This window comes from Mus caroli, unplaced genomic scaffold (assembly GCF_978045245.1).
Source record: "Mus caroli unplaced genomic scaffold, Mus_caroli_1 scaffold_4, whole genome shotgun sequence".
Classification (NCBI taxonomy): Eukaryota; Metazoa; Chordata; class Mammalia; order Rodentia; family Muridae; genus Mus; species Mus caroli.
In genome coordinates, this window is record NW_028227259.1 from 148572940 (window position 1) to 148693555 (window position 120616).

At 46.8% G+C, this 120616-nt stretch overlaps 1 protein-coding gene across 2 annotated transcripts; it reads left to right on the forward strand.

The window, feature by feature from the left end:
* Nucleotides 1–24747: 24747 nt before the first annotated feature.
* Lmtk2 (lemur tail kinase 2) lies at nucleotides 24748–119243 on the forward strand. Of its 2 annotated transcripts, none has more exons than XM_021162666.2 (14): nucleotides 24748–25136; nucleotides 54016–54140; nucleotides 58654–58798; nucleotides 71215–71288; nucleotides 75136–75254; nucleotides 75842–75929; nucleotides 88445–88578; nucleotides 95494–95578; nucleotides 97328–97449; nucleotides 102496–102645; nucleotides 104304–107211; nucleotides 113112–113244; nucleotides 113557–113796; nucleotides 115768–119243. In XM_021162666.2, exons 1-14 carry the CDS (start codon nucleotides 25037–25039, stop codon nucleotides 115794–115796), a joined length of 4452 nt encoding a protein of 1483 aa, XP_021018325.1. In that variant the 5' UTR covers nucleotides 24748–25036; the 3' UTR covers nucleotides 115797–119243. The 2 variants fall into 2 exon arrangements, with proteins under 2 accessions (XP_021018325.1, XP_021018326.1); XM_021162667.2 differs by having other exon boundaries at nucleotides 71218–71288.
* Nucleotides 119244–120616: the final 1373 nt, after the last annotated feature.

Here is a 120616-nt window from a genome sequence, read left to right on the forward strand (position 1 = left end):
GGGACTCAGTTTCCTACCCCAGGGCTCTCTCTCCCTCTGGGACATAGCAGAAGGAGAATTTGCCTTGGTTTTGTTTCCCACTGCTGTGCTAAGATAAATTGCACCAACAAAAGCAACTTAAGGGAGAAAGGGTTTTTAAGTTCACTATTCTGAGTTACAGCCTCAACACCAAGACCTTAGCATAACTGACTCCATCTTGGAGACCCCATTCCAACCTTAGAATCTAGCACATAGGCTCCAATGCCTGCAGAAACAGGAACAAAGCCTGAGTCCACAGTTCCAAGATTCAGAAAAGTCCCTCACGTACTTGCTTTTGTCTTCTGTTTTCACTCCTCACTAACTGTTCTTGCTAACTGAACCATGTCCACCAGGATGTGGTTTTTGTCCATAAAAGTCAAAGAAAAATGTAGCTTGGGGCTGCATGATTTACTCAAGTTCCCCATGTAGCTGCTGGCCAGCAATACAGACTTTCTATTCAATTTTAAGAGTGTCCTTCTCAGCCAGGTGATGGTGGTACACACTTTTAATCCCAGCACTAGGGAGGCAGAGACAGGCAGATCTCTGTGCATTTGAGGCCTGCCTGGTCTACAAAGAAAATTCCAAGGCAGCCAAAGCTATAGAGAAAACCTGCTTAAAAACAAACAAACAGGGCTGGTGAGATGGCTCAGTGGGTAAGAGCACCCGACTGCTCTTCCAGAGGTCCAGAGTTCAAGTCCCAGCAACCACATGGTGGCTCACAACCATCCGTAACGAGATCTGGCGTCCTCTTCTGGAGTGTCTGAGGACAGCTACAGTGTACTTACATATAATAAATAAATAAATCTTTAAACAAACAAACAAACAAACAAACAAAAACAGCCAGGCGTGGTGGTGCACGCCTTTAATCCCAGCACTTGGGAGGCAGAGGCAGGCTAATTTCTGAGTTAGAGGCCAGCCTGGTCTACAGAGTGAGTTCCAGGACAGCCAGGGCTACACAGAGAAACCCTGTCTTGAAAAACCAAAACAAAAAACAAAAAAACAAAAAACAAAAAAAGATTGTCCATGTGTTCTCTGGTGGAATTAGCTCTCAACAGAACCTGAACCAGCTGATCACATTACATTTACAGTCAGAAGCAGAGAACAGCAAATAAATGTGTTTATGTTAGCGTTCAGATCACTCTTTTCACTATCAAACAGCCTGGTATCCCCCTCCCAGGGAATGGAACCACCCACAGTGGGCAGGTCTTCCCATATCAACATAGTCAAGATAACACACACACACACACACACACACACACACACACCCCAAATACTTCAAGTCATCCTAATCTCTAGAAAATCTGTCATTTAGAATTTCTCCTCAGGTGATTATATATTATGCCAAGTTGACAAGTAAAACCAATTATCATTATAGAGAGTTATTAATATAGAATCATGGCCATAGGTCACCATGATGATGAGGCCCTAAAATGAGAGAACAAGCTTTTAGGTCCAAGGAGGGGCATCATTAGAAGGCACAACTATCATAGAGTCCTAACTGGAAAGAGTCTTCAATTTCTTTCAGAGCCAAGAGATTAGGCATTGTGTCATAGATAATGCTATGGGGTCCCCCAAAGGGGGACAGACCCATTGGTTCCCACAATATTTGGAGAGTTATAATATATTGTAGGGAAAGTGGTGGGGTCTTGGTTTTTTTTTTTTTTTTTTTTAATTTCATTTGTGTACATTGGTGTCTTGACTCCATGGATGTCTGTCTGTGTGAGGGTGTCAGATCCCCTGGATCAGGAATTACAGACAGTTGTGAGCTGCCATGTGGGTACTGGGCATTGAACCCTGGTCTTCTGGAAAAGCAGCCAGTGCTCTCCATCACTGAACCTTATCTCCAGGCTGTGGTGGGGTCTTGAAAAGAGAGAGAGTCTCTAGTCCCAGAGAACAAAGGAAGATTTGTTTGTAACTCTTATCGGTTTTTTTTTGTTTTGTTTTGTTTTGTTTTTTGTTTTTAATTGTTGTTTATTTATTTATTTAATATTTTTGGGTTTTCGAGACAGGGTTTCTCTGTATAGCTCTGGCTGTCCTGGAACTCACTTTGTAGACCAGGCTGGCCTGGAACTCAGAAATCCACCTGCCTCTGCCTCCCGAGTGCTGGGATTAAAGGTGTGCACCACCACACCGGCTTGTTGTTTATTTTTGAGAAGGGAACAGTATGTATGAATGTGTGACCTAGCCTACATACTAGAGGTCAGGTAGATGCAGACAATACAAAGTTATCTTGGATCTGGACAGTGGGGAACAGGGCAGGGCCACAAGGTTACAGCACATTTGCTTATGAGCTCTGTCTGAGAGTGGAAAGAGTAATGGGTGGGAAGGGGATGGGCCTGGTTGCTTTGAAAGAGGAACTTAGCAGCTATGACCTAAGAGGATTAGGACCTGAGTTCAACCCTCAGCACCATCTGTCCAGGAGTGGAGTGTCAGTTCACTTCTACAATCCCAGCACTGAGATGCAAAGATAGGAAGGTCAAAACTTCAAGGTTATCCTTGGCTACATAACAAATTTGAGGCTATCCTGGGACATATGAGTGGGAGTCTCAAGAAAAGAAGTATGGAGCTGGAGAGATGGCTCAGCAGTTAAGAGCACTGACTGTTCCCAGCACTTGGGAGGCAGAGGCAGGCGGATTTCTGAGTTTGAGGCCAGCCTGGTCTACAGAGTGAGTTCCAGGACAGCCAGGGCTACACAGAGAAACTCTGTCTCGAATAAAAAAAAAAAAAAAAAAAAAAAAAAAAAAAAAAGCACTGACTGCTCTTCCAGAGGTCCTGAGTTCAATTCACAGCACCCACATGGTGGCTCACAACCACCTGTAATGGGATCTGATGCCCTCTTCTGGTGTGTCTGAAGACAGCTACAGTGTACTCACATAAATATAATAAGTTTTTTTTTTTTTAAAGAAAGGAAGGAAGGAAGGAAGGAAGGAAGGAAGAAAGAAAGGAAAGAAGCGTGGAAGGAAGGAGGAGAATCTTTTAAAGGCATTCCCATCTAATGACTTACTTCTTCCAACAACGTCCCACCCTTTAACAGTTCACTTAGCTTTGAGCTCATAAGTGAGTTCATTCATACATACAGAAAACTAAGACAGCAGCCTTCAGTTAGTGATGTCTTCATTACTTCAATTCAATCCATTAGTAATGTCTTTGGTTTGACTTTTGTAAATGTCTGGGGCTCTATACTCCAACCAGGGTCTAAGATGTCAAAATCTTTGCTCTGAATTAAATGAGTCTACTTGCCAATGTATTCATTGCTGTGACAAAATACCTGAGAAGGGCAATTGAAGAAAGAAAGGATTTGGCCAGGCATGCTAGCACACACTGTTAATCCCAGCACTGGAGAGGCAGACAGGTATCTAAGTTCAAGGCTAGCCTGCTCCATAAAGCAAGTTCCCACAGATATGATGAAGGCCTAAATTTGAATCTTCAGTACCCACCTAATAGCTGAATGTTGTGCATATGACAGATGATCCACTGGCTAAAAGTACATATTGCTCTTGCAGAGGATTTAAGTTCAAAGCGCAGCACCCACATTGGGTGGCTCACAACTACCTGCACTCCAGGGATCTGATGTCTTCTGGGAGTTACAGATGGCTGTAAGCTACCACATGGGTGCTGGGGATTGATCCCAGAAGATCACATGACTGCTGAAACATCTCTCCAGCTTCATGAAATAAATCTCTAACATAAATAAGGTAGAGGGCAATTGTGGAAGATACCTAACTTTGACCTTTGGTTTTCATGTGCTCAGGCACAGGCATGTGCACACATACACACAGCAATGCATGTAGGGAAAGATAGCTGTCAGCTGCCCATAATGGCACACACTTATAAATCCCAGCACTCGGGAGATTGAGACAGAATGTTCTTCAAGGCTCTGCCAAGCATCTGTAATTCCAGCTGAAGCATGAATATTGCTACACATTTTATGGGCTACAGTGAATCCTTCACTCCAAAAAAAAAAGAAGATGATAATTTTTACCATCTCACTATGTAGAAGTTGGTCTCACACTTTCAATCTTCCTGCCTTAGCTTCCCAAGTGCTGGTATTATAAATGTGTGCTACCACAGCCTGATACATTTATAACAAGACGAATCAAGACAAGCCTTAAAGTGTGAACATGATGACTGGAGTTCATGTTGTCATCTTGGACCATGGGGACAATGCCACACCTGAGGGATGGCAAAACAGGCATCCAGAAAGGACACCTGAGGTCTTTGTGCTGCCAGCCTACCCAAAACTGCTCATCGAGAAAAGATAGGCTTTCTTATTTAAGACAGTCTTATTTGGCAGGGATGGGGGTGGAGGGTGTTCCAAATCTTCACAGCTGAACTTAAGACTAACTGACATCAAGGAGTCTGGTGAATCAGTCTAAATTCTTGGTTGTAACCACAGAACTAATTTTAACTGGTTTGAGCAAAAGAAGAATGTGTTAAAGAGTACTGGGTAATATGTCTCAAAAAGAGCTGGAGAATCTGGCTCAGAGTCTACTCAGAAAGAAGCAGATCTCAAAGCACATAAAAATTAGTTCAACAAAGCCACTGCCACTGAAGCAAATGGCAGACTGGCTAATTGTTTCTCTCTAGGCACTGGATGGAGTCCTAGCCAACCTCTTTCAATCTGGACATGCCTGGCACTCACTTTTCTTTCTCTCAGCTTCAGGTTGCCACATAGCAAAATCCAAGCTGTGAGGGAGGTAGGAAAGATCATCCCTAGCTGAAAGAGAGCCAGAGAAATGGTCTCTAGCTGCAAGGGAGGCAGAGAAATGGTCCCTAGCTGCAAGGGAGACAGAGAAATGGTCCCTAGCTCAAGGAAGGCAAGGAAAATAAGTCTTAGCTGCAAAGGTGCAGGGAAATATCATCATCAGGCTTCTGTGATGTTATTGGATAGGCAGGAAAAAAAATGATCATTGCCTACTATGTGTACCCCAGCCTTCCTAACAGTTTTCCAAGCCAGAATCCCAGATGGCTGTTTGTTGGATGGAGCTTCTGCTTTCTCTTTTATAGAGGACGTCCCTGATAGATTGTGGCTGAAATTATGACTTAATCAGCTACACTCTGTATGCTTTATATTGCTTATTACTTTGGATTTAATGTATCTATGTAGTGCCTCTTGCCATTTTCCAGTCCATTCTAACATGCGGCAACTGCTCCTGACCCAGCAAAAACCGTTCCATATAACTCTCCCCCTAAATTAGTTATTATTATTATTATTATTATTATTATTATTATTATTATTATCACCACGAGGATAAGTTAAGCAGCTGTAGCCAACTTTCAAGGCCAGGTCAAAAGAACTGGCTTTCTCATAACAGAGTGCGGATTCAATATAGTTTCCTCATCTATAAAGTTAAGGTTTTGGCAGGATGCAATGGCACACAGCTGTAATTTTAACTCTGGTGAGACTGAGACAAGAAGATGGCAAGTTCAAGGCCAGTCTGGACTACATGGTAAATTCTAAGCCAGTCTGAGTGATACAAGTGAAACACTGTCACAAAACAAAGCAAGTGGAAAACAGCCAGTGAAGACTTTGGAGTCAATGGTTTTTGAGGACTGACTCATACTGATGCACCAGGGTTTGATGTTGCTGTTTTCTTACTATTAAAATAACATTTATTTACTTATTGATTGGTGGATTAATTGATTGATTTTGTGTGTGGGGGGGGGTTAGAGAATGACTTTTGGAAATCGGTTCTCTCCTACCATGTGAGTCCTAGGGACTGAACTCAGATTGTTGGGCTTGATTCATCTTGCCCACCCCTGTTTTGGTTTTAAGTTTTCTAGAGGTGCTTCCTAGAAGCAGATTTTGTTGCCAAGAGTTAGTCGTGGGACTTTTTTGTATAGCCGAGTTTCCATTATTAAAATGTATGTTTGGAACTGGAGAGAGAGCTCAGTTGGGAAAGTGCTGGCCTTACAAGTGCTAGGCACTGAGTTTGATTCCTAGAACTCATGTAAAAAGACCTGGGTGTGGTGGTGCATGCCTGTCATGGCCTGGGAGGTACAGACATAGGGATCCCCGGGAATTCACTGGTCAGCCAGTTTAGCCAATTTTGAGAGTGCCAGGCTACTGAGAGACCTTATCTCAAAAAACAAGGTGAGGGCCAGGACTGAAAGTCAGTGACTGAGCACTTGCCAAGCCTGGGTGAAACCCTAGGTTCAGTTTCCAACATTATCCACAAAAGAAGGAGGGGGGGGGAGGAGGAAGAGAAGGAGAAGGTGGAGGAGGAGGAAGAAGAGGAGGAGGAAAAAGAGAAGGAGAAGGGGAGGAAGAGGAAGAGGAGGAGAAGGAGGAGGAGCGGGAGGAGGAGGAAAAGAGGGAAGAGCAAAAGGAAGAACAGGAAGCCATGGAGGTTGTCTCAGACATATTTTTATGCCTGGGTGTGGTGACACATGTCTGTAATCCCAGCACATGGGAGGCTGGGATAAAAAGAAAGTTGTTATGAGTTAAAGCCAGCTTGGGCTATAATATGAATTCAAGGCCAGACTAAACTAACAGTAAAACTGTCTCAAAGCAAACAAACAAACAAACAAACAAAGGGAAAAGAAAAAATAAAAATAAATGAATAAAAATAAACAAACAAGGTAAATGGTTCTCAAGGGATAACACCCAAGGCTAACCTCTGGTCACCGCACACATAAAAACACACGGACATGCACCGCACATACATGTGTAGCTACATGAGCATCCTCATCTGTAGGCAGCAGTCAGAGAGAATCACTGCCTGCTCAGTGCTTTGGAAACCTCAAACACCTGCTCAAACAAGGTCGCACCTCCTAACTCCTCCCAAACAGCTCTCAAATGGAAACTGAGCTTGCAAATGTACGACCCTATGGGGCCATTCCCATTCAAACCGAGAGGGTGCAAAGCTTTTTGAAAGCCTGAGTTTGATCTCCAGAACTTGCATCAAAACCAAATTAACAACAACAAAAATAATAATAATAAAAGAAAATTAAAACTAAATGCGCACATCTGTGTTACCCTAGCATTCCTATGGAGAGATGCTAGGTGGAGACAGAGTCACCTGGAAGCTTATGAATACCCTAGTCTGCAGTATACAGAGCTGCTGAAATGACAAGAAAGACCCTTCCTCAACAAAGTGAAGGGTGAGATGCAAACAGGGCCTACAGGGCATGCATGTATTGTGCAGGCCTACAGACACACATATACACACATCCACACACATACATGTGCACAGATACACATATACACACCTATACCCACACCCCAACACACACACAGACAGACATGCACACACTCACACAATTTTGAAAAAATGATCTTGTCTTAAACAAAAAAGGTTCAAATGATATAACAACAACAACAACAACAATGTGTTTGCTCAGAGCCCTCATGTTTTCTAAGATTCTGTTGGATCTTATTAGGAGGCTTCAAGCCAAGTGACACATTGCCCAAACATCTCATCTCTTCAACAATTTACTGATAATTATAATCGATACAGAGAAAAATAACGAACTCTATCCCTGACTCTTCTGCTATGAAAGAGCTGCTGCCTGCTCTATGGATGTGAGCAAGCTGGCTAATTAGCTCTGGAGACCTAGATTTCCCCACCCCCACCCTCCAGCTGTTGTCCCTGACTTGTTAGGTACTCCAGAATTATGTAGATTTATTCTCCCTCCTCCCCTACCTCCTCTTTTCCTTCTTTCTTCCCTTCTCTTTCCCTTCTTCCTACCTCCATCTCCCTCCTCCTCCCTCTTCCTCCCTCCTCCTCCTCGTCCCTTTGTCCTCCTGTTTTTCCTTCCTTTCCCTTCTCATCCTCCTCTCTCCTTCCTTCTCTTCCTGCCCCTTTTCTCCCTTCCTTCCCTCCTTCCCTTCTCTCTCCCTCCTTCCTCACTTCTTCCTTTCTTCCCTCCATCCGCTCCTGCCCACTTGCTTTCTTCCTCCGTCTCTTCCTCTTTCTTTCTTTCTTTCTTTTTTTTTTTTTTTTTTTTTGGTTTTTCGAGACAGGGTTTCTCTGTGTAGCCCTGGCTGTCCTGGAGCTCACTTTGTAGACCAGGCTGGCCTTGAACTCAGAAATCCGCCTGCCTCTGCCTCCCGAGTGCTGGGATTAAAGGCGTGCGCCACCACGCCCGGCTTCTTCCTCTTTCATTCATTTTCTCTTTCATGGTGTTGGTGATCAAATGAAAGGTATCGTTCATGTTAGGTGGTGCTCTGTGGTGTCTTTGTTTGCTTGTTTCCATTTCATTTTTTTTCAGATGGGAGTATAGCTCAAGCTGGCTTGCTCTTGAATGGGAAAATCCTCTCCCTTCAGCCTCCAAGCTTCTGGAATTTCAAGTGTGTGCCACTGAAATCACCTAGGCTCCTGATCTCCAAAGAAACCACCCCTGTGGTAGCTGCTGATTCCTTGAGACAGGCTTAGACATACCCACAGAGACTCGAATAAAAATAGGGCACATAGAACCTCTCTTCTGGGCATCTATCTCTCCCTTGTTCAGAAACAGGATTGAAATGATGAGACTGAGATGCTTGGAGTGATGAGCAAACGCTAACAATCCTTCAAGTGAAACTAAGTTTCAGTGGAGGGCAGCTAACCATGCCCACCAAAAATAAAACACCCCTGCCTCCCTCGGCCGATTCAATTATCTCTCTAAAAATGGCACTTTATTTTTTTTTTTAACACTTCCCAACAGGCAGCAGATCTAGCAAGTGAGTTCTTGTGAACAGCAGTGAATAATCAGGCAATTGGGGCCAAGACGTGAAAGAAAACATGGCCTGGCTTGGCCATGAATAGAGATGGCAAAAATGAATAATACTGCTTTGGTGCCATCTGGATTGGTTTTTGTGATCAAAAGCTTACTTTTAAGAATCTGAGCTTCCTAGTCCTGACAGCACGTTGGTGACAGAGCCTCTGTTTTTGCATTGGGAGGGGAGAATGAAAAACAAATCTCTGTAAAGTCAACCAGCTTCAAAACAAAATGATGGGGCTAGAGAGGTTCTTTTCTCAGGAAAGGGCATGTCTTGCTTTTGCAGAGGACCCCTGTTCAGTTCTCAGCACCCATGGCAGGCAGCTCTCAAGAGCCTAAAGCTCCAGGGGACCTGACGCCCTCTTCTGGATTTGATGGGTATCTGCGCTCTTGTGCACACACACACACTTAATTAAAAATAAAATAGGGAAAACCGAAAGAGGGAACTCAAGTGAGCTGCGGCCATGATGGGAGAAACTGAGATGAAGACAACTCAGAATCTGTCCTGCAGGAATCGAAGTTCTCTGAGTTCACCTATGAGCGGTTCCAGAAGCTAAGAAAGCACTTCGAGACAGACTCAAACCCTAAGGAGGGCACCCTGCAGGCCTTGGCTGAGAAACTCAAACTGACCAAAGGAGTCATCAAATACTGGTTCTTCAAGCAGCATCAAAATGAGACGAGGTGCAAGCAGTTTCCTAAGGGCTACAAGAGTTGGAGAATGTGCTGTTCTCGCTGTACACCAAGAGGGACCACCAGGCAGAAGAACTCCAAGGGGTCCTCTCAAAATGATCCTGGGCTTCCCAAAGCGTTGGAAGCCTTGAAGAGCCTCACACTCTCTCCTGGGTACCAAAGCAGAGATTTCTGTCGCAGGATTTCTGACTCCCTAGCATATCTAACAGATGCTCTGTTTGTTAATGTTTTTCCAAATTCCTTGTTGGGGCAGGGGACATTGGGTCTTATGTCTGTCAATGGTACATTAGTAATAAACCTAGCTATTCCCACAAAAAAAAAAAAGGTCATAAAATACACTTCCGCCGGGTGGTGGTGGCACACACCTTTAATCCCAGCACTCAGGAGGCAGAGCCAGGCGGATTTCTGAGTTCGAGGCCAGCCTGGTCTACAAAGTGAGTTCCAGGACAGCCAGGGCTATACAGAGAAATCCTGTCTCAAAAAAACAAAAACAAAAAAAACCCAAAACCAACACACTTCCACTCACGTACATACACCTGTATAGAAACCTTCCTTTTGACCTATACAATGATCCAGGTTCATTAATAAAAGAATGAAAAAAATAAAGACAAAATAGAACAGAAGCACCCATAGTCCTACTGTTTAGGAAAAGAACCAAACCAAACCAAACACTGCTTTGAGAAGTGCCTTCCAGTCCTCATGAATATGCATGATCTGGACATGAATATGCATATGCGTATGGGCTCATGCTGCATTCTAAACATGGTAAGGCATTTTCTCTTGTTGACATAGTCCTTCCTTGTCTGGTCATGTGTCATATCTACATGAGTCTTCTTTTCTGTGTTATGAGGTTTTTGTTTGAGGGCCCTCTGTAGCCTACACTAACCTTGAATTTGCTATGTAGCCAAGGCTAGCCTTGAACTTTGCAATCTTCCTGTTCCCACCTCCCAGGTGCTGGGATGATGACAGGTGTGGGCCACCGAGTTCAGTTTACATTTTCCATTTTTCAACTGTTGCAGTAGAGGAATGTCACAAGTGTGTGCCTGTGTGTTACATGTGTGTGTGAACAAGAGCCAGAATTAGTTGTTGAGAGTCTTCCTCAATTGTTGTCTAAGTTTTTTTTTTAATGTGTGTATAAGTGTTTAAATGTATTTGAATATTTTAACTGTGTGTTTAACATTTAAATGTATTGTTAGCCATTTTAAAGCCTGCATGTATATATGTGTATACCATGCATGCCAGATGCCCTTTGTCTTAGTTAGGGTTTCCATGGCTAGGAAGAGACACTGTGACCACAGCAACTCTTATAAAGGCAAACATTTAGTTAGGGCTGGCTTACAGTTCAGGGGTTCAGTCCATTATCATCACGGCGGGAAGCCTGGCAGCGTGCAGGCAGCACAGAGGAAACTGTTCTAAGATGGGCAGAGCTTGAGCTTAGGAGGCCTTAAAGCCCGCCCCCACAGTGACACACTTCCTCCAACAAAACCACACCTACTCCAAAAAGGCCACTAATCTTTTAGTAGCACCTCCTAATTGTGCCACTACCCATTGGCCAGGCATTCAAACAGGTGAATCTATGGAGACCAAACCTGTTTGTTTGGTTTTGCAGTAAGGTGCGTATTTTACATATCAAAGCAGACCTGGTCTGCAGGACCTCCCAGCATCCCTCAGTCCCTACCTGGCATACCCCGCCCCAACCCTGAACCTTCCAGCCCAGGAGCTGGGCTGCTCTTCCCCCAGAGGCTCTTCCCTATATAACCCAGACATTTGGTCTCTCCTGCTCTCTCCTCCTCTTCCTTATCCTCCTCCTTCTCCACTTCTTCTCCCTCTTCCTCTTCCTCTCCCTCCTCTCCTCCTCCCCTTCTCTCTGTGCATGTTCCTTTTTCTTTCTCTTCCCCTTCTCCACCTCTTTCCATGCGACTTCTCTGGCTTCAATCCTTGGGGCCAGTGAATTCATCTGAGAGCAGCTTCCCAGTAAACCTGCCTTTAGTATAATCTAATTTGGCTTGAAATGGCTCCTTTCACCAGTGGTGGAGAAATAACCTATCACTGTTCAAACCACCATACCCTTCATCCCCTGGAACTATAGCTACTGATGGGTGTGACCTGTTCTGTGCGTGCTGGTAACCAAACCTCAGTCCTTTACTAGAGCCGCAAGTCCTCTTAACCGCAGCCACCTCTCTCCAGCCCTTCCTTAACCTTAGGTTTTGACACAGGGTCTCTCAGTGGGACCCGGAGCTTACTAATTAGTCTTAGACTGCCTGGCCAGAAAGCCCCTGGATCTTCCTGTTTCTGTCTCCTGGTGCTGAAGTGCACTGCCACACCTGGTTTTAACCTGGGTATGGGAATCCGAACTCAGGTCGGAAAGCTTATGCATCAGACTCTTTATCCACTGGCCTATCTTCCCAGCCCAGGAAAGGTCATTCTTTTTTTTTTTTTTTTTCTCGAGACAGGGTTTCTCTGTATAGCCCTGGCTGTCCTGGAACTCACTCTGTAGACCAGGCTGGCCTCGAATTCAGAAATCCGCCTGCCTCTGTCAAGTGCTGGGATTAAAGGCGTGCACCACCAGCCCGTAGCTGTCTTCAGACACACCAGAGGAGGGCGTCAGATCTCATCACAGGTGGTTGTGAGCCACCATGTGTTTGCTGGGAATTGAACTCAGGACCTTCGGAAGAGTAGTCAGTGCTCTTACCCGCTGAGCCACCTCTCCAGCCCCTGGAAAGGTCATTCTTAAAGGGATTTGGGAACAGTGAGCAAGATCTGCGGGTTGCAACTATGCCATGTTATTTGTCACCTGACACCTTTGTGGACAGCAAATGGGAATAAATGAGATGGGAATCTGGCTAAGTTTAGCTTCTGTTGTTCAGGTCACCTTTGCCCAGTCTATCCTCAAAGTCTCAACCAGCCTGCCTGGGTGCACAGAACTCTAACCCTTCCCCAGGAGTGATGAGCAGGTTGGGCAGAGATGATCCTTGTCCCTGCCCCAGGCAGAAACAGTGTAGGGGGACAGTCAGATGGCTCAAAGCTCAAGTGATGTCACCGGTAGAAGGTCAGCCTTTCCAGGAGTCCTCCCTATATGTCAGACAATGACCTAAAAGGCGTCACTCTCTGCAATGATTCCCTAGTCCCTGCATCTAGAAAATGGGCGCAGCTCCAACCCTGGAGAGTTTCTTCTGTCGAGTGACGACATAACGCAGGAGACATGTTCGCAAGGCTCCTGGGACACTCAGGTATTGGAGCATCCTGAGAATACAGACTTGTGTGAGGAATCCAAAAGGTTCCAACCCAACTTGGTGTGGCAGTTCAAACCTTCAATCCTAGTACTTGGGAGGCAGAGACAGGTGGGCATACCAGAGCTATGTAGTGAGACTCTGTCTCAAAAACAAACAAGGCTATGTCTCAAAAACAAAGGCTATAACCAGAGAGGAGGAAATCCCACTTGTGGTCTGGGCTCTGTGATAGAGCCCTTGCCTAGAATCCCCCAGGGAGAGGCTGGGGGCGTGGCTCTGTGATAGAGCCCTTGCCTAGAATCCCCCAGGGAGAGGCTGGGGGCGTGGCTCAGTGGTAGAGCCCCTGCCTAGAATCCCCCAGTGAGGGGCTAGGGGCGTGGCTCAGTGGTAGAGCCCCTGCCTAGAATCCCCCAGTGAGGGGCTAGGGGCGTGGCTCAGTGGTAGAGCCCCTGCCTAGAATCCCCCAGGGAGGGGCTGGGGGCGTGGCTCAGTGGTAGAGCACCTGCCTAGAATCCCCCAGGGAGGGGCTGGGGGCGTGGCTCAGTGGTAGAGCCCTTGCCTAGAATCCCCCAGGGAGGGGCTGGGGGCGTGGCTCAGTGGTAGAGCCCTTGCCTAGAATCCCCCAGGGAGAGGCTGGGGGCGTGGCTGAAAGGTAAAGCTAACGTCTAGCCGGTTACAAGGCTCAGCTTTTTATCCCTGCCCTTCCCCTGCACTGATGAGAAAACCGAAGCAAAGCACCTTTTTCTTAATAAGAAGAAATAGCCACACCTCCTTGTCCTATTAAATAATAAGTCCATTGAAAGTCCATTCCAGAAAGAACCACACATTCCGGACCAGCCTGTTAGCAGAGGCAGGAACTACTATAATAAATACCTTTGGACACAAACAGGTGGGGCCATGGGAGGTACAGGAAGTCACCTTGGACTTCCTTTATCCTAAAGTCACCTTTAGCCCCAGCCACAAGGGATGGGGGCTGCGGATGAGACACAGCTTCCTGCTGGGCTCTGAGCCCAAAAAAAAAAAAAAAAAAAAAAAAGGAACCACAGGCAGGCTCTGACTGTGTCTGCGAAGCTATTGTTAGTTTATTTGAGCTTTGACTCCAGCAGGCAGGTCACAGGTGTGTCATTTCCTCACTTCTTAAGGCTGGCCACTCTGTGTTGTTAGGAATATAGAACATCTGTCCTTTCCTGAGACATCCTCCCCGCCCCCAAAGTTCATAGGCTTCCTTGAGACCATCATGGGGACTCTTGGGTGAGAGAGGGTGGCACTGTAAGGGCAATCAGAGGATCAAGTGTGTTGGCTGAGTGTGACTGTGAATGCCGGCAATCCTACCAGGAGAGAGAATGTCCTGTGTGAAGCCAGCCTTGGCTCTCCAGCAGCAAGACCCTGTTAAATGTCTCAAAAATGAAAAAAGGAGACTTAAATGGACCCTCACCAGGGGATTCCAGGCAAGCTCTTTCCCTTGGAGCCATGCACCTTATTAGAGGATTCAAGGCAAGGGTTCTACCCTACCACCGAAGTACATCTCCATTTCCTCACTGGAGGACACTATTATTGGGGTCCAGGAGTTGCCCCACAAATCCCAGGAATGCCAATCTCAGTCAGACAGGGACGGTTTATTGAACACACACCTAAAGACTGATGGACCAGGGCAATGACTCAGACTCGAGAGTTCAAAGCTGTATGCTGGGCATTTCACTTATAAAAGTGAAAACTGCAAAAGCTACAATGAGCTCATTTGCGGATGCTCGAAGTGCTGCCTGGTGGTTAGCCCTGACTCAAGCCCCTTTAGACATAACAGCTCATATTGACCTCTAATTTGATGGGTCCTATGAGAAGCTTATAGTTGTGGAATTGCTTAAGATTAGCAAAACTGGGGGCTGGAGAGATGGCTCGGTGGTTAAGAGCACTGACTACTCTTCTAAAAGTCCTGAGTTCAAATCCCAGCAACCACATGGTGGCTCACAACCATCTGTAATGAGATCTGACCCACCTCTTCTGGTGTGTCTGAAGACAGCTACAGTGTACTTAGATATAATAATTAATAAATCTTTGGGCTGAAGCAAGTGGGGCCGGAGTGAGCAGAGGTCCTGGGTCCTGTATTCAATTCCCAGCATCCACGTGATGGCTCACAACCATCTGTACAACTACAGTGTATATATATACATATACATATATATGTATATATATACATATATAATAAATCTTAAAAAATTAACAAACCTCATAATATACAGAACATAACAAGGTATGTGCTCAGCATAACCTTGCTCTGAGTCAAGTTATTTTTCTTTGTCAGTGACTGGCAGGCATATTACAGCAACAACATGGAATAGCTGGTGGGCATGGAACAAAATGGCTGCAGCTATGCTAGGTGGGGGGCCTCGACATTATGAAAGTGTTCTACATGTTCACACCCCCTTACTGGGGTGTGACTAGGCAAGTCTTCTACCACTAAACCATACCCTAGTACAAGAATGGTCCTTTTCCTGTCCCTCACATATCCCAGGATATATTTGTTTTGTTAGGAGGTCACTTGAGTACCTTGTCTCAAATTCTCTAGGAGTGAACCACATAAGACTCTAGATCCTGTCTCTCTAGGTCTTGCTTTGCTTGTAGGTTCAATTTCTACTTCCTGTAGTTCCTACTGGTCCAGGGCTGGGCAGGAGCCAGAGGGTGACACAACAGGTACCGAGTGGCAGCAGGCATGAGCCTTGCCCCATCTGCCTACATGTCAGCTTGCATCTGCCCTTCCCAGTTTTGACATAGTTGCCTACTTGCCTCTGTGGGAACCAACACATCAGGAGATGACACCCAGTGCCAGCCTGGTTTTATGGGCTTGGGGCAAAGGCCCTGTGACTGACTGGTGGGTTGGGTTTCCCAGGTGACCTGTGCTCTGCCTGTCTTAGGAGTGATGTCATCATAAGTAGGGACCTTATCTTTTTCACCTCCCTATCTGGAACATGCCTAACACATGGCAGCCATACAAGGGGTTTGTTGAATGATTGTGGAATGAATGGGAAAAAGCCAACACAACTTTGCAAGAAAAGCCCATGACCCAAAGAAACTAACAATTAAAATAGGGATCAGAGCGTTGGGATTCTTGTGGCTTCAAGGGATCTTAGAAAAGGCAGGGCTCCCAGAGTATACTTGAGCCCTGGGTCTGAAAGTGGAAATAAGTACCCTTAAGCCCTGTGGGGACAAGTAGGAAGAGCCAGGGCCTGACTCTACATCACCCCAAGTCATTCCAAGCCTCATTTCTGGACCAGACTCAGTGCCTGACTCTGCCTACCCTCCCTGGCCCACTACATATCCAAGTCCCAGCATCTTACACCACATCTTCCTTTTCCCCATCAAAACGTATCTGCTGTAGGTCTGCCTAGCAGAGAATCACAGTCTCTACTTTGACATACCACAGACAAAAAATTAAGACCTGCACATAGCCAGGCCTTGGTGGTACACACCTTTAATCCCAGTACATTGGAGGCACAGGCCGAGACAGAGGCAGACAGATCTCTTAAGTTCAAGACCATCCTGGTCTACAGAGTAAGTTCCAGGACGGCCAGGGCTGCACACAGAAACCCTGTCTCAAGGAGGGGCATGGGGTGGGGTGGGGGGTGGGGTGGGGGAGGGGAGGCCTTTCACACATCTGGAGCTCTCCATGTCTCCTTCCTTTGTTTCATCCATCTCTTGTCTATCTTTGGGTTTGCTGCTTAAATGTCACTTTCTCAGAGAAGCCTTCCTTGAGCACCAGGGAAGATTGCCTTGCACACATGTTCTTCCACACCTAGCACAAGGTCCTTCATAAACAGCTATGGGATTTTGGTCCTCAGCCAGAGCATAAACTCCAAGAGAACAAGGGCTGAGCTTGTCTTGTCTATCACGGTTGTGCTGGTGTCCAGTATCTTGTGAGGGTACACGTGTAGCTGACAATTCAGAAATGTCTGAATGAGAAGGATGTCAAGTGGGGTTGCCGTAGCGTTCCTCTGGAGAGCCGAGACTAGCACAGGTTGTATCCGTGCAAAGGCGAGGCCCAGAGTCTTTGCAGGAATTCAAAGTAGCTGAGAGATGTTTATGAGGTTCTTGAAGACTGTTGAGGTTGGACACAGGAGAGACAGGAATGGGGCTCTGGACATAATTAACATGCAAGGGAGCATGGGCAGTTGGAACATGCGTCTAAGTATGACACCTTGGACCATGGGAGTTACCTGAGCCCAGGCTGGGGGTACAAAGGGTATGTGTGTCCCTTAGCCCTTGTAAGACCAAAATTATATTGTGGGGACTAAGGAGATGGTATAATGGGTAAACTGCTTGCTGTTCGAGGAGAAGAGCCTGAGTTTGGATCTGCAACATCCAGGCAAAAGCAGATGTCTTAGCACAAGTCTGTGCAGAGCGAGAGGAGGCAGAGACAGGAGAATCCATCCCTAGGCCAGTTTACCTAGAGTACCCAGAAGAAAAAAATACTAGGATTCTGTCTCTAAGTGGAAAACAAGGACTGACATCCAAAGTTGCCCTCTGTCCTTCACATGCAGGCTATGACACATGTGCATGAGTGCACGTGTGCACATGTGAATTCGCACTTGTCACTTCCATCCAAGAACACTCACATGCACACATGGATTAAGAAAAAAACAGGTTAATCCCAGCACTCGGGAGGCAGAGGCAGGCGGATTTCTGAGTTCGAGGCCAGCCTGGTCTACAGAGTGAGTTCCAGGACAGCCAAGGCTACACAGAGAAACCCTGTCTCGAAAAACCAAAAAAAAAAAAAAAAAAAAAAAAAGAAAAAAACAGGGCATGGTGGCACATGCCTTTAATCCCAGCATTCGGGAGGCAGAGGCAGGCGGATTTCTGAGTTTGATGCCAGCCTGGTCTACAAAGTGAGTTCCAGGACAGCCAGGGCTATACAGAGAAACCCTGTCTTGAAAAACCAATAAACAAACAAACAAACAACAGGGTTTCATTGTATAGCTGTAGCTGACTTGGATGCTGCTATGTAGATTAGGCTAGTTTCAAACTCACAGAGATTGACCTGCTTCTGCCTCTAGGGTGCTGAGATTAAAAGCACACATGACCTTAGTACACACTTACCTAATCTCTTACCGGAGAGGCATAGATAGAACAACTTGGCCTGTGCTTTATTTTTATAAAAGATCTGCAATATGTAGGGTTTTTTTTTTTCCTTCTCTTGGTTTTGAGAAAGAAAGAGAAAGAGAGAGTGCCCAAGCTGGCCTCGAACTCAGTTCTGAAATTACAAGCACCAACCTAGTTGTCTATACAATTATAATGAATAATTTTTCATTTATTTTTATTTTATAGTGTTTATGTGCATGCATGTTTGGATAACCCATGTGTGCCTGGTGCTCTCAGAGGCCAGAAGGCCATCAGATCCCTTGTAACTGGAGTTACAAGATGGTTGACAGCTGCCATGTGGGTTCTAGGAACCAAACCTGTACAAGAAGAGCCTCTTAACCTCTGAGCCATCTCTTCAACCCCATGTTTGCCTACTTTTGACTATTCATTTAAAAATGTTTATTTATTACTTATTTTCTGCAGGCAGGGGCATGCCATGGTGCATATGTGGAGTTCAGAGGACCGTTTAGGGGAGTTGGGTTTTTTCTTCCCATCATGGGGATCCTGGGGATTGAACTCAGGTCCCTGGGCTTGGTGACAAGCACTTTTGCCTGCGGAGCCATCTCACCCACCCCAGCAGTCATGTGTTATTGTAAAATGCAGCAGAGTCCTAGGAACCTACATCTTATGCTGGCTGCTTTCTTTGGCCAAAGCACTTAGGTTCTCGGTTTCTGTATCATTTGCAAAATGGAACTAGCAATGAAGTCATTTACAAAAAAAAAAAGAAAGAAAAAGTGCTGGGCAGGGGTGTCGTATACCTCTAGTCCCAGCACTCAGGAGGTAGAGGCAGAGGGGCAGAGGGGCAGAGGGGCAGAGGGGCAGAGGGGCAGAGGGGCAGAGGGGCAGAGGGGCAGAGGGGCAGAGGGGCAGAGGGGCAGAGCGGCAGAGCGGCAGAGCGGCAGAGAGGCAGGGGCAGAGAGGCAGGGGCAGGGGCAGAGGAAGGGGCAGGGGCAGGGGCAGGGGCAGGGGCAGGGGCAGGGGCAGGGGCAGGGGCAGGGGCAGGGGCAGGGGCAGGGGCAGGGGCAGAGGCAGAGGCAGGCAGATCTCTGAGTTCAAGGCCAGCTTGTTCTACAGAGGGAGTTCTAGGACAGCCGGGGTTACACAGAGAGACCCTATCTTGAAAACAAACAAACAAACAAACAAAACAAAAAGGAAAACCACATAATATATGGTTTTATTTATATTTAATATCCAGAATGGGTAAATCCCCAGAGAAAGAGGAAGTAATTAAGGCGTTGTCTAGGGCTGGGGGAATGTGGAAGGGCTGGGAATGGGTACAAGATTGTTCTTTTTCCTTTTTTCTTTCTTTCTTTTTTTTTTGGTTTTTCAAGACAGGGTTTCTCTGTATAGCCCTGGCTGTCCTGGAACTCACTTTGTAGACCAGTCTGGCCTCGCAAACTCAGAAATCTGCCTGCCTCTGACTCCCAAGTGCTGGGATTAAAGGCATGCACCACCACGCCCGGCTCAAGATTTTTCTTATTACTTTATTTATTTGTGTATGAGTGCACTTGTGCACCCAGTGTCGTGGTGCTCTGTTGGTGTCCGTAGGACTACCCGTGGGAAGTGGTTCTCTCCTTCTATCACGGGGGGGGGGGGAGGGAAGGGGGGGTCCTGGGGCTTGAACTCAGGTTGTCAGTCTCTGCAGCAAGTGCCTCTCACCTGCAGAGCCATCTCACCAGCTCCAGGATTTCTTATGTGGGTGATGAAAATATTCTAAAATTAGAGAAAGATTAAAGAGTGGTTACGTATAAAGTGCTTAGAGCAGTCTGACACATCAAAAATGATCCTAAAGTCATCGTTAAATAAAGCTTACCTCCAAAGGAAGGCATACATGCTGATGAACTTGGAGGTAGGAGTGGGGGTAGAGGTGGGGGTGGGAATCTGTTCGTTAGTATGATTTTAAAGTGATTTTTTCCATTCTTGAGTGTTACTGGCTGTTGTGTACTTTTTATAAATCCTGTGATTGTCTTGTGGAGAACATCATTATACTGGTGTAGAGATTACATATATTAAAAGTGTTGATTTGTTAAACATAAACTATGTTATACTGAGCTTCTCCCCCACCTTGCAAGTGGGAAGTGGCTCAGAGCTCTGAAAGTCACATGATGATCTGCCCTTGAGTCACAAGCCCTAGACGGGATGCAGAAGGCAAGGTTTTCACAGAGACGCATTTGCGCGGATAGCCAGCAAAGCAGCTGAAAGCAGAGCCAGCTAAATACCAAGCAGGACAAGGCTGGCAGAGGACTAGCAATTGTGATGGACTTTAACCTACTTGGTCTCCCAATAGGCCCCAAGCTGGATTAAAGTACTCCAATAGCAAGCAGGATTCAAGTTAGAGAAGCCAGGGACAGTCTATAAGAACCTTATGGAGGTGTCGCCAGAGAGGCAGTTTAGTGGCCAAGAGTGATGGCTGCTCTTCAGATGACTGGGTTCAATTCCCAGCACTGGTATATTGGCTGATAGTCATCTGTAAGTCCAGTTCTGGGGATCCAGGGCTTTCTTTTGGCCTCCTTGGGTCTTGCACACATGCGGTGCAGAGAGGTACGTGTGGTCTGGCTCTGCCTGTGAGTGCCCTGCCATTGTGTATCTTGTATTTGTTCAGTTATTTTGTTGGTGTTTTTTGGAGATGGGGTTTTTGCTATGTAGTCCAGAAGATGGGGTTTTTGCTATGTAGTCCAGGCTGGCCCCACTTCCTGAGTTCTGAGATGACAGGTGCGTACATCAATACCAGCCCTATGTACCACTGAGGTAGGACCCCAGGGCTTTGTGCATGCTGGGTAAACTCCCTGCCAACTAAGCTACTACACCCCCAGCAGCAGCAGCTTCTTAAGCTAACCCAGATGGATCGTCATAAACAACTGGACAATTTCTAGAGTTTTGAAGAAGCTCATTTTGACTACTAAAAGTTTTATTGTTTTATTATATATGTTGGGGGTCCAGGAATTGCCCCACAAACTACATGGACACCATTCTCAGACAGGGATGGTTTATTGAACACACACCTAAAGACTGATAGACCAGAGCATCAGCTCAGGATCAATAATAGTTCAAAGCTGTGCACTGGACATTTCTCAGGGCTATCTTTTATAAAGGCTAAAACCACAAAAGCCACAATGAGCTCATTCGCAGATGCTGGAAGTGCAGCCCAGTGGTTAGCCCTGACGCAAGTCATTTTAGACATAACAGCTCATATTGACCTCTAATTTGATGGGTCCCACATGACGCTTACAGTTGTGAGATTTCTTAAGATAAACCTCAGAACATACAGAACATAACAGGGTATGTGCTCAGCATGACCCTGCTCTGAGTCAAGTTATTTTTCCGTGTCAGTGACTGGCAGGCATATTACAGCAACCGTATGAAATAGCTGGTGGGCATGAAACAACATGGCTACAGCTATGCTGTGGGCGGGGCAGGCGTCAACAGTGTACACGGGGACCTTTCCATAGCATAATCGGCAGCACGAGCTTTCCCTGCTGAGCCACGGTTTTCATAGTGCTGTGTTGCTTTCCATTTTAGAAAGACTTCCCCTTACTGTCTTTGTGTTTTCTTTCTTTTTTTTTTTTTTTTTTTGGTTTTTCGAGACAGGGTTTCTCTGTGTAGTCCTGGCTGTCCTGGCACTCACTTTGTAGACCAGGCTGGCCTCGAACTCAGAAATCCGCCTGCCTCTGCCTCCCGAGTGCTGGGATTAAAGGCGTGCGCCACCACGCCCGGCTTTGTGTTTTCTTTGTTTGTTGGTTTGAAGACAGGGCTCCTCTGTGTCGCTCTGGCTGTCCTGGAACTTGCTCTGTTTATCAGACCTGCCTTGAGCTCAGAGATCTGCCTGCCTCTGCCTCGCAGGTGCTGAGATTAAAGACATGCACCACCACCATCCAGCTCTTTGTTTGTAAAGGTTTACTATATTGTATATTTATATGTCGTTTGGGGGACGGGTTAGTTGTTTAAGGCGAGGTTTTCATGGAACTCAGGCTATCTTTGAACTCCTGATCCTTCACTGCTACTTCCTAAGTGCTGGGGTGACAGAGGTGTTCCACCACATCTCTGATTCTGTTTTCCTGTGCTTAGAGTGCTGGAGACAGAGCTCAGTTGGTAAAGTGCAGACCTAGCATTCAGGAAGCACTGGGTTTGCTTGCACCCCAGTACCACAGATCCCAGGCTTAGTGACATGTCTGTAATCCAACCACTTAGGAGGAAGAAATAGGGGTATCAGAAGTTCAAAGTCATCCTTTGCTCTGTACTGAGTTCACAGCCAGCCTACGACATATGGGACTCTGTCTCAAAAAGAAAAAGAAGAAGGAGGGAGAGGAAGAGCAAGAGAAGGAAGGGAGGGCTGGAGAGAGTGGCTCAGCAATTAAGAGCACTTGTCACTCCTACAGAGGATTGGGGTTCAGTTCCCAGAACCCATTTGGAGCCCTCACAACTGCCTGTAGCTCTGGCTCCTGAGGATTAAATACCCTCTTCCAGTCTCCAATGGCACAGCACAAACATATATACAGCCATACAAGCAGGCAAAAGAAAAAAAAAAAACAAAATTCACAAAACAATCTTCTTTTCTCTTTCTTTTTTTCCTTCATTAGAAAGAATGGCTATGTTTAACTACTGGCCCACAAAATTCCTAAAGATTTTACCAATGGCTTTCCTCAGGACCCTCCTGGATGCCCCATATGATCAGAGTTGAGCTCACAGGGCACCACCTCTTCATAGCTGCAACTCATCCTGTGCAAAACATATCCTTCAGCATGCAAGCCGCTAGCAGGGCTGGCTGGCAGAACACACAATGCCAGGAGGTAGGGTGTTCTGAACGGTGGCTTGGCACAGAGGAGAACCTGGAGAAGGCTGCAGACAAGTGCAAACCGTGACAGAACCACTGAATTATTACTGATTCCGATCCCAGGGAAATCTCAGTTTAACTTATGCTAAAAGCTGACTTTTTTTTTTCCCCTTACTCTGAGGTGAGACTTCACCAACCCAGCAAGTCTTTGTTTGTCTTGTAGATTCTCTAACTAGGAGCCTCTGAGCCAAGTGCGGGGCAAAGGTAGAAGCAGTGCGGTGAGGGCTGGGGTAAAGGTTTCCATTAGACAGCCTCTGAGGAATGTGTACCTTACCCCATACTCCACGGGAGGGGGAAAACAGTTGTGTGTTTGTGTGTGTTTCAACTCTGGGGCTTACTCAAATAATAACAAGACCTGCTTTGTGATCGCAGAATGACTCGTTGTTGGGGTGCATCTTAATTATGATTAATTACCAGGAGGATTGTGAGGAAGGGCTTTCAGTGAGCCAGCGCTGCTCCTCACAGAGCCTCTTGTCAGGTTGGAGCATGAATTCCCGGCTTCCTTGAATGCAGGGGGTTGAGCTTCCGGATGGAAGTCAACGCACAACAGGGCAATTGTACCTCCTCTCTAGACCTTTGCCTTCCTTCCCCTCTGCACAGAAAGATCAGCAGAAAGAGGCCGAGTTGAGCTCAAGTGTCACAGGCCAGCTACTGCTTCCCTCAGGTTTTTAGTGTGGCTTGCCTCGATCAACACCAGACATAGTCCCTAGACATCCTGTGCCCTGTGCTGAGTCACTTAGCACCACGGACAGCTAAGTGTTCACAATGGGCATTTGGAGGGAGTTTGGAAACCAGGTGGAGAAGCTCTGGGCTTGCGAGTTGCTAAAGTTCCACCTGATAAGATGCAAAAACAGCTCCTCAGTTGTTTTTATTCACAAATTGGACTCCCAGAGTCAGCAAAGGTGGTCTCCCCAACCCCAAGGAAGTGGCTTCAGAGCTGTGTTACAGTCAAGCACTTTCTCTGTTTTCTTTTATGTGCGCATGGATGTATGTGTTGCTTGTGTTTGCATGTGATTTGTTTATGTGTGTGCATTTTCTCCACCTGTCCCTGTGTGTGTGTGTGTGTGTGTGTGTGTGTGTGAAGGCCAGAAGAGTGTCTTTTCTCCGGGTCAGGGTCCACTTTTTGTTTTTGAGGCAGGGTCTCTTATTGGCCCGAAACTTACCTAGCAAGTTTGTCTGGCTTGTCAGCGAGTCCTACGAGCCATCTTTTTTCCTGCCTCTTCAGCAAGCATTGCCCACTAAGGTTAGATTTTCTTTATGTGGGTTTCTGGGGATCAAATTCAGGCCCTCAAGCTCGCAAGGCAAGCAATCTCTTCATTGCATTTGAGACATCTTCTACCTCACCTGGAAGTTGCTCCCTCCTCACACCCATCACCAACACCTAGCACAGTTCCAGTAGAGAACACCCAGGAGGAGCTCCAAGGTGACTCAGACAGGGCTGCTGTCCTCAAGGGGTTTACAGTCACAGGAACAATAAAACATGACAGTGGGCCCAGGGCTGGGCTAGGTCGGGGCTGTGGATGCTCAGTTATTTGTGGGATTGGGGTGAAGCCATCGATGAAGTCATACATATTCCAGGTGTGTCTTGACGAATGAAACGATGCGCATCTGCCAGGTGAACAAGAGGGGGCAGGAAGGGCTGGCTGTCTTGGCAGAGGAGCCAGCGTGAGTTCACTGCTACGTCAGTGAGTGAAGTCAGAAACATTCTGTGCTTGATCAATTAAATTTTTTTTAAAAAAATTCAACGTTTCCTCAGGAGCTTATCTGATATGAGGGTCAGCCTAAGAAGAAGAGGCTAAGAAAGTTCTGATAAGTGAAAATGAAGAAAGTAAAACCGGGGATAAAATACCGAGAACCATGTTGGTAAAAATTAGAAAAGAAAAATAAAAAGTAGGAGAAAGAGAGACAAAAGTCCCAGATTGAATTATGTGGGTTATTATGGACTTCTTTACATCTTCCTAAAATAATTGTCGATGTTACCTGCTGCCCACGCCTCATTCCTCTGTCTGCAGGGGGCGCACCGATCGACACCTTGCCGCCTATGGCTGAGGGGGCGGGGCTCCCGGAGTCAGTATGGATTGACGATTGGCTGGTCCAGGTGTCGGTCCCGGCATCCCGCCTCCGCTCTACGTCACATGACGCAGCCCATCATGGCGGCGGGAGCGCGGCTGCCTGGGCCCGCGGCTCCGCAGGCTGGGCGCCGTTGCTGCTGTTGAGGGGCGGCGGCGGCGGCGCAGACGGGCGGGAAGGATGATGCTGGCTCCGAGGCCAGAGCGGCGGATGCAGACCAGGAACAAGGTTGACGTTTGGCTAAAGAGACGTGTGTCCCGAAGCAGCCGGCGCCGGTGTCGCTGAGGCGGCGCGGAGGGCTGACCGACTGACTGAAGGCGGCGACCCGAGAGCCGGCCCCGTGGGGGACCGCGCGGTGGACGAGATGCCGGGGCCGCCGGCGTCGCCGCCGCCGATGCTCCTGCTGCTCCTGCTCCTGACGGTCGGCTGTGCCCGGGCCGCGCCACTTCCGCAAACAGGTGCAGGTGAGCGGAGCCCGGGGGCTGCGGGGCCGCTGCGTCTTGCGGGGCGGCGGGGAGGGCAGCGGGCTTGCGGGCTTGGGCCACCTCTGCGGCGGATCGGAGGCCTGCCGAGGGCAGGAGGCCGCGGGATGCCAGCGATCCCAGGGAGATTTCTTGCCGCAGGGGCGTGGGATGGGGGGCGGGGGCGCGGCGACGCGGTGGGGGTTGGGGAAGACGGCGGGGCGAGGTGGCAGCGACGGGTTCCCCTACCTCCCTGGGGACTCTTTTTCCCCGGACTCTTAAACTTGTTGCCCTAAAGGTACCTCCAGCTTCTGTCCTCGACACTTCCCTTTTTTTTTTTTTTTTCTTCTTCCAGATGTCACCTGCCTCTGGTGGCTTTTCTCCCGTCTTATTATAAGAACCGTTTCTTATTTCTCGTCATTCCTTAAATGAAACCAATGACTCGCGGAAGCTGTGCAGTTTCCATGGCTCTCCGAAACTTGTTCTAAAGTTGTAAATTGATTTTAGATGCTGTGGTTGTTGGGTTATTGGTTTATTTATCTGTTTATTTATTTATTTTTCCGGAATGAGTCTCTGGGGATGAGAAAGGAACAAACGATACATAATTTTGTTTTAGGAAGCTAGTGACTGGAGTAGCAGCTTTTGCGTATCCACCGACAAATTGGCCTGAGGGTAATTGAACTATTTCAGCGAGTGATTCTCTTTTCAAGCTCTCAGCCCTTCTGTATTTTCTGCATATAGTTTTGATTTGGAGTTTATAAATAAAACTTCAGCCAAAGAAACCATCTCAGAAATTTTAAGGAAAAAAACAAATCTAGGCTAACTTTCCATCATTACGGCTTTCTTTCTTTCTTTTTTCTTTTCTTTTTTTTTTCAACGAAGGGGGAGGTATTGACATTTCAAAGAACTTTAGAGGTTGGAAGAAAGCTTAAAGATAATTTACTCCAATTTCTTCATCTTTTGCTTTGAGGATCCTGGAACCCTGGTGATCAAAAGATATACTCAAGGTGACACAGCCAAGTTGTAGTTAGATTCAAACCCAGGTCTTCGATTCACCTTGTCTTGTGATTCTACACCCACCTCCCAGTTTACTTAAAGTCTTAACTGTCTCGGGAACGCACCTGAGGTCAAGGTTTAAGGGCAGAACTCCTCCGGTCAATGTGGGTGTTTCAAACAAATCTACAATGAAAGAGGTGTAATGGCTACCAGAACTACCCTAGGTTATATACTGTTGAGTGCCCTTCAGTTGAGTATTAAGTGGTGTGCTTACACTATATAATGTAGCACTGTGTTTGTGCTATCGCCTTGGAATCAAGTCTTTTTGGTGACTTCAGTGTTCTGAGTCAGTGGATAAGATAACTGAATGTTGGCAGAAGTCGATAGTCAACCAGGATGAGAGTGGACATTGCAGAAAATATCAGGGAAGCTGGAAAAGATTATATAGAAAGGTGGTGATGTTGCTATGTAAGGATTTTGACATTTAAATAGAAAATTAACACTAGGTAGCACAGTGGATACAGTGTGTGTGTGTGTGTGTGTGTGTGTGTGTGAGAGAGAGAGAGAGAGAGAGAGAGAGAGAAAGGTGATTCCAGAAACTTCCAGTAGTTCTTGTGCCTCTCAGTTTTTATGCATTTTGGCATATATGTGTGTGTGTATATATATATATATATATATATATATATATATATGTATATACATATATAGATATACACACACATATATATACATATATATACACACATATATATGTGTATATATGTGTATATAATTTGTGAAAGTGTATCTGCTTATCTATCTTTCTCCCCTGCATTTTATTCTATTGCCACACCATTTTACTTTATATAGGCTGGAATTTCAGAGAGCTGAGGTTCATTGAGGTCTTGTAAAACAAAGCAACCTGAAAAACATAAACCCATGAGTTTTTGACATAAGTGAAGCCCAGGTGGTTTGTGTCAACTTTTGCACGTTTTCCTTTCCTATTTTGATCCTTGGAGGGAGCCGTATAAACTGTGTGTAAATGATGCATTATTAACTAACAAACATGGATGTATGGAATTGTTTCTCTGTCCAAAAAGCTTATGGATATTACAGCTGGGATAGATTTCTCACCCCCTCCCTCTCCCTCCCTCCCCCTCTTCCTCTCCTGTACAAGTGACTGAACACAAGGTCTCACACATGCACGACACTTAACTAAGGAGATACATTTTTTTTTTTTTTGATCAAGGGTAAAGAAACTTTCGTGTTAGTCACATTTATTGAGCTTAGTGGTTAAAAACGAAGGCTCTATCATGTATATATATGATACATATATATACATGTATATGTATATATATAATATATATAATATATATATGGTAGATAAAAGTGCAGCTATAACTGGGGTGTCTGACTAGAGACCTGTATAGAACAAGGCTGGCCTTCCCAAGTAAGGGTGGGCCCATTGCATAGACCCTTTTCCCCCAGTATGTGCTGGTTTTGTGCCAACTCAACACAACCTAGAGCCATCAAAGAGGAAGGAGCCTCAGTTGAGGAAATGTTTCCATGAGGTCCAGCTCCAAGGCATTTTCTCCATTCGTGACCAGTGCGGGCGGGCCCAGCCCATTGTGGGTGGTGCCGTCCTTGGGCTGGTGGTCCTGAGTTCTATAAGAAAGCAGACTGAGCAAGCCAGGGGAAGCAAGCTACTCAGCAGCATCCTCCATGGCCTCTGCATCAGCTCCTGTCTCGGGGATCCTGCCCTGTGTGATTTCCTGTCCTGACTTTCTTCAGTGATGAACAGCAGCTCCGTTGAAGTGTAAGCTGAATAAACCCTTTCCTCCCCAGCTTGCTTTTTGGCCATGGTGTTTTGTTGCAGTAATAGTACCTAAGACAGCCTCCCTGTTCTTATTCTTTGTAAAGGTCAGACTGTTTAATGGTGCCTTTGAGAAAGCAGACTTTTCAGAAATGGGTTAGGTGTGTGTGTCCTGGGGGATATACTTTAAGCCAGGTATGGTGGTGCATGCCTGTTATCTGAATACTCAGGAGGTGGAGGCACAACACTCAATGGAGGAATCAGGGCCAACCTATGTAGTGATGTTACACACAGTGAGCTCCAGGCCAGCCACAGCCTCTGTCTCAAAATACAAAATAACAACAATAGACACATGAGGCTTTATCTTGTGCTTGCCTGTTTACCTGAGAAACGTGAGAGCTGTGACTAAAGTTCTTTTTAAATTTTTATTTATTTATGTATATGGGTGTTTGCCTGCATGTGCATCTGTGCACCACATGGGTGTTTGGTACCTGGGAAGGCCAGAAGAGGGTGTCAGATCCTCTGGAACTGGAGTTATAGATGATTGTGAATAGCTATGTGGATGCTCGGAATTGAACCCAGGTCCTCTGTAAGAACATCCTGTGCTCATACTGCTGAGTTATCTCTGTATCTCCAGCCCTTTATTTCTTTTTCTTTCTTTTAATTTTTAAAAGATTTATTTATTTATTTATTTTACGTATGTGACTACGCTGTAGCTATGCAGATGGTTGTGAGCCTTCATGTGGTTGCTGGGAATTGAACTTAGGACTTCTGCCCACTCCAGTCAGTTCCGCTTGCTCCGGCCCTTCAGACACTCCAGAAGAGGGTGTCAGATCTCATTACGGATGGTTGTGAGCCATCATGTGGTTACTGGGATTTGAACTCAGAACCTCTGGAAGAGCAGTCAGTGCTCTTAACCACTGAGCCATGTCACCAACCCCCTTTATTTCTTGAGTGAACTTTTTAGGTTATATAAAAAGTGATAAGACTTCATTAGGGCATTGTTATTCATATATAACTTTAAAATTAAAATTAAGTTATGTAAGATGCCCTTGTTGTTCAGAGTCATTTTCAAGATTGGAAGTTGAAAGGAGTTTACTCACTGACTTATAGTAAAACTGTAAATATGTGGGTTGCCATGCCCATGGAAGGTCGTTGTTACGCTCCTCCCCCTATTATTTTTTGAGGCAGAATCTTGCAGGGTAGCAAAGGCTGTCCACCAAATTGGGGTCCTCCTGCCTCAGCCTCTGGAGTGCTGAGATTACAGGGGTACACCATGCCTGGTGTATGGCTCAGAAAAGATTTTGTTATTGAATTGTATTGTGGGCCACTTTCTGTCTGAAGGATGCCCTTTTAGCTGCCTCATGTCTGCGAGACCCTTTTCCTGAAGATCCCTGTTCCCACGATGTGGGCCCTTGCTGTGGATACTGAGAACTTGCTGGGTTTCACTTGGAAGCGGGGAAAGGGAGAAGATCCCGTTTTCACAAGCACTGCTAAGTAGCCAGACTAAGGTTGTAGTTAGGGGTCTCTCTGTTTGGTCGTCAGGTCTTTCTTAGGGAACAGGTATGAACCTCTTGTCCAAGCATGTGGATTCAGAGCACAGATCTAAGGGGAGAAAAGAAAGCTCCTATAGCAGTTGGTGTATACGAATGTATTCCTCTGAGCCACGATGTCTTGTTTCTATTAGGACGCTGGTTAGACAGGGAAACCCACTTCTATTGTTCTGCGGCATATTGGGTCACAGAGGACAGAGGAAGCTTTTAGCAGTTCCAGATAAAGGCCCTCCCGGAAGCCAGCTGGTGGGACTCCGCTGCTGATTAGACGCAGTTTATGAATCTGGTGCTCTTGGGTTAGATGCGGCAAGCACACTCATCTCCAACAAATTTCCTACAGTCAAGCCATTGCTTTCCAAAGTTTGAGTTTTTGTGTTAATTTTCACAGCTTCTGAGAAATATTTTTCAATAGTCTTCTCATGTAAGATTCTTAGGACTTGCAAATGGATTTAGGTTGGGATTGCTCTAATTGCTTTCACTTGGTTGAAATATGCTGCTCTGTACCATAATCAAATCTCTGTCCAGTTTTGTAGCTGATCAGCAGTGAGGTTACCAGATCCTTAGAGCTTGCTGTTATCAGTGTGCTGACTGTTCGTGCACTTGAAATTTGGAGAGTCCTTGGGCCTTCTCTGTCCCCTGTGGGCTGTGTCACTTTGATAACGGCTGTATATATATATATATATAAAAAGGACATTGTCATGTAAAAACAAAAGAAAAAAGAAAAAAAGAGGACTATCCAGGTTCTAAAACAGTTAAAATAAAGGAAACATCTTTGTGGCCAGGTGGTGGCAGCGCCTCATGCCTTTAATCCCAGCGCTGAGAGACAGAGACAGACTCACCTCTGATTTTTAGGCCATCGTGGTCTACAGAGTCCCAGGACAGCCTGTCTTGAACCCCTGAACACACATACACACTTGTTGAAGCAGTTGTGGAGGGAACATGATATCCTAGGGAGAGCCTGGGCCTTCAGTTGGACCTGGGCATGAGGTCTTTTCTTTTGTGTTCCATTAGCTCTCCTGTAGGCCAGGAGAGGAGCTGAGGCAGGGAGGGCCTAAGTTCAAGGCCAACCTGAGCAATTTAAGAACCAGTCTCAAAAAAGAAAAATAAGGGCTGGGAGCCTGGTATGATGTACACACATTTAATCTCAGCACTCAGAGGCAGGCCTGATCTCTGTGAGTTCAAGGCCACCATGGTCTGTGTACACAGTGAATTCCAGACCAGCCAGGGTTACATAGTGAGGCCCTGTTTCAAAAAAAGAAAGGGCTAGGTAGGGATAGGGACGTGGCTTTGTGGTATTTGCATAAGTATGGGAGACCCTAGGTTCAAATTTCAGTACTGTAAAGACAAAGAAAGAAATCTTGGAGTCTGGCAGTGGAGGCAGAGGCAGGTGGATTTCTGAGTTTGAGGCCAGCCTGGTCTACAGAGTGAGTTCCAGGACAGCCAGAGCTACACAGAGAAACCCCGTCTCGAAAAACAACAACAAACAAACAAACAAAACAAAACAAAAGAAAGAAAGAACTCTTGGGCCAGTTATCTGCCCTTTCTTGGCTCCTCAGAACTCAGCAAACAGAAACAGAAAAGTGGGGTCTAGAGAGATGGCTCAGCTATTTAGAGTACTCATTAGCTCTTGTAGAGGACCTGGATTCGGTTCCTAGCACCCAAGTGGCGGCTCACAACCATCTGGAACTCCAGTTCCATGCGGGATTTAGCTTCTGCATACATATAAAACTTTAAAATATCTTTAAAATAACCCAGCAGTAATCAAACCTATGTAAACGGTTGTTGGAGGGGCACCGCCATGGTGCTGTACCTATGTCCGCTTTATGTTGTACTTGGTAATGTAGAGTTCTTCGCTGCCTCAGATCTCCTTGTAAATTGGGTGGGTTGGCTAATCACAAAACTTTGTTAGTTTTGTTTTTTGAGACAGAATTTCATGTATCACCTCCAACTTGCTCTGTGGTGAGGATGGCCTTGAACTTTCGATCCTCCTGCCTTAACCTGGGATTAATCGCAGGTGTGTTCCACCATGGTCAGTTTTACCTGGTGCTTGATGAGTGCTGCACAAGTGCTCTGCCGACTGAGCTACATCCCCAGCCACCAAGGGAGGATCTCTTAAGTGGTGGTTGCGTAACATGGGATATCTATTTTTACTGGATTTGAAAAATCTCTTGCTCAAAATACCTTGCTATATGGTGGCTGGAGACCTTGAAGGTGGAAAAAAAATCAATCTGATAGGCTTATGCAGGCGATATGAACTGGCATGGATTCGTTCTGTTGGGGAACCATGCTAGAAATTGTTAGGATGATCTAAATTAGTCTGCTTTTATGTAATAAACCTGTTTTTAAGCTCCATGATGACTAAAGCTCTTGCAAGTGAACAATTGCTGGTTTTAATTTACTTAAAGGAAGCATGCACAATCTAAATTTCCTTAATCCCAAACACAGTTGCATATTTCGTGAAGCATCCCCAAAGGATGCATGCCTAAACCAAGCCGGGGGATGACCAGCCCAGGGCTGATGCTTCCTGTTTTAAATTCCTTCTGGGAGATGGCTCCCTCTCCCTCTCCCTCTCCCTCTCCCTCTCCCTCTCCCTCTCCCTCTCCCTCTCCCTCTCCCTCTCCCTCTCCCTCTCCCTCTCCCTCTCCCTCTCCCTCTCCCTCTCCCTCTCCCTCTCCCTCTCCCTCTCCCTCTCCCTCTCCCTCTCCCTCTCCCTCTCCCTCTCCCTCTCCCTCTCCTCCCTCTCCCTCTCCCTCTCCCCCCTCTCCCTCTCCCTCTCCCTCTCCCTCTCCCTCTCCCTCTCCCTCTCCCTCTCCCTCTCCCTCTCCCTCTCCCTCTCCCTCTCCCCTCTCTCTCTTCTCTTTCTTTCTCAAATCATCCGTCTCCACAGTTTACCAGCAATGCTTTTTCTCTGCAGGCCAGCAAGATGGCTCAGTGTGTAAAGGTGCCTACCACTAAGCCTAACAACACAAGATCACTCTCCAGGACCCACGTGATGGGCGTAGACAACAAAACTCCCACAAGTTGACTTTCAAAACTTGCATCCCTTCCTTCCTGTAAAATTAAAAAAATAAATAAGTATAATAAAAATTGCTGACCTAGTTGTAAAGAAGGACATGGTCTGGAAAGTTGGGCTGATGCTCGGTCTGGAATACACTGCCAAGTTAGGCTGTAACTTGCAACTTTTTTTTGCATCTTCAAGGGAAGATACCATTTTAAGAGCAAACTAGAGTACAAGTAAGTGATTGCTATACTTCTAGACCCGAGTTCAGTGCCCAACATTCATATCAGGTGACTCACAACTTACCTGTTAACTCCAGCTCCAAGTGGATTGGTATCTCTGCATCTTCTGTCACCTGCACTTAGATGCATATACCCACATGCAGACACACACTCCTGTACATAATTAAAAATAAATCTTAGGAAAGTAAAGAGAATAAACTAGAGAGCCACACTAGTGGTACACACCTATAAGTTTACCATCCAGGAGGTTGAAGCATAGGATCAGGAATTAGAGTCTAGCCTGGGCTACATAGACAAGTCCAGCCAGCCTGTGCTACAGAGTAAGACTCTTGTCTCAAAACTAAGGGCTGGAATTGTATAGCTCATTGGTAGAGTTTGACGTCCTGAGTTCAGTCCCCAGAACTACAAAGGAGAAAGAGAAACAGAACACGGAGAAGCTAGAGAAGTGTGGTAAAATCAGTGTATTGGCAGGACAGAAATAATTGCAATGATGTATTCTAAAATTGTGGCAAGTGATTCACTTGGAACCGTGTCTTGGCATTACAGTTATTTGCCACCAAAAACAAATCATATCAGAAAAATAAATAACCTCAGTATTTTTAAAAGGCAGAGAGAGGTTAGCACAGTGCAGCAGTCTCAAATGAGCTCAGTGTCGATGGGGCCTGAGATCTATCGGGATGGTGGGCGTCTCTCATTTCCGTCGCACCTGAATGTGTCCGTTCATCCTCCTCTGGCCACTCACGGATCCTCCTGAGCCCTGGCTGGACTGGGGAAGGCATGACATCTCAGTTTTGACAGTCTGGCAGATTCTGCATTTTGATACATAATGTTCGTTTATGTTTTAATATTTTAAAAAGCCTAAGTTACCATCAGTTCAAATAAACTGGCCAGGACTGTGCATTGTGACTACAGTAGCTCCTGGCTTCTTGTACCTGGCCTCAGTTTGGTAGATACCCATCTGATGTGCTATGTGCTTTTCCTGTCTCCATTCAACACCTTCTATAGCTGGTGATCGCCCCCATCTCTATCTCCCCCAGTGTGTGCATGCATGCATGTGTACATGCCTCTGTGTGTGTGTGTGTGTGTGTGTGTGTGTGTGTGAGTAAGCAGGGGTCAAACCCCAGTGTTCTCGGAATCTGTCCACCTTGTTTGAGACATGATCTTTACTGGCCTGGGGCTTGCCAGGTAGGCTAGGCTGGCCGGCCAGTGAGCCCCAGGGGCCTTCCTGGTGCTGGTATTGCAAGTACTGAGGATCAAGCTCAGGTCCTCAGACTTGTGCAATTCGCACTTTACCAACCGAGCCGCCTCCCCAGCACTTTCTTAAGAGCTCAGTTGACCTGCTTTTAGCTTACGAAATGCTCTGTGCAAATTTTCGCCTTCCTTTTTAAAGCTCTTCATAGACTCCACTTCCTCCTAAATTCTTTGCTCTGGTCCACGTTTCAGAGATTCCAGCCCCAGTAACAGGTTGCTGGTTGAAGACATTGCAACTTAGGTTTTGATTATTTTTCTTAGCACTCAGCCAGATTTTATTGAGAGCAGAAACACACATGTACACCAGCACACAAAGGGACAGACTCATGCAGCAAGGAGGGTTCACCAAGGATGCTGATCCAGGTTTTGATTTTTTTTTTTCCTTTAAACTTAAGTGACACTTGAAGGTATAGATCACATTTGAACATCAAAACATTTTAAAGTAAATAAATTGTACACAGAAATACTGTAAATGAAATGGAAGGCAGTAAGGAAAATTTACTAGTAGGCTGGATCAAAAAGTGTACCAGAGACCTTTGCACATTGAGTGCTTTCAGTTGGCTGGCCCTCTGTGTTGAGTGTTGTATTTCTAGTGCTTTGCACGGTATGTCACAGGTTGTAGATGCTGAGTCCAGTGTGTAGTAAGGATGATGGAGATACTCCTAAATTCAGCAAACCACGATGCAGGGTTTGCACATAATAGGAAGTGGTGGAAGTCAGGATCTTACTACCCTTTGCACACTTGATTTCTCATGCAGCCATTGACCTTCAACTGGAGTGAGGGCATTTATAACATGGTGTTTTGTTTTTGCTTTGTGTATATGTACACATGTGTTGATGCATATGAGAATAAATACATTTGTGTGCAAGTATGCACGTATGTATGAGTGTTTGCATGTGTAGGCCAGAGGACAGCCTTAGATATTTCTCAGGCACCGTGCATCTTTTTCACTTGAGGCAGGGTCTCTCATTGGCTTGGAACTAGCATGTGGGCTCAGCTGACTGGGCAGCAAGCCTTATCTCTCTGCTTGTTCCCCTGCCTCAGTGCTAGGTTACAGTTGTATACTACGTTACCTGGCTTCTGTTTTTTGTTTTTTTTTTTTTAAGCATATGGATTATGGGGCGGGTTTTGTGTGGTTGGTTGGTTGGTGTTCAAGTGTTGAGGATGGACCCTGGGCCCTTGTATGTGCTGCTGAGGCAAGTACCATACTCTACACTTCTTCTTTTTTTCTTAATTTCTTTTCTTTTTTTTTTTTTTTTAAAGGTGAGTGCAGTGAACTTTATTGATGATATTCAAGAGAGATAACTCATTTTGGTAAAAATCCTGTTAATGGCGGAAGGCTCCTGAGGCCCTTCCGATTATTGTGGGGGTCTGGGATGGAAACTGTGAGGGAGATGCTCACTGTCAGGAGCTGAGTTGGGACAGGGACTCCTCAGCAGCTGGGGGTCTCTTTCTTGCTCTCATGTCCTTGCTGGGGTAGGTGGTCCAGGGCTTCTTACTCCTATGAGGGCATGTTGGCCATAAGGTCCACCACCCTATTGCTGTATTCATTGCCATACCAGGAAATGAGCTTTACAGACTTGTCATTGAGAGCAATGCCAGCCCCAGCATCAAAGGTGGAAGAGTGGGATTCACTGTTGACATCAGGCAGGAGACAACCTGGTCCTCAGTGTAGCTCAGGATGCCTTTCAGTTGTTCCTTGGATGCCTGATGTCCCACCACATGGATGTCATCATCGCTGGCAGCTTTTTTCAGGCGGACGTCAGGTCCACAGTGGACACATTCGGGTAGGAATGTACAAGGCCGTGACAGTGAACTTCCTGTTCAGCTCTGGGATGACCTTGCCCCCAGCCTTGGCAGCAGCAGTGGATGCAGGGATGATATTCTGGGCAGCCCCATGGCCATCACACCATAACTCTCTAGAGGGACCATCCAGTTTTCTGAGTGGCAGTGATGGCATGGACTGTGGTCCTGAGTCCTTTCACAATGCCAGACTTGTCATGGTTGACCTTGGCTGGGGTATAAGCAGTTGATGGTACAGGAAGCATTGGTGACAATCTTGAGCAGTCGTTATACTTCTTGTGGTTCATGCCCATCACAAACATGGGGGCATTGGCAGGAAAGGAGATGATAATGACCCTTCAAGTGAGCTCTGGCCTTCACCATCGTGGGGAAGATGCCAGTAGACTCCGCAACATACTCAGCACCAGCATCACCCATTTGATGTCAGTGGGCTCTTACTCCTGGAAGATGGTGATGGCCTTCCTGTTGATGACTGTGCTGTTGAACTTGCCATGGGTAGAGTCACACTGGACCAAGTAGACCATGTAGTTGAGATTAATGAAGGGATTACAGATGGCAACAATCTCTACTTTGCCAGATGAGCTGGCAACCCTGGTAACCTGGTACCCAAAACAGCCAAATCCATTCACTCCGACCTTCACCATCAATGGTGTTTAAGGGACAAGGCTGGCACTTCATGAGAAAATGCAGCTGTCTCTGGAAGAGGGAGGATCAAAGAGCCCTCTCCACTTTTTCTTATCATTAACACCTTAGTACATTTGTACTACTAACATTAATTACTACATTTGTACCGACCAGGAACCAGCATTAATGTGTTAGTATAACTATGGTTTTTTACTTAAGTCAAGCTTCTTAGTATTCCCTGAGATCCTTTTTCAAGTCTTCCAGGACAGCTCCCCTTGCCCCCCACTCCCCCAACCCCGATTGAACACAGGACCTTCCTTGCATACACTTGGCAAGTTCTGTGCCACTGAACTCCCTGTGACTATCCTGTTTCTGACAGCCTTGACAGTTGACCTGTGCCTTAGGACTCTGCAGCTTGTCTGATTCTTCTGTTTTTATGAGAAAGGGTCTCAAGGTCACAAACGCTAGGGTGGCTTTGAGCTTCTGGATCTCTGTACTTCTGGTCCTTCTGCCTTCACGTTCCGCATGCTAAGGTTTCAGGCTCACTGTGCCATCTTGGCTTGCTTATGGACAGGAGGAAGATCACAGAGATTAAAGTGGCATACTCATGAGGCCAAAGGAGCCACGGGCTTCCCGTGTGACCTTCACTGATTACTTTCTCCTAAGAGCACGCAGTTTGTACTCACTGTGTGTACAGTTGTTTATGTTCCACCTCCTAGTGAGACAAGTATCTCTCAAAGGTTTTTGTTTTTTAAAATTTTATTTTTATTTTTAGGTGCGTGTGTGTGCATGTGTGTTATATACACACATGAGGATGGAGGCCAGAAGAGGGCATCAGATTCTCTGGAGTTACAGGTAGCCATAAACTGTTTAGTGTAGCTACTGGGGCCTTGAACTTCTGACCCTCGTGTTTGCATCTTTGCGGTTCTAGGATTGCAGCCGTGCATCAGGCACTACACTCAGCTTGTGAGGCTAGAATGGAGCCCAGAGCTGCTTCCTGTGCACTAGGCAGGCACTCTGCCAACACAGGCAGGTCCCAAGCCTTCAGTCTGTTCCTAGAGGTTTTCATTGTATCCTGGAAAATGCAAACATGCAAAGGAGAGTAAGGGGTATCTGAACCCACAGCAGCAGGGAAATTTATGGGTGGTCTTATTTCACCTGCTCCCCTTTTCACAGTAGAATCCTTTTATTTTTATGTAAATTTCAGTTCCAGCTTGGTTTCTTTGGAGCTGATTGAGAGCTCAAGTGTTTTTATAAAACAGGATCCTCCTTGCACCAGAGTCACCTACTTATTTGTAGAATTGCAGCTGTTGGAGACCCAGACCAACCAACAGCATGAGATCAGAATTCTGTAGGTAGGAAATGCTCTGTGTAGCAAGTGTACTTAAAGTAATTTTCTGCTGCCTCTCCTCACCCTTATCCTAGCACAAGTATCTAGATACAAAAACACAGGACTTATTTAATAGATTTGCTGGCTTGTTTGAACTGATAAGATTGAATTTATTTTCGGTGCTTTCTTGTGTGTGTGTGTGTGTGTGTGTGTGTGTGTGTGTGTGAGAGAGAGAGAGAGAGAGAGAGAGAGAGAGAGAGAGCGAGCGCGAGAGCTCGAGCAAATGAGCCCTGCTGAGCCCAGGCTGGCCTTAAGCTCCGAGGTTCTTCTGTCTCTACCTCAGATGTTGGGATTACAGGCATGCACCACCACAGCTGGCTTCTTTATGGTTTTTCTAAGATAACTTATTTTGGGACAGTCTAAAGGCTTTATGTTTATTTTGTTTCTTTTCTTTCCTTCCTCATCTTCCCCTTCTCCCCTTCCCTCCCAATCCCTGTCACCCCTTTTTAGACAGGGTCTTATTGTCTTGAAACTCCGTAGGCACTTCCTCTCCCACGGAGGCCAGACAAGGCAGCCCAGCTAGAAGAACATATCCCACATATAGGCAACAGCTTTTGGGATAGCTCCCCTTCCCCCAGTTGTTCAGGACCCACATGAAGACCAAGCTGCACATCTGCTACATCCATGCAGAGAAGCCTAGGTCCAGCCTGTGTTCTTTGCTTGATGGTTCTGTCTCTGAGAGCTCCAAAGGTCCAGGTTAGTTGATTCTGTTGGTCTTCCTGTGGAGCTTCTGTCCCTTTCAGGGCCCACAATACTTCCTCCTATTCTTCCATAAGAGTCCCCAAGCTCCATCCACTGTTTGGCTGTTGGTTCTGCATCTGTCTGAGTCAGCTGCATCTGTCTGAGTCCCTCTCAAAGGACAGCCATGCTAGACTCCTGTCTGCAAGCATAACATTATCAATAATAGTGTCAGGGATTGGTGCTTGCCCATGGGATAGGTCTCAAATTGTTTTTTGTTTTTAAATTATCAGTATGTGTGTATTTGTGTAGGGTATATGTATATGAATGCAGGTATCCAAGAAGGAAGGGACTTTGGATCCCTTGAAGTTGGAATTATAGATGGTTATGAGCCATTTGATGTGGAACTAGAAACCAAACTCAGGTCCCTTTACAAGACCAGTATGAGCTCTTTTATTTTTTTTTAATATTATTTATTTATTTTTATTTATATTATACTGTAGCTATATTCAGACACATACCAGAAGAGTGCATTGGATCCCATTACAGATGGTTGTGAGCCACCACATGATTGCTGGGAATTGAACTCAGGACCTCTGGAAGAGCAGTCAGTGCTCTTAACCGCAGAGCCATCTCTCCAGCCCCAGTATGAACTCTTAACCCCTGAACCATCTTCCCAACCCTGTGCAGACTGTTCTCATGAGCTGGAAGCAGATGATTGCATAATTAGTTACATGTCATTAAAAGAATGCCATAGACTTACACGTTTTTAAAGCAAAATATGTACCTTGAATAAGAGTATTTACCTATAAACATCTATAGTAAGTTTTGACAGAGCAAGATATTTCATTTTATTCGAAACACAGTATGAATGTATTCTAGGCTAGCCTGGAGCTCACTGTGTAGAACAGGCTGGCCTCAACATTGGTCCTACTGTTCTGTCTTGTAAGTGCTAGGATTATAGGCATGTGTTACCATAGTGGGCAGCCTTCAGCTTAGTACAAAACTGAGGTGTTGCAAACTGTTGGTCGTCTCACAGATGAGCCACAAAAGCCACAGTTCTCAGAAGGCTGATGTGGTAGAGTTGCTTAAGCCCAGCAGTTCCAGGCCAGTCTAAGACCATGTCTGAAAGAAAAGTTGCTAAACAAAGTATTGTACAGATTGCAGATTTTTCTTCAGGAAGCTCAATAAGTCCAACCCGGGCTGCTTTAGAAAGGAAATTCTCTTCCTCTCTGTATTCTGCCCAGAATTCCCCTCTGTAGTTTGGCTCTCTTAGGCAGCAACTGTTCCCTCCGGAGATGCAGCCTGTGGGTTACTGGCAGAGCCCCACTTGACTTTTATCTCAGACTGTTATTAAAGTTAACACCCAGATGCTGATTGCTAGTGAGGCACTGAAAAAAATAACAAACCTACCAAAATAGCCCCCTGGAAATACTACCCAAGGACCATTGCAGCAGGCCTAGCCAGAAATCTGTAATCAACTTAGTTTTCTTAGCAGAAAATAGGAGATGGGAGATGGCTCTAAAAAAAACTTCATGGGGACCTGAGCTTGATCTTCAGATGCCACCTGAAAAGTCAGCATCAAAGGATAGGCACTAGTGACTGAAATAGGCGGAGTCGTGGAGGTCGCTGGCCAGTCAGGGCTGAGATAGGAGGAGTCCTGAAGGTCACTGGCCAGTCAGGGCTGAGATAGGAGGAGTCCTGAAGATGGCTGGCCAGTCAGGGCTGAGATAGGAGGAGTCCTGGAGGTCGCTGACCAGTCAGGGCTGAGATAGGAGGAGTCCTGGAGGTCGCTGGCCAGTCAGGGCTGAGATAGGAGTCCTGAAGATGGCTGGCCAGTCAGGGCTGAGATAGGAGGAGTCCTGGAGGCCGCTGACCAGTCAGGGCTGAGATAGGAGGAGTCCCGAAGGTCACTGGCCAGTCAGGGCTGAGATAGGAGGAGTCCCGAAGGTCACTGGCCAGTCAGGGCTGAGATAGGAGGAATCCTGGAGGTCGCTAACTTGCCTGCCCAGCTTAAAGGTTCAGGCTTAGTTAGAGAGTATCTCTAAAAATAAGGTGGGAAAGTGATTGAAGAGGACACCTCACATCAGCCTCTGAACTCCATGTGCACACACATGAACATATACTCAAAAACAAAAGGAAATGTATTCAAAGATCCCATAGTTAATATAACCTTAAGTACTCAATGGACTGAGAAAGGTTTGGAGTTTTAAGTCATTCTCTTATAGAACTTTAGAACTGAGATTTCAGCTTATAGATACTAAAACAAGGACTGAAGTTGCAAATTCAGCGCTTGTGTGACTCTTGACACTCAGACCACCCCGTTCGCTAGGGAGAGCTGCCGTGTGCTTTGAGCAGTAACTCCAGTCACTATCCCCAGCAATGACGTTAGCTGCTACCCAGAAGCAACTAAATGGATTAAATGGATTGTTTAAACTATTGTCCTTACCTACTCCCCCCCACCCCCCCATATATATGGTTGTATTTCTCTGGCCTGGAGCTCACTGTATGCAGCATGCTGTCCTCAGGGTTAAAAAGATCTGTCTCCTGAGTGCTGGGAGTGCTGGGATTTAAAGGCACACACCACCACTTACTAACCTATCAAATTTTCATAGATAGTTAAAGAAAAGCAATATTAAAAAATCAGGAAATCAGAATACTAAAAGAATAACTTTTCTTTATTTTTAGTTTTTATTTTTATAGGTGTTTATGAGTATATGCTGTGTGTGTGTATGTGTGCACACACGCGCCTTCAGAGGCCAGAAGAGAGTGCTAGATCCCCTGAAACTGCAGCTATAGTTGGTTGTGAGCTGCCCCAAAGTGTCAGGGGTGGGTGGGGGAGGGAGAGAGAACACGAATGTGTAAGCGTGCACCCGTGCTTGTGCAATTGTGAAGCCAGGGCTAGTGTATGACCTGGAACTGGAGCTTCGGCCGTCTGAATTGCTGGGAACCAAGGGGTCCTCTGCCAAAGCAGCACTCTCTTATCTTAGCCATCTCTATAGCACCTCCCTTCAAGAGAATAGTACCCATGCTGGCCTTGAATTCTGTAGGTAGTTGAGGATAATGCAGTCCTGGGGATAGAACCCAGGGCCACATGCATGCTGGGCAAATACTACCAATTGAGCCACTTTCCCACCTCTCTAAGTGACTCTAGTTTCCACCTTTGAAGTGAAGTTGCACTAGTTAAGTAAAAGGGGGAGTGTTTCTGCCTTTTAAGAAACATAATCATAAACTTGTAAATGTTCATTTGTAAACACGAAAATCCTTTAAACACCATAGACCTTCAGGCTTTTGTGGGCGCCCTTTAAGAATCTGCTGACTATGGTGAGTCTCAGGAGTTATGCTTATTGGCAAGTATTTGGATTATCTTCCCCGGGTGCAAGGCAGACATTAAAAATGTACATGGAGCTGGGAGTCAGAGTCGGGGAGTGGGCAAAGACCTGTCGCTAATCAGTGAGAGATCCAACCTCTCAGAAAATACGGCATCGCCATCTCCACCTCCGGCCTCCTGCACAGCTGCATGAGTGAGCCCATCTGTGCGTGCACACGTTCTTCAGGTAGTTGGCTTGGTAAGGGACCTACTCTATCACTGACTCATTCCTGGCCCCTCGTCATTTACATGCACAGCTGATGGCAGCGGCGGCGGGAAGAACCTGTGATAGGTTTTTCTTTCCCTTGGCTGCCATGTTTTAGTTTTTATGTCGTCGTCATTTATCCATTCTTCACTCAGCCCACTGTCTTGGATCCCCAGGACCCCCTGGTCTGTTCTTGGAGTAGTGGCACTCTGGCTCCCTGCATGCTCTGAGGTGGTGTGACCCAGTTCTTTCCTGTGTAGCCTTTTCCCTCTCACTCTATTAGTTATTTGTTTCATCACAATAACAAAATACCAGATTGGAACAGCCTAGTGGCAGGACTTACTCTGGTTCAGCTTCCCTCTGTCGTGTTAGGGAAATTATGGTGGAATTCATGCAGGCAGTGTGTATACCAGGAGCCTCCCATCTCGGCAGATCAGGAAAGTAGATTGGAATTTCAAACAGGGCCAGCCTGCAGGCCTCAGGATCTGCCTCCAAGGGCTCCTCCTGTGTGCCTGCTAGGCTTCTTGTCTCAGAACCACAGCTTCAACCAGGTGTGGGAACACATGAGCCTAAGGGCACCCACCCTACCCATTCCCTTCCTTAACATGAATATTCATCTAGCCTCTTGCACCTGAAGAGTGCTTTGCTTTGGTTCTGGGAAAGTCTGGTATTTGTTTACCACATACACTTTTCTGTTGACCTTTTTGTCCCTTTGTTGTGTATGAGCCTTTTTATTTATTTTTATCTTTTCTATTACATTTCATTTCTAGCAACTTCTCCTCATTCATTCAGGAATGGAGCTTAGGCTATTCTTGAATTGAAGGCTCAGGAAATCCTCCTGTCTTAGCCTCCTAAATAGCTGGGACTACTGGCATACATACTGTACCATATTGACCTGCACATATGTACCCGGCTGTGGTGCTTTCAATATGCTTGGGCCATGGGAAGTGGCACTATTAGGAGGTGTGGCCTTGTTAGAGGAAGTGTGTCACTGTGGAGGCAGGGCTTTGAAGCCTCCTATATATATGCTCCAGTATGGACACATCCTTGTGTGACACAGTCTCTTCCTGGCTGCCTTGAGATCAAGGTGTGTAGCTGCTCAGTACCATGCTTCTCACCATGATAATAGACTGAACTTCTGTTTGTCTGTTTGTCTGTTTGTTTGTTTGTTTCTTTGTTTTTCGAGACAGGGTTTCTCTGTGTAGCCCTGGCTGTCCTGGAACTCACTTTGTAGACCAGGCTGGCCTTGAATTCAGAAATCCGTCTGCCTCTGCCTCCCAAATGCTGGGATTAAAGGCGTGCGCCACCACCGCCCGACTAGACTGGACTTCTGAACCTGTAAGCCAGCCCCAACTAAATGTTGTCCTTTATAATACTTACCTTGGCCATGGTGTCTGTTCACAGCAATGAAACCCTAACCAAGACACTAGCTCTTCTCCTTTTTTTTTTTAATATATATTTTAAGGTTTATTTATTTTATGTATATGGGTACACTGTGGCTATACTAATGGTTATGAGCCATTATGTGGTTGCTGGGAATGAAAGTTTCTTGCTCTGGTCAGCCCCGCTTGCTCCGGACTAAAAGATTATTATTATTATATCTAAGTACACTATAGCAGTCTTCAGACACACCAGAAGAGGGTGTCAGATCTCATTATGTATGGTTGTGAGCCACCATGTGGTTGCTGGGATTTGAACTCAGGACCTTCAGAAGAGCAGTCAGTGTTCTTAATCGCTGAGTCTACTCTCCAGCCTGGCTCGTCTCCTTTCTAAAGATGAATTAATTAATGAGACTTGGTCTCCCTATATGGCTCAGGCTAGCTATTCTTAGAAGTCTCCTGCCTCAGCTTTTCCCGTGCTGGGATTACAGGTGTGCACTGGCATCCCTTCCTTTTCGATAGGGACTTACTTCCTATGAGAATTGTGTCTCCTCTTAGTTCTGGGGATAGTGATTGTGGCTGTTTGCTTTTCCCAGCCACACCTTACGTCTGTCTCTATCTGCTGTGTAGGTTGCTGTCTTTGCCTGAAGGGTTTTCTCAAATGTCAGGTGATATTTATTCCTGAGCAAGAGATTAAAACACTAAACCAAGATCTCCATGGCCTTTCCCCTTTATTCTCTGCCTCATGTCCCCCAACAGACTGCCACTGCTGGCTTCGCCTTGTCTCATTCAGTCAGTGCTGAAGCAGGGCACTGAGCTACGACTCTTGACTATCTATACGTTACTCTTTCCTGTTGCTTAGGTTCTCATTTGGAAATGGCTGCCTATCTTCAGGGTTGGTGTAGGGTTGCATGGGTGTAGTGTTTGCTTTGTAGTAAATGCTGTTTAAGTATTGATATTTCTTAACCCTCTAGGGCCAGGTCACCATCATTTCCTGTGTATATTATCCTAATGTCAAAGCCCCATACTTCCCTGGGCTGGGGAGTTGAGTCAGTGCTGGCTTGCTGCACAGTTATGAGGGCCTGAATTTTGATCTCCAGAACCCATGTGAAAAGCTGGGCATGGCAGGGCGTACCTGTAACCCCACCATTGGCAAGGCAGAGACAGGCAGATGTCTGCAAATAGCCTGTATAATTAGCAAGCCTGAGAGACTCTATCACAAGGGACTAGACTGGGGCTGATGAGATGACTTAGTGGTCAAATGTGTGTGCTGACAGCCTGAGGGTCTGAGTTCAATTCCTGGACCCATGTGATAGAAGGAGAGAGTCTATTTATGTAAGTTGTTCTCTCACAGCATGATGCATGTACACACACACACACACACACACACACACACACACACGGCCTGTTCCTTAGTCATTCCCTATAAAATAAGAGTGTCTTGGACCTTGCTTTACTGTTCCATGGTGTGTCTCACTCTCTGTGCACTGTAATTTACTTACCTGTCTGTTTATTCCTAGTGGTAAGCTGTAGGCTTAGCATGGTGGTACACACCTGTAATCCCAGTACTAAGACTCTAGCCTGGGCTACATAGTGACATCCTATTCCAAAGAGAAAAAGGAAATTCTTGTTATTGGAATATCCATCTTGTCACTTCTGAGTTGGGAGGGGTCAGGGCATAGCAGTGTCACAGAACTCACCTGGTCTGGTACCCTTTTGACCAGACCAGGCCACTATATACAGTTCTTCTGTGTAGTCCACAACCCTTAGTGTTCTATAAGTACAGATAACTTGATATTTTAGCAACAGGTTTTAATGGGATTGTCTGAGAGAAACCAGCAGTTTTATATAAAATGATGTCATTCGCAGGTATTCAGTCAGCCCTCAAAGTATGTCATCCTTCTGTCAGGGCAGGAACACTCGCTGACCTTGATGATCACTGAACAGTGGTGAGCAAATGTGGGCCACCCATTCTGCTGTTGTGATTAGCACGGTTAGAGCATGGGTGATGTGTGTTCCGAGGCCGCTAGTCTTCTGCCTAGGGTTCTTGTGGAATCTTTGATTCATCCATCGGCCCTCAGCGTGTGGTTGAGTGTATTTAGTGCTATTTTTTTTGTTTCCTCTTTCTAATATTAGAACCCATTGGGGAGAGTCTAGATCGTTTAGTGCTATTATAAAGGGTGTACTGTTGTTACTTTAGGCACACAGAAAACATTAGTGACTTAAGGTTCTATGTGTAGAAAGCTTTTATGATAGATGGGTTTGCAATTTTGATGTGTAAATCACTGTGGGACACACAGTGATTGTCCACAGTTTCCCTTAAACAGAGTGAGGGGGGCTCACGTTACATATCTCTGGGATGCAGAGCTGTACGTTGGGGTGTTGGAAGAGAAAGATGGTTTTCTTAGTTCTAATCTGCTTAGAAAGAAAAGCAGGGCTGAAGCAACAGCTCAGCAGTTAATAGTGTTTTCCTGCTCTTCCAGAGGACCCACATTAGTGGCTCACATCTGCCTGTAACTCCAGCTCAGGGGAACCCAGTTCCCTCTTTTGTCCTTCACAGGTACTTGTACTCATGTGCATATACCCTCCCCCCATACGTAAGTAGAAAAAAAATTCTTTAAAACCTCACAAGAAAAAGAAAAGCCAAAGCTCTGCATTTCAGAGGTGGGCTTTCTGGCAGGGCCAGTTTGGAAGATTGCTGGTGCTTGGCTTCAGGTCTCCTTTATCAGGCCAGCCCTGTGTCCCCAGTTCTCACCCAGGCACATGTTTGTCTTGTGTCAACTTCCCAAGGTGAGAGGGTCTGGGAAGTGGGAAGTGGATGTATTGTAGACAGCATGCCTCCCTGGAGCTTGGCTTGCCTTTGCTGGTCAGGGAGTGTGAACTAAGCAAGCCCCTCAGGGGTCCTGGGGAGACAGAGTGGAAAGTGGCCTGGATTTACTCCTGGGATCTCCAGCCTCTCCACCAGTAGCATGGCCATCTTAAGTTAGTTGGTTTTTATTTTGTGGTTCTTTTCTTTTTTTTCTCTTTCTTCTTTTAAATTTTAAAATTTTTAAATTTTTAATTTTTTGATTTTTTTGAGACAGGGTTTCACTGTGTTAGTCTTGGCTGTCCTGGAACTCCCTGTGTAGGCCAGGCTGCCCAAGTTCTAAGATGAAAGATATGCACCAGTACCACCTGGCTTAAGTTAGTTTTTAAATTGGACATGTGATGACCTACACACCTGTAGTCCCAGCAGTTGAGATAGGAGAGTTTCTATGACTTTAAAGCTAGCCAAAGCTACATGGCAAGATTCTGCTTCAATACAAAAACACAACTAAAACAGCAACAACATTGGGGCTGGGGTGATAACTCAGTCTGAGGTCAGTCCTTGGATCCCATGTAAAAGAAGCTGGGCATGGGAGGACAGGGCAGGCCTGCAGCCCCAGCATTAGAGAGGCAGAAATGCAGAGAGCTTTTGGAACTCCTTGGCAAGTCCCAGGCCGGTGAGGACCTTGTCTCAGAAAACAAGGTGAATGGCAACTGAGGTATGACAGCTGCATTTGTCCTCTGGCCTGTTCACATGCACACGTGTGCAGGTGCAGTTGCATGCACAAATGTGCCTATATACACATGAATGTGCACATACATGCACTCAGCCACAATTTCTGTATTGTGGGTATGAATTGTTCATACCACACCAGCACCTAAGACTGATTGTTCTTGGAGCTTGAGCCTTTGAAGAGGTGACTAAGTTAAAATACGGTCATCATGGTAGGCTCTTAATGCAGCCTGACTACTGTCCACAAGAAGAGGAAGTGAGGTCAAGGAGACAGCAGTGATATGCACACAGAAGACCATGGGAGGATGTAGTGAGAGGACAACATCAGCAAGGAGAAGGCTAGAGGCTACAGGAGAAGCCAGCCTGTTCCTTGAACTTCAGCATGCAGAACAATAAGGTGAACATATTGCTGGGGACCCCCAGTCTGTGGGATTTTATTTCAGCATATCAGTAAAAGTTATCCCCTTATAGAAGTATCCTCTGAGACCTCCTCCCCTTGCATTTGTGTATGTTTGTCTGTGTGTGTGTGCGTGCGTGTGTGTGTGTGTGTGTGTGTGTGCGCGCGTGTGTGTGTGCGTGCGTGTGTGTGTGTGTGTGTACGTGCATGCTCACAAGCATGAGTGTGCATATCTTTGCAGGTACACATGTATGCTTGTATTTGGAGACCAGAGGTCCATCTCAAGAGCCATGCACCTCATTTCTTTTTAGACAGTCTTTTACTAGGACCCGGGGAATCAGTGGTAGATTATAGGTAAGACCAGTCCCTGCCCCCATTTAGCTAGGGGCATTAAAGATCGTGTGATCAGTTCTGCGATGAGGAAATGCAGTCGGTGTCCAAAGGCAGAGCCTCACTTGAGACCCTAGGGATGGTTCCTACTGAGTGGTGGGCAAGGGCTGTGGGCTGGGCTGGTTGTCAGTTTTAGGTTCCTGGTAGGTAAGTGTGAGGCAGTAAAAGAAGGTTGCTCTGGTTACAGGGAGGGCCCCATGGCTCCCAAATGAAGAACAAGGGGAGCTCAGTAAGAAGCTGGACTGCAAAGGTGATAGGAGTCCGAGGATGCAGGACGAGGCCGCTGACGTCCTGCCAGCAGCTCGGTCTTGAGCTTGGGACTTGGGAAGTAACGCTTTCTGACTGCTTCAGCCGCCAGCTGGTGACTCTTTGTTGCTCTGGTCCTAGCAGACTGAACTCCAGTTTATTATCAACCTGACATCCTGAGTGTGGGGCCCAGGACCCACATTGTGGAAGGACGGCTCTGAGACCAACAGTGGCAAAAGCAGCAGCAAAGTAGTTGTGATGTCAGCAATGAGTGAGTAATAGGCAGGCCAGCTGCCCAGGGCTGGGCATCATTGTTACCGCTACCACCTCCACCACAAATCCAGGGCCTCATACATGCTAAGCCAGCACAGGCTAGCATGACATTATTGAGTTACATGTCTAGCTCTTAGGCTGCAGTCTTTTTTTTTTTTTTTTTTTTTTTCGTTTTTCGAGACAGGGTTTCTCTGTGTAGCCCTGGCTGTCCTGGCACTCACTTTGTAGACCAGGCTGGCCTCGAACTCAGAAATCCGCCTGCCTCTGCCTCCCGAGTGCTGGGATTAAAGGCGTGCGCCACCACGCCCGGCCTAGGCTGCAGTCTTAAATAAACAGGCAATTGGCTCTTGTAGAGCTGATTTGCCAGAGGTCTGAAGCAGCAACTATTTAAAAGGTGAGCCTGAAACATAGCAGAAAACAGCAATCCGAGGCTGCTGGAGTCTCGGCAGAAGGCTGGGGAGCTGACTTCTGCAGAGCGCCTGCTGGCATGTGGGAACAGTGTAGCCTCATTACGGATAATTACAAGTCAGGCTTGGTGGCTCACATGCAAATCCCAGCACATGCAAATCTCTCTTAAGTTCAAAGCCATCCTGGTCTACATAGCTAGTTCTAAGATAGTCAGGGCTATATAGTGACTCTGTCTCAAAAAAGAAAGGGAAGAAGGAGAAAAACTCTGTTACTATTCTGTTGGAGAACTCGAAGGAAGGCCTGTAGATCCTCACCTCAGATACCAGTCCTCCTCTTACCCTAGCTGCATATGGTCTCTCTTGAGAGGTACTAGCCCACACATGTGCTCAATTTAGTGACAGTACAAGACATTGTCACCTACAAAGCTTACACTTAAGAACTGTTACCCCCGCCCACCAAAAAAGAAAATCAAACAAAATAAACTTATAAAAAAAAATCTTTTAATATAGGCTGGTGAGTAGGTAATATAGGATGGTCAGTAGGTAAGGGCATTTGCCATACAACTCTTACAGCCTGAGTTTGATCTGTAGAACCCACAGTGGAAGAAGAGAACCAATTCCCAGAAGAGCTCCACCCAGAGAGATACATAATAAAAAATTAGGTCTCAGGCTGGGGAGATGGCTCAGAAGGTAAGAGCACTGACTACTCTTCCGAAGATCCTGAGTTCAAATCCCAGCAACAGCATGGTGGCTCACAACGATCTGTAATGGGATCTGATGCCCTCTACTGGTGTGTCTGAAGACAGCTACAGTGTACTTATTTATAATAAATAAATCCTTTAAAAAATTAGGTCTCATAATATTTTAATTAAGCTTGTGATTTTTGTGTTGGACTGGGTGTATGTGGCCTACAAGGTGTGGTCTTGAATGTGCCTGTTAGGGTTTTAAGGTGATGAAGAGCTCCTGTGAGGAGTCACCCATGCCAGGGTGGGCTTTTTCCACAACAAACTCAATGAGGGCCTTCAAGACGGCCCAGCAGCTAAGTTGCTTGCTGCAAAAGCCCAGTGACCTCAGTTCCATCACAGGACCCATGTAAGGGTGGGGAGAACTTACTCCAGGAAGTTATTCTGTGCCCTCCATAGGTGTACCCCCCCCCCCCCCACACACACACAGTTTGTGCACAGACAACTGTGGTTTGTTTGTTTTAAAGGCATTCATTGGTTCCTCAAGCTAGACTTTTGTTTGACTGTTGTTGATGCCCTTCCTGGGTGGTAAACAGACATTCTCACAGCATCTAGCCTGCCCTTCTTTAACTCTAGCTACCACTTAACCACCTGGCAAATGGGAGGACATTGTCCTTACACGAATATGTCAGCTGGGAACCAAAGAGGAATGACACACAGAGAGAATCAGTGGTGTGTGAGCCCCAAGGGATGTGAACATTGGTCATCAATTTCTTTTTACCAGGCGAGTCTCTAGTTAATTACACACGCACACAGGTTTCATTGGAGGTTCTGGGGACCATGCTCAGATAATTGGCTGGATTTATAATGGCTAAATTAATAGGCAGCTAGCAGCTCCTGACCCACTATGAGTCATTACTGGGAAATTACCACCCTTTCCAAATTACCTGTCTCTAAAGCAAATAGCATCTACCTACCTACCTCGTAGAGTTTCCCAAGTTTTCTGCTTAGTAAGTCAAGTACTAGATAGATAGCTATTAGAGGGCTCTGAAAACTGGAATCAGAATGCAGTGGAATGTGCTCTTGGGATGCCAGGTGTTTTTAAACAGTGTCTCGGGAGAAGCATATTAAGTGCCCCAAGCCCCTCATTATCCTCCTCCTCCTCCACTGTGGAGCCCAAGGAGCTGTCTGAGGGCACGGTGACAGGCTGTCACTGTGGATGTTTTTCTGTAGCAGACGATTGCTTTGTCTTGTGCATTTCTGAATGCTGGAGGCAGAGCCTGTTAAAGAGAAACTGGCTTCATAGTGTCCCGACAGTTGCAGCCAGGAGTCTTTCTGAGGCTGGCTTTCTGGTTTAACCACAGAGCTGGGGATTTCAGTTGTGGTTCCTGCTTCTAGAATTTACTTCCTTTCTGTGGTTTGAGCAAACCCAGGTCACCTTCCAGTCTGTGGCTTCATTTCCTCATTTTATAGGAGTTTTTCCTTCACTAGTGTAAGGAGGAAGGCCTGAAATCCCGAGACTCTACATAACAAGTGATGTACAGCGGTGTACCGCTGTAGTCCCAGCAACGGCAAGTCTGGGCTGGAGACTATTCCTGGAGCCCTCAGCAAGCTAGCCTGGCCTACATGGTGAAGTTCTAGAACAGTGAGAGATCTGAGGGCCACCACCACCTGACACCGTCCCCCCATATGCACTCATGTATGTACACTGGCATACATGTGTGCACCTGCCGTTGTGTACATGTACACACACACACACACACCCAAAAGGGATGGAGGAGGAAAACAAAACAAAGTACATAAGAAGGTAGGGCTGAGCTTGGCAGGACTCATTGTTAGCATGAGTTGTGAATCAGATCATTGGGCCAGCCTTCAGGCAGCCCTGTGATCCATTCTTATAAGAAATAGGTTAGTGCTTGAAAATTAAACAAACAACTACAGTAAGAGACAGGAAAGGTAACAATATTACCTTTGTAGAGTTTGGAGAAGGGGCTTAGAAGCCCACGCTGCGCATGAGTGTAAATGGTAAACTATGGGGCCAGGTGTGGTGACACATACCTAATTCTCACACAGAGGCAGGTGCAGCTCTGTGGGTTCCAGGCCAGCCGGGGCTATATACTGAGACAAAAGAATGAAAAAGTTAACCGCAGGAAGGCTTTAAAGCCGAGCTGTCTAGGGAGGGTGGGGACTTGTTCCTAGGGTGGGGACATGTTCCTAACACTTGGCCTCCAGAGCTGCTTTCCCACTACAGGCTCTGGGAATATCAGTTTTCCTTATCTGTGATGTGGAGCTGGTCCAGTTTCATCAGGTGTTGTGCCGATCAGATGAAATAATGCTGCATTTTATCAAATCTCAGATACAATCAATTATAAGCTATACTTTTCCTTTTGTACCATTATAAGCAAAGAATGCTGCCAGTTAAATCAACTTGGTTTAAGTGTTATGTCCTTGACATTCAGAGAAGTTAAAATGTAGTGGCAAGCTGGATATAATGGTACACATCTATAATTCTAACACTGAGGACAGAGAATTGAAAGCTTGAGGTCAGCCTAGATTATATAGCAAGTTCCTGTCTAGACAAAAAGGGGAGGGGGGCCTGGGAAGATGGTTCAGCAGCTAAAGCACTTGTCACTCAAGAAAGAAGCCTGGAGTCTAGGTCTCCTGAATCCATGTGAACACCAGGTGTGGGGCTGGCAATACTCGAGATGGCGTAGGGGTGACTGGTCCTATCAATGAGCTCTGGGTTTGATTGAGAGTTCTGCTATGAAAGGATAAAATGCAAAAATGATTGAGCAAGATATTGACATTGGTCTCTGGCTTCCAGGAGCATATGTGCACATGCATACACATGGGGAAAAAAGTGATGGACAAACTATGGTTTTAAAGTCAGTAAAATCTGACATTGGATATGAAAGCACTTGGTTATACAGTTCTCTAGGGTCACATTTGATCTTTATGCATCCAAGTGGAGTTATTAAAATTAAAATATGGTGGGCATGGAGAGATGGCTCAGTCAGTGAAGTGCTTCCTGAGTGAGCATGAGGACCTGATTTGACCCGTAGCATCTGTGTACAGATGCCAGCTGCAGTGGTACCCAGACGCAGTCTTAGTGCTGGCATGGCAGAAACAGGTACATCACTGGGCTTGCTGAACAGCCATTCCAGAACTCAGTGGGATCCAGGTTCAGAGAGACGTGTCAAAAAAAAGGAAGGTGGAAAGCTGAGCAGGGCAGCACGTTCTTTTAGTCTTGGCACTCAGTAGCTGGCGTATATTTTGCGGAGCTTGAAGTTAGTCTGGTTGGTTTATAGTGAGTTCCAGGCCAGAAATGAAATCCTGTTTGGAAAAAATACATATATTTCTATTTTATTTGTATGGGTGTAGACTGTGTGAATGCAGTGCCCTCAGGATTCTCCTGGAACTGGAGTTACAGGTGAATGTGAGCCTCCACTAGGACCTAGGAATCAAACCCAGATCCTATGGAAGAGAAACTGGTGTCTTTAACCACTGAGCTGTCCCCCAAGCTTTTTAGTAGATTCTAGACAAACCTTGGCTGATACAAAGGTTCCCTGAAGTCTTCAGCCCACTCCTCAGCATCTCTGGTAAGAATGGGGCATCAGGGTTGCTTTATAGTGGGGCTTTGGGGATAGCATTTGAAATGTAAATGAAGAAAATAGCTAATAAAAATGCCTTATTAAAAAAATAATGACTTTGAAGGGTTTTTTTTGTTTTGTTTTGTTTTTTTGTTTTTTGAGACAGGGTTTCTCTGTGTAGCCCTGGCTGTCCTGGAACTCACTCTGTAGACCAGACTGGCCTCGAACTCAGAAATCCACCTACCTGCCTCTGCCTCTGCCTCCCAAGTGCTGGGATCAAAGGTGTGCGCCGCCACCACCACCCTGCGACTTTGAAGGTTTTTTGTCTGAAAAAAAAAAAAAAATTGACCTCGGTTATTAAAAAGGAACTTAGTCCCTATTGGCAGTTCATTTCAGGCCTCTCAGAATTTCATCAGTGGATATGCACTGGGCTTTGGATCTGCTCATAAGGCATAGAGGGAACACATGATGACTTGATGGTGACAAGACCTTCTGGATCACATGGTCAGACAGAGTTCACTCCACCAGGAACAAGTCATGTGCCTCTGATGTGCTACAAATGCAGGACCCATGGCCTTTCCTCCTGTGCTGTTTGAGATTCTCCCTAAATATCTCTCTTCTAGATTCTTCCCAAATATCTGTAATCACTCCATAGTCTTGGGAACATCAGGCCACCCAAGTTAAAGGACGTACCACACATAACTGATCAGCAATCTCCAAAAGTGTCCGGAAGACTGAGAAACTGCCAGAAATTGGAGGGGAGGCAATTCAAGGGCAGCCTGAGGCTCAGCTCAGCCTGTGGACCAGTCTTGCCCTAAGATTGGGAAAGCACAATGCAAATGTAAGCTCTGAGCATTGGTGGAGCTCAGTGGAATGTCTGGGAACTTTCTCTGCAGTGCCTCTCTAAGTCTACTCTAGTTATAAGGTAGACAAAATTGGCTTGGCTTCTTCTAGAGTGCTTGAACAATATTTTTTTGTGAGTCCTCAGATCCATTCATATCCAGAATGTTGGTTCAGTTAATTAAAGTTGACTTGAGAATTCCATGTTTTTAACATAATTTCTGTTTTTTTTGCAGGAGAAGTACCTGTTGTAGAAGTTCCCTCCTTGTTTGTGATCCTGTCAGTGTGCAGTTTATTGATACTGATAGTGTTAATTGCAAACTGTGTTTCCTGCTGTAAGGACCCAGAAATAGACTTTAAGGTGAGCACAGATGGCATGGACATTTAAAATTATCTGCTGGTTTTTAAAGTGAATGTGGATATATGTGTGTGCACACACCCATATAGGGGTATATATTGAAGCCAGACTACAAGCTCAAATTCAGTCTTCAGTAACACTTGAGAACAGGGGTTTTCACTGACCTGGAGTTTGCTGAGTAGGGTAGACTCGCTGGCTGTCCAACCTCAGGGATCCTTTTTCTACCTCCCTAATGCTGGGCCTTGCAACCACATCCAACATTTTTACATGTGTCCTGGAGTTTGAACTCAGGTCCTCCTCATTGTACAAGGCAAGTAATTACTGACTGAGCCATGTCCCTAGCCCTAAAATATCTTCTGACACATTTATCAATAGCATTTTTGTCGATCACATTCTCTTGGGAACAAGGGTCAACAGACTTTTCCTTTTCTTGTATATAGAAGAACATTGTGGGCCACACAGTCTCTGTCATAACCTTCTCACCCTCCACCCTGCCATTGTCATGCTGTATCAATAACAGATGCTCTGTTTGTGCCAGTTTGATTGACAAAAGTAGGCAGTTCGGAATTGATCCATCAGGTGTAGCTTGCTGGCCTTACCTTAGGGAGTCGTGTGTGTGTGTGTGTGTGTGTGTGTGTGTGTGTGTTTGTGGTGTGTGTGTACATATTGCATGTGTATGTACGAGTACTCTCCTGTGTATGTTCATGCACACATAGAGGCCAGAGGTCAACCTTACAGGTTGTTCTTTGGGAGGCATCCCAAGTTGTTTTCTTGAGACAGGGTCTTTCACTGGGACTGGAGCTCATGGGCAAGGCTAGGCTGGCCAGCCAGTGACGCCAGGGATCCACCTGTTTAAACCTCCCCAGCAATTTGATTACAAGTGTGCATCACCATGTCCGGCTTTTTATATGGGTGCTAGGTACTGAACCCAGGTCCTCATGCTTGCACAACAAAGAGTTTACCAACGGAGCTATCTCTCCAGCCTCCTTGGAGCCTCTCTAACAATAAGCACTTACTGGTAGTGTGTCCTACATTTTGTTTTGATTTGTTTTTTTAGGTTTATTTATTTAGTAAATGTTAAGTATACTTCAGACACTCCAGAAGAGGGCATTAGATCCCATTACAGATGGTTGTGAGCCACCATGTGGTTGTTGGGATTTGAACTCAGGACCTCTGGAAGGGCAGTCCATGCTCTTACCCGCTGAGCCATCTCCCCAGCCCATGTCTTACATGTTTGTTTAAATGAGGAACGATGTGTGGTGATTGAGTTCATTGTTTATGGTCTGCACAGAAGGCCAGGCAGGGTTTGGCTTCTCTCAGGCTTTTGTATAGGCTGGCACATTTGTGATCACTACTTCACCAAAGCAAAGGGGTTTCCTCACAGTTTTCATATGAGGAAGGACACCAGAAACCTCAAGTTTGACTCTAAACTTTAATTCCCTAAAGAGAGCAGCACCTAGAAATTACTGCCCATCTGTTGACACATTAAGACCCCACAGCATTTGTTTAAAAGAGTGTATTAGCTGGGTATGGCTGCATGATTAACCGCAGCACATGGGAGGCTGAGGGAGGAGGGTTGCTAGTTGAAGGACAGCCTGTCTCAAAACTCTTTCATGCCAGTACCTTCTCTGTCCCCCAGACCCTCTCGTGCTATTTTTACTGTGTGTTCTCTTTACGTGGAGTCTGTGGCTCTGAGGAGATGGGGGAGTGCATTGCCCTCCTAGCCCAGCACTCTGCCCTGCACAGAAAACTAAGTGCAGGGGAGACCTGGAGGGACTCCTCAGCCCAGGCAACAGTCCGGCACTGGTGGCCTGTGGCCACCTGTGGGCTTTATGTATCAACACTCACCCCAGGCTCACATGGATGCACACATTTCTGTGGGAACGTCCTGACTTCTCCGTTGGGAGCACAACAATAGATAGAGAATCTAAAACCCCTGACCATCAGTCTTGCCAAAGGACTTTGCACAGAAACCTGGCCACTTGGGGACGGAGATAAAAGTCTGATGGGGTTGCTGATACCAAAGGCCGGCCTCTTCTCATGTTTCTAGATACCCCATCCTTGCCTTAGATTGATCTGGGTTGTTGAATGTGAGTATCCACAAGGGAGCCAATTGTGAGGTAGCTCAGAGTCTGGGATTGTGCATCACTTTGCAGTTAGTTGCCCCTGACCGATGCAGGAGCTGCACTGCTTTGAGCTCTCTGGCTTTAGTCTGTGACTGAATGAGTAGTTATGGACAATGATGTGTGGGTTGGTTTCCTTTGGACTTAGAATTTGGGAGTTTCAGGGGTTGAGTGTCTCTAACTGAGACAGTGTACAGATCAGGAAGCCAGGTGCCTTATCTCAGGATTTCCTCCTCCCCCTCCTCCTCCTCCTCCTCCTCATCTTCATCATCATGTGTGTGTGTATTACTACAGGGTGTCATCTCCTTGGATCTTTATAGAGTTATCTGGCATATCTACTGGTATGTCATAATTGCTGCCACATTTGAAATGACATTTTTAAGGGATGGTGGATGAGGTCCTCCTAACAAGAGAGGCTTGGTGACTGTACAAAAGAATGTACAGCTGAGAGCTGGGAAGGTGGTTCAGTGGATAAAGGAGTTGCTGTGTAAGCATGAGGCCTTGAGTTCAAACCCTGGAACCTCGAGTAAGGCCAGCTACAGTCGTACTGTTACCTGTTATCCCAGTGCCCTGTGGGGAGACAGAGGCAGAGACAGGAAACTTGCCAAAGCCAAAGGGACAGCTAGCCTAGCTTATACAGTGGAGGAAACAGAGAGACCCTGTCTGATAGAATGGAAGGCAAGGTCCAGCTACTAAAGTTGTGCTCTGACCCACTGGCATAGACACAAAAATGGAACTTTTTTCCCCCTCTATTTTCCCTCCCTCCCTCCCTCCTTCCCTTCCTCCCTACTCCCCCCTTCCTTCCCTTCTTTCCTTCCACAAAATCTCACAAAGCCCCTCATAGTCTTGAGCTTCTTGTCCTCTTTCCTCCATTTCCCAAGTGCTGTAAGCCACCATATTAAGTGTTGTTTCCCTTTTGATCCAGTGTCAACCTGCACAGAGGCTGGCTCTACCCAGCCAGTTCTGTACCATCACACCCAGAATCGACTTTCACAGAGCCACCTTTCAGAACCTCCTTTCCTTGCATGCAAATAGCACTAATGCCTGAGAATGTCTGCTCACATCTGTGCAGAAGCCTGAATGTTGGAAATTTCCCTTTGCTGTATAGGGTTTTTTCCTGTTAGTGGGCAGGGCTCTAAGGCAGCAAGGGAAAATGAAAAGAAGGACGCTGGCAGAAGCATGGAGGACTTTGTTCATGAGTCCGTTCTCTTGTCTATTCTGGGGTTCTAAGGGGTGAAGGAAGGAATGGTTGGTTAATCTTTTGTATCTTCATTAAGTCCACCTGGGCCCCCAGAGGACACTCAGCTCACAGGACTGAGACTAGGGGGAGTCAGGACAGCATCTGCCCATCATGTCATCGAAGATTCCCGTAGCGTGATGGGTGCATCTCAGGTAGCTTTGTCCTGTGGTGCTGGGATGGAGCCCTGATTCTGCCACATGCTTGCTTAGTGCATGAGTTACTTCCCAGCCCTCATTTTACTCTATTGTATTTATTTATTTTTGAGACATATTCTCTCTGAGTTGACCAGGCTGACCTTGAACTTGTACCGAGGCCTCCCGAGTAGCTGGGATCGGAAGGCATGTGCTACCATCCTCAGCTCCTGGCATAGTTTCTTTTTTAAAGCAGAATACCTTTATTATTTGTAACTCTGTGTATCTGGGTGTGTGCACAAGCACATGAGAATAGTCAGTTGTCAGTGCTATGGCAGGTGACAGCCAAACCCAGGTCCTCTGCCCTTAGCCACCGAGCCAGCTCCAGACCCATGTTAAATATTGGCTTGTTAGTTAAACTCTTGATTCACTAGAAATTACACTGTAGTTATAAGTGCACTTAGAAAATTTCAAAATAAAACTAACTTTGACCCAGTTTGCAAAAAGATTTGTGAAAGCAAGCAATGATTTTTGAAAGAATTATTTAATCTTTCAACAATTTTTGAGCCTTTTCTGTCCTTGAAACTTCTGAACTTGGGCAAGTATTCATTCCCATGATAAGTTCTGTGGGCATTTTAGAATTTATTTTTTTTTTAACATTAATCTGTCAGCTTCCAGAATTAAAGACATTCATTGCTTACTTTAAAATCTTACTTAGCCTCATTCCAGACATGGTGGTGCATGCGTGACGTCCTAGCCCACGGGGAGTGGGAATAGTAGGATAAGGAGCTCTGGGCTAGCCTGGGGTATGGGAGACCAGACTCACAAACAAAGCAACACAAAGGAAGAAAGCATCTTACTTGTTCTCTTGTTTGGAGGTAGCACAGTTCCTTGAGCTTTTTCCTAGAAGTAACTATGAATGGGGAACAGTTAGGGCAGGGTGTTCCAAATGAGCGGCGAGTGGACACTCCTTGTTTCAGCACTAACAGCCGCCTTTCCATATGCGCTTCTTTTGATTGCAGGAATTTGAAGACAATTTTGATGATGAGATAGACTTCACCCCACCAGCAGAAGACACCCCCTCCATCCAGTCCCCAGCAGAGGTCTTCACGCTCTCAGTGCCAAACATTTCACTTCCAGCTCCATCCCAGTTCCAGTCTTCTGTGGGTAAGACCTCCTGCCCTTGTGTCAGCCGTCCACGAACTGTTTCCGAGCACTGAGTATGGGAGCCGAGCTGCAGTGCTAGGCATGCTAGGCGCCCATTTTCTTCCTCTGCTTGTCTGTTTTCCTACTCCTGCAGACACTGCATCATGATAGTCAGGCTCGGGCTCATCTGCACAGTCTGTCTATCTCTCTGTGGTCCCGAAGTCTAGTGTAAGAATAAAACAGTTCTGGCTGGAGAGATGGCTCAGCACTGGCTGCTCTTCCAGAGGTCCTGAGTTCAATTCCCAGCAAATACATGGAGGTTCACAAACATCTGTAATGGGATCTGATGCCCTCTTCTGTCATGAAGGCAGACATGCAGATAGAGCACTCATATATAAAATACATAAATAAGTAAATATCTTTTAAAAAACCAACAAAAACCAGAACAGAACAGTTCTTCCTGAAACATTGAAATGGGAGTCTCAGAGGGACTTCCTGGGGCAGGGGCATAGCTCAGTTGTGAAAGTGCTTGCCTAGCATGCTGCGTTCTCTCAGTACTGTGTCAGCTGGGTGCACACACCATAGTCCTGACACTTGCGAGGTGCGAGCAGGAAGAGAGAGTTTGGGGTCAACCTGGGCTACACAAAACTCTTTCTTAAAAAAAAATGTGAAAAACAAAAGACTCATGTAGACCCTGGTAGGCTGCTTTCTCTAGCTCAAGACACTGCGGGTAGGGTTTGCTACCTGGCTGACGTCTATTGAGGTATATTAATTAGACTGGTTTTTCATAAGGCTTTTTAGAATTAGTGGTTTGATGAGATTCTATTTCCCAGTATAACTATAACTTCCTTAAAAGGAAGGCTGTTTAAGTCTTTGCAGGCACTGACCTGGCCTTACAGTTGCCACTGTACTGTGGGGTATGTTTAGGGCAGTATAAACCCAGGCTTAGCCTCCTGTAGGTCTATGACTAAGTTTCTGTTCTGTTGTTGTGAAAAGACATCGTGACCAAGGCATTTTAAAGAGAAAGCATTTAATTGAGGCTTGCTTCCAGTTTTTGAAGGTGAGGAGCGGGGCAGCACACAGGAGTGGTAGCTACGGTATATCTTGATCGGAAAGAAAGTTGGAAGCAGAGAGCCTGGGCCTCGTAAGCCCACCTCAAGTTACAGAGCCACTTTAACAGGGCTACACCTCCTAACTGTTCCCAAACAGTTCACTAGCTGTGGCTCAGGCATAGAAACATGTGAGCCTACGGGGGCCATTCTCACTTCAGTCACTACAGCATGCCATGACTCAAGGGAAAAGTAAGCTAGACCGAGCTGCTGACATCCGTGTTTAATACCAGCCCTCTAGAGGCAGAGGCAGGAGAATCTCTGTGAGTTCAAGGGCAGCTTGATCTACACAGTGAGTAGCCAACTACAGAGCTACTTAGTGAGACTCTGTCTCAAAAAAAAAAAGAAAAGAAAAGAGAGTAAGCTACAGAAAAGGTAGGCATGATAGTCAGAGGAGATGGCTCAGTGAGGGAAGTGCTTACCGTGCAGAAATGCACACTCCACAGCGCGCATAGAAAAGCCAGGCATGGCAGTTTTCTTCAGTTGCCCTAGGGCTGGCTGGGGGAGGATAGTGATAGGTGGATGCTTGGAGCTAGCCAAATAAGTGGGCTTCAGGTCCAGTGGCATAGCCTATTTCAAACAGTAAGAGTGGAGGGCTGCAGAGGATCCAGTGTCCTCTTTGGATATCTGGAGCCACCAGGAGTCCTGGTGGTACATGTACATACATGCAAGCAAAGCACTCAGACACATAAATAAATCCAAAACAACTTTTAAATGACATATAGTATATTTTAGCTTTAATTTCTCTAAATAATAATACTAAAGGGTAGACTTCAATCTAAATGGTGTTTAAAAGGAGTCCAGTGAATCACCAATATGTGTAAAACATGTAAGCATATAGGTGGTTCCCCTTTTTAAAAAAATGGTCAAGCAGGTAGAAAAAGTAAACAATGACATCAACAGACTGAAGCACTTCCATTCATGCTTGAGCTATTACAAGGAGTCACATTTTTATTTATAAGTACACTGTAGCTGTCTTCAGACACACACCAGAAGAGTGCATCGGATCCAGTTACAGGTGGTTGTGAGCCATCATGTGGTTGCTGGGAATTGAACTTCGGACCTCTGGAAGAGCAGTCAGTGCTCTTAAGCGCTGAGCCATCTCTCCAGCCCAGCTTGGGCCATCTTAACTTCAGCAGTAGAATCCCAGCCCAGATGAGTACTGGTGGGAGAGAGATCAGATTATGGAAGGGGAAAATGGTGGAGGTGACCTTGGAAATAGCTTGATCCAGGGCCCCCAAGTTCAGCCATCTTTTTACAGGCTTTGCATGTCAGCCTCATCCCTCAGGCAGTTCTCTCCTTGGAAGAGAGTGACTGCTGAGAATTCCATATCCTGGTCTTTGTAGCTTCATCCTTCTGGGACCAGGAAGCCACCTTGGAGAAGCATTCTGGGTGGCTTTACTTCAGCCACATGCAGAAGCATCACTTAGGAAGGTGGGGGCAGCTAAGAGACCAGCAGCTTCCCTTCTGGGTCTCTTGGGATGTTGAGGAGCACAAACAGAGGTGGGCATGAAAGCAGCTACCGGGAGCCAGGCAGCTATCCTTTTTCTGTCTTGGAGCCTCCTTGAGGTCACTCTTGGAGCTGGGGAGATGGCCCAGTAGGAAGATGGCTCACTGCTGCAGCAGCATGAGGACCTGAGGTTGCATTTCCCACGCACATGGAAGAGGGGGCCAGGCGAGGTGACAAAACTGATAGTCCGGAGTCACTGAGGTATGCCGTTTCAAAAGCTGAGGCGGGGACCAACAGAGGAAGGCTCCTGCAGCTGCTTGGCTTCTGGGACACACAGGTACAGACACACAGTGCATACAGTCCCCATCACGTGTCAGGAAATAGGAAGAGAGCATTTTTAGCTTCTCTACTTAGAATATTCAACTATTTTTATCATCCTGGGATATAAAAGAACTTGCCATCCTTGGCACTAAATCTAGACGACATGAAAAAAAAAATTGCCAAATGTGATTCATAAAATAAAATACTCTGTAATAAAACATATACTATATACCAGCTAGACATGGTAGCAAAAAATATTTGTAAAGTACATTAAACAGTTCACACAAATATTTAAGAAATCGAAGAGTAGCCATGTGGTGGTGGCACATGTCTTTAATCCCAGCACTCGGAAGGCAGGACGGGTGGATCTCGTATGAGTTTAAGGACAGCCTGGTCTATGGAGCTAGTTCCAGGACAGCCAGGGCTACACAAAGAAACTGTATATGGAAAAACAAAACAAAACAAAAATTTAAAGAGTGACATGGGGCTGGGGAGATGACTTAGCTGGTAAAGTGTTTGAGGACCTGAGTTTGAACCCCAGAACTCAAGTACAAAGACTGTAATCCCAAGACTGGAGAGACTCAAGACAGGCAGACCCCTGGGGCTCACTGGCCAGTCAGCCTGGTCTACTTGGCGGGCTGGCGGGCTGGCGGGCTTCAGGTTAGTGGCTCAGAAAACAAGACACCTAAAGAGTAATACTGAAGGTTGCTTGTGTGCTCGCCTAGATGCTCACGCACACCTAACAAGGAAGCAGTGCTGGGTCCCTGGAATACGTAAGCCTAGGATACACAGGAAAGTGGTGCTGGGATGAAGCTGAAGTGTTCATACGTGTGCACAGAGAGAACATCACCGAGCTAACAGCATGCCCGCTTGTGCAAGGTGATAACATGAGGAGGAGGAAAGAGGTTCCCTGAGTAGTTTGTGGAGAGTGGGAAGGGAGCTTCCAGAGATCACATCTGAGCGGGAGGGCCTTTCCTTCATCCCACAGGCCTACTTCCAGTAGCTTATCGTTAAGAACCAATTGAGTAGGTCGGTTCAAGAGGTGCAAAGTAGAAAATCCCAGCACGGTGGGCAGTAAAGGCAGAGGTGCTGGAGGCGCTGGTGGTTTCCTGAGGGAGAGGAACTATTGACAGTGGCCCGTGTGTATTCTGGGAGTGAGCTATGTCTGATTGTGAGAGATCCTTTCACACTTGATCTGTTCACAAGCAACTTTAGAAGCTCTGCCCACCTTTTTCCCTTTGGGGTGGGGATGGGGATGTGTGTGTGTACACTTGTTAAAATTTTTTTTTGGTGGGGACAGGCATCTAATGATTTAGCTGTGGCTGGTCTGGACGTCACTGTGTAGGCCAGACCGGCCTGGAACTTGAAGAGATCAGCCTGCCGCTGCCTCCTGAGTGCTGGAATTAAAGGTGCACACTACCACACGTGGTCGTATAAACACAAACTATACACTCTTGGTCCTGAAATCAAGCCCAGAAAAGTATTTGTAATGAAATGTCCTTCTTTGTTTCTATCCAGACGTTTTTCTTTTCTTTTTTTTTTTTTTTTTTTTGGTTTTTCGAGACAGGGTTTCTCTGTATAGCTCTGGCTGTCCTGGAACTCACTTTGTAGACCAGGCTGGCCTCGAACTCAGAAATCCGCCTGCCTCTGCCTCCCGAGTGCTGGGATTAAAGGCGTGCGCTACCACGCCCGGCTTTTTTTTTTTTTTTTTTTTTTGGTTCCAGACGGTTTTCTATCTATCTATCCAGACGTTTTTTGTTTGTTTGTTTGTTTGTTTTTCTGGGGGTTGGGGGACAGGTAAGAAGACCTCACTATGTAGCCCAGGCTGGTCTTAGCTTGTGGTCCTTCTGCCTCAGCCTCTTAAGTCCTGGAATTATAGGCATGTGCCACCATAACTAGCTTCGCTAGAATTTCTTAATGCAAAACCTCCCATCCCACTCTACAATTTAAGTATTTTGTTTCTTTTTTAGAAGGCTGTTTTTGTAGAGCAGTTTTAGATTCATAGCAAATTGAGGAGTTGCAGTGGTCTCTGGTATAGCTCTTTCTGCATAGTCCTCCCTTCTTTATTCTGTTATCATGGTAAATACACTGTTTGGTATTGTGCTATGCGTGAGTGTGTGGCGACACAGGCACGCATGCTCACGCACAGATCCATGCATGTACAGGGCAGGGGAGAATGTCAAGTGTCATGCTGTGTCAGTCTTTAACTTACTCGCTTGAGGCAGGGTCTCTCAGTGAGCCTGGAGCTAAGCTGATAACCAGCAAACCCTGCTGCTCCTGTTCTTGCCTCTCGAGGACTGGGCACAGTGGGGACGCATCTGGGCACAGGTCCCCGTGCTTGTGCAGCAAGTGCTTCTCTCTGTCTGTCTGTCTGTCTGTCTGTCTGTCTCTCTCTCTCCCAGCATCCCCTCCAGCCCCGCTGTGGACAGCTTGAAGGTCCGTCCACTGCATTACATTCTTTACTGGTTACTATGACAGAGTAGCTGACAAAGGCAGTGTAAGATAAAAGGGCTATTTAGGTTCACAGTTCGAGGGAAATGCAGTAGGAGACGTATCTAGATGTGTGTCTCCTGGGTGATTCCAAAGCCACTCAGCTTGACAGTAAAGATCAGCTGCCATTCCGGTATGCACTGAAGATCTTTGCTTGTCAATAGGAACACGTAGTTGATTCTTGCTCATAAGGTCTCCACACTTGCATTTGTATGCTCAGCATAGTTGATCTGACTAGTCAGTCTCAGCTGGGAGATGTTTTATTGTTTTTATTCTACAACTATTAAAGTAAAGCTCTGTGTGGCCAGAGAGATGGCTCAGTGGTTAAGAACGCCTGCTGCTCTTGGAGAGGACCTGAGTTTGGTTCCTGGCACCTCGATGTCAGGTGGATATCATGTTATCTGTGGCCCCTGAGGCCAGCCCCCATACACTCACGATTCAACAGTAAATAAAGCAGGTGGCAGGCAGGTTCAGTGTAGAGAGGTACTTGTGCCACTTGATGGACAGGCAGCTTGCGCTCAGCCCTCGGAACCAACGTGTTAGAAGGCAAGAATGGACTCCCATTCATTGTCCTCTGGCCTGTGTGTTTGCTGTGGTATGCACAAACCTTCCATTCACCCCCTACAGTAAGCAGGTAATCAAATGAAAATTGAAACTAGGAATTTGTAGAAATGAACCAGTATCTGTTGTTAAACTTTTGATGGGTGTTGCTGGCTGACTCTTCCTCAAGAGTGCTACAGTTTATATGCCTGCTGGTCAGGCAGGGATCTGTATGCTGTTGGTTAGGAAGCTAAGGTGTTATAAATTGATACTATGTTGATATAAACTTAGAATGTTAACTATAATCTCCATGGTAGCTGCTAAAATAAAATACAATAAAGATGTCAAAGTGTTTTACTAAATAAACTACACATAGAGGAAAAGGATTTTGATGAACATGGTCTGATCTTACTTTCATTCATTAATTAATGTAAACATTTAGTGTTGTTGTTTAGGTTTGGGGGGGTGGTAAGTGTGTGTGTGTGTGTCCCCTTATTCCTGTCTCTGCCTCACAGCTTGGTATTACAGGCAAATATTGCTACACCTGACTTCTGTAATGTTGGGGATCTGAACTCAGTTCTTCATGCTTGAGCAGCAGGCACTTTGACCACCCTAACTGTCTTTCTACATTTAGTTTTTGAGACAGGGTCTCATGAAGGCTGGGCTGGCCTGTGTATGTAGGTGAGGATGGCCTTGTACTCTTTGTCCTTCTATCTCCTAGTGCCTTCATGTCCAGCATCCTGATTCAACTTTCATTCATTCTTTGCTTCTGCTAAGCTCTGTGGTGTAGACTTTCTGCTCTCTTTTGTTAGCTAACATGTCTGCTCTGTCCTGGTGCCTCGTTTTCACTATGAGAGCCTAACTGGTAACTGGAGCATGGGGCTTGCACACTGCTATTACATTCTGTAGGCTTTTTTTTTTCCCACTCTCTAAAATTTCCTTTGACACTGTCTTAGTCAGGGTTTCTATTCCTGCACAAACATCATGACCAAGAAGCAAGTTGGGGAGGAAAGGGTTTATTCAGCTTACACTTCCATGCTGCTGTTCATCACCAAAGGAAGTCAGGACTGGAACTCAGACAGGTCAGGGAGCAGGAGCTGATACAGAGGCCATGGAGGGATGTTCTTTACTGGCTTGCCTCCCCTGGCTTGCTCAGCCTACTCTTATAGAACCCAAGACTACCAGCCCAGGGATGGCACCACCCACAAGGGGCCCTTCCCCCTTGATCACTAATTGAGAAAATGCCTTACAGTTGGATCTCATGGAGGCATTTCCTCAACTGAAGCTCCTTTCTCTGTGATAACTCCAGCTGTGTCAAGTTGACACAAAAATAGCCAGTACAGACACTTTAATTTTTTTAATTTCCATAAATCCAGTGTATTTTCCCCTTTCATTGTGTGTGCATTTGTTTCTCTCTCTCCTTCCTTCCTTCCTTTCTTTCTTTCTTTCTTTCTTTCTTTCTTTCTTTCTTTCTTTCTTTCTTTCTTTTGTTAGTAAAGACTTATTTATTCATTTTATGTATATGAATACACCGTTGCTCTCTTCAGTCACACACTAGAAGAGGGCATCAAATCCCATTACAGATGGCTGTGAGCCACCATGTGGTTGCTGGGAATTGAACTCAGGACCTTAGGAAGAGCAGTCAGTGCTGTTAACTACTGAGCCATCTCTCCAGCCCCAAAAGTATTGCTTGCTTGCTTGTTTGTTTCGAGACAGGGTTTCTCTGTGTTGCCCTGGCTGTCTTGGAACTCACTCTGTAGACCAGGCTGGCCTTGAACTCACAGAAATCCACCTGCCTCTGCGAGTGTTAGGATTAAACATGTGAGCCACCATTACCCAGCTTGTTTCTTCTTTCTTTCTTTTTTTTTTTTTCCGAGACAGGGTTTCTCTGTGTAGCCCTGGCTGTCCTGGAACTCACTCTGTAGACAAGGCTGGCCTCGAACTCAGAAATCCGTCTGCCTCTGCCTCCCAAGTGCTGGAATTAAAGGCATGCACCACCACCGCCTGACACCCAGCTTGTTTCTTAAAAACCACTGCCAGGTCTGGCGTACTTAATCTCTCTGCCTCTTCTATGGGTTTTATAGTTTCAGCTTTTAAATGTAGCTCTCTGATTTGATCTCTGTTTTAAAAGAATTTTTTAAAGTGTGTGTGTGTGTGTGTGTGTGTGTGTCATAGGTGTGCCTGATGATCTCTGCAGTCAGAAGAGGATGTCAGTCCCCAGGAACTGGAGTTGTAAATGATTGTGGCTGCCATGCTGGTGGTGGGAACTGAATCTGAGCCTTGTTGATTGATTGATTGATTTCTGTCCCTGTTCTTCCCAGTTCTTTCCTCTCATTTTATTTGAGAGTGTTTGTGTGAGTGTCCATGCATGCATGCGTGCGTGCAGGAAGAGAGAGAAGCATGTATGTGTATCAGTACACATGTCAGGATAACTTGTGGGAGTTGGTTCACTCCGGTAAGCTCTGGGCATTGTTAGCGGGCACCTTTACCCACCGAGTCGTTATTCTTGCCTTTCTAATCTGTTGTGCACACTATAGGTTAAGACATTTTTTTATTGTTTGTTTGTTGCTGTTACTGTTTTGTAACCTATGGTCTTGTGTAGCCCTTCAACAATGCGTGAACAATGGTGTTCTGTCTCCACCTTTCTCCCAAGTGCTAGGTTCACAAGTGTGTGCCACTATACCTGGTTTTATGGGGTTGGAACCTGTACTGGCTAGTTTTGTGTCAACTTGACACAGGCTGGAGTTATCACAGAGAAAGGAGCTTCAGTTGAGGAAATGCCTCCATGAGATCCAACTGTAAGGCATTTTCTCAATTAGTGATCAAGGGGGGAAAGGCCCCTTGTGGGTGGTGCCATCTCTGGGCTGGTAGTCTTGGTTCTATAAGAGAGCAGGCTGAGCAAGCCAGGGGAAGCCAGCCAGTAAGGAACATCCCTCCATGGCTTCTGCATCAGCTCCTGCTTCCTGACCTGTTTGAGTTCCAGTCCTGACTTCCTTGGTGATGAACAGCAATGTGGAAGTGTAAGCTGAATAAACCCTTTCCTCGCCAACTTGCTTCTTGCTTCAGGAATAGAAACCCTGACTAAGACAGAACCTGAGACCTTGAGCATGCCAAGCCAAGCATTGTACTGACTTAGCTATCTCCCCAGTGCAAGGATAAGATTTTAGTTTCATTCTTTCACACGTGGTTATCCAGCTGTCCTGTGAGCAATGTCTGAAGACCCCATTTTTTCCCACTGAGTTGTAGTGGCATCTTAAAAATTTTCTCTTCAAGACTTTGTTATTTTTAATTATGTATATATGTCTGAGTGTTTTACTACAAGTTTGTGTATGTGTACTGCATGGGTGCCTGGTTCCCATGGAATCCAAAAGAAGGTGCTGGATTCCCTGGAACTAACATTAAGGACTGTTGTGAGCCACTATGCTGGGAGCCAAACCGGAGTCTACTGTAAACCAGTGAGTGCTCTTAACTGGGAGTAGTCTTGCTGACCACTTTAAAATATGTATTTGTTTGTTTGTTTATTTGGATGTGTGTGTACATACTTGTTTGTGTGTATGTGTTTCATGTGGGTGCAGATGCCCATAAAGGCCACCAGAAGCCTCTGGGATTGGAGTTATGGGCTGTTGGAAGGGAAACCTTCCAGTGTGGGTGCTGGGAACCAAACCTCTGGGAGTCCTTGGGAAGAATAGTAAGTGAGCACTGAGATTCCGTGTATGTACTTGTCTACTTAGTGTGTGCATGTGGGTGGCATGGTCCTTATGTGGAGGCCCTGGAACAGCTTGTGGAGGTTTGTTCACAGCTTCCACCACATGGGTTCTGGGGATTGATCTGTCATTAGGTTTGGCAAGTGGGAACCTTTACCCAGTGATCCATCCATTTTGTCAACCTCAATATCTGTTTTTTAAAAATCACTTATCACATTTGTTTGGATTGCTTTTTAAATCTTTTTTGTTTGTTTGTTTGTTTTTCCTGAGACAGGGTTTCTCTGTGTAGCCCTGGCTGTCCTGGAACTCACTCTGTAGACCAAGCTCAAACTCAGAAATCCACCTGCTTCTGCCTCCAAAGTTCTGGGATTAAAGGCGTGCGCCACCACTGTCCGGCTACTTTTGTTTTTGTTTTTTGTTTTTTGAGACAGTATTTCTCTGTATAGCCCTGGCTGTCCTGGAACTCACTTTGTAGACCAGGCTGGCCTCGAACTCAGAAATCCATCTGCCTCTGCCTCCCTAGTGCTGGGATTAAAGGCGTGTGCCACCACTGCCCGGCCGGCTACTTTTTAAATCTTAACATTTAATATATTTTCCTTTTGAAAATTTCATCTTTATTATTTTTAATTATGTATACATGTGTGTTTGCATCCGGGTTTGTGCATGTTAGTGTAAGTACCAGCGGAGGACAAGGAATCAGGCCTCCTAGAGCTAGAGTTACGGACCTAAGCTATCATGGAGGTGCTGGGAGTAGAACCCAGGTCCTTTAGAAGAGCAGCAAACTCTCTAAGGCATTGGACCATCTCTCCAGCCCGTCTCTGTTTTTTATTTTGTTTGTTTGATGTGATTACAATGAAGGTTACAACTAACACCCTACATTCATAAAAACTGAGCTTGCATGGATGGCCGCTTCAGTGTACAACTTACAGATTAGACTGGAAAAGTCAGTGGATGAGAGTGCTTGCATGTGGGGGGGCCTAGGTTCAGCCCCCATCGCCTCAGAAAACCATGAAATGGAGTTGTCATGCATGCCTGCAAGCTCAGCATTGCAGAGGTAGAGAAAGAAGAATGAGAACGAACCCTTGACTACAGAATTGAAGGCCATCCGAGGACACATGAGAAAGTCTTAAAAGCAAATAAGATTGATCACAAATGACATCTTTATACATTCTATGTCTGTTACCATAAGTTTATAACTTTTACACATCTAATATTTTACATCACCTAAGAAGTAAAGAAGAGGAACTGGATCCCAGTAATCCAGTGATGTTGGTTTGCACTTAACTCTTCAGTTGTACTGTGGGGACCGCTATTCTTCACACAGTTCTGACTTGTCTATTTTTCCATCTCACACTAAAGGGAATAAATAAATGTCCTTTAGCATTTACTTTAGGGCAGGCATATTGGCAACATTGCTCATCTGAGAGGCCTTCATTTTTGGAATGTGGTTTACCACATACAGCATTCTTATGGAAGGTCTTTTTCTCCCAGCATTTATCTTGGGAGCCCACTGCCTTCTGGTCTCCATTTCTGATGACGGATTGGCTCTTCCTTGTATTTAGGATCCTCTGTACACAATGAGTCATCTCTGCCCTCCCAGGAGTCTCTGGCTCTCTGCAGTTTGATTGATTGTTGGGGTCTTGTGTGTTCTGAGTCTGATGATATTTGTTTACTGAGATTTGGGATATGGAGACCAGAATTTGGATAGCAGACCAGTGTCTACCTTTCTTTTTTACTTTCTTTTTCTCCTCTCTTCTCTTTTTTGCCTTTGCCTCCCCTTATGTCTGTATTGGTCCACTTGATAGTGGACCAACAGAATAAGCTATTAAAGTGAGGCATCAGAAACCACATCGTCAGCATTGAAACCTGAGACTCTGTCATTAGGTTGAAAGAGATGCTTGTGCATTTGTTTTTACCTTTATCAGCACAAATACTCAATTTATATCAGTAGTTTTACTTTATAGGTTATGTATTTGGCACTTATTTAAAGATTTTATATTCATTATTTGTGTGTGTGTGTATTTTTTTTTAAGATTTATTTATTTATTATATGTAAGTACACTGTAGCTGTCCTCAGACACTCCAGAAGAGGGCGCCAGATCTTGTTACAGATGGTTGTGACCCACCATGTGGTTGCTGGGATTTGAACTCTGGACCTTCAGAAGAGCAATCGGGTGCTCTTACCCACTGAGCCATCTCACCAGCCCCGTGTGTGTGTATTTTGTGTGTGTGTCAGAGAGAGAGAGAGAGAGAGAGCGAGAGCGAGAGCGAGAGCGAGAGCGAGCTAGCTACAGAGGCCAGAAGAGAGCCTCACATCCCCTGGAAATCACATCCCCTGGAAATGGGATTGCACATGGTTTTAAGCAACTTGATGTGACTGCTGGGAACCAAACTTGGGTCCTCCGGGAGAGCAGTATGCTTTCTTAGGCATGAGCCATCGCTCCAATCCTTATTTATTTTACTTTAGTTAAATACCTTTGTTGTTGTTGTTGTTATTGCCATTGTTTTAATATAGAGATTTTTGGGTTTTTGGGTTTTTTGAGATAGGGTTTCTCTGTGTAGCCCTGGCTGTCCTGGAACTTACTCTGTAGACCAGGCTGGCCTCGAACTCAGAAATTTGCCTGCCTCTACCTCCTAAGTGCTGGGATCAAAGGTGTGCATCACCACTGTCTGAAGAGACAGAGTTTATTATGAAGCCCAGGCTGGCGTCACGATCCTCCTGCCTCAGTATTCCCAAAGTCTGGAGAACCTGAACCACCATGATATTGCTGTCCTCCCTAGATGCTTATAGTTTGAATGTTCTCTCTCTCTCTTTTCTCCCAGAAGGTTTGAAGTCTCAAGTCGCCCGCCACAGTCTCAACTACATACAGGAGATGGGGAGTGGCTGGTTTGGAAAGGTAATGTGCTCCTTCCTTCCTTCCTGTTCCCTCTTCTTCATTCTAAAGGTGATGTTTTAAGGCTAATTATGATGGGGACATGTGACATTATACAGGTTAGTACAGTTCTCATTACCCCACAGTGCCACTGTGAGGTGCCGTGAGCTCAGCTGTGCTGGGCACAGAACTTTCTAGGAGACTGATTTTGCTTAGGCTGCTGTAATAAAATACCACAAACGGTAGTTGATTGGGCGACTGGTGAAGGTTTATAGATGGCACTTTAAGCCATCTTCTCACATGGCAGAATGGACGTAGATGAATGCTTTCTGGGATCTCTTCTGGGTTTTGTTTTGTTTTTGAGGCAGGGTTTCTCTGTGTAGCCCTGGCTATTATGGAATTCACAGTGTAGACTAGGCTGGCCTCAAACAAAGATTTGCCTGCCTTTGCCTCCCAAGTGCTGAGATTAAAGGAAGTACCCCATCAGTCCTTGTGTTGGGATTTTTGTTGTTCTGTTGACTTTTTTAAGAGGGAGGGATCATGTTGATTGAGGTTCCTTTATTGGCCAGGTTGCTCTGAGCTCCTAGGCGCAAGTGAACCTTCTGCTTCATCTTTTAAGTAGCTGGGGCTGTGTATGTATATTGTTGTAACTAGTTTGAAGCCCTTTTTTATACATCCTAAAGTCCCCGCCTCCCTCTGTGTCACAGTGGTGGCTTGTTGTCAGCATATGAGTGAATGATAGGAGGGGGTACAAATGTTTTCAATTGTGTTTTAGTAGAAATCTTTCTAAATGTTTTCAATTGTGTTTTAGTAGAAATCTTTCTAAAAATTTTTGGGTTTATTAGCTTAAAACTATTAAGAAAAAGAAAGGCATGGATTTTCAGAAGCTTTTTATCTTCCTTAAGTTTAATTATTTATTTTCTTCTGTCTTTCCCCTTCTCCCTTTCTCTTCCCCTTCTAGCACTTAAACTAGTTTGGGTTGTAAATACTAACATTGAGTGCATCCAAAGGCTTCGACTTTGAATTCTTCAGGAGGTTAAGCCATAACCTACACAAAGGCAGTTCTACTGCAGATGCTAAGATGCAAGCAGGGGAATTGGCTGGAGCTTGTGCAAGCATCCAAGTAGCCGTGTAGGGTAACAGTGTGCTCTTAATGCAGGAGACTGCTCCTACTGAGCACTCTGTAGCTTCCCGTCATTCTCTGTCTAGGGTTGAAGCATCGCGAGCTTTCCTCCTTTTAGACAGAGTCTTGCAATGCGTTTGACCTCCCTGTCTTTCTACCTCAGCTTCCCGAGTACTAGCATAAGAAGGGGTGAACCCCCGACATCCAGATGTGTTCTATTTTGTGGGTGCAAAGCGGCTTCAGCCTGTTTCTTTATCAGGGTGCAGGAGAGAAGGAGGCAGTTGTGAGAGCAAAGTCCTGGGCAAGCAAGAGGTCAGGGGCCAATGGCACATTTGAAAATTTGGTCTTAGATGCAGAGGCAGTGTCTTTCTTGCACTGGGGCAGAAGCAGATGGTGTAGATCTGGGCGCAGGTGCTCCCATGGGTGTTACCTCAGTGGAGAGGCCAGTTCTCTCCAGAGGAGAACAGTGGAAAGATGTGTGGAAGTTTGAATAGAAGGTGTGAGCACCACTGGGGAAAGTGGGCAAGTTTAGGAGTTGGTGCTCCGGGGTCTGAAATGTAAGGTATCTGTCTAGATGAGTGAATGTGGCTGCTGGGATTGTAGGAAAGATGTTTGCAGGTGAGATAAAAGAGTGCAAAGCTCCGAGGATGGAGTAGTGTTTCACCCAGTCAGAGTGCTTGCTGCACTAGCAAGAGGACCAGAGTCAAATCACAGCATGCCGTAACACGGCAGACAAGGTCTATACACACTTGTAACCCCAGCACCAAAGGATGAGGGAGGGTCTTGCTGGCTGCCCGCCTACCTGAGAAACACTAGCTCTAGGTTCAGGGATAGAGTGTGCCTTGAAGAAGTAAGGTGGAGAAGATAGAGGACACTCTGGCCTCTGCTTTTCCACAGGCATGTGCAACCCACACACTTCACACATATATTGCACTCTCACTCATAAACGTACAGTTTTTTTAAAAATATCTAGCGGTGGCTCAGCAGGTAAGATGGCTCGGCACTGAACCTGATGATCTGTGTTTAGTTCCTGGAACCTTCAGGGTATGAGAAAACTGACTACCACAGGTTGTTCCTCCTACCTTTAAAGTGCTGTGATATGCATGCCTGTGTATGTGCACTTGTGTATGTGTGCGCACACTCTCTCTCTGTCTCTCTCTCTTTCTCTCTCCACACACAGAACACACATACATGAAATAATAAATCTTAAAAAAGCATGGGTGGTCAAGGTTGTCTGGTCTTTGCAGACACTGAACACCAAGAGTGTAATGGTGGAGAGAAGCTGAGTCAGGTAGACCAGCAAGCAGCACTGTTTTCCCATTTGGAGAACTGATGCTTACTGTATACATACATGCTGGTTAATTAGAGCAAAGCCTATGATTTAGCTAATACTCCCAATATATTGTTCTCTTCACAGTTCTGTCCGCAGAGTCCTGGTAAACCTACTCAATTTTGCTGAGGTGTTTATTCTTATCTCCCGTGTTAAAATTAATCTACCTTACATCAATATCTAAATGATCTGTTCGAGTGTGTGTGTGTGTGTGTGTGTAGTATATATTTCCTGTGCATGCATGGAGGCCAGGGGTAACTTGATGTCTCAGTTGATATCCACTTTATTTTTTAATTTTGTTTGTTTGTTTGTTTGTTTGAGTTTGTTTCTGGTGTAGCCCTGGCTCTCTTTAAACTCACTCTGTAGATTAGGCTGGCCTCGAACTCACAGAGATTCACCTACTCTGCCTCCTAAGTGCTGGGGTTATGGTATATCTATCACCCATGCCCCCATTACTTTTCTTTATCTTAGGTAGCGTCTTTGACTGAGAGTTCTTCAGTTAGGCTAGACTGATTGCCTGTAAGCTCCAGGGCAGCTCCTGCCTCTGCTTCTTTGGTCCCATAGTTACTTGGACTCTTGCTTCACCACCTCAGTCGTCTCACTGTTTAACAAATCTTTCAAAAGGAAGTCATTTGATCCTGGTCACTTCCTAGTTAAGTAGTCCTTTACTTTGCTGTGAGTTTGAGATGAACTGTGTTTGGAAATGCTTTTGCACTGTCCTGTATTTAGCCATTTCCTTGTAGTGAATTCTTAGGATGTAGCTCATCTCACCTTTTTACGTTGGGAGTGGTATCTTCTGTGTGTTTTGGCTGAAGTTTTGGAATAAGTCAAAGGCCTGATGTCATCAGCATACCATGGATTTTTAAGTTTCTGTGTGATGGCATGTTGGCTGTTTGCCTGAAGTGCACTGGAGGAGTGCTTGAGATATTTGAATGGAACTCACAGGTCTCTCTGCTGTTGTATCATGGTTCATTTGTATGAAGAAGGCATTTCAATTAAGATGAAAAGGTATATAACATAAATGTTTTACTACCCAGTAAATATTTTAAAAGGTCATTTTATTACAGTCCTTCCTCCATTTCTTTTTTTCCTTTTCTCTCCTTAACTCCATCTCTCCTTCCTTTCCTTTCTTTATCCTCCCCCCCCCCTTTCCTGTTCTTTCAGCAGGGTATCTCTGTATAGCCTAGGCTAGCCTTTTATGACCTCTGTGCCTTCCTATCCCAGCTCCATAGTGTGGGTTCCATGCATACTCTGTCATACCCATGGAGGTGTGTGAGTTCCCTAAGCTCTGAGTCGGCCTGCAGAGTAACAGGCCGCCTAGCTGTTACTTGCTTTCCTTCCCTCTATTTCCACTAAATGTGACACACTTCTCCATCATGTTGATAGAAGTGACAAGGAAAACTGTTGTTTGCTTCTAGGTCCTCCTGGGAGAGACTTACACAGGCACCAGCGTCGCAAGAGTCATAGTGAAGGAGCTAAAAGTCAGTGCGAGCCCCAAGGAGCAGGATACTTTCCTGAAAAATGGAGAGCCTTACTAGTAAGTAAGCCTTTCTGTCTGTCTTGCAAACAGTCTCGGTTCTGCAAATTAAATGCATAAAACTACTTTTGAGACTTGTGCCAGAAAACTAGTCTCATCAGACCCAAAGCGGCCTCATGTCAGTTCAGAACAGTTAACCACTCAGCTGGAATAAGAAAAGACAGCAGCGCCGAGGTGACTGAGATGCTCAGGCTGTCTGTCAAGGATTTCCAACCAGCCATCACAGACACTTCCCTGAGCATGTGCAGCAGCACACTCGATCCGATAGGGAAAATACAGGGCTGTGTGGGAAGTCCCAAATGATCTATTTAAAAGACCTAGGAGAGATAAGTCCAACAAGGTTGCAGGATACAAGATCAATTTGCAAGAGTCCCTTTGGGCAAGGAGTGTAGATAATGGAAGAGTTCTTGCCCAGTGTGCAGGAGGCCCTGGGCAAGCATCTCACTTTGTAGTCCTTGCTGGCCCTGAACTCTGCCTCCTTGAAGAGTGCTGTGATTTAAAGGCCTGGCCACCATCCCCAGCTGTGATGTGACCCTGTCAGTTTGCCATGTTGTGATGGACAGCACTGTGTCTTTTATTTTTGCCAGCATTCTCCAGCATCCGAATGTCCTCCAGTGTGTCGGGCAGTGTGTGGAAGCCATTCCCTACCTTCTGGTGTTTGAGTTCTGCGACCTGGTAAGTTTTAGTAGCGCTTTAAGCTGAAGTGCTGGAGGGTTCTTTGCAGGGGTTTTTGGCAGACATGGTGGATTGGTGCCGGCTTTAATGGCTGCCTATTGGAGAACTTTGTGACTTGTTAACTGATCCATTTCCTTTGTTACTTTCCTAGTGTTCACTGTACCTAGACCCCAAGCTGAGCTATTTACCATTACTGTGCTTAATCCTACAGAGCCCTGATTTATGGTTGGTTGGTGGTGGTTGTTGTTGTTGTTGTTTGTTTGTTTGTTTGTTTGAGACAGAGTTTCTCTGTAGCACTTGCTGCCTGGAATCTCTCTGTAGAGCAGACTGGCCTTAAACTCACAGAGATCTGCTTGGCTCTTCTAAAGCTTGTCCATCATGTGTACATGGCTGAAAGGAGGCCCATGGTGTTTGGACACACACTAGGCAGCACACACTAGGTTGGGTTAGAGCATGGGCGCACCATGCCCTTCCCGAGACCCCAAGCTCTTTACACCAACCGGGCATTCTGAAATGTTTTTCCCCAGCACGGTAACTCATGAAAACTTTAACCAACAGAACACCACTAATCATTCAGATGACTTTCTATTCTGCCTTTGTATGTGTATGTATGTATATGCATGTTGGTGCATGTTGGGGAACGCCTGTGCAGGTGTGTGTGGACGCCTGAGCTGGATGTCAGTTGTCTTCCTTATTCCTTGAGGCAGGCTCTTTTGCTGAGCCCGGAGCTCTCACATGTAGGTAATCTAGCCGGCCATTTTGCTCCAGAGATTTGCTGTCTCCACCTTCCATACACTACAATTACAGGCAGGCTGCCACACCCACTCAGCATTTATGTGGATGGTGGGTCCTCACTCTGCTCTTCAAATCTGTCTCTCCAGCCCCTTTCCAATTTTGAAAATGGTGAATGTATACATTTATGTCGTTAAATTAGATAAGCTGGAGTTGAAGGTCACAGTGAGCCTGAGGTCAGCTGAGCTTGTATGAGACTGTCTCACAAAAGGTATTTATTTCCTTTTTCTAAGCATGTAGCCTATGAAGAGCAGTAGTTGGAAAGATTTTTCCTTCATGGAGGTATAGGAATACTTTTAATAACAATTTCTATGTGAAATTTTGAAAAAAACAAACAAAAACAAAAACTTTTCTCCGGTGCAGAATATTTCACATTTTAAGCCTACTTCTAATACATAATAATTGTTATTTTCCAAAAACAGTGGTAAAAGTGTAATTGAATTTGCTAAATTTTAATTGATTTCCCTGCATTGTCTCAGTTTTCATAACATTAAAACTTCCTTGGCTGTGTACAGAGAAGTAGGAGTGCTCCCCAAATAAACCCCCACTTCATTTGGATAACATTGTGCTGCTAAAAAAGAAAGCAGGGAAGTTGATCAGTGCAAAGTAGCCTTAGTTGGATCCCATCCTAGTTTGACCCTAAATCCCTGTGGTTTGGCTAAGCAGCAAAGACGATTCACCTTACTGTTGAGTCACTGCATAGAAGACTAGGTTGCAGTTGGCTTTAGGGTCATTTGTTTTGTCATGTCTCTGTAAATGGTGGCATATGTATGCACACACACACTCCAATACAGGCAAACAAGCACCAGCCAGTATTCTGACCTTATTTCATGCGTGTTTTATGGGCTTTTGGGTCAGTCAGTGCTTTGTTCAACTCTAGAATCCCTCTCTTGGTTAAGTGTAACCCATTCATTCATTCTTCTCTGCTTTAAGTCTCTCACAGATAGTCACGTTAAACGCTTGCTAACCTGCAGTTCTAACCCGGAATGTGCCATCCACTCCAGTTATCCTCGTTACTGTAGTACTTGGCAGTTTCTTTCTACCCTCTTAGATTCTCTTTCAACTCCCTCCCAACTTTATGTTATGCAGATGACTGTTCTGCTTCTGTAGATAAGTGTTTGTCCACAACATGTATGCCTGGTGCCCACAGAAGGCCAGAAGAGGGCATAGAGTCCTTGGAACTGGAATTACAGATGGGCATGAGTGCAGTGGGTACTGGGAAGGAGCTAGAGTCCTGGAAGGGCTGGAAGCGTCTTAACTTCTGAGCCATCTCTCCAGCCACTTCTTTTGGATTTTTTATTGATCTTGTTTCAGTTTCCCCTATCAGTTTGCATTTAGCTTCCATTTCCTAGCTGTGTGAGTTCAGAACCAGTAAAGAACACCTGACCTGCATTCGAGGGGCCAGGCCCACTCATCAGAAGCCTCCTTCTCTGGGGCTCAGGAAATGGCTTAGTAGGTAAAAGAGTTTGCTGTAGGCACAGAAAGAACCAAGGCAAAGCTCTGCAGCAGCTCCTGTCTCAGAGCGGAAGGCAGAGCTGACACCTAAGGGAAGCTGCCTCATCCCTTGCTGTGCTTAGTCTCATACCTGTTACGTTATGGTCTCTCCGCATTTGCATTAGGGTCAAAATCCCATTTGTCCCTGCAGGCCAGCTTTGGGCTCACTCTTCCGAGCCTAGAAAACCTCACAGGTTGGTTCTTCAGCAGCCAAGACTGGGCCCTCCCTGGATTCTGAAGTCTGGCTACCCTAAGCTCAGCCTAGGGACCTGAAAATGGTGCCCATCTGCACAGACTGCAGGGATGTCCCCTGGGGCCACTAGGCCTCAGGTGTGCCTGGAACCCCTTTTCAGAGCTACATGCTTACCCATGGCCTTCCTGGAAGCAGGCCATTCTTCGAGGAGGAATGTAATCCAAAGGCAGGAGCCACCCTCTCCTAAGCCACTGCAGCTACAGAGGGTTGGCTGTCTCTATCTGCTCTTAGGACAAGAGTCCCCGTGTGCACTGATACCATCTCCTGCGCAGACAAGCAAGAATATTTTTGCACTTAAGTAATCCATATACAGTTACCAGCCTGACTTTATAACACTTGGAACTCTTCTGAAAGCATGTGACAACTCTGCTTCGATCAGTTTATAATGCTTGATGGTAGCTGTACTTGAGACACAATTTGAAAGATGACTACAGGGTTTCTTGTAACTTGTCATAGTGTTTACACAATGCGCTCTCAGGATACCAAGGCAGTGAAAGTGCTTCAGTTTTGGATTACTCATCTAAGAAAAATGTACTGAATGTGTTCGACCCTGAGAGCTGTGCTCAGTACTCAGGAAATTTCGAGATGATGGGTCTGCCCTGCCCAGTGTGCCTGCAGCCGACTCACCTGTCAGTTCAGGTAGACTCACCCACGATTAGGGTTTAAGGGCGTTATTTTATAGAAAGCATTTGGTAAATGGCATGTGCTCGAGCATACATGTGGAGATTAACATCAGATGTGTTCTTAAACCACTTCTCCACGTTTTCTTAGACAAGGTCTCTCACTGGACCTGGAGCTTATCAGTGGAGCTCCGTAGGTTGACCAGTGAGCTCTGGGTACCCAACTGTCTTTGTGTTTTCCTGCCCCCACCCTCCCTTCAATGCTGAAATTCTAGGCTCCGCAGTCACACCAGGCTTTTTACTGGATATTTGGGATCCAACTTCAGATCATCATGCTTGCACAGCAAAGACTTTACCAGCTAAGCCATTTCCTCAGCCCAGGAATTATTCCCACGTCATTAAATGAATCTAAGTGCTAATTAAATAAAGGTTTGGGTGGTCATGACAGTGCTGCTGCTCAGACCCCAGTCACGCAGCCTCAGGTAAGCATGGTGATATGTTATGCTAGAAGAAAGGTTAGAACAAAGAGATTTAGCTTGATTTCTTAAATTGTAATTTAATTTTAGTGTGTGTGTGTGTGTGAGTGTGTGTGTGTGTGTGTGTGTTGTATGTGTTTGGGGGTGTGCACATGTTACAGTGCAAGTGGAAATTAGAGGACAACTTTCACTGTGTAGTTCTAAGAATGAAACTCAGATCCTCAGGTTGGTGTCAAGCACCTTTACCCAATAAGCCATCTCGTCAGTCCACCTTCTCTCCTCAGTGTTTGCTGTCCTGGGGATGCACAGGGATCTTGAGCACCAAAGGCGTGCCGCTGAGCCACACCAGAGAGTGTTGAAGTTCAGACTGGGGTCCTGAGGGAAGCCTGGCCTGGAAGTGAACTTTACAGAGTGAGAAGCCACATTAAGTGTCCCTCATAGTGACACAGGTGCCCTGTTAGATGTAAGGTCAGTAGCTTTTACCTACATGGCACAGCTTCCAGGAAGAAGAATCAGATGGAACTGGGACTATCCAGTGTGCTGTGCTAGTGTGGTCGCTTGAGTGAGGTGTCCCCAGTCATTTGAGAGTTTGTTCCACAGTTGGTAAGAAGGAAGGTTGTGGCCTTGTTGGAGTAAGTCTGCCTTTAGACGTGGACTTGGAGAATAAAAAGCCTGTGACCTTCCCAGTGTGCTTTCTCAGCTTGTGCTCGTGGTTCAAGATTCAAGCCCTTGCCTTCCGCCCTCAGCACCCAGGTCCAGCTGCCTGTGATCTCAGAAGGCTGAGGCAAGAGGCTACCTGCCTCCTCACACGGGGACATCCAGGCCAGACTGTGTTACAAAGTAAGACCCTGTGTAAAAAGAAAAAAAAAAAATACTTCCCATGGTAGCTCTCTTTAGCTAGGTTTTATATACAAAGTAATAAGGTCATAAAATAAATTTATGAGTCCAATAAAAATCTGAAATTACAGATTTTCTCCTACGTTCATCATTATTAGACCATTAATGAAATGCTGGCATGGCACAGCTTGGGAATATGACTGACCTGGCTTGAACTTGGTACCAAGCACATCATTTGGAGCTTCTCCCACAATGTTGGGCCTTCTCTTGCTCAGCAAGCATACTGTGTGTCCAGTATGTGTGAGGTTTAGGGACACAGCAGGGATAAGGTAAAAACCTAGCAGTGTTCACAGCTTGCTTATAGTAGAATAAACAAAGGAAAAGATTGTTTGCAAACAACAGTGTGTTTGGTGGGATGTGGGGTGTCACAACATGGCTTATTTTTTAAACGATGAACTTAAAAGGTTATAACTTGGGGTTAGAGAGATTGTTAAACAATAAGCTGCCTTTGAAGAAGACGGGGGCTTAATTCCCAGCATCCATATGACAGCCTACAGCCCTCTGTAACTCCATTTCCCTTTCTGACCTCTGCATGCACTGCACAGACATACACGAAGGCAAAAAATGCATTTCACATAAAATAATAATACATTTTTTTAAAAGCTACGATTAGCAATAAAGCACTTGCCAAGAATCTACCAGTGGGGGCCTGGGGATATAGTTCAGAGGTAGAACACTTGCTTAGCATGAACAAGTCCTGTGTTCAACTCCCAGCCCTAAAAACAACAGAAAATATGATCAGCTTTGGGGCTCAGACAAAGGCGAACATGGGATGCACTTCAGACAACACGACAGCAGGAGCCTTCCATAAATTCCAGCTATGGTTTTACTTTGAAAACTGGCAAGACCTGGAGATCCATAGTTTGGAGATGGGTTTAAAGACAGGATTTGCTAATGGCATCTTTGATTTTTGTCTGATCTGCTGAATAGTGGACACACCATAGTTTGCCTTGTTACGGGCTTTGCTCTGGATATGCGTTGCACTGGAGCTACCTCTTAGACATCCTAGGAGAAAAGCATAAGGTGTCAGGGGGCCACAAGCACAGCACACGTGGCCATGAAATGCATGCAAACCGGTGAAAGGACTGCTGAGCTGGTAGTGGCGTCTTTCCTCACTTGCATCTACTGCAGACTCTGGGACTTGGGGACCCATGCTTAGTGTTTTACACAGCATACATGGCTGTGGAGTGGGTACAGAGCAGTGAGAGGAGAACGGACCAGGGAAGGACCCATGCTTAGTGTTACAGCATACATGGCTGTGGAGTGGGTACAGAGCAGTGAGAGGAGAACGGACCAGGGAAGGACCCATGCTTAGTGTTACAGCATACATGGCTGTGGAGTGGATACAGAGCAGTGAGAGGAGAACGGACCAGGGAAGGACCCATGCTTAGTGTTACAGCATACATGGCTGTGGAGTGGATACAGAGCAGTGAGAGGAGAACGGACCAGGGAAGGACCCATGCTTAGTGTTACAGCATACATGGCTGTGGAGTGGGTACAGAGCAGTGAGAGGAGAACGGACCAGGGAAGGACCCATGCTTAGTGTTACAGCATACATGGCTGTGGAGTGGGTACAGAGCAGTGAGAGGAGAACGGACCAGGGAAGGACCCATGCTTAGTGTTACAGCATACATGGCTGTGGAGTGGGTACAGAGCAGTGAGAGGAGAACGGACCAGGGAAGGACCCATGCTTAGTGTTACAGCATACATGGCTGTGGAGTGGATACAGAGCAGTGAGAGGAGAACGGACCAGGGAAGGACCCATGCTTAGTGTTACAGCATACATGGCTGTGGAGTGGGTACAGAGCAGTGAGAGGAGAACGGACCAGGGAAGGACCCATGCTTAGTGTTACAGCATACATGGCTGTGGAGTGGGTACAGAGCAGTGAGAGGAGAACGGACCAGGGAAGGACCCATGTTTAGTGTTACAGCATACATGGCTGTGGAGTGGGTACAGAGCAGTGAGAGGAGAACGGACCAGGGAAGGACCCATGCTTAGTGTTACAGCATACATGGCTGTGGAGTGGGTACAGAGCAGTGAGAGGAGAACGGACCAGGGAAGGACCCATGCTTAGTGTTTTACACAGCATACATGGCTGTGGAGTGGGTACAGAGCAGTGAGAGGAGAACGGACCAGGGAAGGACCCATGCTTAGTGTTACAGCATACATGGCTGTGGAGTGGGTACAGAGCAGTGAGAGGAGAACGGACCAGGGAAGGACCCATGCTTAGTGTTACAGCATACATGGCTGTGGAGTGGGTACAGAGCAGTGAGAGGAGAACGGACCAGGGAAGGACCCATGCTTAGTGTTTTACACAGCATACATGGCTGTGGAGTGGGTACAGAGCAGTGAGAGGAGAACGGACCAGGGAAGGACCCATGCTTAGTGTTTTACACAGCATACATGGCTGTGGAGTGGGTACAGAGCAGTGAGAGGAGAACGGACCAGGGAAGGACCCATGCTTAGTGTTACAGCATACATGGCTGTGGAGTGGGTACAGAGCAGTGAGAGGAGAACGGACCAGGGAAGGACCCATGCTTAGTGTTACAGCATACATGGCTGTGGAGTGGGTACAGAGCAGTGAGAGGAGAACGGACCAGGGAAGGACCCATGCTTAGTGTTACAGCATACATGGCTGTGGAGTGGGTACAGAGCAGTGAGAGGAGAACGGACCAGGGAAGGACCCATGCTTAGTGTTACAGCATACATGGCTGTGGAGTGGATACAGAGCAGTGAGAGGAGAACGGACCAGGGAAGGACCCATGCTTAGTGTTACAGCATACATGGCTGTGGAGTGGGTACAGAGCAGTGAGAGGAGAACGGACCAGGGAAGGACCCATGCTTAGTGTTACAGCATACATGGCTGTGGAGTGGGTACAGAGCAGTGAGAGGAGAACGGACCAGGGAAGGACCCATGCTTAGTGTTACAGCATACATGGCTGTGGAGTGGGTACAGAGCAGTGAGAGGAGAACGGACCAGGGAAGGACCCATGCTTAGTGTTACAGCATACATGGCTGTGGAGTGGATACAGAGCAGTGAGAGGAGAACGGACCAGGGAAGGACCCATGCTTAGTGTTACAGCATACATGGCTGTGGAGTGGGTACAGAGCAGTGAGAGGAGAACGGACCAGGGAAGGACCCATGCTTAGTGTTACAGCATACATGGCTGTGGAGTGGGTACAGAGCAGTGAGAGGAGAACGGACCAGGGAAGGACCCATGCTTAGTGTTACAGCATACATGGCTGTGGAGTGGGTACAGAGCAGTGAGAGGAGAACGGACCAGGGAAGGACCCATGCTTAGTGTTACAGCATACATGGCTGTGGAGTGGGTACAGAGCAGTGAGAGGAGAACGGACCAGGGAAGGACCCATGCTTAGTGTTACAGCATACATGGCTGTGGAGTGGGTACAGAGCAGTGAGAGGAGAACGGACCAGGGAAGGACCCATGCTTAGTGTTTTACACAGCATACATGGCTGTGGAGTGGGTACAGAGCAGTGAGAGGAGAACGGACCAGGGAAGGACCCATGCTTAGTGTTTTACACAGCATACATGGCTGTGGAGTGGGTACAGAGCAGTGAGAGGAGAACGGACCAGGGAAGGACCCATGCTTAGTGTTACAGCATACATGGCTGTGGAGTGGGTACAGAGCAGTGAGAGGAGAACGGACCAGGGAAGGACCCATGCTTAGTGTTACAGCATACATGGCTGTGGAGTGGGTACAGAGCAGTGAGAGGAGAACGGACCAGGGAAGGACCCATGCTTAGTGTTACAGCATACATGGCTGTGGAGTGGGTACAGAGCAGTGAGAGGAGAACGGACCAGGGAAGGACCCATGCTTAGTGTTTTACACAGCATACATGGCTGTGGAGTGGGTACAGAGCAGTGAGAGGAGAACGGACCAGGGAAGGACCCATGCTTAGTGTTTTACACAGCATACATGGCTGTGGAGTGGGTACAGAGCAGTGAGAGGAGAACGGACCAGGGAAGGACCCATGCTTAGTGTTACAGCATACATGGCTGTGGAGTGGGTACAGAGCAGTGAGAGGAGAACGGACCAGGGAAGGACCCATGCTTAGTGTTACAGCATACATGGCTGTGGAGTGGGTACAGAGCAGTGAGAGGAGAACGGACCAGGGAAGGACCCATGCTTAGTGTTACAGCATACATGGCTGTGGAGTGGGTACAGAGCAGTGAGAGGAGAACGGACCAGGGAAGGACCCATGCTTAGTGTTACAGCATACATGGCTGTGGAGTGGGTACAGAGCAGTGAGAGGAGAACGGACCAGGGAAGGACCCATGCTTAGTGTTTTACACAGCATACATGGCTGTGGAGTGGGTACAGAGCAGTGAGAGGAGAACGGACCAGGGAAGGACCCATGCTTAGTGTTTTACACAGCATACATGGCTGTGGAGTGGGTACAGAGCAGTGAGAGGAGAACGGACCAGGGAAGGACCCATGCTTAGTGTTACAGCATACATGGCTGTGGAGTGGGTACAGAGCAGTGAGAGGAGAACGGACCAGGGAAGGACCCATGCTTAGTGTTACAGCATACATGGCTGTGGAGTGGGTACAGAGCAGTGAGAGGAGAACGGACCAGGGAAGGACCCATGCTTAGTGTTACAGCATACATGGCTGTGGAGTGGGTACAGAGCAGTGAGAGGAGAACGGACCAGGGAAGGACCCATGCTTAGTGTTACAGCATACATGGCTGTGGAGTGGGTACAGAGCAGTGAGAGGAGAACGGACCAGGGAAGGACCACCAGGTGTCCAGTGACATGGAAAGACATGCTGGAGACTGTGGTGCCGGGAGCCAGCTGGAGAACACTAAGGGGATTGGCTAAGGGAGCTAGCTACGGTAGTTATTTTGTTTAACAACTTTTTATATTTATATATTTTGTGTGGGGCAGGGTGGGGGAAGCACATGTGTGCCCAGGGTACACACTTGGAGTTGGTTCTTTCCACCACGTTGGGTATGAGGATGGAGCTCAGATTGTCAGGCTGGGTGTTGAGCCATCATGCTGTCCCACGAAGAGACTGAGTTTGGAGGAAGAATGAGACCTGGGGCAGTTTTTTGGCTGGTGCGTGGCAGAACTGCTAGCTGTGAGGATGAGGGTTCAGCAGGTATAGCTGAGTAGTGGGTGTACAGTGGCTCACTCAAGGGAAGAGGCCTGAGGCTGCAGCCAGGACAGACCGGGCATGAGAGGAGTCTGCTCGGGAAGGGAGACAGGCATGGTAGTAGCAAGCCCAGCCTGGGATGAGGGGGGGAGCAGGAGCTGCTGGCTTTTGCTGCTTTTCCTGAGAGCTGCTTCATAGTAGAGCTGAGAGAAGAGGACTGCTGAGGAGAGGGGGCTTAGATGGCCACAAGCTGATAACCCACAAGCAAGAGGCAATGCTTCAACTGGGACATACCCATTTCATGGAGGGACATACTGGGGCAGATTTCATTCATGAAAGTAAGAGAAATTCAGGATCATCCGTACTTGAGTTTGAGGATAGCCTGGGCTATCTAGAGCCTATCTCAAAACAAAACTTAGTTCTTTAAACATATTAGACATACAAATGACCAGCATTTCCAATATAAAGATATTTACTGTTTCCATTACATTAAATGGGTTAACATTAGATTAAGTTAAAATGTACTAAAATTAATTCACTGTGCTTAGTGATCTGCCAAAATCCTGCATACAGCGTCACTGGCCTTTTGTGTTGGAATTTAGGAGAGCTGTAAGTGGCCCACATCTAAGTAGTCCTAGCAAGGTGCTTGTCTCACTAATGCTGGGTGTAGCTCCCTGTCGCCATCTAGTGTCAGCAAATTGTCTTTCTTGGGTTTACTTGAAAAATTTAAAGCCTCGACAAAGAGAATTTCATTTTCATTTAAAACACATCGAGGTTCTTGGTGATTTCTTATTTTTTCTATAAATAACAGACAGTACTAATTGTCCATATCTACTCGCTAAGCGCCTTTAAAATATAAATAAGACAAGTTGAGCCCTGTTGACATAGTCCTGTAATCTCAGCTACTTAGTAACTGAATCAGGAGGATCACAAATTTAGATCCAGCCCGGGCCACACATGAGATATTGCCCCATAATAAAAAGGCAGGAAAGGGCTAAGATGGAGCTCAGTGGAAGACCACCTGCCAGATGTGCCAGATGTGGCCCTGGCCTCAGTTCCCGGAGTATGGTCCTACCAGTTAGTAAACTGAGAGGGATAAGCACAGTTCATTGAGACAAACTTCTTTCCTTTTTCTTTGTTTTCTCTCTCTTTGGATGGGATTCTTGTGTTCCAGGTTGGCTTCAAAGTTATTTTATCGCCAAGGATGACCTTGAATTCCTCATCCTCCTGCCTCCGCCTTTTAGGTAGCAGAAACCATTGCCACAGTTAGCTCTTGAACAAATTTCTTGACTCTTCTAAGCCTTGGTTCTGTATCTGCAAGATACCTGAAGTTGTAAGAAATATGCACCATGGGTACACAGTGTTCAGAGGCACAAAATGGGAATCCTAGGACTTGGGACGATGCGATGAGAATTTTTGACTAGTCTGCATTACATAGTCATACTCTTATCTCAAAACAACAAAATACGATTAATTCAAAAATAATCACTGTTATCAACAGAAGCTAGGATTGTTAAAAAGAGGAGTAGAAACCAATGCAAGTCTTGGTGGTGCCTAGACACTGCATTATTGTGTACGAAGAACTACACGTGGACAGCTGCCTCTGGAGGAATATTACGATTGAAGATCTGATCCTGGGAGGAGTCTGACAGATTTGCTCTCTTCAGTAAACTTACTGAAATGTCCAGGAGATCTTCCACCCCTGACTTTCTTTTTGAGTTGGATTTTAAGCTGTAAGATCTTGAGTTACTTCCTACCTTAGTAAAAGATCATAAAAATTTTCAATTTGGGGCCTGGGGAGATGGCATAATCCTAGCCATAGAGAGACAGAAGGATCGCTGAAACTAACTAGTCAGGCCTAGTAAGCAAACTCCAGGCCAGTAAGAGACACTGTCTCAAAAACTAAGGTAGAGAATGATGGAGGAAGGTGCCAGGGTTGACCTCTGGCCTCCAGGTACACACACTCTTGAGCACGTGTGTACACATTCCTCTCCCCAGAAGCTTTTGTTTGGATTAGATCAAATCAGTAAATATCTATTCTTATGTAAAGAGACTATAACATTATTTTCTCCAGAGCATCCCCCAAGCAGAGATGATAACTATGATATCTATGACTGCCTAGAGCAAACATAGGGAGTAGCCAGGGAGCTGGATGCCTGTGTGTCTGACTGGAATTTGTCCCTTTTCTGCCCAGGCTGCCATCCTCTGCCTAGGCTTTTTGAGATGAATTGGTGTTTACAGGAGGCCGGCGTGTTCTTTCTCATGTTGTCCCTGGGGAAGGATGCTGAGTGAGACCTGAGCCTGTCACTAGCACTCAGTGGCTTTCCCCACCTCTTCCACTCTTGTTTTCTTTATGTAGTCTCTTCTCCATGGCTTACTCATGCATAAATGGTGGCCACGAGCCTTGTGATGAAGTACTCACTGGCCATGTGTGTCCTGGAAATGGAAGTCAGATCTGAAGGGACCTGCTCCAGTTTGTACACTGGGGAGCAGACAGTTTGGGGCTGTGTGTGTATGTGATCAGGGCCGCCCCTGGTGGCTACGTATTGTACTTTGTAGTCTGCTCCAGGAATTAGAAAAAGCTTCTTGCTTATTCTTCTTTAGACTTCAGGCTTCAAGTTCCAATTTTTCAAAATAGTGAATAGTACCTTTTTTTTTTAACTCTCCATATCACTTCTTCATTACCTGAAGGTTTCTAGACATCTGTACTGCACTGAGTTTAGCCGTGAGTCGTTGTCAGACTGTATTTCCTTTACTGTTCTGTTCTGTATAGTTCTTCATAGTTCAGACCAGCTGCATTGCTTGTCTAGGCACTTGGTTTCTTCTGGTGCTGCACTTGACACTCGCATGCTTGTTTTTTGCAGGGTGACCTGAAGGCTTACCTGCACAATGAGCAAGAACACGTGCGGGGTGATTCACAGACCATGCTGCTACAGAGGATGGCGTGTGAGATTGCCGCAGGGCTGGCAGCCATGCACAAGCTGCACTTCCTGCACAGGTAGATCTGGCTGGGCACAGGCATGGGCACACCTCATGTCCTTGTAGTTGCTGCAATCTGGAGAGGTTGACAGGTTTGGGAAGAGGGCCGGGGAATGGCTGGCTGTAACTTAGTTGGTAGACTGCTAACATGCCTAAAACTCCGGACTTCAGAAACTGCGCATAGTGGTACATAGGAGACAGGAGGATCACAAAGAAGTTTAAAGACATCCTCAACTACAGAGTTGAGTTTAAGGCCAACCTGGGATATATGAGAGCCTAATTCAAAAACACCAACCAAAAACAAAGGCAGGAAGAGTGGAAGACGGAAGGAGGAAACCAGAGACCAGGTTGTATCGTGAGTGCTCTGCTTTAGACATGGTGGTGAAGACAGAGTTGGGCTGGAGTTAAACCAGTGCTGAGGAGTGGAATGAACGCAGCCTGAAGTCTGGGGAATCCCTGAGGAACGTGCAGCAGTGTAGGACGTGCACAAGCCTCGGGGTAGGGAGGGAATGTCCCTGGCTCCCTCCTGACCTCTGGCTCTGAGCGTCTACTCAGTAAGCTTTAGGCTGGGGTGCTCTTAGGTGCTCGAGGAAGAGGTGCTAGAAGCAGCAGAGTCGTTTTTCTTTCCGTAGGTCATGGCCTTGGTTTCCGGCCAGCTAGCAAGTTGGCTTAAGAGTGTCAGGTCTGAAGGGCCTCCTCTGCTTTGCACGCTGGAGTTCAGGCAGTTTGGGGCTGTGTGTGTATGTGATCAGGGCCGCCCCTGGGGGTTGCACATTTTACTTTGTAGTCTGCTCCATGAATTAGAAAAAGCTTCCTGCTTCAGGCTTTCAAGTTCCAAATTTTCAAAATAGAATTATTTTGGAATAGAGTCAAGAACACCAGCCAGAAGAGGGAGTCAGATATCCTCCTTTCTCATTCTCTGTCTTCAATGAGAATTACCTTTGATGCGGGCACTCTTCCTACCGCCACTTTTCTCAGTTAGGCTGGAAGTCAGCGATCCCCAGTGATGTTGTCTCTGCCTCACCTCAGGTGGGATTGCAGGCATGAGCAGGACACTGGGTGCAAGACCATAATCCATGCCCCATGCTTGTGTAGCAAGTGCTCTTTGGTTGACTTTAAACAACTCAGCTATCTCTTAATAACCCAAAGATCTGAAAAGGCGTACCTGTCTGAAAAGGCGTACCTGCCTGAAAAGGCGTACCTGTCTCGAAGAGATGTCTGTGACCGTTATAAGTTCAAAACAAGCCTTGGGCTGGAGAGGCGGCACAGGTTCACACTGCTCCTGCAGAGGACCCAAATTCAGTTCGCAGCTCACACCTCAGGCAGCTCACTCCTGTGCGTGACTCCAGCACTAGGGAATCTCACTTCCTCCCCTAGCCTCTGCAGACACACACACACACACACACAGAGAGACAGACAGACAGACAGACATAAGTAGAACAGAAAATTTTTAAGTCTCTGATCAAAATCACAACATGAAGTTGTCAGAGGCCCCTGGGAAGTGTGTGTAAGGGCTGTTCACCGCTGTGTGCTTAAAGATGACAGAGCTGCCCTGACCAGTAGTGCTCTCCCCGTGCTTCCTCAAGGCAAGGCCTTAGCGTCTGGAAAACAAACAAGGACAGATCACATGGCCTGGATGATATCCAAGCACGAAGCCCAAGGCACAGAACCTTGGAACCATTGGCAGCTGTTACATTCTGCTTTTTAAAGTAACTGCTTCAGGCTGGCTGTGTGATAGCTTAGCTGGTAAAGAACTTACAGGGCCAGAGTTTGACCCCTTGTTTTTTATTTATTTAATTTATTGTCCAAAATATATATCTATCTTGGTTTTTTATGTATATGAGTGTTTGCCTGTGTGTATGTAAGGCCAGACTCACACATTGGCCTCAGAGACCAGAGAGAGCATTGGATCCTCTGGAACTAGAGTTCCAGGCAGTTGTGAGCTGCCATGTGGATGCTGCGAAGAGCCGCCAAGTCTACTGCAGCCCCAACCCATGTTTTTATGTTTTATAGAAACCCAGTATGGCATTGTAAGCTTGTAATTGCGATGCTGGATAGACAGATGAATGAGTGCTGAATGCCCAGCTCACCCAGCTTCCTCAGGGACAGCGAGCACCAATGGCTGGGGGAGTGGCATTGTAAGACTGAGGAGCCACACCTGAGGTTATCCTCTGGCCTCCACATGCACATGTGCATACCTGCATACTCAGATGTCCATACACACTCCTCACGCATGCACACACACACATACACATGCTGTTTGATATAAAGGCTCTTGTGGGGCACTGTTCTTTAAATTCTTCCTGTGTAGGTGGCCTTCCATATGGCATTATTTTACAATTGAGGTTTAGAATATTGGTTGACTCAGAGGACTTGGTTGAAATAGACCAGTCCACCCGTCTAACCCAAAGTTGTTCTTCTGTTAGAAACTGGTCTAGTTAAAATTTCTTTTTACATAATGTTTAAAGAGAGCCTTATCGCAGGGTCTCAGGCAGCCTTCATCTCAGAGGTCATACACACAGTGTTCTTAAAGGCCATGTGAACAGCACATGTTGCTGTTACCATTCCACAGGTGACCCAAACAAAGCCTAGTGTCCCTGTCCTCTGCTTTCAAGGTCTCCTGAGCAGCAGGTACTATCAGGTCACTGAATGAGTGGTGTTTGTACTCAAACTGGCTAAGTAGCCATCTGATAGCCAGCAGGAGCACAGACCCAGGAGCTCAGGACAGGAGACTTTTCTGTACAGGAGACTTTTCTGGGTTTTGTTTTCTTTTTTTACTACTTCCTTCCTTCCTTCTCTTTTTTAAGACCGGGTCTTACTGTGTGAGCCCTTGAGTGGCCTGGAACTCACAGAGATCATCCACCTTTGCCTCCCAAGGGCTAGAATTACTAACAGTGTACACCACCGTACTCAGCTAAAGAGACTTGTGCATTGTTGTTGGTTTGGGGGTTGGGGGTTTTGGTTGGTTGGTTTGTTTATTTTGTTTTGATTTTTAAGATAGGATTTCTCTGTGTAGCCTTGGCTGTCCTGAAATTCTCTCTGTAGAGCAGATTGGCCTTAAACTCAGAGATCTCCCTTCCTCTGCCTCCTGAATGCTGGGATTAAAGGCATTTGTCACCACCACCAGGCTTACTAAAAAAAAAAAATTCTTTAAAAGAAACAAAACCCATTGTGCTCAGTGGTTAGGAGGCCAAGACAGGAGAACTGCAAGTCCAAGACTAGCTTGGACTACACAATAAGACTGCCTCAAACAGACAAACAAAATAACTACCCCAGTATTACCCGAAAGGGTAGCAAATGGGAGAAACAGACATTCACGAGAGAACTAGTGTACGCTTCAACTAGTTACTGTTGAATATTGTGTAGTTGTGGCTTAGGATGACTGACTAGGCTGTTTAGCAGGAGGGAATTCTGGGTTGTGATATCTTAAGTATTAAGGTGCAGGTTAGTAGTCATAACAGCGTGTGCCTTTCGTGTATTTGTTTTGGTGTGAACATTATGTAGAAAGACTGTACCTACCAGTTTGTTAATTTGTGCGACCTGGAAGGGTAGAGGGAAAGGGTAGAGGGAAAGACTTTAAAACAAAAAAGAAAAAGAAAAAAGCCACCACCAGCAACAACAACCTTGCACTTCAGGAGGGCACAGAAAGAACCTAGCACCCTTGCTGCTCAGTTAGTGTAGCATCTCTGTGTAGCTCAGAAGCAAGCCCCTCCAGAAGCAGGTATGGATACCTGGGATTCCGAGATTTGGGAGGTGGAGGGAGATTAGACCAGAAGTTCAGGGTCATCCTTAGCTACATAGAGTTTGAAGCTATTCTAGGCCACGTGAGACTCAATAAATCAAGGCACACACCATCTACTGGTATGTCTGTGTCTGTGGCCCTCAGTAGAAAAAATGCTGTTTTTCTAAGCTAGCCCAGGGTAGGCCACCTGAGAAAATCAGCATTCCAGGTGGAAAGTGCTAGCTCCTTCTTAACTAGCACTTGAGCCACTGATTACAAATTCAGATCCAGTGTGGCCTCTAGTCTAGACTTAGATCTGGGGGGTTGTCTCATGGGTAGTTATCCCTGGTGACACTGTGTTTTACCCTTAGCAAAGGTATCTGGTTATGGTATACGTCCTAGGTACAAGAAGCTGAGGGGATTGGCCAGAAACCTCAGGGTCCCTCTCAGAAGCAGAGTCCCAGCTCACATTCCTGGGAGGCTCTTCAGACATGTGCCGGCTCCTGGGACATGTCCATTCTTAGCCTACCCCAGATCTGCTGCCTGCTCTTTTCTTAGTCGGTAGAGAGGTAGGGTCCCCAAGTGATTCTCGGACACATTTGGTGGTACGAATCATCAGGGCTTTGTCTAGAGATAGTTACCTGACAACTCAGCTTGGCCTTGGCTTCAAGTAACATTTTTGATTTGGTTTTTGTTTGCTTTGTTTTGATTTGGCTCCTTTTGTGTTTTGTCGGTGCTGAGGATGGACTTCGGGCCTCATGTAATACTCCAGAGCTGTATCTCCAGCTCCTCACTGAGGGATCCTAGGTAGAGACTCTAACTGAACCATACCCCCAGCCCAGCCCAGCCCAGCCTTGGTTTTAGACATTATCAAAGCATCTCCTTTCCCTGTTTACTCAAGTTGAGCCTCTGTGTCTTGGGGTCTACTACTAGGAGGTTCCATTCCCTGGGCTTAGGCTCTGAACCCTGGGCAGGCGGCATCCAATCTCAGAAACTGCTTATCTGAGCATTTCATCTAGTTTTGCATCTGTGTGCAGTAGGACAGTAAGCTGGAGCCAGTAGAGACCCACAGAGGCCTGACTGTCCAGCTCAGCCTTGGTGCCTGACTAACCCAAGGAAAAACCCACCCAGGGAGCCTTATTCTATCCCATCATCCCATCAGCAGTCCCCACAAGTCCCCAGCAGTCACAGGCAGTTCATAGGCATGGTCCTCCATGTCTAGTCAGAGTTTCACAGTGGAAGAATTCTGCATTTCCAGTGCAAGATAAGCAGGGAAAGGCCCTGGGTGGGGGGGATGGTGGTGTTGTAAGGGTGTCATGTGTGGTGTCCCCCATCCTTTCCCACATACACCAGTCTCTTTGATACAATCTGCAGCTTGCACAGCTGAGGTCCACAGCATGATGAACCGGCCCTTAGGAACCTTGATGTCTGTGGCTGCTGCAGGCAGACAATGAGGGGGAGACAGAGAGGGTTAACTGGGATTAGGATGGTAAATTCTCACCTCACCAGCTTTACCATTGTGAGTCTCCTGTGATCCCTCTGAGCTGATTTCTTCTGTAGAATTGGGATCTGTTTACCCAGAAGCACTGTTACCTAGATCGAATATGATAGCATGGACCAAGCTCCCGGAAGAGTATTCAGTGGCTCTTAGGCACCTGGCTTCCTGTCCTGTCTGTCTCTGTCTCTGTCTCTCTCTCTCTCTCTGTCTCTCTCTCTCTGTCTCTCTCTCTCTCTGTCTCTCTCTCTCTCTGTCTCTCTCTCTCTCTCTCTCTCTCTCTCTCTCTCTCTCGGTTACTTGGCTTCCTGTAGCTAGAAACTTGCCATGGGTGTTTTTGGAACTGCCCTTGATTACCTTGAGCCGTTTGCATTAGAGAATCCTTCCACAGATGGGCAGGCTACCCAACTTAAAAACAAATGGCGAGGAGTTGTGACTTGGAACCTTTGGGCCTGCTGCCAAATATGGTGACCAGCCAGTGCCTTCCAGGAGCCAGCAGGGCTGGAGCTCAGGCAGCTTCGTCACCAGACCTGTTTTTCAGCTTGAAGGAGAATGCTGGCTGCATTAGTTTCCTGACCTGAGCAGCCTTGACGTCAAGTTGCACGCTAGTGCCTTGTGTTTTTTCTGTTCTGTAGTGTTGCACATTAATAGGTGCAGAGAATACTTAGTGTTAGTATTGGGGGGCCGATTACAGCAGTACTTTGAATCTAGGTAGCACTCTAATTAGTTTTCAAAACATTCTGTGCACATTTTTTATTATGCCCCTGTCATCACCATTTCTGTGCACACTAAAACAAATTTCTTTTTCTTTTCTTTCTTTTTTTTTTTTTTAAGTTTTTTTGAGACAGGGTTTCTCTGTGTAGCCCTGACTGTCCTGGAACTCACTTTGTAGACAAGGCTGGCCTCGAACTCAGAAATCCACCTGCCTCTGCCTCCTGAGTGCTAGGATTAAAGGCGTGCGCCACCATGTCCGGCTTAAAAAAATAGGAAACTTCTATATTGTTAATAACAGCAAAGTCAGAAAGTATCCAGCCTTTCCCCACGTACTACTAGAGGGCTTTGTGATGGAGCGCCATGCAAATCACCCCACATTAACAGCACAGAAAGTCATCAGTATAGCTGAGTCAGTGTTACACACACTCAGCACGCCCATTGAGACCTGAGACGTGGAGGGGGCAGTGTTGCAGCCACCCATTGCTGCTCCTTGTAGCTGTTGTTGGTGTGGGCATGGGAACACTTCACCAGCAGGCAGTCACTTTCAGGTGCTAGGGTCATTAGTGGGTGCTGTTTCTTTCTTCGGCTAATAAATAAGAAAACTGCGTCACTAGAGGAAGAGGAGGTCTTCTTAGGCAAACACCTGGGGAGCAAGGGCTTGGTAGGCAGCCACGTTGGGCAGCTCACAGCCACCTGCAAACTGCAGCTCTAGGGGATCCGACGCCCACTTCTGGCCTCTGAGCACAAACCCACACACCAGTAGACACACATGCACATAATTTAAAAATACATATTTTCAAATTTTTTTAAAAAACAAAAAGGAAAGGGGAATTTTATTCACTTCCTAAAGTGTGCCTTTTGTTTGAGACACTAACTACAAGCAGATAGCTGAAGGCATGACTGGTTTCTGAAAGACACCTCTGATGTACAGCGGTTCTGTGCGGCGAGATCCTGGCTGTGGATCCTGCTTGTTCTTACACTGGCCCTGCTCCTTCTGTTTGCAGTGATCTGGCCCTGCGGAATTGTTATCTCACCTCCGACTTAAATGTCAAAGTGGGTGACTATGGAATAGGCTTCAGCAGATACAAGGTAAGCAAAGCTCTGCCTGCTGTCTTCTTAACCTGCTTACTGTCAGTCAAGAGTCGGCTTGAAAAACACTGCTTGTGTTTAAGGGGGTGGAGGTGGGGGTGGGGGAGTCTTTTTATGACATGGCCTTTCTCCAGCAGGTATATCCCAGTCTTTTTATGGTACCATTGGCTTCTGATTTGTCAAATTCAGTAGCTTTGTGACTAAGGTTTCAGTGTAATGGATTCAGTTTGCCTGAATAATATATTTAAAAACAGTATTAAAATACTCTAATTGCATACTTATCTATTTCACATGGATGTGTATGTTTATAGGCACATACATGTCAAAGACATGCATGAGGAAGTCAAAGGCAGTTCTCCCTTTCTACTGTGTGGGTCCCCAGGCTAGAAATCAGTTACAAGGCTTGGCAGCAAGTGCTTTACCTGTTGAACCATTTCACTAGCCGTATGTAACAGAATTCAGTTAGCATGTGGGCAAAATGCTAATTAGTATTTGTAGAGCACAGCACATGTGTCTGTAGATGTCTCTCACTATAATCAGTAAAACTGAAGCACAGGTATACTAAGGTTGATATTCACGTTTTTGCTTTGGGGTTTTTGTTTTGTTTTGGGTTTTTTTTTTTTTTAAGATTTATTTTTTATTATACATAAGTACACTGTAGCTGTCTTCAGACGCGTCAGAAGAGGGCGTCAGATCTCCTTACGGGTGGCTGTAAGCCACCATGTGGTGGCTGGGATTTGAACTCAGGACCTTAGGAAGAACAGTCAGTGCTCTCTCCTACTGAGCCATCTCGCCAGCCTCCTTTTGCTTTGTTTTTAACTGTTACATATACCCCTAAAGAAAACAGCTCAGTAGCTTTCATCTGTGTATGTTTGCTGAGCTCTGCTGGGGTCTGGGCAGAGGCACTGCTGGGCCAGGCGGGATGGCTCAGTAGTTAAAGCACATACTCGTCCTGCTGTGGAAGACATGGGTTTAGTTCCCAGAACCCACATGGAGGCTCACAACAGGACTCCAGTAACTCCAGTTCCAGAGCCCCTGATACCGTCTTCTGACCTCCTCCTTAGGCTTTGGGCACATACATGGTATACATACATACATACATTCAAAGTATTCATACACTTAAAGTTAAATGAGTTGTATCTTTTTTAAAAAAATGATATTGCTACAATGATAATCATGTTCTATGCAGCACCATAAAGATAACAGTTATCTGTCATTCCGTGGGTTCTGTGAGCACCAGAAGTGTAATGCTTTCAAAAACATGCAAATTTAAGTTGGCTTCCTGTCCACGCACTAGCGGGAGTGTCGGAAGCACTTACTGTTGGCTATGAAGTTGTTGCTAGGATTACCTTTCTAGCCTCTCACAGAGGTGGCTGGCTTTGTGCAGCCCTTCCTTCCAGCGAAGGGAGAGGGCTTCTAGTGTCTGCAGCTCACCTGTCATTTTGCTGCTGGGAGGTTGACCTGTAACATCAGCTGTGGTAACCAGCACAGTCCTCAGCACAGATGGCCAACCTCGGCTAAAGGTGACTGAGCTAGTGCTATGCTTTAGAGACCCATTCTCACGGCCTTCAGGTGTCAGGGGAATACCTCCTGTCCGTCCTTCCATCCAGAAGTCTCTTTGCCCGCCTGCCTCTCATTTCCCTGTGATGTTTTTGGTTGGGCGCGTGCTCACTGATAATGTTTTGCTCTTAAGCTCCCAAGCTCCCCTCACCTGGAATTCCCCTGAACGTTGTGCTTATGACCACGCAGGAGGATTACATTGAGACAGATGACAAGAAAGTTTTCCCCCTGAGATGGACTGCTCCAGAATTAGTGACCAGCTTTCAAGACAGACTCTTGACTGCAGATCAGACTAAATACAGTAATATCTGGTAGGTATCTGGCATGCCTTTTTATTTGGTTTTCTTAGCAAGGGCCCAACTCCTCTCTCTTTGAGTACAGGAGTAATTCTGCTAGGATGTAGGAGGCAGAAAGACACACCATGCGCCATAGCCAGTAATGGTTGTGTTTGAGTTGCTGCTGCCACTTCTACCCATTTGCCTCCACTAAGGCCGGGAACTGCATCTGTTGTCCATGTTGTACCTGCTGGCCTGGAATACAGTAAGTGCTCACTATTTACTGAAGGGAATGGAAGCTGAGAGGTTTGGGCTGTTCTGTAAGGCTGATTTTTAGGGGTCATCTCAAAAAGTGCTGAAATGATGATGTGTCTAAGTCTTTGACTTGACAGTGTCATGGTTTTCTGACTGATACCTTTTATTTTAGGTACCAGGTATTTTCCTGTTTGTTTTTGGTTTTCCTTTTCTTGCCTTCCTTTGGATTGATTTTCTTTTTTAGCTTTTTTTCCCCTCTTTATTTAGAAGCTATGCATTCTATGCCTGTGCTTTTATCAATTATTCTAGAAGTTACAGCATGAGTAGACTTTTATACACTGTGATCTTACTTACTTCATCTCCTCACCCTGCTTCTTGACCAGCACAAGGCTTTGGGACACCTCACTTCCTTTTAGCTGTGTAACACACGCACGCTCGCATGCACGTACAAGCATGCTTATGCACATGTACACATGAGCACACACACAGTTATATGCTATTGTGTGGCCCTGGCTCCCGAACTCACTCTGTAGACCAGGCTGACGTCCCCCAGGCTAATGATGTTAATAATGTTTTAACGTCAGTGATCATTTAGGCTTATCCACATACAAGCTGTTTCTCCTCGTGCTTCTCTTGTTTGTTTCTGTGTTTTGATCTCAGACCTTGCTCTGGGATTATGCTCCGACTTAAAGTGTGTCCTTCCTAGTGAGACCTGCTGCTGCCAGACTCTGTTTTCTGTGGTCTGCACGCTCTTGCCTGTTTTGTTCTCACCCCTCAAATGCATTTTTACAAGATGTCATTTTACTGTCCTCTGGCTTCCATTGTTGCTTTGTGAAGTCAGCTGTAAGTCTGCCTAAGCTCTCTGACTGACTTAAAATACTTCTATGATTTTTTTTTCTCTTCTAGTTTTTCCTATGATGTGTGCCAGTGTGAATTGTATGGGCTTGAATTGTATGAGTGAACTGTATGAGTGTGAATTGTATGGGTATGGGTTGTATGGGTATAGGTTGATGCATCTACCCCTGCTTGTTATTTATTTGGCTTTCTAAATCTCTAGGTTGATAAAATGCATTGCTTCTAGAAAATTCCTAGCCCCTTTTCTTTAAATATTGCCTCTGTTTATTGTCTCTCCTTTTGGAAGGCTAATTTAACATGAGTAGTTGTGTCTCTTGCTTGTTCCTCTGCATCCCACCCTTTACACTCTAGAACATATATGCTCCCCGCACCAATTCTGTTTTTTTTTTTTTTTCCCCTCCCTGCGCCCCTCACCAATTCTGTTTTTAAGATTCTCTTTTCAGCTATGTCTATTCTGTTAAATCTTCCTGTTAAGTTTTATAGTTTTTGATTTTAAAATATGATCAGGCTCTTGCTCTCTTGCTCTTCCCTTCTTTCTCCCGCTCTGTCCCCTCGCCCTTCCTCCCTCCCTTCCCCATTCCCTTCCCCCTCTTTCCATATGCTCATGGCTGGCCTGTTCGCCTCTGCTTTCACTCTCTCTCTCTCTCTCTCTCTGCCTTTCTCTGCCTCTACTACCCTCTCCTCCCCATGCCCTGAATAAACTATTCTATACTTTTAAAAAAATCTATCTATCTCAGGGTTTGTTGTTGTTGTTTGTTTGTTTTACACAATTGAATTGTGATCTGTGTCAGACCACTGTAGTAAGTAACCCCTTCCACTGTGGCTGGTGCGTGATTTCCTCTGGTCTTTCCTATGGTGAGAATCCATGGCCGTGTAGACTGAAGACAAGCCCCTCCATCGAGGACCTGTATTTGCCTCTGTTGGGACCTGGTGTCTTGCCACACACAGGACGCCACTCTAGCAGGGCACTGCAGAAGTGCTTTTCCCTGAGCTAGTGAGGATTTTTCAAGGCCAGCTTTGTAAGTCAGCCCTGTTAGCTGTCCTCTTCTCTCCCTCACTGGCAACTGCCTTTGAGGAACTGGCTTACTGCCTGCCTTGAAGCAGACTCCTCTGTGAGACTGGCTCACTTGGGTGGACCCAAGGCTTTGGCCTGCTCAGCACTTCCATGGAGCCTAGAATCCACACAGAAAAACCTAAGTGCCTGCACATATGTCCCAGGGCTCAAAGGTGGCTTTTGTCATCTCAGTTCTCAAGATTGTAGTATTGCCTTGGAAGTTCCTGCCTTCTTACCAACCTTGATTCTTCAAGAAGATGTTTTTTATGCTTGACTGGCAATGTTATTGCACTTAGCGGGGTGATGGACATGAAAATGGAGCCTGTGTTCCCCAAGGCAGAATTGGCCCTGTTCCTGACCATCGGAACAGTTGCTGGCAGCAGTGCCAAGTCCTGCCATACTGCTCATGCCAAGGTGGATGGGGGAACCTTATGAAGACCTGAAAGTGGAGGTGGGGAGACCCCCACAGCAGCAGGACACACTTCTTCCCAAAAGAACAAGGCTTAGGGGCCTAAGGAGCTGGGGAGCCTGTGTTTCCTTTCTGGTCCTCTGAAGCATGGGAGGTGGCAGGGGCCCAGGGGCTTTGGTCTGAGAATGTTTTTCTGGAAGAGGGAAAGAATCAAGGCAAATGAGTGAGGACTGTGAGAACCTGAGGCAGGGAGACAGGCCGCATTCAGTCACCTGGCAAACCTTTTGGTTTCAGCATTTCACATGGATTCTCTTCAATAAAACTGGCGCCTCCAAAGTCACTGGACAGTGTCTTAAACATTTTTGTACTTAAGTTCGTTATCCACCTTTGATGGTCTGGGCTGGTGTGAGGCTCCTCCTCATGCCTTTAGAAGTGACTGTGGACATGGATCATGCTGGCTCTGCTCACTCTCCTGTAAAAGCAGCAGCAGGAAATTGAACACCAGGTTGCACAACAGCAAATGGAAGCCTCGGTGCTGCGGTTACTCACAGTTTCCTGGTGGGCACTGGGCAGTCTCCTAACTACACACCTGAGTCTGGAAGAAGATTTGCAAATCGCAGGGAGCTTTTGAGAAACTGCGCTTTCCCAGGCCGTTCCTGACTCTGTCACTGAATGTTAGATATGGGCACACACCCTTAATTCCAGCACGGGGAAATAGAGGCATGCAAATCTTTGTGAGTTTGTAGCTAGCCTAGTTTACATGGTAAGATCTAGGCCAGCCCGGGCTACACAGTGAGACCCTGACTTAGAAAAAAGAAAAAAGAAAAGGTGATATGGATCCTAAGTATCAACTTAACTTGTTTAAAGTTACCACAGAAGAGTAAAGAGAGGGCTGCTCTTGCAGAGGAGTTACCACAGAAGAGTAAAGAGATGGCTGCTCTTGCAGAGAAGTTACCACAGAAGAGTAAAGAGATGGCTGCTCTTGCAGAGGAGCTACCACAGAAGAGTAAAGAGATGGCTACTCTTGCAGAGGAGTTACCACAGAAGAGTAAAGAGATGGCTGCTCTTACAGAGGAGCTACCACAGAAGAGTAAAGAGATGGCTGCTCTTGCAGAGGAGCTACCACAGAAGAGTAAAGAGAGGGCTGCTCTTGCAGAGAAGCTACCACAGAAGAGTAAAGAGAGGGCTGCTCTTGCAGAGGAGCTACCACAGAAGAGTAAAGAGATGGCTGCTCGCCGGGCGTGGTGGCGCACGCCTTTAATCCCAGCACTTGGGAGGCAGAGGCAGGTGGATTTCTGAGTTCGAGGCCAGCCTGGTCTACAAAGTGAGTTCCAGGACAGCCAGGGCTATACAGAGAAACCCTGTCTCGAAGAAAAAAAAAAAAAAAAAAAGAGATGGCTGCTCTTGCAGAGGAGTTACCACAGAAGAGTAAAGAGATGGCTACTCTTGCAGAGGAGTTACCACAGAAGAGTAAAGAGAGGGCTGCTCTTGCAGAGAAGTTACCACAGAAGAGTAAAGAGAGGGCTACTCTTGCAGAGGAGCTGTGTTGGACTCACAGCACCAGGGTGACAGCTCACATCCCATCTGTAACTCCATTTTCAAGGATTTGATACCTCTTCTGGCTTGTATAGCGCCAGCATACAAGTGGTGCACAGACATGCATGTGGGCAGAATACCCATGCACATACAGTATTTACAAGTTTAAACTTGCCAGGTGATGCACATGGCTCCCTGAGAAGGCCATCCTGTCGACAGTGGCCGGTGGGAAGAGTGAGAGTCTGTGAAGGAAAGGAAAAGTTCTTTCTTGAGCTAGGCCTTTCCAGGGAGGATAGAACTCTGGGGTGCAAGGACAGGCTGCGGGGGCAGGGATGCGATGGGTACTGTGTTACACATTTGTGATCCCAGCACTTGGCTGGCTGAGGCAGGAGGACTACTGTGACTTAAAAGCCAATTTCAGCTTAGTCTACACAGTGAGACCTTGTCTCAGGTCAACAGCAGTAATGCAAGAGCTAGTTGGATATACCGTGACATAGAATGTCCACTTTTGGTGACACCAACCTCTTCTGGCACTAGATGGCTGCCACTAGCTTGGAGTGCTGAAGGGTGACCAAGGCAGCAGGTGACAGGCCTAAGTAGGAAGTGACATTTGCTCATGGAAAGGTTTCTTGGAATTATTGGAAGCAAGAGTGTTTATATTGTCAATTCATTTTGTCGTGCTTTACCACATCCTATCAGTCTTTGAACTGATTGCTTGAGGTTTTAAAGTCACAAGTGACCGTATTGTTTAGTTCCTATGATTATATTATTACACTCTGTCTTAGTGACGAAGTAAAACAAGCAGGCCTCTGAACACCCTCATTTTAAGAGAAATGACCATTTTTTTTCCCATTGGGATGTTGGTTATTTAAGAGTCATTTTATCCTCTTCTTACTAATAAATAACTTCAATATTACCTTCTCCTTACAACTGATATTACTACAAACACAAATGGCCCTCTTGCTCTCCGCAGGTCCTTAGGTGTAACACTTTGGGAACTCTTCAGCAATGCTGCTCAGCCGTATGCAAACCTTTCTGACCTGGATGTCCTCAATCAAGTCATCAGAGAGAGGGACATGAAGCTCCCGAAGCCGCAGCTGGAGCAGCCGTACTCGGATAGATGGTTGGTAGCCTCCATTCTGCTTTGTAATCTTCAAAAACACAGAGCACCGGGAAAGGAGGGCCTGAACTCACACCCCCCAGTGCATGTACAAAAAGCTGAGTGTGGTAGTGTGTACCTGTCATCCCGGTACTGGAGGGGTGGAAACAGGAGTATCTTTGAGGCCCGATAGTCCAGCTAGGTCAGCCTCACTGAATCAATAAACTCCAGGTCCACACACACATTCTCATTCTCTCTCTCTCTCTCTCTCTCTCTCTCTCATCCATATGGTCCTTACTTTTAGACAGTAGATGTTCTAAAATGTAGTCGTTTTTACATTGTTCACAATTAATTTTAGAAGTATCATTTCTACATTAGCCTGTCCTGGTGACACCTACACTTTCATCACACACATAATTAAAAATGAAATCTTTAAAATAATAGTAATTTTAAAAACGGGACCAAGGGTGGAAGTAGCCCTGTGAAGAGCTCTGGCCTAGCGCTCACAAGTTCCTAGCTTCCCCTAGTATTTGGTAGAAAGTATTCTGAGAACACATCAACACATCCCCACTAAGTAGTTCTTAGGAGGAGAGTGTGGCGCTACCAGGTAAAAATGCTCACACCTCCAAGGCCAACAGCCTGCATTTGGGGAAGGCTGCTACCACATGGGGAAGGAGAGAGCCAACTCCTCACACAAGTGCCATGGGATGTCCCACTCCTGACTAAATAAACAAATATTTAGAAAAAGAAGAAAAGGAACAAATGTGGCAGAAAGAACCCTTTCAGAGTCATTGGTCCACACGACTGGGCTGGTCAGCTCCCTGTCATGGAAGAACAGGGTGCCCATGGGCTCCCACCCCTCCTTGAATGTTTATACACACACAGGATTGGTGACGGGGGAGGGGGAGAAGCACATATACTCCCACAAATGAAAATAGAAGGGAGGCTAGTTGGAAAGAATTGGAAAGGGGTAAGGGAAGGGGCAGGTATGTGAATATGATCCTAGTGCAGTATGTGCCTGCTTACAGATGTCATTGTGAAACCCATTATCATGCATGATTAATATGGTGATGAAAGTATTACCAAAAAAAAAAACCCAAAACAAAAACAAAAGCAAAAAACAAAAACCCAGGCGTGGTGGCGCACGCCTTTAATCCTAGCGCTCTGGAGGTAGAGGCAGGCGGATTTCTGAGTTTGAGGCCAGCCTGGTCTACTAAGGGAGTTCCAGGACAGCCAGGGCTATACAGAGAAACCCTGTCTCAAAAAAAAAAAAAAAGAAAATATTAAAAAACAGGCATATCCAAATAAGAGTACAAATCGAGATTTTAGAAAAAAAATTTCTGCATGTTTTTAGAATGCTATCAAAACATTAACAATAAAAATTTAGAACAGCAACCAAAAATTACTTTTTTTGATGGGAAGACCATTAGAAGAAAACCAGAAGAAGGCATGATCTGGCAGAATACTATGAAATGTCCTGGGGGGGGGGGGGGAGATGGGTGCCTCACTCGTTCTTGCCATCCTCTTGTGCTGTATTCACACTCTGAGTTAACCCCTTAACCAGGGCTAGTGGTGGTCGAGGTGTGGAAATCTTAGGGAGAAGGGCATGTTGAGTTGGCTCTGAAGTAAGGTTCTATCTTTCCCTATGTCCCTGTTGTTAACTTCCCCTGTGTGCCTCTCAGGTATGAGGTGCTGCAGTTCTGCTGGCTGCCTCCTGACAAGAGGCCAGCCGCAGAAGACGTGCACCGTCTGCTAACTTACCTGAGGATGCAGAGCCAGCGGGACTCGGAGGTCGACTTTGAACAGCAGTGGACCGCTCTCAAGCCTAACAACAACAGCAGGGACGCAGCCAGCAGCGCCGCCTTCCCCATCCTTGACCACTTCGCCCGGGACCGGCTGGGTCGGGAGATGGAGGAGGTCCTCACGGTGACTGAGACCAGCCAGGGCCTGAGCTTTGAGTATGTGTGGGAGGCTGCCAAGCACGACCATTTCGATGAGCAGGGCCGGGGCCACCCAGACGAAGCCTTGTCTTACTCCAGTATGTTCTTCCCAGTGGAGGTGTTTGAGAATTCACTTTCAGATCCTGGCCCTGGCAAGCAAGATGACGGTGGCCAGGAGGTGCCCGTGAGGGCCCCTGGGGTGGTCCCTGTGTTTGATGCACACAAGCTCTCTGTTGGAAGTGACTATTACATCCAGCTGGAGGAGAAAAGCAGCAGCACTGTGGGCCTGGACCCCCCGGCACTCCTCACCACTGAAGTGGATGATCTAGGAAGGGCTGGCGCTGAGCCGCCCCACCTGACGGTCCCTAAGAACCCCGTGTCTGAGGAACCCAGGACAGAAGAGGATTTCTTCCAGAGCAGTGCTCACCCCAAAGACGCCAGCTCTACCGAGGACTCACGTGCTACCAGCATCCCTGGGAGCCCTTTCAACCTATTTAGTGACCTTGACAAAGCAGATGACCTGCCCAGTCACCAAAAAATATTTGATCTAATGGAACTAAATGGAGTTCAAGCTGACTTTAAGCCAGCCATCTTGAGTTCAAGCCTAGATGACCCCAAGGACACCTGCCAGTCTGACAAAGAAAAGCCCCATAAGCTTTTGGACCAGGGCCCTCTGTGCTTATCAGAAAGCCTTTTGCACCAAGATCACTTTGATCCACTGAGTGTCCAAGAATTGTCAGAAAACTTTTTATTTCTTCAGGAGAAAAATCTACTGAAAGGCTCTCTGACTACCAAGGAGCATGTGAACGACCTTCAGACAGAACTTAAGAATGCAGGTTTTACCTCAGCACTGTTGGAGTCACCCCAGAGAGGCTCTGTAAGTTCTGAACTTGAGTTCCTGGAAAATACACTAGACTTTCCTTTGTCACAGGGAGACACGAGTGGACAGAATGAAGGTACAGGTGTCATGTGTCACGGTGGTACCTCACCACAGGCCTCCCCAGCCTTGCTCACAGAAGAAGGATCTCCTAATGCCCCCCCAGACTCAATTCTGAAGCCAGAAGAAACCAAATCCTTTATAGATGTCAGAGTCCCTGAGAACTCCATCTGCCTGGATCTAAGCCCCGACCCCGTGACTGTTGGAGTTGAAATTCCTGCTACCGATGCCAAAACCCTTGATGGGGGCGACGGACCCCCAGACGTCACTTGCCAAAGCAAGGAGGCCTTGAGTCTAACCAACAGAGACCCCATCCTTGTGAATGATATTACTGCTCAGGGTAGTGTGGAGAGTTGTCTTCCAGAATCGAGACAGGATTTACAAAATCAGCCATTTTCAGAAGACCCTCTTAGTGTCAGCTCACTGGAGAAAAACTCGGAAGCTGTGGAGACTTTAAATCGGCTTAATTACAAGGCTGCCCCAAAGGATGCAGCCTTGGCATCTGCCCTGTCCTCGGATTCCACCAGCCAAGATAGCCTCTTAGACGACAGTTTGTCAACACCCATCCCCACCTCAGAGCAGTCTGTGGAGACGCCAGACTCCCTGGATTCAGTGGATGTCCATGAAGCATTGCTAGAGTCCCTGGGCTCCCACACCCCTCAGAAACTCTTGCCCCCCGATAAGCCTGCGGACAGCGGCTATGAAACGGAGAACCTGGAATCTCCTGAGTGGACCCTGCACCCTGCACCTGAGGGCACTGCTGACTCAGACGCAGCTGCAGCAGGTGACAGTGGCCACAGCAGTTTGCCTCCCAACCCGGTCATTGTCATCTCGGATGCAGGCGATGGCCACAGAGGTGCTGACGGTCCTCCTCAGAGCTTCACACTTGGCACCCAGAGTTCATATCGAGACTCTGCATACTTCTCAGACAATGACTCAGAGCCAGATAAAAAGCCCGAGGAGGTCCCAGGAACATCTGCCAATGCCCTGGCGTTGGTAAAGGGCCAGTCCCCACCTGAGTCAGTTGTCCCAGAAGAAAGCTCTGATGTCAGAGAAGGCTGCCTGGAAGCCCCACAGGACAAGCCAGATCAAAGTCAGGTGTCTACTTTGCAGAATTCTTGTCACTCAGAACTACAAGAAACATTGCAGCCCACACCAGCTGATGCTTCCAGAGAGACCTATCCTGTGAACGACGAGGCCAGCAGCCCCTTGAGTTTGTTGAATTCAGAACTTAGCAGCTGCGATGACCTGGACACACAGGAAGATCGCCCATGCACCCTGGCCTCCACAGGTACAAATACCAATGAACTCCTTGCATACATGAGTTCCACACTGGATAAATCTTTGCCCAGCCACTTCGAGAGCTCCAAGCTGAAGGAGCCAGACATTGAAGGGAAATACCTGGGCAAACTTTGTGTGTCTGGGATGCTGGACCTCTCGGAGGATGGGATGGATGCAGATGAGGAGGATGAGAACAGTGACGACTCGGACGAGGACCTGCGAGCCTTCAACTTGCACAGCCTAAGCTCTGAGTCTGAAGACGACACGGAGCACCCTGTGCCCATTATTGTCAGTAACGATGATGGTAGGCACCTGCGGAGTTTGCTGAAACCCTCAGCTGCCGAGGCCATTGAGCAGCTGCCGGAAGACTGGAAGAAGGAAAAGAAGGCAGTGACATTTTTCGATGATGTCACCGTTTATCTGTTTGACCAGGTATCTCTATTTATATTGTAGAGAATTTCAAGAAGGTGTGAAGCTAACTGTGGTCTGATTTGGTTTTGTTTATAAACATCCAGAATTTTGTTTCGGTTTGTGTGTGGTGTGCATGTATACGTATTTGCGTGTGCGTGTGCACGTGTGCTTCTCTGTGGGGAATGGAGGTTGGTGCTGGGTGTCTTCTTTGTCCACTTTCTACATTATATAAAGAGAGCCAGGTTCTCTTCCTTACACCCCAAAGTTACTGATTCAGCTCATCTTAGCCAGCTTGCTCTGGAGGTCTGTCGTCTACCTTTTGTACCCTGAGATAACTTTGAGATAACTTATGGGTGCTTCTCCACATTTACATGGGTGCTGGGGACTTGAACTCCAGACCTTATGCTTGCTTGGGAAGTGTTTTACCCACTGAGCCATCTTTTCAGCCCCCCAAATTTTATAACTTCTGACTCCAAAGACACCATCTTTTTGGTCCCATGGCTATTCATGCCAGCTTCCCCTTGGAAATGCAAACCTCCTGGCTCACCTTGAGACCTGTGCTTTGGCTCTCGTGTCACAGTACGGATTCTAAGCCTTTTCATAATGACTGCCACCTGGGATATGACTGGGCTCCACATTTCCACATTCAAGGCAGACAGTGATAGCAGAGCAGACAGTCTTGGGCTGCCCTATAGCCCTCAGGACAAGCAGTAGCTAAGCTCTCCAGGAGGTCACCATGAGAACTTGTCATGAGAACTTGTGGTCTTTTTTTTTTTTTTTTTGGTTTTTCAAGACAGGGTTTCTCTGTGTAGCCCTGGCTGTCTTGAAACTTACTCTGTAGACCAGGCTGGCCTCGAACTCAGAAATTTGCCTGCCTCTGCTTCCCAAGTGCTGGGATTAAAGGCGTGCACCACCACTGCCCAGCGATCTCACAGCTTTAAATGTCTGTCTGTCTGTCTGTCTGTCTATCTATCTATCTATCTATCTATCTATCTTTGTGTACCACTTTTATGCCTGGTTCCCTAAAAGGTCACAAGAGACTCCCCTAGAACTGGAGTTACATATGGTTCTGAGCTACCATGTGTATACTGGGTATCAAACCCAGATCTTCTGAAAGAGTGGCCAGTGTTAAGCCATGTCCCCAGCCCCAGCTTTTTATATGGTTGTTGGGGCTTGAACTTGGGTCCTCAGGCTTTCATGGCAAACATTTTACCAATGGAACCATCTCCCCAGCCCCTTCCTTCCTTCCTTCCTCCAAGTTCTGCGCTTTCTGGTCTTCAAAAACTTTGAGTTACTGTAGGTGTTAATGGAACCCAGGGCCTTGGGATAGTAGTGTACTGTCACTGCCATACATCCCTAGTCTTTGTGGTTGTGACACAGCTAAGTAGTTCAAGAGAGCTTTAAATGCTCTTGTAGCCCAGGCTGTCCTTGAACTGGTGGTCCTGTTGACCCTGAGTTTGCTTCTTGAATCAGTTAGATTCTGATTAAGCTCTCAAGTCATGGAGCCTGAGAAGGCCAAGGATCCTTGCTGTCTCTGACAGTGCCTGCCCTCTTTTTTTACTTAGTCCTCAAAGCCAAGCGCTTGGCTTCATTTTGGCCTTTGGGAAGCACCTTCTCAGGGTCCTGTGGTGGAGGCTTCCAGCACTATTCCCCTCATCCCTGCGATGCTGGGCTCGAGTCACTTTCTTACCAAGTGTCTCAGGGCTAGGGTCACAGCTCAGCTATAGAGAGTGTGTAGCCGGCAGCACGAGATAAAAGTGACAACAAACAGCAACCCTCTTCTTTATTGCTGCTTGTGGGGTTAGCTGAGCCTGCCGTGTGGGTGGGCTAGCCAGCTGCCTGCCCACCTCCAGCTGCTTTCAGGGCTCTCCCAAGGCTGACCTCCAGAACCAGCGGGGCAGCTCCTGGGAGCAGAGGCAAGCCTGCCTCTCCTGTTATTAGAGTTGGTTTGCGTTTTGGCTTTCTTTGGTTTGCGTTGCTGGTCGCTGTTGTCCTTGGCTGAGCTGTTAGGGCCATGGCTAGATTGATGAGTAGGGAAGTGGCTTCCTCCCCAGGGAGCTTCTGGAAGAGGCTAAGATTTGGGAGCCTCTCCAAAGAACGGCTTTCAGCTTCCTGGATTTTTTTTTTTCTATATTGTTTTCTCTTTTCAGTTTCATTGCTATCTCCTTCATCTTTAGTACTTCCTTATACTCACATTGGGTTGGGTTTTTCCCTAGTGCTTATCTTTTTAGTGAGTATGGGTGTTTTACCTGCATATATATATATATATATATATATATATATATATATATATATATATCCATATATCCATGCACCGCACGCATGATGTGCCCAAAGAGGTCAGTTGAGGGTGTCAGCTCCTCTGGAGCTGGAGTTAGAGATGGTTGTGAGCTGCTGCCATGTGGGTGCTAGGAATCAAATCCAGGACCCCTGGGAGAGCAGCCAGCGCTCCTGAGCCAGCTCTCCAGACCCTTTTCCTAGATTCTGAGACTTAACTTTTTTCTGTTAGCTGTTGCTGCTGTCGCTGCTACCCAGAGGTTTTACATACGTTGTATTTCTGTTTCTAGTTCATCCAGCTCAATGAGCTCCTGGACTCCCTTAAGGCTTCTTTGACCCATCAGAGATTATTTACATGCACATTTTTTAATTCCTGAGAGTTAGAGATTTCCTTTTCTTTATGGTTAATGCATTTATCTTATTTACTACATTTCTATTGGTGTGTATGCGCTCATTGCCGCCCCGCTGTTGTGTGCATGTGGAGGTCAGAGAGTAAGTGGAAGAGTCATCTCTCTGCCCTGTGAGCCCTGAGAGTCCAATTCAGGTCATTGCGCTTGGCAGCAAGCACCTTTACCCATGGAGTATATCCCCCACTTTCTTTTCCCACTTACTCGTCTGTTTTTGCAGTGTGTGTGTGTGTGTGTGTGTGTGTAGGTGGGCAAATGCCACGGGCATATGTGGAGGTCAGAGAACAGCCAAGGAGAGTGGGTTCTCTCTTTCCATTGCATGGGTCCAGAGCTAGATCGGCCTTGGCAATGGGCGCTCGGGTTGGGCATTTTATTGTCTCTCTGGTGAGGACCTGCAGTCTGACTACTGTGGGGCCAGTGAGACGAGTGCGGAGACATGGCCTGGCACACATGGGTGCCCGGGATCCACTCACCTGGTCTGGCTTGCACGGCAGGTACTTTATGAGCTGAACTGTCTGTTTTCAGTGGCGTGCTTGGCCGTAGGTGTGCTGTTTGCTTCTGCTCTTGTGCGTCAGCCTCTTTCTCTCCTTTGGAACACTGCTGTCAGCGCTGTGTTTTCTGGGCTGGGTGGCGGTTATACTTTGGAGGAGACTGTCCCAGGGGTTCAGCGTGTGTGTACTACTTGGGTCAGTATTTCCCCACTTCATACAGAGTAGAGATGTTGCTTCTGGGTGCTGCCTGCTGCCCCTCCCTCATCTACGACTTGGCCATGTGCATTATGTCTACATCCATTGAAAAACCCCACCACAGCCGGGCGTGGTGGCTCACGCCTTTAATCCCAGCACTCAGGAGGCAGAGGCAGGCGATTTCTGAGTTCGAGGCCAGCCTGGTCTACAAAGTGAGTTCCAGGACAGCCAGGGCTGCACAGAGAAACCCTGTCTCGAAAAACCAAAAAAGAAAAAAGAAAAACCCCACCAGACGGGACAGTGGCAGGTGGATTTCTGTGAGTTCAAGGCAGCCTGGTCTTCTGCTTGAGTTCCAGGACAGACAGGGGCTACACAGAGAAACCCTGTCGAGTGGGGTAGGGGTGGCCTCATCAGGGTCTGGGGATGTAGCTTAGTGGTAGAACACTTGCCTAGAATGTGTGAGGCCTTGAGTTCATCCTAATCACCATGACCCCTTCTCAAAAACAATTAGTGCAATCAAGCAGACATTTTAAGAAATTGATGAGCATGAGCTAGGAGTGAATCTTAGTTGGTGGAGAGCTTGCTTAGCATTCATAAATACCCGAGACCTCTTCACATGGGCCTGGTGTACACAGCTGTGACCCAGCGCTTAGGAAGTACAAACTGGAGGAGAGGAAGCTCAAGGTCATCCTGGCTACTCAGCTAGTTGGAGGCGAGCCTGTCTCAGCGGGCAGGCGGGCACGCATGCATGCATGCATGCATATGGGTGAGGAAGAATAGCTAGGGCTAGCAAGGGAGCACAGGGGTTAAAAAGTGCTTGCCTTCAAGCCTGCTGAGCCACGTTTAGCTCCTCAGACCTACAGAGAGAAGAAGGAAGAGAACCCATTCCCACAAGTTGTCCTCTGACTTCCATGTCTGTGCTATGGCATGTGCCACTCATATTCCCACAGAGTAAATAAGTAAATAAATAAATATATATATATATATAAGCAGTATGGCCAGCTTTTGTAGAAAGAAAGAAAAGAACATAAGGTAAATGGGTTTCTATCACCCAGTGGCCCCGTCTTCAGCATTGGTGCTCCGGGTCGCTGCAGCGGATCTTGCTCTGCTTGGAGAGGTCCATCCAGCTTTGTTTCTCAGCTTCCTTTGCCCTCTATCCACTGACAACCAGTTCTTCAGCTCACACTCACTTCTGAGGGATATTTTCTCCATCTGTAGATCCTGAGTTATCAGCCCTTTCCTGTCAGCATTTGGTCCCACTGTTTAAACTATTTCAGCTTTTCCCAGTACTTGTGACCTTTGGCACCTGTGTGGACCATTTCTTCTGTGCAGAGAGGTTGTCCTGGCCCCTTGAAGGATGGACCATGTTAGACTTCGTGTCTTCCCGCCGTGCCATGGGCAGTCTGGCTTTGAAGGTTCGAGTGTGTTGGTCCGTTTCTCTTAGGCCTTCACAGCTGACTTTCGGCCACAGCTCAGCCCCCTGTGACTTCGGTATCAGTCCTAGTTCCTCTTTCTGCTCTGGCCTGCGCATGCACCCCTGGCTGGGCTGAATCTTGGTAGCGTCCCTCATCCCATAGTGTTTCCACAGCTTTGCTGCATTGTTTGTGTGTTCAGGGTAGGCCCAGGAACTACTCAACGGCTGTCTGGAGTCTAGGACTCTTCCCTCCTGCATCCATCTTCCTGTTCATGTCCGGCTCAGAGTCTCAGGATGCTCTCACATGCCTTGTGCAGGTGCTAAAGCTACATTTGAGGCACCGTATACTGTAGGACCTTGCTGTATAGGTGGCATGGGCCTGTAGTCCCATCATTCAGGAGGCCGGCAGGATCAGGAGATTGGTGCCAGAGCTGGAGGCAGCTGGTCTTCTTGGTGATGCATATCTTTAATCCCAGCAATGTAGAGGCCGAGAGGCAAGCAGATACCTAGGGTTTGAGACCAGCCTGGTCTACACAGTGACACCCTGCCTCAAAAGGGAAGAGATGGCTCATGGGTTAAGAAGACTGGTTGGGGGCTGGAGAGATGGCTCAGCGGTAAAGAGCACTGACTGAAGGTCCTGAGTTCAAATCCCAGCAACCACATGGTGGCTCACAACCATCCGTAATGAGATCTGGTACCCTCTTCTGGTGTGTTCGAAGACAGCTACAGTGTACTTATGGGTGATATTAAATAAATCTTAAAAAAAAAAAAAAAGAAGACTGGTTGGCCGGGCGTGGTGGCGCACGCCTTTAATCCCAGCTCTTGAGAGGCAGAGGCAGGCAGATTTCTGAGTTTGAGGACAGCCAAGGTTACACAGAGAAACCCTGTCTCGAGAAACCAAAAAAAAAAAAAAAAGAAAAGACTGGTTGACTTTGCAGAGGACCTGGTTGCCAGCACTCGTGTGTGTGGCAGCTCATGATTATCTGTAACCCTGAATCCAGGGGATCTGGTGCTGCCCTCTTACCGTAAAGTTAGTAACTCCTGGCATACCTCACCCGATGGTCTTGTCAGCCCGGGGGAAGGAGCCACGTGGGCTCCAAGAAACAGGCTGACTGCCTTCTTTGTTTGGCTTTTCAGGAAACCCCCACCAAAGAGCTGGGGCACTGCGGGGGAGAAGCACACGGCCCTGGGCCCAGCAGCCCAGCAGCGTCCTCAAGTTCCCCCTACCTAGGGAGGTGCATGAATTCCGAAAGTTCCACGGATGAAGAAGGTATTTGTGCTGTGTTGGTCAATTGCAGTCATTGTGCGGGTACTTTGTTTCTTGGCTTGTCTTTGAAACAGTCTGACTATGCAGACCAGCTTGACCCGTGACTTAGGAGAGACTCCCCTGTCTCTGCCTCTCTCCCAAGTATTAGGAGGCCCATGGTCTACTGTTGGGAAGAAAGGAGCAGCGCCTGTTTAGGTGCCCGTCTGTGTGTTTCTGCCCCGCCATCTGTCGGCAGGCTGTGTCGGGAGGCCCCAGCTCCCTCTCCTTATCAAGAGCTGATAATGTAAAGATAACAGGGTGCTGTCCTCACTGCAGGCGGAGGCTTCGAATGGGACGATGACTTCTCCCCGGACCCTTTCATGTCAAAGACAACAAGCCTTCTGGGTTCCAAGCCTTCTCTTCAAACCTCCAAATACTTCTCCCCTCCCCCACCGGGCAGGAGCGCAGAGCAGAGCTGGCCGCACGCGTCCCCCTGCTCCCGGTTCTCCATCTCTCCCGCCAACATTGCCAGCTTCTCTCTGACACACCTCACGGACTCAGACATTGAACAAGGAGGTGAGAGGAGCCCTGCATGTGCTGGGGGTGGGGCCACGGCCGAGGCACGATGACTTTCATCCAGGAGTGCTCGTTTACCTTAGCCTAAAGGACGGTGATCTTATTCCATGTTAGGCTGTCGTCCTGAGTAGATTACAAATCTGTTGGAAATTTCTCAGTTTGCCAGGGGGGGAGGGGTTGGTAGTGGGGTTCCTGGGATATACTAAGCACATTATTCTGCTACTGAGGCATATTCCTCCCTGGGGTTTCTAGGTAGATGTTCTACCCCTAAACCATTCCACAGCCCCTCACTGGGGGATTCTAGGCAGGGGCTCTACCACTGAGCCACGCCCCCAGCCCCTCCCTGGGGGATTCTAGGCAGGGGCTCTACCACTGAGCCACGCCCCCGCCCCTCCCTGGGGGATTCTAGGCAGGGGCTCTACCACTGAGCCACGCCCCCAGCCCCTCCCTGGGGGATTCTAGGCAGGGGCTCTACCACTGAGCCACGCCCCCAGCCCCTCCCTGGGGGATTCTAGGCAGGGGCTCTACCACGCCCCCAGCCCCTCACTGGGGGATTCTAGGCAGGGGCTCTACCACTGAGCCACACCCCCAGCCCCTCACTGGGGGATTCTAGGCAGGGGCTCTACCACTGAGCCACGCCCCCAGCCCCTCCCTGGGGGATTCTAGGCAGGGGCTCTACCACTGAGCCACGCCCCCAGCCCCTCACTGGGGGATTCTAGGCAGGGGCTCTACCACTGAGCCACGCCCCCAGTCCCTCCCTGGGGGATTCTAGGCAGGGGCTCTACCACTGAGCCACGCCCCCAGCCCCTCACTGGGGGATTCTAGGCAGGGGCTCTACCACTGAGCCACACCCCCAGCCCCTTACTGGGGGATTCTAGGCAGGGGCTCTATCACTGAGCCACGCCCCCAGCCCTCCCTGGGGGATTCTAGGCAGGGGCTCTACCACTGAGCCACGCCCCAGCCCCTCCCTGGGGGATTCTAGGCAGGGGCTCTACCACTGAGCCACGCCCCCAGCTCCTCACTACTTTACCACTAAGCTTCCTCCCCAAGTCTTTTTTTGTTTTGTTCATGAGACAAAGTCTCCCCAGATTGCCCTCACTGTCCTTGAACTCACTCTTGGAGTCTAGTTCGGCCTTGAACTTTAACTTTCAGGTCTTCTGCCTTAGATCCCCAAGTGGCTGACATAATAGGCCTGGTGCATCCCTCTCAGCCTGACAGTGCATATGCAGCCACACTCCCACACTGGGCTCACTCCCAGTGCCCATTTCTGTCCACCCTGATGGACTGGCCCTGGAGAGCTTGGAGGTCCCAGAGCGGGCTCTGCCCTGTCTTTTCCTTTCCCCTTTGCTGCCAGCCCCGCTTCCTCAAGTTACACATCTGTCCCCAGGGAGCACCCTGCACAGGCACCTGCTCTAGCCACACTTGACCTGTGGTTTGGACGTGAGCCCAGCCTTGTGGGCTCTTCCCCGGCAGTGTTGATTTTGCCATTAAGTCTTGGTCTCTGTGCGATACTGGAGGGCCAGCTGGGAACTCACAGCAGGGGCCATTTGAAGTAGCAATACCTGAACATATGGGCCCCTTTCCCTATACCAAGATCAGGAGATAAATATTAATAGGTACATTTTTTACTTGAAGTTTACAGATCAAATAATAACTGTAGGATATAAAGCACTTTTGTTTACTTGGTTTTCACCTGTGCTGATGAGATAATGCCAGAGCCTGAGGATCTCTGGGGGCAGGTGTACAGGTCAGCGCCCGAGTGTGACCATGGAGTCTCTGTGGGAGCCAAGCACCTGTGTGTGCAGAGCCCTGCAGGTTGTGGGAAGGAGGGAAGACAGGGCAGCACAGGAAGGCACCAGCTACGCTTCCTTTTCCTGCCGTTCTGGTCTGCTCGCCTCCATGCTGGCACTGTCTGGGTAGTTGGCTCTTAAATCTGACCTGCGCTGTTATGTTGCTTCTGTCTGGACATAGGCAGCAGTGAAGACGGAGACAAGGACTAGGTGGCTGTAGACACTCTCCCAGCCAGCAGCGCTCCTGCTCGTCCACCTGAGCAACGCCATCCACTCCATGCTGACTGGCACCAGACAGTGAGTGGCTCAGGAGTGATGGAAAGCCGGGCCACCACGCCAGGAAGCCAACTTCCTCTGCAGCGCTCGTCTGCCCGCTCGCCTGGGCTGCTCCTGCGCTCTCGCTGGGCATCCTGCTGAAGTGGCCACACTGCCACACTGCTCTGGCACACAAGTGTTGGAGGACCTGAGCACCTCGGGCCATGGGTCTGTGTGTGGGTGTGGGTGTGGATGTCTGCCTCGACACAGGTGCCACAGAGGGGCGGGCGCACCAGGGGAGGGAGTGCTCACAAGTGAGCCATATTTATTGTCTTTAGGAAATCACTAATTGCTCTTTGACTGCACTGTGGGTGAGTGTTCTGAGCTCCCAATATTGTACAGCATCGTAAATTATCCAAGGAAACTATGGCAGGTCAAGCTGGTGCTGTCCACTGGTTTGATTTTCTTTTTTCTTTTTGTTTTGTTTTTGTCTCTGTCTCCCTGTGTGTCTGCTCTGCATGGTACTGTAAAGCTTTGGTATTTTGAGTGTTCTTCTTTCTTAGCCCACCCGTGGGAACTGTCCGCAGGGACCTTCCCTCGGAGCCTTCTGACTCTGGGAGTTAGGTCGCTTTATGTCCTTAGAGGACATGTTGTTGATGAGGCCAAAACTGCTCTTCTGTTTCGTTGATTGCATCGAGCATGTTTCTATATAAGGTGGGTTCTCTGGGCAGCCTGCCCTGCCTCTTGTGCTTTGAAATTCTTTTGGTAAAAATCCCTGAAGAGGTGCACCCATCACTCAGTGCCCAGGGTCCTTTTCTGGCTAGATGAGGCCACACACCACTTGCTCTGCACCGAGGCCAGCTTGCGGGAGCTCTGTGTCTCAGGCAGGTGGGACCTCTGAGACATTGGTCCCCACAGAGCTGTAAGTGAGAAGAGCAGTTTGTCCACTCTGGGTGCCGCTGAGGGAGCTGTTTGGAAATGTCAGGGATGGGTTCTTCCCATCCCAGGCCATAGCGCCCAGGATACAGTCAGCCCCTGTAGCTGCAAGTAGCAGGGCAGAGACCCCAGCAGGGCCTTCAGCAGCCCTCATGGCCCCTTTTCTGTACCAAGCACCCAGCTCTCCTCTTGTTCTGAAAGGGATTTCACATCTTCAGTGTAGCCTCAGTACATCATCGAAGGAGTCTGCTGTCCCCAACACGGAGGGAGACCTCGCTTTCCTACCCCGCAGGTCTGCTTTGACAAGCAACTATTGGTGGCCATGGCAGCGTGGCGATGCTGTGCTGGGCGGGAGCTGCACCTGCTGGCGTGGCTCTTCTCACTGAGCTTCTTGCCCCAAATACCCCGGTGCTGCCCCTGCTGTCCAGACTCCAGTGTGATAATGGGATGAGTGTCCAGGCCCTGGCCAGGACATCGTGCTGTCCATCAGAAGGACGTGGACCCCTGCAGAGTGCAAGTGTGAATGTCGGTGTGAGTTTACCTACAATTATGACCTTTATTATCAACTCGGATTCGATCCATGCATTTTTATACTAAGCAATAACTTTACGATCAACAGAAGAAGTTGGAGAAGAGAGTCTCCTTTCCCCATCCTTGGTGCGGACCGCGCTGCCTGGACTCCGTAGAAAGCACTGGACTTTGTGACATGTATATTAAAAACAGGGCATTTCAAAGTAATTTTGCCAAAATTGTCATAACTGAATTTTTGCTGTGTGGACTTTCTGATTTAATTTTTACCTCTATCTACCAGTCTTAGTTGAGAAAGGAAGGAGGTGTAATTATAATAAGGGTTTGGTTTCAGAAGTTGAGATTCACTGATTACAGTCAGGTGGATCCATATGTGTAGCCTCCTTTCGCAGCCAGCCTGGGATAGAGTTACTGACATTTGAGGGCTGGCCATCTTTCACCATGCTGAGGGGATTTTAACAATACAATTTCCCTTTATATTTATATCTATATTGTTCTCATCGTAAATTGCCAAAATAAAAGCGTTTTATATATTGAGTTGGGGTGGGGTGGGGTAGATCTTCTGTGGCGTTGCATGGAAGGGAAGACTTTGTAGAACACTCGTCAACACATCCTCCCAAAATCTCAAGCAATATACAGAAATTTCAGTAGGTTAAACTTCAGCCCGTTTTTTAAATGTGAGCATGTGCTTTGCCATCCAGTGTGGGTTTTGTTTTGGTTTAGGTTTTGTTTTTTGTTTTTCAAGATAGGGTTTCTCTGTGCAGCCATGGCTGTTCTGGAGCTTGCTGTATAGTCCAGGCTGGCCTCAAACTCAGAGATCCACCTGCCTCTGTCCCCTGATGCTGCCACCATACCCAGCTGGTTTTATTTTTTAATGATAACTTAGTTGCCCTTGGTGGGCTTTCCAAACCTGGTCACTCACGTTAGCAGTGAAACGAGCCGGTGGTGTCTGTGGCTGGCATGTGGTGGGCTCGGTGACTTTTCTTTCTGCCCTCCCTTGAGTGCTCACCCTCCACCTACCAGACTGGAAACTGACTTTTAAGTCCTCTAATAAAAATAATGAGCCCTCCAAGTCCCTCTTGATAGCTTCTATTTGTTAGAAGATGACCTAAGTCAGAAAAAAGTAGTTCCCCCTCCCTGAGAGACTCTGTCTGGGCCAGAAGCCATTCATTGAAAGGGTGCGATGGCAACCGGCCTCCAGCCATGCAGGCCTGGTTTTAGAGAGATGCGTTTCTCTGAGGAGGTCTGTCTCCCTGCTGTACAATGCCTTTTAAACCTTCCCCTTTTTCCGTACTTCCCATAGGGCATTTGTAGAATTAGTGACCTACTGCATGTCTGTCCCTACGACCAGGAAAAGAGACAGGCAGCTCCTCAGCCTGAGAACGCCGATGCGACCAAGTGTCAGCTCTATGTACCATGCTTCAGAGCACCCACCTTGAGAGAAGCCACCTTCTAGTCAGAGTGGGCAGACACAGTTACGTCAAACATACATCTCAATATTTCTTCAGAAGCAAACGGGGGCACCAGTCTTGGCTTTTAGGAAACTGTTTAACTTACACATAAGTTCTTAAGATGTGTTGGCAGTATTGCGTCACCCACGGCCGTCCGTCCCGGGGGCTGAACATATGGTGTTTGGTTACTGAAGCCTGCTCAGGCGAGGCTGGGTCTTGTGCATGTTCCCACTGTTTCATCCCATCCTCGCCAGGGATCTGGGTGGGACAGTCACACCCACGGCCTGCTACCTACCAGGTTGTACTTCACGCAATCAGAAGGGGTTCATGGCAATATAGCAGTTAATGAACTTGGAGTTTAAATTGTGTACATTTTTAAATTGTAAGATTTTTACTGTATATTGAAGCTTAGTGTGATTCAATAAATTGCTTGTAATTTAAAAACTATTTAATATTCAAAATAAATATAGTTATATATTTATAATAATCTCTGTTGCTACATTTATTCCTTGTTTTTTCCATGTGCGGGTTTGGCCTGGTGCTGTGGGTCTCTGAGCTCCCCATGGTCCTAAGGCACGAGGGTGATTCTCAGGGGACTGCAGAGTCTGGTGCGTGTGTGGTTGTGGGCTCTGTAATCCAAGCCTTTGTACTTACTGAGGAGTTGTAGTGAGATTTGGCTTATAAGGATTTGGCCTTGGCCCAGGCCCCACATGCTATTCCAAGAGGTCACAGCCAGCCTTTCTGTCTGGGAAATGGCTTATTTGCTGAGAAAACCTATGTTCCGTTTCTAAAACCCATGATGTTTAAAATCAAAAGGTCGGGTAGAGTGGAGCCTGTATGCCTGTCGTCCGGTTCTGGGGGAGCAGAGGCAGCAGACCCTGGGGCTCACTGGCCAGCCTAGCACTCTAGGCCAGTGGGAGATCCCGCCTCAACAAAACAGAAACCCGGTGCCCCGAGGATGACAGTTGATGTTGAACTCTGACCTTCACACCTTACACTTGTGGACATGCATGGGTACCACAACACACACACACCCCAAACAAAACAGCCTTTCACTGGGTTTGGCATGGTGTGTGCCTTTAATGCCAGCAGATGGGTGGTAAGGCAGGAGGATTGTCATGTGTCCATAACAGCCCAGGCTCTGGTAGGATGAGGTCCTGTCTCAAAAAGCAGTAGCAGTTCTATGCAGTATAGGGGTGTCTCAGTTTCTCCCGCCCCCAGTCCTTTCATTGAAGTCCAAATGACATGAGGGAGGTGACAGCTTTCTACCAGAACCATGGCCCACATGACTGTGTCACAAGTACTGAGACCCAAGCCTGCTGAACTTAGCCAGAGCTATGCAGAGAGTCCTGGCTGAGTTGTTTAGACCTGTCCTATTAACGGGGAAGGGGGGACACTACTATTAGTTGAGCATAGTGACCAGTTACCCTTAATAATTCCTGCAGCAAGAGGCTGAGGCAGAAGGGTAGCCATGAGTCTAAGGACAGCCTTGGCTTGGGAGTCTCTGTCTCTAATAGGAAATAAAAAAGAGCCAGGGATGTAGCTGAGCTGAGCACATGTGAAGAAACACTGGTTTGGTCCCTAGCACCACACTGCCCCAACACACATCTGTAACTACAGCACTCACTGGATTAAGGAATATATATTTTCAGCACATTTTAGTTGAATTGTACCATGACCCAATTGCAGTTCTAGCACTTGGGAGGCAGAGGAGACACTGGAGGGTCAGGTGCACCAGGGCAGCCAGTGCTACAGCTAGCAAAATGGCTCAGCTGGTAAAGTCACGTGCTGCCAAACCTAAGGACTTGAGTTCGACCCCGGCACAACGTGGTGGAAGTAGAGAACAGATTCCTGCAAGCT

Excerpts from the sequence above, each read along its gene's own strand:
- Lmtk2 (XM_021162666.2), top strand. The coding sequence starts at position 25,037 with ATGCCGGGGCCGCCGGCGTCGCCGCCGCCGATGCTCCTGCTGCTCCTG. Across the intron at positions 95,579-97,327 it reads TAGGCTTCAGCAGATACAAG|GAGGATTACATTGAGACAGA; the intron begins GTAAGCAAAGCT and ends ATGACCACGCAG. Across the intron at positions 113,245-113,556 it reads AAGTTCCACGGATGAAGAAG|GCGGAGGCTTCGAATGGGAC; the intron begins GTATTTGTGCTG and ends TCCTCACTGCAG.